This window comes from Musa acuminata, chromosome BXJ3-5, assembly GCF_036884655.1.
Source record: "Musa acuminata AAA Group cultivar baxijiao chromosome BXJ3-5, Cavendish_Baxijiao_AAA, whole genome shotgun sequence".
Lineage (NCBI taxonomy): Eukaryota > Viridiplantae > Streptophyta > Magnoliopsida > Zingiberales > Musaceae > Musa > Musa acuminata.
The window spans coordinates 16,309,735-16,453,913 of record NC_088353.1 but is presented as its reverse complement, the minus strand read 5'-3'; the positions used below and the strand labels follow the sequence as shown (position 1 = coordinate 16,453,913).

The following is a 144,179-nucleotide window of genomic DNA, read 5'->3' as shown; positions in this document are numbered from 1 at the left end:
TTGTATAAAGGTTTATTTATGCTAGATACTACTCCATATATCATGAATGTAAGTGTGTCAATGAGGTAACAATATGAGGTGAACAGTGCATACCTATGGCATTGTAGGCTAGGTCATATCCATGAGGGAAGGATTTAAAAGTTGCTAAATGATGGATATCTAGATCCATTCGACTATGAGTCATATGCCACTTGCGAGCCTTGCCTTCATGGAAAACTGACCAACTCTCCATTTAGTGGAACTGGAGAGAGAGCCACTAAACTATTGGAACTCATACATAGTGATGCATATGGACCCATGTCAACTCATGCCATTGGTGGTTACTCCTACTTCATTATCTTTACTAATGATTTCTCAAGGTATGGATATGTGTACTTAATGAAGTAAAAGTCCGAGGCCTTTGAGAAATTCAGAGAGTATAAGAATAAAGTAGAGAACCAGACTGGAAAGAGTATCAAGACTCTTTGATCAGATCGAGGAGGTGAGTACTTAAGTACAGAATTTACTCAGTTCCTCAAGGACCATAGGATATTATCCCAATGGACACCTCCTTATACACCTTAGCTCAATGGTATGTCTAAAAGGAGAAATCGTACACTATTAGATATGGTACGGTCCAAGATGAGTTTCGCTAACCTACCTATCTCATTCTGGGGATATGCCCTAGAGACCACAACTTACCTTCTGAACAGAGTTCCAACTAAGTCGGTAGTATCTACACCATATAAGATATGGAAAGGGAAGAAGCATGATCTTAAGATTGTTAAGATTTGGGGCTACCCTGCCCACATTAAAAGACATAACCCCGATAAGTTGGAATCGAGGACAGAGCCGTGCAAGTTTGTGGGATACCCCAAGGAAACTTATGGGTATTATTTCTTTAATCTTGAGGACCAAAATGTCTTTTTAGTTAAGAGAACAGTGTTCCTTGAGAAGGAACACATTCTTGGCGGAGACAGTGGGAGCATGATAGAGTTGAGCGAGGTTAGAGAACTTAGCTTAAGCACCACTCTATAGCCCGAGTCTATTCAGGTACTAACACATAAGTTCTAACTTTACGTAGGTCCGACAGAATATCCCATCCTCTTGAGAGATATGTGGGACATATTAGAGGAGAAGATGTTGAGGATATTGATCCTTAGACCTACAAGGAGGCTATTATGAGTATAGACTCCGGGAAGTGACAAGAAGCCATGAATTCTGAGATGGATTCTATGTACTCCAACAAGGTATGAAACCTATTTGATGTGCCCAAAGGTATTGTACCCATTGGTTGCAAGTGGATCTTTAAGAAAAAGATCGGAGTAGATGGAAAGGTAGAGACCTATAAAGCAAGGCTAGAGGCTAAGGGGTATCATCAAAGGCAAAGTGTTGACTATGACGAAACCTTCTTACCCGTAGCAATGCTAAAATCCATTCGAATTATATTGGCTATTGCAACAAACTATGATTATGAGATTTGGTAGATGGATGTGAAAACTGCATTCCTCAATGGGAACCTCAAGGAGGAGATGTATATGATACAACTTAAGGGATTCGTGTCCAAGAACTGCCCAGATAAGGTATGCAGGTTGCTTAGATCCATTTATGAACTAAAGCAAGCTTCCTGAAGTTGGAACATAAGATTTGATGAGACAATCAGATCTTACGATTTTGTTAAGAATGAAGATGAGCCTTATGTGTACAGAAAGGTAAGTGGGAGCGCTATCACCTTTTTGGTGTTATATGTGGATGACATCCTGATCATTGGGAATGACGTAGGAATGCTATCCACACTAAAGGCTTGGTTATCTAGACACTTCTCCATGAAGGACTTAGAGGAAGTATCCTATATATTGAGATTCAGATCTATAGAGACAGATCGAAGAGGATGCTTGGCTTGTCCCAGTCCAAGTACATAGAAACCATTGTCAAAAGGTTTGACATGGAAAATTCCAAGAGAGGTCTCATATCGATGAGACATGGGATATCGCTTTCTAGGAGCATGTCCCCAAATACTCCAGAAGAAAGGGCGAACATGGATATGATACCTTATGCCTTAACGATAGGGTCTTTCATATATGCCATGCTATGTACTTGGCTTGATATAGCACATGCTCTGAGTGTCACGAGCAGGTATCAGGCGGATCTAGGGTTAGAGCATTGGAAAGCAGTGAAGTGTATCCTTATGTACTTGAGAAGGACTAAGGATCTTTTACTAGTATATGGAGGTAGTAGCCTCAAGGTTGAAGGCTACATAGATTCGAGTTTTCAGTCTGATGTCGATGATAGCAAGTCGAATTTGGGGTATGTGTACACCTTGAATGGAGGAGCAATGTGCTGGAAGAGTTCCAAGCAAGATACTACTGCTGACTTGACCACAGAGGTGGAGTACATTACTGCATCAGATGCAGCAAAGGAGGGACTCTGGGTAAAAAAGTTCATCATAGATTTGGGAGTCGTGCCGGATAGTGAGGAGTCGATTTCCTTATATTACGACAACAACAAGGCGATTGCTTAAGCGAAGGAACCCAGGTCTCATCAGAAATCTAAGCATGTTCTGAGGAGGTTCCACCTTATCAGAGAGATCATAACCCGAGGAGATGTAGCGATGGAAAGAGTTCCAACCGAAGATAACATTACAAATCCACTAACAAAGCCGTTGTCTCATATTGTCATTGAGTTTCATAGGGGTCTGATGGAGATCAAACACATAGGTGATTGGCTTTAGGTCAAGTAGGAGATTGCTAGTCATAGGTGCCCAACAAGCCAATCACGTGAGTGATGGCATGTATGACTTGACACAGAATCTTTTTGCTTATTATATTTTTGGCATTTATCACTTTATATTGATTATTGAATATATGCGTGTATATATTGTGATATCCTTGGATCCGTGCAATGGGAATCAGATCATGATGAGATCACAATAATGAGACTGATTCACCTTTAAACACAGATCCTAAATAATCCCGATCATAGGTTACTCGAGAGGGACATCATGATAAACAGATAGACTAGTGTGTTGTATACCTATCCATATGATGGATGCAACTGGTCTCATAGCTGCTCGTGTGGGGACACTATGGATACAGTATAGGTGCTTATTGGAGAATAAGTTCCCTGATTGATCGGCTTTTGGAATGCTGGATTGTTGATGATGCTTTATTGTTAGACAGTGATTCCATAGTCCTAGTGGTGTATATAGTCCTTAGATTTGAGATACCAAGGATGTCTTGTATGAGTGCTCCACTTTTTGATACCATACTTATAGGTTTGGAAGTCCCAATCTAGTACAACTGGTCATTGGGAGTGGTAGTCGACCTTACGAGGGCTATTGAGTGTCGATAGAGGATCATCCACTCTCGGCGTCATGAGAGGAATATCTCATGTGTTCTTGCTCAGACAAATCCTTGGCCAGGGTCATTCGAGTTGAGAGAGAAAGAGTTCTTCGAGAGAATCCGATTAGAGCGAGACTCAAGTAGAAACCGTATGGGTCTGACAGCACCATGCTCGATATACGGTCTCTAGGATATTAGATGGATGAGAGACTATAGGTACACGGTAACTGAGGATAGACAGGTCTAATGGACTGGTTTCCCCTATATCTTCTAGGGACTACGGCGTAGTGGCCTAGTACATCCGTAGTCGATGAGTCGAGCAAATTATTATAGAGATAATAATTCACTAAGTTAGAAGGAGTTCTGACAGGTATAACGCATGGCCAGCTCGATATTGGGCCTAGAGGGTCACACACATATGGTAGGCATTGTGATGAGTAGAGGTTCAGATATGAGATATCCGCTAGAGCCCCTATCTTATTGGATATCCAATAAGCCCCTGAATTATTAGATCCCATGAATAAGATCCAATAAGAGCCCATGAGAGATTATTGGATAGAGATCCACTAATCTAAAAGGCTTGGGTAATTGGATACAAATCCAATACCCACTAGGGGAGGATCCATTAGGTTTTGATATGGGGACCTATATAAATAGGAGGGATTCAGAGCCTCATAGGCTAGAGCCTTTGCTTGCCTCTCCTATTCTCCTCCCCCGCTCCACCTTAGAGCAGGCCTGGAGTTTTGACGAGCGTCGTCGCAGTCCTGTTGTGTGAATCACCGCAAGAGAGGAGAACGCTTGAAATCCTTCACCCTCTCCTAAAGATCTGCAAGGAAACAGGGATATACGATCTCCCTAGGTAACATAATCTACTCTATATGCAATTTTAAGTTTCGTGGATTTTGCGCACCAATCTTTGCACGACGACGAACATCTCTTTGGGAATAGGGGATTTTATTTTCTTGTTCTTCCATTGCGCATGTGATGTCGCCCCCAGATTTCCCAATACATGGGATATTATCCTAATGGACACCTGCTTATACACCTCAACTTAATGGTGTATCTGAAAGGAGAAATCGTACACTACTAGACATGGTACGGTCCATGATGAGTTTCGCTAACCTACCCATCTCATTCTGGGGATATGCCCTAGAGACCGCAGCTTACCTTCCAAACAGAGTTCTAACTAAGTCAGTAATGTCTACACCAGATGAGATATAGAAAGGGAAGAAGCCCGATCTTAAGATTGTTAAGATTTGGAGCTATCCTGCCCACGTTAAAAGACACAACCCCTATAAGTTGGAATCGAGGATAGAGCGGTGCAAGTTTATGGGATACCCCAAGGAAACTTGTGGGTATTGTTTCTATCATCTCGAGGACCAAAAGGTCTTTATAGCTAAGAGGGAAATGTTCCTTGAGAAGGAACACATTCTTGGTAGAGACAATGGGAGCATGAAAGAGTTGAGCTAGGTTGGAGAACCTAACTCAAGCACCACTCTATAGCCCGAGTCTGTTCAGGTACCTAACACACAAGTTCCAATTTTACGTAGGTCCGACAGAATATCCCATCCTCTTGAGAGATATGTGGGACATATTAGAGGAGAAGATAATGAGGATATTGATCCTCAGACCTACGAGGAGGCTATTATGAGTATAGACTCCGGGAAGTGGCAACAAGCCATGAATTCTGAGATGGATTCTATGTACTCCAACAAGGTTTGGAACCTAGTTGATGCGCCCGAAGGTATTGTACCCATCGGTTGCAAGTGGATCTTTAAGAAAAAGATCGAAGTAGATGGAAAGGTAGAGACCTATAAAGCAAGGCTAGTGGCTAAGGGGTATCATCAAAGGCAAGGTGTTGACTATGACGAAACATTCTCACCCGTAGCAATGCTAAAATCCATCTGAATTCTATTGGCTATTGTAGCACACTATGATTATGAGATCTAGTAGATGGATGTGAAAACTGTATTTCTCAATGGGAACCTCAAGGAGGAGGATATGATACAACTTGAGAGATTCGTGTCTAAGAACTTCCCAGATAAGGTGTGCAGGTTGCTTAGATCTATTTATGGACTAAAGCAAGCTTCCCGAAGTTGGAACATGATGAGGCAATCAGATCTTATGACTTTATTAAGAATGAAGATGAGCCTTGTGTGTACAGGATGGTAAGTGGGAGTGATATCACATTTTTGGTGTTATATGTGGATGACATCCTGATCATTGGGAATGACGTAGGAATGTTATCCACAGTAAAGGCTTGGTTATCTAAATATTTATCCATAAAGGACTTAGGGGAAGCATCCTATATCTTGGGGATTCGAATATATAAAGATAGATCCAAGAGGATGCTTGACTTGTCTCATTCCAGGTACATAGAAACCATTATCAAAAGGTTTGGCATGGAAAATTCCAAGAGAGGTCTCAAACCGATGAGATATGGGATATCGCTTTCTAGGAGTTTGTCCCCAAAGACTCCAGAAGAAAGGGTGAACATGGATATGATACCTTATGCCTCAACGATAGGGTCTATCATGTATGCCATGCTCTGTACTAGGCTTGATATAGCACATGCTATGAGTGTCACGAGCAGGTATCAGGCGGATCCAGGCTTGGAGCACTAGAAAGCAGTGAAGTTTATCCTTAAGTACTTGAGAAGGACTAAGGATCTTTTACTAGTATATGGAGGTAGTAGCCTCAAAGTTGAAGGCTACACAGACTCGAGTTTTCAATCTGATGTCGATGATAGCAAGTCAAATTCAAGGTATATGTACACCTTGAATGGAGGAGCAGTGTTCTGGAATAGTTCCAAGCAAGATACTACTGCTGACTTGACCATAGAGGCGGAGTACATTACTACATCAGATGCAGCAAAGAAGGGAGTCTGGGTGAAGAAGTTCATCATAGATTTGGGAGTTGTGCCGGATAGTGAGGAGCCAGTTTCCTTATATTGTAACAATAACGGGGCGATTGCTCAAGCGAAGGAACCCAAGTCTTATCAGAAATCTAAACATATTCTAAGGAGGTTCCACCTTATTAGAGAGATCGTAACCCAAGGAGATGTAGCAGTGGAAAGAGTTTCATCCGAAGATAACATTACAAATCCACTGACAAAGTCGTTGTGTTAGATTGTCTTTGAGCGTCATAGGGGTCTGATGGGAATCAGACACATAAGTGATTGGCTTTAGGTCAAGTGGGAGATTGCTAGTCATAGGTGCCTAGCAAGCCAATCATATGAGTGATGGCACGTGTGACTAGACATGGAATCTTTTTGTTTATTATATTTTGGTATTTATCACTTTATATTGATTATTACATATATGTATGTATATATTGTGATGTCCTTGGATTCGTGCAATGGGAATCGTATCGTGATGAGATCTCAATAATGATACTGATTCATCTTTAAACACAGATCCTAAATAATCTCGGTCATAGGTTACTCAAAAGGGACATCGTGATAACCGGACAGACTGGTGTGCTGTATACCCGTCCATATGATGGATGCAGCTAGTCTCATAGCTGGTCATGTTGGGACACTAGGGATACAGTATAGGTGCTCATTGGAGAATGAGTTTACTGATTGATCCGCTTTTGGAATGCTAGATGGTTGATGATGTCTTATTGTCAGACAATGATTCCGTAGTCCTAGTGGTGTATTTCATCCTTAGACTTGAGACACTAGGGATGTCCTGTATGAGTGCTCCACTCTTTTGATACCATACTTATAGGTTTGGATGTCCTAGATCTAGTACAACTGGTCACTAGGAGTGACAGTCGACCTTACGAGGGCTATTGAGTGTCGATAGAGGATCATCCACTCTTGGCATCATAAGAGGAATATCCCATGTATTCTTGCTTAGATAAATCATTGGCCAGGGTCATTCGGGTTGAGAGATAAAGAGTTCTCCAGGAGAATCTGATTAGAGCGAGACTCGAGTAGAAACCGTATGGGTCTGACAGCATCATGCTCGATATACGGTCTCTAGGATATTAGATGGATGAGAGACTATAGGTACACGGTAACTGAGGATAGACAGGTCCAATGGATCGGTTTCCCTTATATCGTCTAGGGACTATAGCGTAGTGGCCTAGTACATCCGTGGTCGATGAGTCGAGTGAATTATTATAGAGATAATAATTCACTAAGTTAGAAGGAGTTCTGATAGGTATAACTCACGGTCAACTCGATATTGGGCCTAGAGGGTCACACACATATGGTAGGCATTGCGATGAGTAGAGGTTCGGATATAAGATATCCGCCAGAGCTCTTATCTTATTGGATATCCAATAAGCCCCTAAATTATTAGATCCCATGGACGAGATCCAATAAGAGCCCATAAGAGATTATTGGATAGAGATCCACTAATCGAAAAGGCTTAGGTAATTGGATGCAGATCGAATACCCACTAGGGGAGGATCTATTAGGTTTTGACAGGGGGCCTCTATAAATTGGAGGGATAGGGAGCCTCATAGGCTAGAGCCTTTACTTGCCTCTCCTATTCTCCTCCCCCTCTCCACCTTAGAGCAGGCCTAGAGTTTTGAGGAGCGTCTGTCAGGATCGGAGCGGCACTAAGAGGGGGGGTGAATTAGTGCAGCGGATTAAAACTTCGGTTTTAGAAAATCTTTCGTACGATAAAAATAATGTTTCGTATGAAATCGTCTTAATTGCGTTGAAAGCGTACGTAATAAGATGAGGGCAGTGAACTTAGCAAAGTAAAGGTTTGCAAAAAGATAAATGCAGTAATGAAATGCAAACCAGAGATCACGCCGATTTTAGAGTGGTTCGGTCAAATGACCTACTCCACTTGCGAGGCCCCTCTTCGATGAGGCTCCCACCTTCCACTAGCAACTCTCTTGAAATGGAAGGGCAAATACCCCTCTTACAACCTTTTACAAGCAGTTCAACCTCTTATAAATTTTCAATAAGAAAGAAGGAGGAGAACTCTCTAGCAAATTGAAAACAAGACTTGCTAAGACTTTCTAAGACTTTTCTCTCAATCAAAATGCTTCTCAAAAGTTGTAATCTCAGCTGAGATTTGAGGGGTATTTATAGGCCTCAAGAGGATTCAAATTTGGGCTCCAAAATTTGGGCTCCAAATTTGAATTCTCTTTGGTTTCCCGATGCTGGCGGTGCCACCGCCTGTCAGTGGCGGTGCCACCGCCTGCTACTGTCAAACGTTGACAGTGCTGGACGGTGCCACCGCCCAGCCCAAGCGGTGCTACCGCCCAGCTCTCGGGCACTATGCGGTGCCACCGCCCAGCTCTCGGGCACTGGGCGGTGCCACCGCCCAGCCTAGGCGGTGCTACCGCCTACAGTGTTTTCAGCCCAACTACAGTGTTTTCAGCCCACTTAGTTGGGCTTCAATCTTGCCCTAAACTAGTCCGAACTTGAGCCCAATTTGCCCCTACTTGGGTTATAGGATTAATACCTAATCCTAACCCTAATTAACATGCTAACTACAAATTTAAAGACATTTTATAAGCTATTACAAAATCCAAAAGTCAAGACTTCTTCCGGCGAGCTTCCGACGAACTTTCGGCGGTCTTCCGATAAACTCTCGGAAACCATTCTACGGACTCCCGGCAAGCTCTTAAACTTCACGATTTGATCTTGGCGAGTTCCAACGAGCTTCTTCGGCAAGCTCCGATCTCTCTCGGTGAGTTCCGGCAGCGTTCCCGACGAACCTTCGGACTTCCGTCAAACTCTTGAACTCCCAACGAATCCTTCGTGCTTGACTCTGCACTTTGTTTCACTTTATGTCTTCATCATTATCGTAGTTAATCCTGCACACATAATCAAAAACTCTACTCCGATCTAGACAATTAATACAACATGAATTTCTGTTGCCCGGCACGTCATTGGTTGGCGCTTCGTCCGATTCTTCGGTGCATCTTCCTCTCTTAGGGCTTGTTGCCCAATCGGCGGTTGACGTCCGCAACCCCGATATCCTTGGCGCAATTTCGCTCTCCTTGGCCCGATGCCCGACGTTCGAAGCATTCAGCCATCCAATATCCTGACGTGATCTCCTCCGGCGCAACGTCAATTCCTCTTGCGTTAACTGTCTAATCCTGATCGAGTAGACCTGCATCACTCAAAATGCAGTTAAACATCTAAACACAATCAATTAGTTTCATCATCAAAATCCGAGATTCAACAATCTCCCCCTTTTTGATGATGACAACTAATTGATGACTAACGGAGTTAACCTTAATTCCCCGGAGTTTAACCAAACTCCCCCTATCAATATGCCATTGATAGAACACTTGGATTATCCCAAATCCAAGTAACATTCATCATATGTTATGAAAAACATATTTAAACCATCATGCAAATATATAAAATATTCAATTCAATGCATGAAGTCATCAATATACTTCTCCCCCTATGTCATCAACAAAAAGGAGAAGTTGCTCTAGCTATTTTAAAAGATATGCAAGTTTTTGTAATATGAAGCTAGATTTTCATCACAACATATAAGCACAAAAGCATAACAAGATTCTTAAGTTTAATCATGACAATTCAACACTTGCTTCTTGTGCAAGATTGCACTTTGCTTTTCTTTACATGTTCTAACTGGCAAAACTTTCTCCCCTTTATTTTTGTCGAAAAGAAGGGAAGAGTACAAGCTAGCCAACATTTGCCTTGAGCTAGCAATCTTTCTCCCCCTATGTCATTGCCGAAAAGAAGGAGAGGAACCAATGATTTAGACTTTTGCATAAATTATGAATTTACATCAATCAATATTTCAATCATCACATGTTACATACAAGACAAAAATGCAAAGAATTCATGTCATGAAAGACATCAACATGATATGATAATAGTCTCAAAATTTTCAATTTGCGATACATGTGATACATTGCAATACTAAAAAAACTTTAATGCGATGCTTTTAAGGATATCAACCTATTTTTGATACAAAGTATAGCAAGAGCAATTATATTGCAAGTTTTCTAAATTTTGCATTTTTTGCTTCTTTCGAGATAGGCAAGATAGTAATATTCAAGAAGACAACTTTTTCTTCTTGAAATAGTCAAGTTAGCAATCTTTGCTTCTTAAGATAGACAAGCTAGCAATCAAGTTTTGCATCTCCTTGACTTGTGCAAGCTAGCTATCTCCCCCTTTGTCATTGTCAAAAAGAAGGGAAAAACAATACAATCATGTAATTCATTTCCCTTTACTATATAATCTTCAAATCATGACAAGGGTAAATAACAAAGATAAAATTGATTGTCAAAAGACATATATCATTTTTGACAAATTTCTTCAATTGTAAATAGAAAACATGATATGAAACAATCTTGATTCAAAAGGAAAACTCAAGTTATAAATTATCAAGATATCAAGTAGCGTATCATGGTTTACAAGAACAAGTTTCTTGTTAGTTAATAGCGAAAAGAATCATAGGAGAACAAAATCTCAATTCATGCATATAAAATCTTATGATTCACATCATATGCAATACATCACATACATCATCAAAATAAAAAGCTTAAGTATTGCATATATCATTCCAAATCATAAATATTTCAACTCATGATGGTATTAATTTGTCAAATTACATCCTACCATGCATGATCATAACTTTTCATTTGTATGCATCAAAATAATATCAAGAGCATTTCATGCATAGTTTCATATCACCACATAAGGAATATCAAGAAGAAAATAATTGGGTGATTAGATAAACATTTCATGAATACAAGGAATTGTATAAAAATCATATCATGAAAAGATAATACCAAAAGACATGTTTTCTTTTGAAAAATCTCCTCTTAAATAATCAAAGGAAAATCTTAAGAGATCATGATATAGATAAAATTCATTCAATATTGTAGGAGAACAAGATATTATCTCAAGCATATAAAATTTCTCAATTCATTATGAATCATAAAAAGAATTATGGTTCCGAAAAATCATGATTCATTTAGGAAAATTTTCTCTTTAGTACACGACAAGAAGAAATATAGCAATGATATAAATCATAATTCATTTGGATAGTAGATGAAAAAAAAAGAAATATTGAGGATAAAATATCTCGATTTTTATAGAGTAAATCTCAAGTTATAAATCTCAAAAAATCAAGATAAAGCTCATTCAAATTCAATTCATCAAATCAAGAATTTTCAAGAAAAATACTTTTATCTATTTAGTTGTTTCATATAAGCATGCCTTTGTCCTTTTTGTGCCAAAATATATATATATATATATATATATATCATCAATCATTTAGGATCGAAAAATAAGTTTCTTCATAAAAACCATTAAGATCATTATGTATAACTTTTAAAATCTCATGCATAAAATGGTATCAAAACATTTAATATTTTCATTCCATCATTTGAATTGGTTTTATTGAACATAATTTTGAATGATTCTTATAGATAACTAAAACTTCTTTAGTTTTAATTTATACGATTGACTTTATCTTAGCATGCACAAATTTTGTTCATATGTCAAAATCATACATCATGTTTGAAAACCAAAGATAATGTTAAAAAAAAACATCAAGCCTTTCATTCAAAGGCCATGCATCGTCATTGAAAATCAATATGAAAATCATCAAAATATACATTCTTATTTCTCAAGCACATACATAAGATTAATCTTACTAGGTGTATAAGCATTAGATTTATATCTAACATTTTCTTGCATTAACATAACACATGCAATTTTCAAGAAAATTAATCCTAAACTAAATTAAAAATGACTCATGAAAGTATTATGTAATTTCGAAATAAATTAGGGGGATTTTGATTACCTCGTTGTTGAGAGTAGTTGAGGCATAGTTTGCCACCTCACCTTTCTTGATTTTCTCCACGGGTGCCTTCCTTTTCTTTGGCCTCTTCCTCCGTTCAAGTTCATTGTTTATTTTAGATTTTTGTTTAATGAACTTATTAAGAGTTAGTGTTCGAAGTTCAAGTTCATCATTGTCCTCATCACTTGAGTCATCGCTCAAGTGGTATTCATTTGTCCGAAGTTCCAAATCCTTCCTGTTCTTTGGAAGGTGGTTCAAGTGTTCATCGTGTTCATCATGTGCATTGCGCACCATTTCATATGTCATCAATGAGCCGATAAGTTCTTCAAGTGGAAAAATATTTAAATCTTTTGTTTCTTGTATTGCCGTAACCTTTGATTCCCAAACTTTAGAAAGTGATCGTAAAACTTTACTAACAAGTTCAAAATTCGAGAAACATTTGCCAAGAGTTTGTAAACCATTGACGACATCCGTAAAACGGGTGTACATGTTACCAATGGTTTCGCTCGGCTTCATTTGAAAAAGCTCGAAATCATGCATTAAAATGTTAACTTTCGAGTCTTTAACTCTACTAGTTCCCTCGTGTGTGATTTCAAGTGTTCGTCAAATATCAAAAGCCGTTTCGCACGTAGAAATCCGATTGAACTCATTTTTGTCTAAAGCGCAAAATAAGGCATTCATAGCCTTTGCGTTTAAAGAAAACATCTTCTTCTCCAAATCATTCCAATGGTTCATTGGGAGAGAAGACATTTCATATCCATTTTCGACCATGTGCCATAAATTTAAATCCAAAGAAAGTAAGAAAACTCTCATTCGAGTTTTCCAACAAGTGTAGTCCGATCTGTTAAACAACGGTGGACAAACAACCGATAAGCCCTCTTGAAAGCCATAAAGAGCCATTTCTATTTGGGTGTTAAACCAAAGTAGAAAAATGTGGCTCTGATACAAATTGTTAGGATCGGAGCGGCACTAAGAGGGGGGGGTGAATTAGTGCAGCGGATTAAAACTTCGGTTTTAGAAAATCTTTCGTACGATAAAAATAATGTTTCGTATGAAATCGTCTTAATTGTGTTGAAAGCGTACGTAATAAGATGAGGGCAGTGAACTTAGCAAAGTAAAGGTTTGCAGAAAGATAAATGCAGTAATGAAATGCAAACCAGAGATCACGCCGATTTTAGAGTGGTTCGGTCAAATGACCTACTCCACTTGCGAGGCCCCTCTTCGATGAGGCTCCCACCTTCCACTAGCAACTCTCTTGAAATGGAAGGGCAAATACCCCTCTTACAACCTTTTACAAGCAGTTCAACCTCTTACAAATTTTCAATAAGAAAGAAGGAGGAGAACTCTCAAGCAAATTGAAAATAAGACTTGCTAAGACTTTCTAAGACTTTTCTCTCAATCAAAATGCTTCTCAAAAGTTGTAATCTCAGCTGAGATTTGAGGGGTATTTATAGGCCTCAAGAGGATTCAAATTTGGGCTCCAAAATTTGGGCTCCAAATTTGAATTATCTTTGGTTTCCCGATGCTGGCGGTGCCACCGCCTGTCAGTGGCGGTGCCACCGCCTTGTAACGGACAAACTTCTAAACAAGATGTTGGATGTAATGCTTATGTCTGTCCGTTGTCTTTTGGCATGTTCATGCCTTGTATAGCAGGTAGAGGGGCGGCCGAAGGCTTATAAGTCCCATTTTAGTTGGGTTGGTGGCCTCTTTAGGCTTGTAAATAAAGGTTGTGTCATGTGGACACGTTCGAGAGCTTTTCGGTCTGTAATGGACCATTTTACCCTTTGTTGTGCAACTATTCAGAGCTTGTAAAGTCTGTTTGTAATTTGTATTGTCTATGAAGTGTTTTTCGGACATGTTTGCTTGTGGATCCCGATTGAGGCGTTCTTTTTAACCCGTTTTCTCTTTTGTTGGTCCTAAGGGACAATGGGAGGCTTCGGGGAGGCTGACCTTTGCGGACGGACGCGCGAGGGTGCCGCACGCCTTAGGCAAAACCAGCTAAGGTCGTGACAATATGGTATCAGAGCGGGACAAGCACTCATAGAAACACTTGACATGCAAACGTGGGGGACCTAGCGGGGCTGCATGGAGGGCAATCAGCACACGCGCGACCGTTTGAGGGAAAACGGGCATGGAGATGTAGGGAAAAGAGTCGCTCAGAGGAGCGGGCATCTGACATTGGCATTCAGAGGAATGGCCAACCCTTCGCGCAAGAGGCACCACGAGAACAGGCAAGCTTGGAAGAATGCGGAGCGCACAAAGGTTGGGATGGCTGAGTTTGAGCTATGGCTCAACGTTGACAACTATACTTGATGGTGCTCTAGGCAAGCGAGGCGCTTGGCAAGAATGAGACCATCCAAGGTGGAATGAGTTGCTCAACGACCAAAAGAGTTATGCAAAGCTCACAGAGGTGAGGGGAATTGCTAACTCGAAGAATTTGGTACTCATGCATGGGCTTGTATGCGGACGATGGAATGTTCGTGGCCATCCTAAGGCGGCCGAGACTCGGCGCCAATGGAGCATTAAAACTTTCTCTTCGGCATGCAAAGGATACGTCCGTAGAAGGCTGAAGTGTGCAACGAGTTCAGCATGTTGCTAGGCCTTGAGGGGTGCAGTGGTGGCTGTATTGACGTGGAGGCGCAATCTAGCAAGTGCGTTTGCAAGAGGCAGAACAATGCACAGTTTGTTCAGCAGATCGGAGTAGTCCAAGGGGATGGTGGTCTCCGAAACGAAGAGAGATGTTGCTCCAACAGGACAGTTATCTAGGAGGGATAAGTCTCGGCACTCCAGAGGGAGAATCATGTGAGACGGACTTCACATGTTGAGGAGGAGTACCTCACAAACAACAACTTCACGAAGCTCGATGGACTGAGCAAGCGGTGAGGAGTTGTCGCATGATCTCGCTCGAGAGAATGCATTGGTGGATGCATTGCGAGATCAAGTGGGGGAGCGACCTAAAGCAACTTATGAAGGTACACTTGGAGTCGATGTGGAGATCGGACTCAAGGGAGGGCTGACCCGTGAAATGGTGGGCGCGAGGGCCACCATCGACTCAATGCAAAAACGAGGATCGGAGCAACTTGGGTGTAACTTGGCGAAGTACCCAAGTCGCCCGAAGGGAGCCAGCAGAGAAGTTGGAACATGGAGCAGAAGCACAGTGCTTTCCTTAGACAGAGGTCAAAGACATGAACTCTTGCAGAGGCAAGGGTAGGATCATGTTGTTCCATGGGTCCTTCATCCTGACGGAGCGGACTCATCTTGCATGGTGCCAAAGACGAAGGGAGCTTCGCGGCACATGCACCTTAACTCGGAAGAGCATTTGATGGAGGAACTAAGGCGACTCAACTTGCGGAGGCGAAGTTGGGTTCAGAAGGCCTTAGCACGGGGCAAGAGGACGCAGAGGCGGGTACTCTTGAAGAATATGCCACAGTGTTACCATTCAAGTTGCCATGAAGGAAGCAGTGCGCAGCGGAGATTGTGCTGGTAGGGGCAGAGGCCCAGGATCCAGACAATGGTGCACAAACTACAGTGAAGTCGGTGGACTTCGGGAGCTACTAGGCGACGGACTGTCCTAGAGCGGTGCTTCATCTAGGTGTGACCCAAGAGTGGGTGGATGAAGGTCGATTGCCAAAGGAGCGAACAAATTCGAAAGTGGAGGAGACCCTGCGATGTATTGGCAAAGGCCACACATGGAGGGTTCACAATTCGAGTTTATTCCACAAGGATCAGAATGCAATGGAGATGTCACCAGGAGGCGACATGGTGCAGCGGATCGTGGTGGAACAGTTTGTGGCAATGCGACACACACGACATTGTCCCGTGAGGGATGAGATCATATGGAGGTATGATCGGGAGTTACTGGAAGCTCCACTTCGATGAACAACACGACGGCAAGAAGGGCTATGGATTCAAGGAGTGAAGGCCATGGTACCGCAGAGGCGGGTCTTCCGGGCGTGCATCGAATTTTGCATCGGATGAAAGCCTTGGTCATCAGCATATGGGGGCTGTGTTCCACCAAGGAAAAAGTTCGAATGCAAGTACCAGTGAGTTCCATGGGAGGGACTTGATCATACAGAGGTATGATCGAAGCAGCTGGAGAGTTGGACTGCTCCAGAGCTGCTATTCGCTTAAGGGAGCCCGACAAGTCAGAGGACAAGGTCGAGTAAGCGAACGTTGCTACCAAGGAAGCTAAGGAGAACAGAATCGGTGCAAACTCTACAACGTGATGGCAGAGGCCATGCATGGGAGTTGCAGTCTGTCTTTCCATCGACCAAACAGACTGCTTGGAGAACACAGTGGTGTTGAAGCAGGGGGTCGAAAGGGGCGAGGAAGCGACGACGAGTCCAGAGGGACTTAGCTACCCAAAATCAAGCATCAGTTAGAATGGAGGTGGACTCAGAGGAGTGCCACAGAGACATCTCTACTGATTGTGAAGAAAAGGGATACAGAGGCGAGGCGACGGATAGTAGGGCCATGGGCATGGCAGCGCCATGGTACCGCAGAGGCGGGACTTCCGTGCAAGTCATTGATCCCTTGCTCTCATGGAGGGAGAGCGCTTGGTCGTGAAAGGGGCCGAGGAGGTGGAGCATGCAGAGGCAATCTCCAAGTATCGAGACAAGGCTGAAGGGCTGAGGCCAAGAAACTTCGTAAGACCGGTGTCAACAAGTTTCTCATCAAGATAGCCGTAAGTGAAGGACTTCGGGTCACGCAAGAGTGCACGACCAAGGAACGAAGCAGGCAGTACACGGTGTTGTACCTTTGCTACTCAGTGGAGTAGGCGGCAGGGTTGATGGAGAAGACGGTACAATCCCAGAGGCGACCTCATCTATCAGAGAATTACTCCAAGTTGGGGTGAAAACTTCCCGCATTCCAGAAGTTCGATGGCATTGAGAAGGTGAATCACAGTAGCCAACTCAACGCAAGGAGTGCAAACACTTCAAGTGCTTCAGAAGTGTGAGCAAAGAGCAGGCGAAGACTAGTAACCAGCTCGATGCAAGAAGTACAACCTCGAGGAGGCGGGCGAAGTCAAAGTAACCTTTGCCTTCTCAACTCTTAAGAGAATGGGCGAAACCGAGTACCCCAGTTCTCTTATCTATCCAGCAGAGGAGCTCTGCACAAGTTCAAAGACCCTTCGAAGATAATGGAAGACAATAGTTGTCAAATCCTCACCAACGGTGATCAGTGCTACTGAGAGTAGATCGTCCGCTTCATTTCCCAACGAAATGCCAATCGAAAGCGGAAGTGATGCGAACCTACTTGGATGTGACAACTAACTGAAAGAAGAGTCAATGAGCAGATTTTGTGGAGGAAGGACCCAAAACTTCAGAAGTTTGCGAGGCGATGCTCGTTAAAGCTCCAACAAGCATCCACCCAGTTCAAGCAGCATGTGGAAATTTTTTCGAGACTGGCGCAGAAAAGATGGTCTTTTCCTTCATTTGGTGGATCCGCAAGAATCGACAAGGATCAACACAACTCAACCAACCCCACACCAGAGTCAGAGTCATTGGCGAGTTGAAGCAGCATGGCGGATCAAATGTTCGACTACTCAGAAATAGCAGCGGAGAGCAGCGGGGAGCCAGGAGGCGCATTGCAGCTGGAGCAGAAGATTGAAGACTCAGCAAAGGCGAAGAGTTGCAGTGTTCACAAAGGCTTCGACGAGGACGTCGAAGGGATAAGTGGGGGAGAATGTAACGGACAAACTTCTAAACAAGATGTTGGATGTAATGCTTATGTCTGTCCGTTGTCTTTTGGCATGTTCATGCCTTGTATAGCAGGTAGAGGGGCGGCCGAAGGCTTATAAGTCCCATTTTAGTTGGGTTGGTGGCCTCTTTAGGCTTGTAAATAAAGGTTGTGTCATGTGGACATGTTCGAGAGCTTTTCGGTCTGTAATGGACCATTTTACCCTTTGTTGTGCAACTATTCAGAGCTTGTAAAGTCTGTTTGTAATTTGTATTGTCTATGAAGTGTTTTTCGGACATGTTTGCTTGTGGATCCCGATTGAGGCGTTCTTTTTAACCCGTTTTCTCTTTTGTTGGTCCTAAGGGACAATGGGAGGCTTCGGGGAGGCTGACCTTTGCGGACGGACGCGCGAGGGTGCCGCACGCCTTAGGCAAAACCAGCTAAGGTCGTGACAGCCTGCTACTGTCAAACGTTGACAGTGCTGGACGGTGCCACCGCCCAGCCCAAGCGGTGCTACCGCCCAGCTCTCGGGCACTAGGCGGTGCCACCGCCCAGCCCAGGCGGTGCTACCGCCCAGCTCTCGAGCACTGGGCGGTGCCACCGCCCAGCCCAGGCGGTGCTACCGCCTACAGTGTTTTCAACCCAACTACAGTGTTTTCAGCCCACTTAGTTGGGCTTCAATCTTGCCCTAAACTAGTCCGAACTTGGGCCCAATTTGCCCCTACTTGGGTTATAGGATTAACACCTAATCCTAACCCTAATTAACATGCTAACTACGAATTTAAAGACATTTTATAAGCTATTACAAAATCCAAAAGTCAAGACTTCTTCCGGCGAGCTTCCGACGAACTTTCGGCGGTCTTCCGATAAACTCTCGGAAACCATTCTACGGACTCCCGGCAAGCTCTTAAACTTCACGATTTGATCTTGGCGAGTTCCAACGAGCTTCTTCGGCAAGCTCCGATCTCTCTCGGCGAGTTCCGGCAGCGTTCCCGACGAACCTTCGGACTTCCGTCAAACTCTTGAACTCCTAACGAATCCTTCGTGCTTGACTCCGCACTTTGTTTCACTTTATGTCTTCATCATTATCGTAGTTAATCCTGCACACATAATCAAAAACTCTACTCCGATCTAGACAATTAATACAACATGAATTTCTGTTGCCCGGCACGTCATTGGTTGGTGCTTCGTCTGATTCTTCGGTGCATCTTCCTCTCTTAGGGCTTGTTGCCCAATCGGCGGTTGACCTCCGCAACCCCGATATCCTTGGCGCAATTTCGCTCTCCTTGGCCCGATGCCCGACGTCCGAAGCATTCAGCCATCCAATATCCTGACGTGATCTCCTCCAGCGCAACGTCAATTCCTCTTGCGTTAACTGTCTAATCCTGATCGAGTAGACCTGCATCACTCAAAATGCAATTAAACATCTAAACACAATCAATTAGTTTCATCATCAAAATCCGAGATTCAACAGCGTCATCATAGCCCTGTTGTGTGGATTATTGCAAGAGAGGAGGATGCTTGACCTCCTTCACCCTCTCATAAAAATCTAGAAGGAAACAGAGATATACGATCTTCCTAGGTAACACAATCTACTCTATATATTGTTTTAAGTTTCGTGGATTTTGCGCACCAATCTTTGCACGATGACGAATATCTCTTTGGGAATAGGGATTTTGTTTTCTTATTCTTCCGCTCTGCATATGATGTCGCCCCCAGATTTCCCAACAATTAAAGACCCAATAAGTTCTTCGTGAGGGAGTTCTTTGATTCTTATATTCCCATTAATTTCAAATCTTAATTTTTAGAAAGTGATCGTAAAACTTTACTAACAAGTTCAAAATTCGAAAAACTTTTACCAAGAACTTTTAGACTATTGACGACATCTGTAAAACGGGTGTATATGTCTCTAATAGTCTCACTTGGTTCCATCCAAAATAATTCAAAATCATGTATCAAAACGTTAATTTTCGAATATTTAACTTTACTAGTGCCTTCATGTGTGATTTCAAGTGTATGCCAAATATCAAAAGCCATTTCACAAATAGAAACATGATTAAACTCATTTTTGCTCAAAGCATAAAATATAGCGTTCATAGCTCTAGCATTTAAAGAAAAAAATTTCTTCTCCAAATTATTCCATTCATTCATTGGAGTATAAGACTTTTGAAATCCGTTTTCAATGATATTCTATAAGTTTAAATCTATAGAAAGCAAACAAACTCTCATTCGAGTTTTCTAATAAGTGTAGTCCATCCCATTGAACATAGGAGGACAAACGATAGAAAAACCCTCTTGAAATCCAAAAAGAGCCATTTCTCTTGGGTGTTAAACCAAATAAGAAATAACGTGGCTCTGATACCAACTATTAGGAACGATTCAGCACTAAGGGGGGGGATGAATTAGTACAATGGATAAAAGTCATCGGTTCAAAAATCTTCTTATAATAAAACCCATTCGTAAAGATGCTTAAATTGAAAGCATACGGAAGAGTACAATAAGTAAGGCAGTTTGCAGTAAAGGTAAATTGTAAGAAGTAAATGCAAACCGAGTTTTATAGTGGTTTGGTCGTCGTGACCTACATCCACTTTACCAATTCCTCTTCCATCGAGGCCACCGGCATCCATTAATGATCTTCCTTCAATGGGCAAAGATTAACCACCCTTACAACTCGATTCTCCTTTTGATAGGTTCAGGAGAGAACCTTTATAACCCCACTTACTTCTCCCTAAACAAAATTCTAAACACTTAGGCAATAGGAGGAGAACTCTCAAGATTACAATAGTGTTTTTCCTAATTTGCATGCTCACTTGTGTGTGTGTTAACCAGGGATGAGAGGGGCATTTATATGCCTCATGTTGATTCAAACTTAGAGCCTAAAAAGGTCTTATCTCGGGTTTCCCAGGTCTTGGTGATACCATCGCCTGTGCTGGGCAGTACCATCACCTGCAGCACTAACCCTGTTAGGATCGAGAGCACTAAGAGGGGGGGGGTGAATTAGTGCAGCGGAAATCTTTCAGTGATTAAAAACGAAAGCTGCGTTCGTTCGATAAAAACTATTTTGATGCAAAAGCCGATTCTAAGATTACTTATGATTAAGTGTAGTTTACGTTTAAACACGGTTAGCGACTAAATGCAGTTTGCGTCTAAATACAGATTGCGTCTAAACTCAGATTGCATCTAAGCGCAGGTTGCGTCTAAGCGCAGATTGCGTCTAAACATAGTTTGTGTCTAAGCGCAGTTTAAGCAGAAGTATAAAGACAATGTGTTGCTATTGTACAGCTCAAAAAGTAATCTGCAAAAAGCAGATTTACGTCTAAACGCAGATTTACATCTGAACTTTGAAACTCGTTTGTATACTCGCAAAAGGCAGTATGCAGTTGAAATCAAGATGTAAACGTAAACTGAAATCTGATGATTGTGCGAGGAAAGCCGATTTACGTCTAAATGCAGTTTTACGTCTAAATGTTGAAACTCGTTCGTAAAATTGCAGAAGACAGTTTGCAGTTATAAATAGAATCAAAATGTAAATGTAAACTGCAAGGAAACTCGTTCGTAAAAGTGCAGAAGACAGTTCGCAGTTATAAACAGATTCAAGACGTAAATGTAAGCTGCAATGTAAAGATCGTACGAAAACACCTATTGACGTCTGAATCCAGATTCGGAAAGATTATAACTTAGAAACTTGTTCGTAAAAGCGCAGAGAGCAGTAGCTATGTAGGAGGTTTGCAGTAATGATAAAGTGCTCAAAATAAACGCAAACCAGAGATTTAGAGTGGTTCGGTCAGTCTTGACCTACTCCACTTTTGGCTTCCTCCACCGGCGAGGTCACCGACGTCAACTAGGGGCCTTCCTTCAATAGGCGAAGGCCAACTGCCCTTTTACAGTTTCTCTCCTTTTGACGGGCTCAGGAGACAACCCTTACAGATCCTTTCTCTCCTCTCTTTACAACTCAAGACTTGAAGAACAGAAAAGAGGAGAACTTTTGGACTTTACACAAATTTGAGCTCTTAGAATCACTGAAAAGATCAAGAATTCGGTGTGGATTTGTATCCCTTCAGTGCTGAATGGGTGGGGTATTTATAGGCCCCAACCCAATTCAAATTTGGAGCTCAAAACGATCAAATCCCGGAATTTCGGGATCAGGCGGTTGCACCTCTTGACTGGAGAGGTTGCACCGCCTGGCAGAGCTCGGAGACTGAGCCCAAGCGGTTGCACCTCTCTGTCAGGGAGGTTGCACCGCCTAAGTCTGGCTCGGTGACTGAGCCCCAGGCGGTGCCACCTCTTGACTGAGGCGGTTGCACCTCTCTGCCAGAGCTTGAAGACCGAGCTCAGGCGGTGCTACCTCTCTGTCAGGGAGGTTGCACCGCCCAGTCTAGCTCGAAGACTGAGCTCTGGGCGGTTGCACCTCTTGGCTGGGCGGTTGCACCGCCCAGTCTCACTGGGAGACTTAGCCTGGGCGGTGCTACCTCCCTGCTTGGGCGGTTGCACCTCTTTCACTATTTCAGCTCACTTGGTTTGGCTCCAAACTTGGTCCAAACCAGTCCGAACTTGGGCCTAATTGGCCCCTACTTTGGTTATAAGATTAACACCTAATCCTAACCCTAATTAACATGCTAACTATGAATTTAAAGACATTTTCTAAGCTATTACAAAGTCCGCAAGTCAAGACTCCTTCTGGCGAGCTTCCGGCAAACTTCCGGCGGTCTTCCGATGAACTCTCGGAAACCATTCTGCGGACTCCCGGCAAGCCTCTAGACTTCACGATTTGATCTTAACGAGTTCCAACGAGCTTCTTCGGCAAGCTCCGATTTTTCTCGGCGAGCTCCGCGAACTTCCAATGAGCCTTCTAGTGAGCTTCCGAAAAACCCTTCGGCAAGCTCCCAACTCATTCTCGGCTAGTTCCGGTAGCATTCCCGACGAACCTTCGGACTTCCGTCGAACTCTCGAACTCGCAACAAATCCTTCGCGCTTGACTCCGACACTTTGTTTCGCTTTATGTCTTCATCGTTATCATAGTTAATCCTGCACAACAAAACAAAACTTCGATTGAGACAATTAATCCTTAGCAATTAACCAAGTTGTCCGACATGTCATTGGTCCCTCGACGCTTCGTCCGATTCTTCGGCGCATCGTTCTCTCCTGCAGCCTATTGCCCAATCGGCCAGTTGACTCCGCAACTCCGATATCCTTGGCACAATACCCGCTCTTCTTGGCCCGATGCCCGAGTCCACGGCCCGAAGCCTTCTGTCGATACGTCGACCGATCCACCGGCCCGACGTCCAATCTTCTGACATGTTCCTTCGGCACAACATGATTTTCCTGCTTTAATTGTCTCATCTTGATCGAAGCATCCTGCGTCACTCAAAACGTAGATTAAATCATAAACATATATCAAGTAGTTTCATCATCAAAATACGAGATTCAACAATCTCCCCCTTTTTTATGATGACAACCACTTGATGATAGAGTTAAACTTAACTCCCAGAGTTTAAATAAACTCCCCCTATCAATATGCCATATTGATAGAACCTTGAATTCAAACTGAATTCAAGTCATTGCAATATTCATCATGAATACTTGCAACACGTCAACATGAACATATGCATAAACTTATGCATCACATGTCATGTCATCAACATACTTTCATCAACATACTTCTCCCCCTTTGTCATCAACAAAAAGGAGAAGTATCACAATCAATCGTTTGTGATATTGATTCAACTCATTGCATGAAAAACATAGTATCAAGTTTTATCATCATGCAATCTAGGAGCTAGAAGATTTAGCAAGTGTTACTTCATGCTTAGAACATTCATGCTATCAAGTTTTAGATATGCAAGTTTTATAGCATATAAGATAGCACTTTTGGTAATGTTCAAGATAGCAAGTTCCATATCATGCAAGCTAGCAAATTAGAGATGTTCAAGAAGGCAACTCTTGCTTCTTGAAAATTTTGTTTACTTTGCTAAATGCGCAAGTTAGCATTTTTGCCTCTTGAGATAGGCAAGATAGCACATTAGCTTCTTTTGAGATAGCAACTTTTTGCTTCTCTTTAGACCAACAAGCTAGCAATTTTTACTATATACAAGTTTCACAATATATAAGCTAGCAAAAATTTCGAAAGCAAATGCAAGATAGCTTTCTTGTGTAAGCTCATGATTCTTGCTTCCTATTGCAATGTGCAAATTGCAAGTTTTGCTTCTTGAGATATTCAAGATAGTGATGTTCAAGAAGACAATTTTTCTTCTTGAAATAAGCAAGTTAGCAATCTTTGCTACTTAAAATAGGCAAGCTAGCAATCAAGTTTTTGCATCTTCTTGACTTGTACAAGCTAGCTATCTCCCCCTTTGTCATTGTAAAAAAGAAAGAGAGAATACAGTTTTGTAGTTCTCTTTTCCTTTTACAACGATTTCAAAATCATGACAAATGATGAATAATCAAGTTTTGAATGTCAAGACAATTTTTCATCATGAATATTTTATCATTGCATGCATCATTATTGAAGTATTACATGCATGATATCATATCACCATTCATAATTACATTAATGTTTCAATATAACAATTTCTTCTCAAAATGTGTAACTTGGCACTCATAGCATTTTAAATCATGATTTACATTATATGCAATACATCACATCATAATTAGAAAGCACAAGTATTGCATGCATAATTGCACATCATAAATGTTTCATATCATGATGGTATCAATTTTGTCAAATTATATCCTACCATGCATGATCAAAACTTCTCCCCATTTTATCATTGAAAACAAGAAGAAAGTAGGGGGAAGAGCATAAAAGTGTTAAATATTTCAATCATTTCAAGGCATTTACATCATAGATCAAGTCATGATTCGTGATTCATCATAAAGCAAGTTAGTTTTCAATCATCACATAAGGCTTTTAAGGAATTTTTGAAACATAGGAGAATGATTAATTTAAGCATACAATGTTTCAATCCATGAATACCACAAGATATTATTTGTGACTTCAATTTTGCAAGATCAAGATTATGATTTAGATAAAACTTATTCAAATCAAATCATTAACTTGAAATTCATAATCAAGTCATTAAAATTAATTTCGAGATTCACAAAATATCATGAAATCATTAATCTCGATCAGATGGGAAAAGCATTTTTTAAGAGATTCTTTTTCATCTAAGCATGCCTTAGTCTTTATATGCCAAATTAAGATAAGCATGAAAGTTCAAGACATAAGGCAAATAAATCTTGTATTATGAAATATATGATATCAAGGCTCATGATTCATTCGAAAAGATATAGTACAAAGAGCAACTTGAAACATTCTTATCAAGATCACATTTTAAAATATTCCAAGTTTCAAGATATCAATATGACACTTCATTGAATTGCATTTCATTTGAAGAACTCCTTTTTGATAAATGTAGGGAGCATAATGAACGATCTTGATTTATAAAGAGCTTCATGTTATAATTACCAAGATCATGATTTTAATAATTATTCTCTTTAGCAAAGAATCACAAAAGCACTTTATTTTTGCATAAGAAATCTCATTGTATTATGATTTATAAATTCTTTTTCTTCACATGAATCATAGGAGATATGAATGTGAAACAAATCTTTGCAAGCAAAAACACTATCATTCATATTTCCAGATGGAATTTATAAGTTGGAATCATTTCATCAAATCCATTTTAGAAAAATATTTTTCATAAGTGTATGAGAAAAACCGATTGTTAGGATACCAATTGTTAAGTGAATCCGAAAATGAAATTAACACTTTCATATATTCAGACATGATTTTTGTTATAGATCTTGAAATTAAATCAAGAAGATCAAACAAGCTCATGATCATGGATAACTTAAAGTCTCATGCATAAAATTGTTAATAACCATTTAATATTACATCTTTATGCATTACTTGAAATTAAACGTGATTTCATTCAACAATGTTAATCAAACATGATACACATTATTACTTCTTAACCATGATCAAAATTATTTTGTTTGTTTATCATGCAATATTATCATTTTTGAAATTATCAGCATGATCATAATTTTTGTATTTTTTTTTTTAAACATGTAATTTTTAAGAAAATTAATTCTAAACTAAAAAAGAAAATATATCATGAAAGCATCAAGTAATTTTAAAATAAACCAAAGGCATTTTAATTACCTCAATGTCGTAGGCTGGTAAGGCGTAGTTTGCCGCCTCGCTTTTGTTGACTTTCTCGTCTTCAGAGGAGCTCGATTCATCCCAATTTTTATTCTTCTTCTTGCGTTTAAAGCAAGTAGTTCCATTCTTTTTGCTTTTTAATTTTCGTTTCATTTGTAGTTTAAGTTCACCATCACTTGAGCTTACGCTCGAGTGGTCTTCAAATGTTCTATGTCCCAAATCATTCCTGTTCTTTGGAAGGTTGGTTTGTTCATCATTGTCCTCATCACTTGAGTCATCGCTCAAGTGGCATTCATTTGTCCAGAGTTCCAAATCCTTCTTGTTCTTTGGAAGGTGATTGTGTTCAACATGTTCAACATGTGCATTGTGCACCATTTCATATGTCATCAATGAACCAATTAGTTCTTCAAGTGGTAAGTTGTTTAGGTTTTTCGATTCTTGAATAGCAGTTACTTTTGAATCCCAAGTTTTAGAAAGTGAGCGCAAAACTTTGTTAACGAGTTCAAAATCCGAAAAGATTTTACCAAGTGATTTTAAACCATTGACGACATCCGTAAAACGGGTGTACATGTCAACAACAGTTTCGCTTGGTTTCATATGAAAAAGCTCGAAATCATGCAGTAAAATATTAACTTTCGAGTCTTTGACTCTACTAGTTCCCTCGTGCGTGATTTCAAGAGTGCGCCAAATATCGAAAGCCGTTTCGCACAAAGAAACCCGATTGAACTCATTTTTGTCCAAAGCGCAAAATAAGGCATTCATAGCCTTTGCGTTTAAAGAAAAATACTTCTTCTCCAAGTCCGACCATTCGTTCATCGGTTTAGAGGGAAGTTGAAAACCGTTTTCAACGATATTCCATAAATCCAGATTTAGAGAAATCAAGAAAACTCTCATTCGAGTTTTCCAATAAGTGTAGTCCAATCCGTTAAAGAACGGTGGACGAAAGACCGAAAAGCCCTCTTGAAGAGCCATTTCTCTCGGGTGTAAATCCGAAATGAGAAATACCCCGCTCTGATACCAATTGTTAGGATCGAGAGCACTAAGGGGGGGGGGGGGGGGGGGGGGGGTGAATTAGTGCAGCGGAAATCTTTCAGCGATTAAAAACGAAAGCTGCGTTCGTTCGATAAAAACTATTTTGATGCCAAAGCCGATTCTAAGATTACTTATGATTAAGTGCAGTTTACGTTTAAACACAGTTAGCATCTAAACGCAGTTTGCGTCTAAATGCAGATTGCGTCTAAACTCAGATTGCGTCTAAGCGCAGTTTGTGTCTAAGCGCAGGTTGCGTCTAAGCGCAGATTGCGTCTAAGCGCAGTTTGCGTCTAAACACAGTTTGTGTCTAAGCGTAGTTTAAGTAGAAGTATAAAGACAATGTGCTGCTATTGTACAGCTCAAAAAGTAATCTGCAAAAAGCAAATTTATGTCTAAACGTAGATTTACGTCTAAACGCAGATTTACGTCTAAACGCAGATTTACGTCTTAAACGCAGATATACGTCTGAACTTTGAAACTCGTTTGTATACTCGCAGAAGGCAGTATGCAGTTGAAATCAAGACGTAAACGTAAACTGAAATCTGATGATTGGGCGAGGAAAGCCGATTTACGTCTAAATGCAGTTTTACGTCTAAATGTTGAAACTCATTCGTAAAATTGCAGAAGACAATTTGCAGTTATAAATAGAATCAAAATGTAAAAATAAACTGCAAGGAAACTCGTTCGTAAAAGCGCAGAAGACAGTTCGCAGTTATAAACAGATTCAAGACGTAAATGTAAGCAGCAATGTAAAGATCGTACGAAAACACCTATTGACGTCTGAATCCAGATTCGGAAAGATTATAACTTAGAAACTTGTTCGTAAAAGCGCAGAGAGCAGTAGCTATGTAGGAGGTTTGCAGTAATGATAAAGTGCTCAAAATAAACGCAAACCATAGATTTAGAGTGGTTCGGTCAGTCTTGACCTACTCCACTTTTGGCTTCCTCCACCGGCGAGGTCACCGACGTCAACTAGGGGCCTTCCTTCAATAGGCGAAGGCCAACTGCCCTTTTACAGTTTCTCTCCTTTTGACGGGCTCAGGAGACAACCCTTACAGATCCTTTCTCTCCTCTCTTTACAACTCAAGACTTGAAGAACAGAAAAGAGGAGAACTTTTGGACTTTACACAAATTTGAGCTCTTAGAATCACTGAAAAGATCAAGAATTCAGTGTGGATCTGTATCCCTTCAGTGCTGAATGGGTGGGGTATTTATAGGCCCCAACCCAATTCAAATTTGGAGCTCAAAACGATCAAATCCCGGAATTTCGGGATCAAGCGGTTGCACCTCTTGACTGGAGAGGTTGCACCGCCTGGCAGAGCTCGGAGACTGAGCCCAAGCGGTTGCACCTCTCTGTCAGGGAGGTTGCACCGCCTGAGTTTGGCTCGGTGACTGAGCCCCAGGCGGTGCCACCTCTTGACTGAGGCGGTTGCACCTCTCTGCCAGAGCTCGAAGACCGAGCTCAGGCGGTGCTACCTCTCTGTCAGGGAGGTTGCACCGCCCAATCTAGCTCGAAGACTGAGCTCTGGGTTGTTGCACCTCTTGGCTGGGGCGGTTGCACCGCCCAGTCTCGCTGGGAGACTTAGCCTGGGCGGTGCTACCTCCCTGCCTGGGCGGTTGCACCTCTTTCACTATTTCAGCTCACTTGGTTTGGCTCCAAACTTGGTCCAAACCAATCCGAACTTAGGCCTAATTGGCCCCTACTTGGGTTATAGGATTAACACCTAATCCTTGTTAGGATCGAGAGCACTAAGAGGGGGGGGGGTGAATTAGTGCAGCGGAAATCTTACAGCGATTAAAAACCAAAAGCTGCGTTCGTTCAAAAACTATTATGATGCAAAAGCAAATTCTCAGTTTGTATCTAAGTGCAGTTTGCGTCTAAGCGCAGATTGCGTCTAAGCGCAGTTTTGCGTCTAAGCGCAGTTTACGTCTAAACTCAGATTTACGTCTAAACGCAGTTTTACGTCTAAACGCAGATTTACGTCTAAACGCAGATTTACGTCTAAACGCAATTTTACGTTTAAACGCAGATTTACGTCTAAACTCAGATTTACGTCTAAACTCAGATTTATGTCTTAAACTCAGATTTACGTCTAAACGCAGATTTACGTCTAAACGCAGTTTTACGTCTAGACGCAGATTTACGTCTAAACTTTGAAACTCGTTTGTATACTCGCAGAAGGCAGTATGCAGTTGAAATCAAGACGTAAACGTGAACTGAGATCTGATGATTGAGCGAGGAAAGCCGATTTACGTCTGAATGCAGTTTTACGTCTAAATGTTAAAACTCGTTCGTAAAATTGTAGAGGACAGTTTGCAGTTATCAATAGGATCAAAATGTAAGTGTAAACTGCAAAGAAGCTCGTTCGTAAAAGCACGGAAGACAGTTCTGCAGAATCAAACGTAAACGTAAACTGTAATGTACGAAAATACGAATTTACGTCTGAATGCAGATTCGGAAGAACAACACTTAGAACTTGTTCGTGAAAGCGCAGAGAGCAGTAGTAATGAAGGAGGTTTGCAGTAATGATAAAGTGCTCGAAAATAAACGCAAACCAGAGATTTAGAGTGGTTCGGTCAGCCTTGACCTACTCCACTTTTGGCTTCCTCCACCGACGAGGTTGCCGACGTCAACTAGGGGCCTTCCTTCAATAGGCGAAGGCCAAACTGCCCTTTTACAATTTCTCTCCTTTTGACAGGCTCAGGAGACAACCTTTACAGACCTTTCTCTCCTCACTTTACAACTGAAAACTTGAAGAACAGAAGGAGGAGACTTAAAGGCTTTTCAACACTTTTGAGCTCTTAGAATCACAGAAAAGATCAAGATTTCGGTGTAGGTCTGTATCTTTTCAATGCTGAATGGGTGGGGTATTTATAGGCCCCAACCCAGTTCAAAATTCGAGCTCAAAACCATCAAATCCCGGAATTCCGGGATCAGGCGGTTGCACCTCTTGACTGGAGAGGTTGCACCGCCTGGCAGAGCTCGAAGACTGAGCTCAGGCAGGTGCACCTCTCTGTCAGGGGTGGTTGCACCTTCCTGCCAGAGCTCGAAGACCGAGCTCAGGCGATGCATCACCTGTCCAAGGAGGTTGCATCACCCTGCCAGAGCTCGAAGACCGAGCTTGGTGGTTGCACCTCTCGGCAGAGCTCGGAACTTGAGCTCTGGCGGTGCTACCTCTTGACAGAGGAGGTTGCACCGCCCAGTCTCACTTGGAGACTAAGCCGTGGGCGGTTGCACCTCCTGGCTGGAGCGGTTGCACCGCCCAGTCTCGCTGGGAGACTTAGCCTGGGCGGTTGCACCTCCCTGCCTGGGCGGTTGCACCTCCCACAGCTACTTGGGTTCGAATGGGTTGAACCATTCGACCCAACTTGAGTTCTTCAGGGGCCCAATTGCCCCAGGATTAAGCTAATGGGATCACCTCCCATTTCTAACTTAATCACCGTGCTAACTACGATTAAATCTAAGACAAATTCTGCAGCTCTGCTTCGGTACGTCAATCGCTTCTTCCGGCGAGTTTCTGGCGAACTTCCGTCGATCATCCGATGAACCCTCGGTGATGCTTCTGCGGACTTCCGGCAAACTCCTGGACTTTACGACGATCCACTTGGCGAGTTCCGACGAGCTTCGCTTGGCAAGCTTCTGGACTTCTCGGATCTGTTCTCGCTGAACCTCCGACGACCGTCCGAACTTCCGTCGAACTCTAGAACTCCCAACGTGATCATGATATTGACTCCGGCGCAACACCTGCTGCTTGTCTAACTTTCATCGTAGTTAATCCTGCACAACAAAACAAAAACTTCGATCGAGACAATTAGTTCTAAGCAATTAACCAAGTTGTCCGGCAAGTCATTGGTCTCTCGACGCTTCGTCCGATTCTTCGGCGCATCGTCCTCTTCTGCAGCCTATTACCCAATCGGCCAGTCGACTCCGCAACTCCGATATCCTTGGCACAATACCCGCTCTTCTTGGCCCGATGCCCGAGTCCACGGCCCGAAGCCTTCTGTCGATACGTCGACCGATCCACCGGCCCGACGTCCAATCTTCTGACATGTTCCTCCGGCACAACATGATGTTCCTGCTTTAATTGTCTCATACTGATCGAAGCATCCTGCGTCACTCAAAACACAGATTAAATCATAAACATATATCAAGTAGTTTCATCATCAAAATACGAGATTCAACAATCTCCCCCTTTTTGATGATGACAACCACTTGATGACGGAGTTAAACTTAACTCCCGGAGTTTAAACAAACTCCCCCTATCAATATGCCATATTGATAGAACCTTGAATTCAAACTGAATTCAAGTCATTGCAATATTCATCATGAATACTTGCAACACGTCAACATGAACATATGCATAAACTTATGCATCACATGTCATGTCATCAACATACTTTCATCAACATACTTCTCCCCCTTTGTCATCAACAAAAAGGAGAAGTATCACAATCAAGTGTTTGTGTGTGATATTGGTTCAACTCTTTGCATGAAAATTATAATATCAAGTTTTATCATCATGCAATCTTGGAGCTAGAAGTTTTAGCAAATGTTACATCATGCTTAGAACATTCATGCTATCAAGTTTTAGATATGCAAGTTTTATAGCATATAAGATAGCACTTTTGGTAATGTTCAAGATAGCAAGTTCTATATTATGCAAGCTAGCAAAAATTTCGAAAGCAAATGCAAGATAAATTTCTTGTGTAAGCTCATGATTCTTGCTTCCTATTACAATGTGCAAATTGCAAGTTTTGCTTCTTGAGATATTCAAGATAGTGATGTTCAAGAAGACAATTTTTCTTCTTGAAATAAGCAAGTTAGCAATCTTTGCTTCTTAAAATAGGCAAGCTCGCAATCAAGTTTTTGCATCTTCTTGACTTGTACAAGCTAGCTATCTCCCCCTTTGTCATTGTAAAAAAGAAAGAGAGAATACAGTTTTGTAGTTCTCTTTTCCTTTTACAACGATTTCAAAATCATGACAAATGATGGATAATCAAGTTATGAATGTCAAGACAATTTTTCATCATGAATATTTTATCATTGCATGCATCATTATCATAAATTGAAGTATTACATGCATGATATCATATCACCATTCATAATTACATTAATATTTCAATATAACAATTTCTTCTCAAAATGTGTAACTTGGCACTCATAGCATTTTAAATCATGATATGCAATACATCACATCATAATTAGAAAGCACAAGTATTGCATGCATAATTGTACATCATAAATGTTTCATATCATGATGGTATCAATTTTGTCAAATTATATCCTACCATGCATGATCAAAACTTCTCCCCATTTTATCATTGAAAACAAGAAGAAAATAGGGGGTAGAGCATAAAAGTGTTAAATATTTCAATCATTTCAAGGCATTTATATCATAGATCAAGTCATGATTCGTAATTCATCATAAAGCAGATTAGTTTTCAATCATCACATAAGGCATTTAAGGAATCTTTGAAACATAGGAGAATGATTAAATTAAGCATACAATGTTTCAATCCAATTCAAGTCATGAATATCAATGCTTTCATATTGTGAGTATCAATTCATGAATACCATGAGATATTATTTGTGACTTCAATTTTGCAAGATCAAGATTATGATTTAGATAAAACTTATTCAAATTAAATCATTAACTTGAAGTTCATAATCAAGTCATTAAAATTAATTTCGAGATTCATAAAATATCATGAAATCATTAATCTCGATCAGATGGGAAAAGCATTTTTTAAGAGATTCTTTTTCTGCACATGAATCATAGGAGATATGAACGTGAAACAAATCTTTGTAAGCAAAAAAAAACACTATCATTCATATTTCAAGATGGAATTTATAAGCAGGAATCATTTCATCAAATCCATTTTAGAAAAATATTTTTCATAAGTGTATGAGAAAATCTGATTGTTAGGATACCAATTGTTAAGTGAATCCGAAAATGAAATTAACACTTTCATATATTCAAACATGATTTTTGCTATAGATCTTGAAATTAAGTCAAGAAGATCAAACAAGCTCATGATCATGGATAACTTAAAATCACATGCATAAGATTGTTAATAACCATTTCATATTACATCTTTATGCATTACTTTAAATCAAACGTGATTTCATTCAACAATGTTAATCAAACATGATACACATTATTACTTCTTAACCATGATCAAAATCATTTTGTTTGTTTATCATAAAATATGCAATATTATTTTCGAAATTATCAGCATGATCATAATTTTTGTATTTTTATTTTTAAACATGTAATTTTCAAGAAAATTAATTCTAAACTAAAAAAGAAAATATATCATGAAAGCATCAAGTAATTTCAAAATAAACCAAAGGCATTTTAATTACCTCAATGTCGTAGGCTAGTAAGGCGTAGTTTGCCGCCTCGCTTTTGTTGACTTTCTCGTCTTCAGATGAGCTCGAATCATCCCAATTTTTGTTCTTCTTCTTGCGTTTAAAGCAAGTAGTTCCATTCTTTTTGCTTTTTAATTTTCGTTTCATTTGTAGTTTAAGTTCACCATCACTTGAGCTTATGCTCGAGTGGTCTTCAAATGTTCTATGTCCCAAATCCTTCCTGTTCTTTGGAAGGTGGTTCTCAAGTTCTTCACGTGCATTGCACGTCATTTCATATGTGATCAATGAACCAATTAGTTCTTCAAGTGGAAAATGGTTCAAGTTTTTCGATTCTTGAATAGCAGTTACTTTTGAATCCCAAGTTTTAGAAAGTGAGCGCAAAACTTTGTTAACGAGTTCAAAATCCGAAAAGCTTTTACCAAGCGATTTTAAACCATTGACGACATCCGTAAAACGGGTGTACATGTCAACAACGGTTTCGCTTGGTTTCATATGAAAAAGCTCGAAATCAAGCAGTAAAATATTAACTTTCGAGTCTTTGACTCTACTAGTTCCCTCGTGCATGATTTCAAGAGTGCGCCAAATATCGAAAGCCGTTTCACACGTAGAAATCCGATTGAACTCATTTTTGTCCAATGCGCAAAATAAGGCATTCATAGCTTTTGCGTTTAAAGAAAAATTCTTCTTCTCCAAAACCGACCATTCGTTCATCGGTTTGGAGGGAAGTTGAAAACCGTTTTCAATGATATTCCATAAATCCAGATTTAGAGAAATTAAGAAAACTCTCATTCGAGTTTTCCAATAAGTGTAGTCCAATCCGTTAAAGAACGGTGGACGAAAGACCGAACAGCCCTCTTGAAAAGTCATTTCTCTCGGGTGTAAATCCGAAATGAGAAATACCCCGCTCTGATACCAATTGTTAGGATCGAGAGCACTAAGAGGGGGGGGGTGAATTAGTGCAGCGAAAATCTTACAGCGATTAAAAACCAAAAGCTGCGTTCGTTCAAAAACTATTATGATGCAAAAGCAAATTCTCAGTTTGTATCTAAGTGCAGTTTGCGTCTAAGCGCAGATTGCGTCTAAGCGCAGTTTTGCGTCTAAGCGCAGTTTACGTCTAAACTCAGATTTACGTCTAAACGCAGTTTTACGTCTAAACGCAGATTTACGTCTAAACGCAGATTTACGTCTAAACGCAGTTTTACGTTTAAACGCAGATTTACGTCTAAACTCAGATTTACGTCTAAACTCAGATTTACGTCTTAAACTCAGATTTACGTCTAAACGCAGATTTACGTCTAAACGCAGTTTTACGTCTAGACGCAGATTTACGTCTAAACTTTGAAACTCGTTTGTATACTCGCAGAAGGCAATATGCAGTTGAAATCAAGACGTAAACGTGAACTGAGATCTGATGATTGAGCGAGGAAAGCCGATTTACGTCTGAATGCAGTTTTACGTCTAAATGTTAAAACTCGTTCGTAAAATTGTAGAGGACAGTATGCAGTTATCAATAGGATCAAAATGTAAGTGTAAACTGCAAAGAAGCTCGTTCGTAAAAGCACGGAAGACAGTTCTGCAGAATCAAACGTAAACGTAAACTGTAATGTACGAAAATACGAATTTACGTCTGAATGCAGATTCGGAAGAACAACACTTAGAACTTGTTCGTGAAAGCGCAGAGAGCAGTAGTAATGAAGGAGGTTTGCAGTAATGATAAAGTGCTCGAAAATAAACGCAAACCAGAGATTTAGAGTGGTTCGGTCAGCCTTGACCTACTCCACTTTTGGCTTCCTCCACCGACGAGGTTGCCGACGTCAACTAGGGGCCTTCCTTCAATAGGCGAAGGCCAAACTGCCCTTTTACAATTTCTCTCCTTTTGACAGGCTCAGGAGACAACCTTTACAGACCTTTCTCTCCTCACTTTACAACTGAAAACTTGAAGAACAGAAGGAGGAGACTTAAAGGCTTTTCAACACTTTTGAGCTCTTAGAATCACAGAAAAGATCAAGATTTCGGTGTAGGTCTGTATCTTTTCAGTGCTGAATGGGTGGGGTATTTATAGGCCCCAACCCAGTTCAAAATTCGAGCTCAAAACCATCAAATCCCGGAATTCCGGGATCAGGCGGTTGCACCTCTTGACTGGAGAGGTTGCACCGCCTGGCAGAGCTCGAAGACTGAGCTCAGGCGGGTGCACCTCTCTGTCAGGGGTGGTTGCACCTTCCTGCCAGAGCTCGAAGACCGAGCTCAGGCGATGCATCACCTGTCCAAGGAGGTTGCATCACCCTGCCAGAGCTCGAAGACCGAGCTCGGTGGTTGCACCTCTCGGCAGAGCTCGGAACTTGAGCTCTGGCGATGCTACCTCTTGACAGAGGAGGTTGCACCGCCCAGTCTCACTTGGAGACTGAGCCGTGGGCGGTTGCACCTCCTGGCTGGAGCGGTTGCACCGCCCAGTCTCGCTGGGAGACTTAGCCTGGGCGGTTGCACCTCCCTGCCTGGGCGGTTGCACCTCCCACAGCTACTTGGGTTCGAATGGGTTGAACCATTCGACCCAACTTGAGTTCTTCAGGGGCCCAATTGCCCCAGGATTAAGCTAATGGGATCACCTCCCATTTCTAACTTAATCACCGTGCTAACTACGATTAAATCTAAGACAAATTCTGCAGCTCTGCTTCGGTACGTCAATCGCTTCTTCCGGCGAGTTTCCGGCGAACTTCCGTCGATCATCCGATGAACCCTCGGTGATGCTTCTGCGGACTTCCGGCAAACTCCTGGACTTTGCGACGATCCACTTGGCGAGTTCCGACGAGCTTCGCTTGGCAAGCTTCTGGACTTCTCGGATCTGTTCTCGCTGAACCTCCGACGACCGTCCGAACTTCCGTCGAACTCTAGAACTCCCAACGTGATCATGATCTTGACTCCGGCGCAACACCTGCTACTTGTCTAACTTTCATCGTAGTTAATCCTGCACAACAAAACAAAAACTTCGATCGAGACAATTAGTTCTAAGCAATTAACCAAGTTGTCCGGCATGTCATTGGTCTCTCGACGCTTCGTCCGATTCTTCGGCGCATCGTCCTCTTCTGCAGCCTATTGCCCAATCGGCTAGTCGACTCCGCAACTCCGATATCCTTGGCACAATACCCGCTCTTCTTGGCCCGATGCTCGAGTCCACGACCCGAAGCCTTCTGTCGATACGTCGACCGATCCACCGGCCCGACGTCCAATCTTCTGACATGTTCCTCCGGCACAACATGATGTTCCTGCTTTAATTGTCTCATACTGATCGAAGCATCCTGCGTCACTCAAAACGCAGATTAAATCATAAACATATATCAAGTAGTTTCATCATCAAAATACGAGATTCAACAATCCTAACCCTAATTAATGTGCTAACTATGAATTTAAAGACATTTTCTAAGCTATTACAAAGTCCGCAAGTCAAGACTCCTTCTGGCGAGCTTCCGGCAAACTTCCGGCGGTCTTCCGATGAACTCTCGGAAACCATTCTGCAGACTCCCGGCAAGCCTCTAGACTTCACGATTTGATCTTAACGAGTTCCAACGAGCTTCTTCGGCAAGCTCCGATTTTTCTCGGCGAGCTCCGCGAACTTCCCATGAGCCTTCCAGTGAGCTTCCGAAAAACCCTTCGGCAAGCTCCCAACTCATTCTCGGCTAGTTCCGGTAGCATTCCCGACGAACCTTCGGACTTCCGTCGAACTCTCGAACTCGCAACAAATCCTTCGCGCTTGACTCCGACACTTTGTTTCGCTTTATGTCTTCATCGTTATCATAGTTAATCCTGCACAACAAAACAAAACTTCGATTGAGACAATTAATCCTTAGCAATTAACCAAGTTGTCCGACGTGTCATTGGTCCCTCGACGCTTCGTCTGATTCTTCGGCGCATCGTCCTCTCCTATAGCCTATTGCCCAATCGGCCAGTTGACTCCGCAACTCCGATATCCTTGGCACAATACCCGCTCTTCTTGGCCCGATGCCCGAGTCCACGGCCCGAAGCCTTCTGTCGATACGTCGACCGATCCACCGGCCCGACGTCCAATCTTCTGACATGTTCCTTCGGCACAACATGATTTTCTTGCTTTAATTGTCTCATCCTGATCGAAGCATCCTGCGTCACTCAAAACGCAGATTAAATCATAAACATATATCAAGTAGTTTCATCATCAAAATACGAGATTCAACAAACCCTAGGTGGTACCACCACCTAGTCTAGTCGTACCATTGCTTGGGAGACTATGTCTGGGCGGTACCACCACCTAGACTGGCGGTACCACCGCTTGAAAGCCTTGGAGACTGAGTCTGGGCAATACCAACACCTTACATAGTCTTAGAGATTATGTCACGACGGTGCCACATGTTGGGTCACTGTTTAGGCCTTTCATTGGGCCCAACACAATCCATATATGGGCCCAACTAGTCCCTAATGGGTTTGGCCTAATTTCAATCCCAATTATGTGCTAACTATGAATTCTAAGGCATACACAAAGCAAATTTGTTCCGGTTAGTCTTGGTTTCTTCCGGCGAGCTTCCGGCGATCTCTTGGTAATGTTCCAATGGACTCCTGGCAAGCTCCTACACTTCATGATGATCTTCTTAGTGAGTTTCGATGAGCTTTTATGGCAAGCTCCTAGACTTCTCGGTTAATTCCTACAGAACTTCCGACGAACGTTCGGACTTCCGACGAACTCTCGAACTCCCAACGAAGTCTCGTTCTTGACTCTAGGACTTCATTTTGCTTTATGCCTTGATCACTATCATAGTTAATCCTACACAAATAAAACCTACTTTGATGTAGATAATTATTACAAAGCTTAAATCAAATATTGTCCGGCATGTTATTGGTTCATCGGTGCTTCATCCGAATCTTCGACGCATCACCCTCTCTTGCGACCTATTGCCCAATCGGCCAGTTGACATTCGTAACTCTGATTTTTTTGGTGTAATTACTACTCTTCTTGGCATGATGCCCGAACCCATGGCCCGAAGCCTTTTGCCGATATGTCGATTGATCTTTCGGCTCGACGTCCAATCTTCTGACATGTTTCTCTCTAGCCCAACACGATTCTTCCTGCTTTTTAATTCTCTCCCTGATCGAAGCTTCCTATGTCACTCAATATGTAGATTAAAGCATAAACACTATTAATTGGTTTCATCATCAAAATCCGAGATTTAACACATATGATACTCCTCTCCTATGAATTCTTTCTTATTCTACTCATGGAAGATGAATTTTATAAATTCCGATGAATATCTTGATCATTGAAAGATTAATATTAGTGTGTGATGATTACTTGCAAGAATGACGATTTGATTTCACATGATATTTTGAATCAAATCATTTCACAAATTCGATTGGATTCCCTCCTTACCTTCCTTCCTCTTCTTTACGTAAAGTTTTGATGATAAGGGAGAGAATCTATCTCTTTAATGTTGATAACTTTTGATGCTAAGAACTTTTGAATGTTACCATGCAACGATGCAATATTGATTGGATAAATTAGTGTGAAAGTTGCTTGAATTTTTACCACACTTGTATTGTTGAATTGTTCTCCTTTTTGTTGATGACAAAGGGAGAGAAATGATACCAAAATATGGTAAAATTGATGACCAATTGGCATTGGTATTATAAATATATGAAATGTATCTTATCGTAAATATGCTTGTATCTTATCATAAATGCTTGAAATATGGTTGGTATCGTTAAATACAAATACTTGAAAAATATCAAATGTTTACTTGAAATATACCATAATGTGGCATAATTACTTATGTGACATGATTACTTTTAAATGTTTCATTCCTAGTATCATACTTGATTTCGTATCAAATTGTTAAGATGAGGTATCATGAGCTTAACTTGCTATTTACAATTTATACCATGATGAATTGTCATTTGTATCATCTTTCGAAATTTGAAAATGGATACGTGGTATCATATTTTGAATCAGTGAATCATGATAAGTATAATGCTGTGCATTGAATAATAACTTATCAGTTTGATGCTTGAATTCAAAAGTCTTGAATTCAAAAATATCTTTTCTCAAAATATGGCATATAGATAGGGGGAGTTAAGGTTAACTCCTTTACCAATTGGTTGTCATCATCAAAAAGTGAGAGATTGTTGAATCTCGGATTTTGATGATAAAATCAATTGGTGAATTATTTGACCTAATCTATGTGTTGAGAGAAGTATACAGGATTAACTACGATAGCAATAAGGCATAAAGCAGATAATGGGCTAGAGTCAAAAATTCGGATGATGTACCGGAAGTGTGTCGGGAGCTCATTGAGAGTTCGTCGGAAGATCGCTGAGAGTTCATCGGGAGTTCGCCGGAAGTTCGCCGAAAGTTTCGCCGAGAAGTTCGCAGAAAGAAAAATCGACATACTGGACTAATTGCATGCCTTAATCATAATTAGAACATTAGTTGAGTTAGGATCGGGAGGTAATCCCACTAACTCGGTCAGGGGCCAAATGGGCCCTTAACAGGGCTAAATTGGGCCGGATTGAATATCCCATTTAGCACTTGAAATCACGATCGGTGCTGGCACTGCTAGTGCCGGCGGTGGCACCGCCTGGCAAACCCGGTTTCCCAGGAATTCTGAGTAGTGGTACAATCGACAATTAATGCTACCAACGGTGGTACCGCCCCTGTCAGGCGATGGTGCCACACTTGTCAAGCAGTGGTACCGCTAGAGCTCGGTCTCCGAGCTCTATCAAGCGGTCATACCGCCCAGACTAGGCGGTGGTTTCGCCACTGTTGGACTGTAGGTGGTAGTACCATCCAGTAATAGCAGTGGTACTGCCAGTACCTAAAAAATCAGGATGAGACACTTTTTGGCTCTAATTTTGAAGCCATTGGGGCCTATAAATACCCCACCATTTTCTGCATGAAAGGGCATGAAAGTATTGGCATAATCTTGAGTCTTTGAAGTGCAGCACTAATCAAGATTATGCAAATACTTTCGTGTCCTTTCATGCAGAAAAGGGTGGGGTATTTATAGGCTCTAATTGGCTTCAAAATTGGAGCCAAAAAGTGTTTCATCCCAATTTTTTGGAGTACTGGCAGTACCACTGTCATTATTGGGCAGTACCACCGCTTAACACATGACACTAGGCGATACCATCACTTGATAGATCTCGAAGACTGAGCTCTGGTGGTACCACCGCTGGCAACATTAACTGCCAGCGGTACCACCACCCAGTCTGGGCGGTACCACCGCCTAGACCACTTGGGAGACTGGGTCTCCCAAGCGGTGCCACCGCCGACCATGATTTTAGGGGCTGAATGGGCTGTTCAATCTGGCCCAATTCAGCCCTGTTAAGGGCCCAATTAGCCCCTAACTAAGTTAGTGGGATTACCTTCCAATCCTAACTAAATTTATGGACTAACTATAATAATTAAGATAATTTACAAAGTATCTTGTTTCGGTACATCAATTGCTCTTCCAACAAGCTTCCGGAGAACTTCCGACGAACTGCCGGCAATGTTCCGGCGGACTCTCGGCAAGCTCCTAAACTTTACGATGATCTTCTTGGCGAGTTCCGATGAGCTTCTTTGGCAAGCTCCTAAACTTCTCGGTTGGTTTCGGCAGAACTTCCGATGAACGTCTGGACTTCCAACGAACTCTTGAACTCCCAACGAGGTCTCGATCTTAACTCCGGCACAACACCTGCTGTGTGTCTTACTACCATCGTAGTTAATCCTGTATACTTTTCTTAACATATAGATTAGATCTAACAATTTATAATTGATTTTGTCATCAAAATCCAAGATTCAATAATTTCCCCCTTTTTTATGATGACAATCAATTGATGACGAAGTTATCATTAACTCCCCCTATCTATATGCCACACTTTGAGAAAAGATATTTTTGAATTCAAGGCCTTTGAATTCAAGTATCAAATCGATAAGTTAAGTTCATTTAAACTTATCAACATGTACATCATGATTTCTATCATGATTTAACATTCTCAAAATATGATACCACGTATTTATCAATAAAAATGATATCAAGGCATGACATCCATTTTCAAGTCTAATGATAGACAATCATCATTTTCAAGTATGATACGTATTTCAAATATAAAATATATCAAGATGACAAAGATAGCAATCCATCATTCCATGACAAGATATCAATTATAAAATAGCAAGCTAAGCTCAAGATATCTTATCATAATGAAAGACGTTTATCTACAATGCATATAAAGTACATTTTGATATGTTTTAAGCATTTGTGATGTGTTGCAATGTATACGACAATTTCAATTATATTTCAAGCATACCACAAAGCATACAAGTGTTTATGATAAGCATTTATGATAAGATACATTGCATACATCTACAATGTCAATTTGTCATCAATTTAGCACGTTTTGGTGTTATTTCTCTTCCTTTGTCATCAACAAAAAGTAGAACAATTTAACAATGCAAGTGTGGTAACAAAAAAAAATTCAAGTATTAAACTAATTTATCCAATCGATATTGTATCATTGCATAGTAACATTCACAAATTCTCAATATCAAAATTAAAGTGATAGATTCTATCAACTTCTCCCCCTTTGTCATCAAAAAGTTTGTATGAAGAAGAGGAAGGAAGGTAAGGAGGGAATCCATTAAGAACCAAATTTGTGAAATGATTTGAACTAAGTCAAAAACAATAAATAAATTTCATTAATCCATGCTTAAATTTTGACAAAAAAAAAAGGGAATTCATGAAAAGGATCAAAATATTCATGTGAAATCAAATCCTCATTCTTGCGAGTGATCATCTCATACTTAAAAATTCATAGAAATTCTTCTTTCATGAGAAGAGTAAGAAATAATTTATGTGAAAGAAGCATCTTATGAAAGAGAAATTCCATAAATAAACCTTCATAAATCAAATCCATTTCTCATTAAAAATTTGATACTTAGTATATTCATATTTCGAATTTCATGAAAGCCTTATTTATGAAATAATTTCATGAAAGTTTTAAAGAACCGAGAAAGTTCGGAAAAGATATACATCAAATTCATGCATTTGGACAACTTAACATTTCTAATCGGCCAATTGATGTTTTGTATCAATGAATTCTAAAATTACATCATGATTATTAACATGATTTCATATAAAATGATGTCTAATGTCAATATATTTATATTAAGAGTGTTGAATGAGATTTTTTGTTAAACATATTGCACTTGTGTTATCACATTTTATGGGAATGTTCTTAAGGTCAATCTTGTAATCCTCTAAAGTGTTTTTCATCCACACAACTTGTGCACAACATGCACTCACAACTATGTACTCGGCTTCGGTTGTAGATAGTGCAACCAAGTTTTGTTTCTTAAAAGATCAAGAGACAAGTGCATGACTTAAGAATTGACGTATTCTGGATGTGCTTTTTCTATCTAATCTACATATAACAAAATCCACATTAACATAAGCAATCAATTCGAAGTTTTCAGATTTTAGATACCATAATCCTAGATTAGTAGTTCCTTTAAGGTATCTAAGAATTCTTTTAACTACTTTAAGATGAGATATCTTAGGATTAGATTGAAACCTAGTACAAAGTCCTACGCTAAACAAGATGTTCAGTCTAGTTACAGTGAGATATAGTAAACTACCTATCATGCCCCTATAAGCTTTTTGATCGAAGCTTTCTCCACTTTCGTCAATGTCTAATTTAGTGGAGGTACTCATAGGAGTATTTATAGCCTTTTAACTATCCATATTAAACCATTTTAATAAGTCTAATGAATACTTTGTTTGATTAAGAAAAATATCATCATTGAGTTGTTTGATTTGTAAACTTAAGAAGAAGGTTAGTTCTCCCGTCAAACTTATTTCAAACTCTAGACTCATACTCTTTGCAAACGATTCACATAATGATTCATTCATAGAATCGAAAATAATATCATCAATATAAATTTGAACAATAAAAAAATTATTTTTAAAATTTTTAATAAATAATGTGGCATCGACCTTGCCTTTAGAGAAATTATTTTGAATAAGAAATGAGTTAAGTCTCTCGTATCAAGCCCTTGGGGCTTGTTTCAATCCATAGAGAGCTTTAGTCATTTTAAACACATTATTAGGGAAATTATCATTCTTAAATCCGAGAGTTTGTTCAACATAAACTTCTTCAGAAATAAAGCCACTAAGGAAAGCACTTTTAACATCCATTTTAAATAACTTAAAATTATTACTACTAGTATAGGCAAGGAGTATCCTTATGGCTTCAAATCATGCCACAAGAGCGAAGGTTTCTTTATAATTGATACGTTCTTCTTAGTTGAAACCCTAGGCCACTAATCTAGTCTTGTTTCTAACTATGATACCAAATTCATCTTGTTTATTTCTAAAGACCCATTTAGTACCAATAACTAAATGGTCATTTAGTCTTGGAACAAGCTTCCACACCTCATTTCTCTCAAATTGATTCAACTCTTCTTGCATTGTGATAACCCATGAATCATCTTTCAATGCCTCATCGATGCATTTAGGTTCAATTTGGGAGAGAAAAGTAGCATTGAAACAAAAATTCTTAAGAGAAGAATGAGTTTGAACCCCTTTTGATGTGTCTCATATGATTAGATTCTTAGGATGAGCATCTATATACTTCCATTCCTTAGGTAAGGATGTTTTAGAAGAAGATATATCCAAATTACTAGATGGAGAAGGGGTTTCATTTAAATTCAAAGCATTAAAATTAACATCATCATCAAAATCATTTTTCTTAACTTTGAAAACTTCATTAAAATTAACATGAATAGACTCTTCTATAACCAAAGTTTTTTTGTTAAAAATACGAAATACTTTAGAATAGAAGAATAGCTAACAAAATTTCTTCATCAGATTTTGTATCAAACTTTCCTAAAGCATCTTTTTCATTGAAGATAAAACATTTACAACAAAAAACTTTAAAATATGAAACATTGGATTTTTTGTTATTCCACAACTCATGAGTTTTGGCGAGTAATGGTCTTACCAGAACTCTATTCATGACATAGCATATCGTATTTACGGCTTCGACCCAAAAATATTTGGGAAGGTTATGTTCATTTAACATGGTTCTAACAATTTCTTGTAAGTTTCTATTTTTTCTTTCTACTACTCCATTTTGTTGAGGATTTCTTGGAATAGCGAAATTGTGGTTGTATCCATTAGATTCACAAAATTCTTGAAAATTATGGTTTTGAAATTCACCACCGTGATCACTTCGAATTGATGAAATCATAAAACCCTTTTCGTTTTGAACAAGTTTACAAAACTTAGTAAAATGCCTAAAGCAATCACTTTTGTGTGTCAAAAAGTAAGTCCAAGTGTATCTACTATAATCACCCACGATAACAAAGGCATATTTGCTGCCTTCTAGGCTTGATGTAGAAATTGGTCTGAACAAGTCCATATGTATCAATTGCAATAGTCTAGAGGTGCTTATTTGGTTCTTTGGTTTGAAACTACCTTTTATTTATTTTCCTTGACATGCATCACACACATTGTCTTTAACGAACTTAATGTGAGAAATTCCTCTTACAAGTACTTTAGATGAGATTTGAGAGATTAGTTTCATGCTAGTATGACATAATCTCCTATGCCAAAGCCAAGCATCATAATTCAAAACCAAAAAACACATTTCATTACAAAGATCATCAATGTCGATACTATATACATTATTTTATTTTAGGGCAATCATAGATGTGTTTTTGTATGGTTTTTCAATAATGCAAGCATTAGATTCAAATCTAATAATGTATCTTTTATCACACAATTGACTAATACTCAAAAGGTTATATTTTAAGACATCAACCAACAATATATCTTCAATAAAGAAGTTGGATTTATTAACTATGGTTCATTTGCCAATGATTTTACCCTTGTTATTGTCTCCGAATGTGATATATACTTCGTCTAGGCTAGTGAGCTTAGAAAATTGAGATTGATCTCTAATCATATGCCTTGAGCATCTACTATCAAGGTTTCATCTCTTGCTCCTAGCTTATAATGGTAAATATTTTTACAAAAAAGGGTGATTTTTAGGTACCCATTTGACCTTGGGTGCCTCAAAAATCGACCTACATAATTTATCATATTGTATTGAGTCATTTGAGGTTCCTTTAGGAACTCAAATCAATTTATGTAGATTATATTTCTTAAATATACATTTGTATGTAACATGTCCAAATTTGTAATAAAAGTTGTATTTGTTTTCGGGTGAAACATGCAAGGTAGGGCCTTTAATAAAGATGGTTGGATTTTTATGAGTGTTACTCACAAAGCCGATTCCATCTCTTCTTTTATGAGCACATGACCCTTATCGGCAAGGATCATGTTTAAGGACTTGCTACAAACCTCAAATTTTTCTAAGGTTTCTTTGAGTAGCAAGTTTTCCTTTCTATGCGTTTCTAATTGATCGCATTTTGTGTAAGGAGCTAAACTATTATCATGCTCAATTTTTAGTCTATCAAAATCACTAACAAGAGAAGCATGTTCCTTTTTTAATAATTTATATTTTTTTGCTAACTAATTTACATTTATCAAATAAATTATGTAAAGCGCATAGTAATTCATTAAAAGATAAACTTGCATCTAATGAACTACTTACCTCATCTCCAATACCCATTAGTGCAGAGTGAGCAACTTGCTCGATGTAGGTTTGCTCCTACACTTTAATTTCTTCTTTGCTTGGGGACATTCGCTCTTGAAATATCCCGGCTTCTTGTATTCGTAGCATATTACTTATTCTTTCTTGGGTTCAAATTTATTTTTAGTATTATATGTAAATTTATTCCTTTTTATAAAATTTTTTAAACTTTCTTGTCAAGAGTGCTAAGTCAACATCAAAGTCCTCATCACTTGAATTTTCTTTTAAGTAGTCTTCTTGAGTTCTTAGTGTCATATCATTTTTGTTCTTTGGAAGGTTGTTCTCAAGCTCTTCATGAGCATTACAAGTTATTTCATAGGTCAATAGTAACCCGATTAGTTCTTCGAGAGGAAAGTTATTTAAATCATTGACCTCTTGAATGACCGTTACTTTAGAATTCCAACTCTTTGGAAGGGATCTCAAGATTTTATTAACAAGTTCAAAATCTGAAAAACTTTTACCAAGTCCTTTTAAACCATTGACGACATCCATAAATCGGGTGTATATGTCTCCAATGGTCTCATTTGGTTTCATTCGAAATAACTCATAAGTATGGACTAAAAGATTAATTTTCGACTCATTTACTCTACTAGTGCCTTTGTGACTCACTTCGAGTGTGTGCCATATATCAAAAGTCATTTCACAAATAGACACTTGATTGAATTCGTTTATATCTAAAGCACAAAACAAGACATTTATAGCCTTGGCGTTTAAAGCGAAAGTCTTCTTCTCCAACTCATTCTAATCATTTATTAGAAGAGAAGACTTTTGAAAACCATTTCGACAATGTTCCATAGCTCAAAATCTATAGAAATCAGAAAAATCCTTATTCTAGTCTTCCAATATATGTAATCCATTCCATTAAATATGGGCGGATGTGTAATTGAGTGACCCTCTTGGTTGCCAGCAAATGCCATCTCTCTTGGGTTTTAAACCAAATGAGAGTGACTTCACACTGATACCAATTGTTATGATCATGAGCGGCACTAAGAGGGGAGGGTGAATTAGTGCAGCGGAAAACTTTCCCATTTCAAAAGTCTTCGTTTCGATTAAACCCGATTTCGTAGAAAATTATTTCGTAAATATTTTAACTTGAAGGTGTATGGGAGCATAGAGAAAGCAGTAAGAAGGTAAAGTAACTTGCAAGAAAGGTAAATTGTTCAAGACGAAATGCAAACCAGAATTTAGAGTGGTTCGGTCATTGTGACCTACATCCACTTTCGGATTCCTCCTCTGTCAAGGTCACCGGCGTCCACTAATAGCCTTCCTTCAACAGACGAAGACCAACCACCTTTTACAATGCTTTTTCCTTTTCACAGGCTTAGGAGATAACCCTTATAAGTCTCACACCTCTCTTGAATGATCTCAACACTTAGAAAGGGAGGAGGAGGATTCTAGTACTTTTTACAACACTTTAACACTCAAGAATTCAGGATTATGCCAATGCTTTTTGTGCCCTTTCATGCAGAAAAAGGTGGGGTATTTATAGACCCCAATTGGCTTCAAAATTGGAGCCAAAAAGTCTCATTCCGATTTTCCAAGGTATTGGCAATACTACCGCCAGACACCTGACACTGGATAGTACCATCACCTAGTCTAAGTGGTACTATCACTTGATAGAGCTCGGAGATCGAGCTCTAGTGGTACCACCGCTGGCAGTATTAATTGCAAGTGGTACCACCACTGGCAGTACTAACTGCAAGTGGTACCGTCGCCCAGTTTGGGCGGTACCACCGCCCAGACCACTTGGGAGACTGGGTCTCCTAGGCGGTGCCACCGCCGGCCATGATTTCAGGTGCAGAATGGGCTATTCAATCCAGCCCAATTCAGCCTTATTAAGGGCCTAGTTGGCCCCTAACTAAGTTAGTGGGATTATCTCCCAATCCTAACTCAATTTATGGACTAACTACAATAATTAAGACAATTGACAGAGCATCTTGTTCTAGTACATCGATTGCTCTTCTAGCGAGCTTCTGGCGAACTTCCGACGAACTACTGGCAATATTCCGGTGGACTCCCGACAAGCTCCTGAACTTTACGATGATATTCTTGGCAAGTTTCAATGAGCTTCTTTGACAAGCTCCTGGACTTCTCGGTTGGTTCCAACAGAACTTCCAACGAACGTTTGGACTTACGACGAACTCTTGAACTCCCCAACGAGATCTCGATATTGACTCCAGCACAACACCTGCTTTGTGTGCTATTATAGTTAATCCTTCACACTTTTCTCAACATATAGATTAGATCTAATAATTTATAAATGATTTCATCATCAAAATTTAAGATTCAATATTTTCTTTGAAAAGGAGATATTAAAAAGGTTTCACAAAGTCTTATGGTCATTTGTTTGCTCTCCAAAAGTGGAAAATGGTCCTGGCATTCAAAGTATCCATAGCTTCAACCGAGATTGCTTAATACGATATCTTTGGACTATTGCATCGCAAATGGATTTTGTATAGGTGAAGTAGATTTTTAATAAATACCTAAAGTAACAATCTATTTGAATATTACATCCTCCGACCATTGCTTGATGGAATTTATTGCTTTCTGGAATTTCTGTTAGGATCAAGAGGTCGGCACTATAAGGGGGGGTGAATTAGTGCAGCGGTAAAATAATATCTTCAAAAACTTTCATATGATTAAAATTGTTTCTGACGTAAAACCGTTTTGTAAAGGTACTACTTTGAAAGCGTACATAAGAGAGTAGTGGATGTAAAGAGCAAGTAAGGAGGTTTGCAATTAAAGTAAATTGCTCAAAGAAATGCAAACAAGATTTTAGAGTGGTTCGGTTATCATGACCTATATCCACTTTGTCGATTCCTCTTCTGTCGAGGCCACCGGCATCCACTATTGATCTTCCCTCAATAGGCGAAGACCAACCACCTTTTACACCCCTCTTCTCCTTTTCACGGGTTTAGGAGACAACCCTTACTAGCACTCACACTCCTCTTACAGAATTCTAAACTTAGAGTGGAGGAGGGAATTTCTAAACAGATTGTAGTAGCGTTTTCTTACTTTTGAATACTTTGTGCTTGTATACTTTTAACCAAGGATGAGAGGGGTATTTATAGGCTTCAAGTTGATTCAAACTTGGAGCCTAAAAATATTTTATCCCGGGTTTCCCGGGCACGGGTGGTACCACTACTTGTGTTGGGCGGTACCACCGCCAATGTCAATCTGACACTAACACTACACTGAGTGGTACCACTGCCTAGTCTGGCGGTACCATCGCTTGAGGTGCTATGCTGGGTGGTATCACTGCTTGGTACCTTACCAGGGGCGATACAACCGCCCAGACTAGCGGTACTACCGTTTGACATAGTCTCGAAGACAATGCCACAATGGTGAGACTTCTTGGGGCACTATTTAGGCCTCTTATTGGGCCCAACACAGTCCTTGCATGGGCCTAGCTAACCCTTAATTGGGTTGGCCCAAATCCAAACCCAATTACGTGCTAACTACGATTCCAAAGACATTTGCTAAGCTAAACAAGTCCCTATGTCTTGGTTTCTTCTCACGATCTTCTGGTGAACTTTCGACGAACTCTCGGCAATGTTCCAGCGAACTCCCAGCAAGCTCCTAGACTTCACAACGATCTTCTTGGCGAGTTCCGATGAGCTTCTTTGGCAAGCTCCGAGACTTCTCGGTTGGTTCCGATAGAACTTTCGATGAATGTCCGGACTTCCGACGAACTCTTGAACTCCTAACGAAATCGCATCCTTGACTCCAAGACTTCATTTTCCTTCATGCCTTGCTATCGTAGTTAATCCTGCACATATAAAAACATACTTCGATCTAGACAATTAATACTAAGCATTAATCATGTTGTATGGCATGTCATTGGTCCCTCGACGCTTCGTCCGATTCTTCAGTGCATCATCCTCTCTTGCGGCCTATTGCCCAATCGGTCAATTGACTTTGCAACTCTGATATCCTTGGCATAATATCCTTTCTTCTTGACGTGATGCCCGAATCCATGGCCCGAAGCCTTCTATCGATACGTCGACCAATCCTCCGGCCCGACGTCCAATCTTCTGACATGTTTTCCTCCAGCACAACATGATTCTCCTTGCTTTAATTGTCTCATCATGATTGAAGTATCCTGCGTCACTCAAAACGCAGATTAAATCATAAACAAGCTAGCAATTTTGAGATGTGCAAGTTGGCATATTTGCTTTTCTTTTGCAATGTGCAAGTTGCAAGTTTTTGCTTGTTTAGATAGGCAAGATAGCACTTTTGCTTGAGATTATAAGATAGCATTTCTTACTTTTGAGATTAGCAAGCTAGCTAGTTTGCCTCTTTTCGAATTGTGCAAGCTAGCAAATTTGCTTTCTAGCAAGTTTTGCTCCCCCTTTGTCATTGTCAACAAAAAAAATGGAAGACCTTTTGCATCAATTTTCAAATCATGACAAAGAAAAATAGCATAGATGAAAATTCAAGTCATGAGTCAAAATAATTATTTTATCATGAATATTTCATCATTGCATACATCATTATCATAAGTTAAAGTATTGCATACATAATACCAAATCATCATGTATATAAAATATAAAATTATCATTACATGCATGATTCCAAATCATCATTCTAGAGTATTATTTCATAAAATGATAATTATTGATTTTCACATTATTTTAAAAAATCATAGTGTTGCATGCATCATTCCAAAACATTTCAAGCCATACAAGCCATAAATACAAAGAAATCATATCACGAAGGATAAGACCAATTAAATATCAAAAGACATGATTCATATAGTAAATCTCTTCTTTAAATAAAATACCAAGAAAATATCGTAGGAGTACAAAGAAGAGATCTTGAAAAAAAAATATCTCAAGTAATTCCAAGAGATCAAGATCATAATTTGAATAAAAACTCATTCAAATTCAAATGATCAAATCAAAATCATTTTCCAGATATTCATAAAAAGATGATCAAATAGATTCATCAAAGTCAATAAGATAGAGAAAAAGAATTTTCAAGAAAAATGCTTTTCTCTTTTTAGTTATTTCAATTCATGTGATTTATTTCATAAAAGCATACCTTTTTCATTTATGTTAAATAAAAATATGCATCAACATTTAAAACTGAAAAAGCCACTTTCATTACCGTAAAAATCAATAATCCATCAATTGCAAGAATCATCATGCATAATTTTGAAATATAAATTTATTAAGCATGATCACAAATTACATTATTTCATCAAGCATGATTTCATATTTTCAATCAGAATCATTTTATTTGTTTATCATAAAATATGTATTTTTCTTTTTAGGTGAATCTAACTTTTCAAGCTTAGCTTTCGATACAAAATCCATGCATCATCGAGTACGATGTCAAACTTTTTAATATTTTCATTGAACATAATTGATTCTTAAAGATATCTAAACTTCTTTAGTTTTAATTTATACAATTGACTTTATATTAGCATGCCCAAATTTTTGTTCTTATGTCAAAACCATACATCATGTTGAAAACCAAAGATAAGGTTCATAAAAAAATTCATCAAGCCTTCCATACAAATATTTATTTTCAAAGCATTCATCATGATAAAGCATACAAGCCAAAGAAACCATTAAACATAAAATATATTCATCAATGATGGTTTCATTGGGCATAAGGCATTTTCAAACAAAATGATTTTATTATTAAACATATAATTTTTTTATTATCATTTTCGAAATCATTAGCATGATCCCAATTTTTGCATTACATTTTTAAACATGCAATTTTCAAAAAATAATTTTTTTAAACTAAATAAAAAAATACAACATGAAAAGCATCATGTAATTTTGAAATAAATTAAGAGCATTTTGATTACCTCATCGTCGAATGCCGTTAAGGCATAGTTTACCACCTCGCCTTTGTTGATTTTCTCCTCGTCTTCGAAGGAGCTCGATTCATCCTAATTTGTGTTCTTCTTCTTGTGTTCAAAGCAAGTAGTTCCGTTCTTTAATTTTTATTTCATGAACTTTTTAAATTTCATGAGGAGTTTAAGTTCACCATCACTTGAGCTTATGCTCGAGTAGTCTTCAATTGTTCTATGTCTCAAATCCTTCCTGTTCTTTAGAATGTGGTTCTCAAGTTCTTCACGTGCGTTGCACGTCATTTCATACGTGATCAATGAACCAATTAGTTCTTCAATCGAAAAATTGTTCAAGTTATTTGATTCTTGTATTGCTGTTATTTTCGAATCCCAATTTTTAGAAAGTGATCGTAAAATCTTGTTAACGAGTTTAAAGTCCGAAAAACTTCTACCAAGTGTTTTTAAACCATTGACGATATCCGTAAAACGGGTGTACATGTCTCCAATGGTTTAGTTTGGTTTTATATGAAATAGTTCAAAATCATGCATTAAAAGATTGATCTTAGAATCTTTAACTCTATTCGTACCTTCGTGTGTGATTTTGAGAATATGCCAAATATCGAAGGTCGTTTCGCACATAGAAACCTGATTAAACTCGTTTTTGTCTAAGCCGTAAAATAAGGCATTCATAACCTTTACATTTAGAGAAAAAGTCTTCTTCTCCAAATCATTTCAATGGTTCATTGGAAGAGAAGACCTTTTCAAATAGGATTCGACTATGTGTCATAAATCGAGATTCAATAAAAGCAAGAAAACTCTCATTCGAGTTTTTCAATAAGCGTAGTCCGTCCCATTGAAAAAGGGAGGACGAATTAGAGAGTGACCCTCTTGAAAGCTAAAAAGAGCCATTTCAATTTAGGTGTTAAACCAAATATGAAAAACAAGGCTATGATACCAATTGTTAGGATCAAGAGGTCGGCACTAAGAGGGGTGGTGAATTAGTACAACGGTAAAATAATATCTTCAAAAACTTTCATATGATTAAAACCGTTTTCGACGTAATACCATTTCATAAAGGTAATGTTAGGATCAAGAGCACTAAGAAGGGGGGTGAATTAGTGCAGCAGAAATCTTTCTACGATTTAAAACTGCATTCGTACGATAAAAGCGATTTCGGTGTGAAAGCCGATTCTACGATTACTTTAACTTAAGATCAAGTGAGATGACGTTAAAGTAAATCTATGAAGGCAGTTTGCAGTTATGATGGAAATCTGAATATAAGTGCAAACTGAAATACGACGTTCGTACGATAAAAGCGATTTCAGTATTAAAGCCGATTCGTAAACCACTTTAACTTGAGATGAAGCGATATGCAGTTAAAGCAAAGATATAAAGGTAGTTTGCAGTTATGATGGAAATTAGAACGTAAGCGCAAACTGAAATATGATGTTAGTACGATAAAAATGATTTGCGTCTAAACACCGATTCGGAAAGCACTGAACTTTGAAACACGTTCGTAAAAGCACAGAAGGCAGTAAGCTATTGAGGAGGTTTGCAGTAAAGATAAGATGCTCAAAGTAAATGCAAACCGAGATTTAGAGTGGTTCGGTCAATCTTGACCTACTCCACTTTTGGCTTCCTCCACCAACGAGGTCACCGACGTTAACTAGAGGCCTTCCTTCAATAGGCGAAGGCCAACCACCCTTTTACAGTTTCACTCCTTTTGACGGGCTTAGGAGACAACCCTTACAGAATTTGCTTTCCTCTCTTAACAGATTAGAACTTAGAAGAAAAGAGGAAGAAGAACTTTCAACTCATACAACACTTTTGAGCTCTAAAAATCACAAAGTAAAATCAGAATTTCAGTGGTTTCTAGGTGCCCTTTCAGTGCTGAAAGGGTCGGGTATTTATAGGCCCCAACCCAGTTTGAATTTGGAGCTCAAAACTGTCAATTCCCGGAATTCCAGGATCTGGCGGTTGCACTGCTTGACTGGGGCGATTGCACCGCCTGGCAGAGCTCGAAGACTGAGCCTCTGGGCGGTGCAGCCTCCTGTCAAGGGCGGTTACACATCCTGCCAGAGCTCGAAGATCGAGCTCAGGCGGTGCCACCTCCTAACTGAGGCGGTTGCACCGCTCAGCCAGAGCTCGGCGACCGAGCCCAAGCGGTGCCACCTCTGTTAGGGGCGGTTGCACCTCCTGCCAGAGCTCGAAGACTGAGCTCAGGCAGTGCCACCGCCTGACTAAGGCGGTTGAACCGCTTTGCAGAAATCAGGGTCCGAATGGGTTGATCCATTCGGCCCAATTTGGGTTTTTCAAGGGCCCAATTATCCCAAGATTAAGTTAATGGGATCACCTCCCATTTCCAACTTAATCATTGTGCTAACTACAATATTTCCTAAGATATTTACTGCAACTTGCTCCGTTGCGTCAATCGCTTCTTCCGGCGAGCTTCCGGCGAACTTCCGTCGATCATCCGATGAACCCTCGGTGATGCTCCTGCGGACTTCCGGCAAACTCCTGGACTTGCGACGATCCACTTGGCGAGTTCCGACGAGCTTCTTTGGCAAGCTCATAGACTTCTCGGATTTGTTCCCGCAGAACCTCCGACGACTGTCCGAACTTCCGTCGAACTCTCGAACTCTCAACGTGATCATTGTCTTGACTCCGGCGCAACTCCTGCTGCATATCTTACTTTCATCGTAGTTAATCCTGCACACTTAAAACAAAACTTCGATTGAGACAATTAATCCTAAGCAATTAACCAAGTTGTCCGGCATGTCATTGGTCCCTCGACGCTTCATCCGATTCTTCGGCGCATCATCCTTTCCTGCAGCCTATTGCCCAATCGGCCAGTTGACTCCGCAACTCCGATATCCTTGGCATAATACCCGCTCTTCTTGGCCCGATGCCCGAGTCCACGGCCCGAAGCCTTCTCTCGATACGTCGACCGATCCACCGGCCCGACATCCAATCTTCTGACATGTTCCTCCAGCACAACATGATTTTCCTGCTTTAATTGTCTCATCCTAATCGAAGCATCCTACGTCACTCAAAACACAGATTAAATCATAAACATATATCAAGTAGTTTCATCATCAAAATACGAGATTCAACAATCTCCCCCTTTTTTATGATAACAACCACTTGATGATGGAGTTAAACTTAACTCCCGCAGTTTAAACAAACTCCCCCTATCAATATGCCCATATTGATAGAATCTTGAATTCAAACTGAATTCAAGTCATTGCAATATTCATCATGAATACTTGCGACACGTCATCATGAACTTATGCATAACATCATACTTCTCCCCCTTTGTCATCAACAAAAAGGAGAAGTCCAACTATTCTTGTGTTTGGAATATTAGTTTAACTTATTGTATGAAAAACATAATATCAAGTTTTATCATCATGCATTTTTGAAGCCAGAAAATTTAGCAAATGTTACATCATACTTAGAACATTCAAGCTATCAAGTTTTAGATATGCAAGTTTTACAGCATACAAGATAGCACTTTTAGAACATGCAAGCTAGCAATTTTACAACATTTTAGAACTTGCAAGCTAGCAATTTAGAGATATTCAAGAAGGCAACTCTTGCTTCTTGAAATATGCAAGTTGCAAGCTTGCAAATTTTTGCTTCCTTTGCAATGTTTGAGCTCGCAATTTTTGCTTCCTTTGCAAATGTGTAAGTTTAGCATGTTTAATTTTCTTGAGATAGCAACTATTTGCTTCTCTTTATACTACAAGCTAGCAATTTTTACGATATACTAGTTTTACTACATACAAGCTAGCAAAAATTTCGAAAGCAAATGCAAGATAGCTTTCTTGTGTAAGCTTATGATTCTTGCTTCTTATTGCAATGTGCAAGTTGCAAGTTTTGCTTCTTGAGATAGGCAAGATAGCACTTTTGCAATTTTTGTTTGGCAAGCTTGTGATGTTCAAGATAACAAGCTCTTTCTTCTCTTTTGAGAAGTGTCATTTTTGCTTTTTTTTGCAAAGTGCAAGCTAGCAAAATGCCAAACTAGCAAGAGATAATGTTTTACACGAGGCAAGCAAACAATTTGGCAAGTGTTACATTTGTATCTTCTCTTTAGAGGAGTGTAATTTTTGCTTTCATCTTGAATTGTATAAGCTAGCTAGTTTGCCTATTTTCATGATGTCCACGCTAGAAATTCTTGCTCCCCTTTTGCCATTGTCAAAAAGAAGGGAAGACCTTTTTTTTTCAATTTTCAGATTATGGCAAAGGTAAGTATCAATTTTATTTGTGCATATTATATATTCAAATTAAAACATACACAATTTCAAAAACCTTATTTTTCATGCACGATACCGAAAAATAAATCAATCATCATTAATGGGTATAGCATACATGATACTCAAACATTAAATTTTTTAAGCATTTATCAACATGTTGATCATGATACCAAACATTCATTATTTAAAGTATTCATGATACATATCATATGCAATACATTATGTACATCACTGTCATAAGTATTGCATACATCATTTCAAATTCATGAATATTTCATCATTGCATGCATCATGCCAAATCATAAAATATACAATCATCATTAATGCATGATTCCCAATCATCATTTATTTTGTAACATGATGGTACCAAATTTGTCAAATTACATTCTACCATACATGATCGAAACTTCTTATTTGTCTACATCAAAACAAATTAATGAATATTTCATGTATTCTTATCATCACATAAGGAATATCAAGAAGAATTATTAGGTGATAAGATAAACATTTCATGAATACAAGGAATTGCATAAAAATCATATCATGAAAGATTAGAACATGTGAATATAAAAAGACATGATTTCTTTTTGAAAAACCTACTCCATAATTAATCAAAAGAAAATCTTAGGAGAACGATTAATGAAAAAATCTTGATTCATAATAAATCTTAATTTGTAAATATCATGGAACTAAGATCATGATTTTGGATAAAACTCATTCAAATTCAAATCACCAAAAATCATTTTTATGGTTCACAAAATTCGTAACATAGGTAGATTCATGATTTTATTGATAATATATTTTCCTCTTTTTTAAGTATTTCATTTTAAGTGGTTGATTTCATGTTAACATGCTTTTTCATTTATGTTAAACATGCATCAACGTTTAGGATCGAAAAATGAATTTCATCATAAAACCATCAAGATCAATAGATTCTCAAAAATGAACTATTATGATCAAGAAAATCTGAAAATGAAATTTAATACTTTCATGCATTCGGACAAGGTTTTGCTATAGATTTTCAAGTTAAATCATGAAGATAAAACATGCTCATGATCATAAAAATTTTTGTATCCAAAACACATAATTTCCAACATATTATTAAGGCATGTAATAATGTAAAATCATCATGGCAATTAAGTGATTTGAACATTGAATAAAGAAAGTCCGAAAAATAATCTTAACAAGTTCATGCATTCGAGCACATTTTTGCCATAGTTTTTCAAATACACTCATGAAAATAACACATGCTTATCATCATGTATAGCTTAAAATCTCATGCATAAAATTGTTAATCAAAATATTTAATATTACATCATTATGCATTTCTTCAAATCAAACATGATTTTTTTAATTAAAATGGAAATCAACGTAATACACATTATTACTTCTTAACCATGATTTCATATTTTCAATCAAAATCATTTTATTTGTTTATCATAAAATATGCAATATTATCATTTTCGAAATTACTTAGCATGATCATAATTTTTTTTTTTAACATGTAATTTTTAAGAAAATTAATTCTAAACTAAAAAAGAAAATACATCATGAGAGCATCAAGTAATTTCAAAATAAATTAGGGGGATTTCGATTACCTCATCATTGAAAGCGGTTAAGGCGTAGTTTGCCACCTCGCCTTTCTTGATTTTCTCCTTGTCTTCGGAGGAGCTCGATTCATCCCACTTTGTGTTCTTCTTCTTTGGCCTCTTCCTTCGTTCAAGTTTATTATTTATTTTAGATTTTTGTTTAATAAACTTATTAGGATTTAGTGTTCAAAGTTCAAGTTCATCATTGTCCTCATCACTTGAGTCATCGCTCAAGTGGTATTCATTTGTCCGGAGTTCCAAATCCTTCCTGTTCTTTGGAAGGTGATTTTGTTCATCATGTGCATTGTGCACCATTTCATGTCATCAACGAACCAATTAATTCTTCAAGTGGTAAGTTGTTTAGGTTTTTAGCTTCTTGTATTGTCGTTACTTTTGAATCCCACTTCTTAGAAAGAGAACGCAAAATCTTGTTTACGAGTTCAAAATCTGAAAAACATTTTCCAAGAGCTCTTAAACTAATGACGACATCCGTGAAACGGGTGTACATGTTGCCTATAGTCTCACTTGGTTGCATTCGAAAAAGCTCAAAATCATGCAATAAAATGTTAACTTTCGAGTCTTTGACTCTACTAGTTCCCTCGTGCGTGATTTCAAGTGTTCGCCAAATGTCAAAAGTCGTTTCGCACGTAGAAATCCGATTGAACTCATTTTTGTCCAAAGCACAAAATAAGGCATTCATAGCCTTTGCGTTTAAGAAAAATACTTCTTCTCCAAATCCGACCATTCGTTCATCGATTTGGAGGGAAGTTGAAAACCGTTCTCAACGATATTCCATAAATCCAAATTCATAGAAATCAAGAAAACTCTCATTCGAGTTTTCCAATAAGTGTAGTCCAATCCGTTAAACAACGGTGGACGAACAACCGATAAACCCTCTTGAAAGCCATGAAGAGCCATTTCTCTCAGGTGTAAATCTGAAATGAGAAATACCGGGCTCTGATACCAATTGTTAGGATCAAGAGCACTAAGAGGGGGGGTGAATTGGTGCAGCGAAAATCTTTCTATGATTTAAAACTGCGTTTGTACGATAAAAGCGATTTCGGTGTGAAAGTCGATTCTAAGATTACTTTAACTTAAGATCAAGCGAGATGACGTTAAAGTAAATCTATGAAGGCAGTTTGCAGTTATGATGGAAATCTGAATATAAGCGCAAACTGAAATACGACGTTCGTACGATAAAAGCGATTTCGGTATGAAAGCCGATTCGTAAACCACTTTAACTTGAGATGAAGAGAGATGCAGTTAAAGCAAAGATATAAAGGCAGTTTGCAGTTATGATGGAAATCAGAACGTAAGCGCAAATTGAAATATGATGTTAGTACGATAAAACTGATTTACGTCTAAACACCGATTCGGAAAGCACTGAACTTTGAAACACGTTCGTAAAAGCACAGAAGGCAGTAAGCTATTGAGGAGGTTTGCAGTAAAGATAAGATGCTCAAAGTAAATGCAAATCGAGATTTAGAGTGGTTCGGTCAATCTTGACCTACTCCACTTTTGGCCTCCTCCACCGACGAGGTCACCGACGTCAACTAGAGGCCTTCCTTCAATAGGCGAAGGCCAACCACCCTTTTATAATTTCACTCCTTTTGACGGGCTTAGGAGATAACCCTTACAGAATTTTCTTTCCTCTCTTAACAGATTAGAACTTGGAAGAAAAGAGGAAGAAGAACTTTCAACTCATACAACACTTTTGAGCTCTAAAAATCACAAAGTAAAATCAAAATTTCGGTGGTTTCTAGGTGCCCTTTTAGTGCTGAAAGGGTGAGATATTTATAGGCCCCAACCTAGTTTGAATTTGGAGCTCAAAACTGTCAATTCTCGGAATTCCGGGATTTGGCGGTTACACCGCCTGATTGGGGCGGTTGCACTGCTTGGCAGAGCTCGAAGACTGAGCCTCTAGGCGGTGCCACCTCCTGTCAGGGGAGGTTGCACCTCCTGCCAGAGCTCGAAGACCGAGCTCAGGCGGTGCCACCTCCTAACTAAGGCGGTTGCACCGCTCAACCAGAGCTCAGAGATCGAGCCCAAGCGGTGCCACCTTTGTCAGGGGCGGTTGCACCTCCTGCCAGAGCTCGAAGACTGAGCTCAGGCAGTGCCACCGCCTGACTGAGGCGATTGAACCACCTGGCAGAAATCAGGGTCCGAATGGGTTGATCCATTCGGTCCAATTTGGGTTTTTCAGGGGCCCAATTGCCCCGAGATTAAGTTAATGGGATCACCTCCCATTTCCAACTTAATCATTGTGCTAACTACGATATTTCCTAAGATATTTACTGCAACTTGCTCCGGTGCGTCAATCGCTTCTTCCGGCGAGCTTCCGACGAACTTCCGTCGATCATCCGATGAACCCTCGGTGATGCTCCTGCGGACTTCCGGCAAACTCCTGGACTTGTGACGATCCACTTGGCGAGTTCCGACGAGCTTCTTTGGCAAGCTCATAGACTTCTCGGATTTGTTCCCGCAGAACCTCCGACGACTGTCCGAACTTCCGTCGAACTCTCGAACTCCCAACGTGATCATTGTCTTGACTCCGGCGCAACTCCTGCTGCATATCTTACTTTCATCGTAGTTAATCCCGCACACTTAAAATAAAACTTTGATTGAGACAATTAATCCTAAGCAATTAACCAAGTTGTCCGACATGTCATTGGTCCCTCGACGCTTCATCCGATTCTTCGGCGCATCGTCCTTTCCTGCAGCCTATTACCCAATCGGCCAGTTGACTCCGCAACTTCGATATTTGTGACACAATACCCGCTCTTCTTGGCCCGATGCCCAAGTCCACGGCCCGAAGCCTTCTGTCGATACGTCGACCGATCCACCGGCCCGACGTCCAATCTTCTGACATGTTCCTCCGGCACAACATGATTTTCCTGCTTTAATTGTCTCATCCTGATCGAAGCATCCTGCGTCACTCAAAACGTAGATTAAATCATAAACATATATCAAGTAGTTTCATCATCAAAATACAAGATTCAACAGGTAATACTTTGAAAGTGTACGTAAGAGAGTAGTGGATGTAAAGAGCAAGTAAGGAGGTTTGCAATTAAAGTAAATTGCTCAAAGAAATGCAAATCAGATTTTAGAATGGTTCGGCCATCGTGACCTACATCCACTTTGCCAATTCCTCTTATGTCAAGACCACCGGCATCCACTATCGATCTTCCTTCAATAGTCGAAGATAAATCACCTTTTACGCCCCTCTTCTCCTTTTTATAGGTTTAGGAGATAACCCTTACAATCACTCACACTCCTCTTACAGAATTCTAAACTTAGAGTGGAGGAGGGAATTTCTAAAGAGATTGCAGCAACGTTTTCTCACTTTTGAATACTCTATGCTTGTATACTTTTAACCAGGGACGAGAGGGGTATTTATAGGCTTCAAGTTGATTTAAACTTGAAGCATAAAAATATTTCATCCTAGGTTTCTCGGGCATGGGCAGTACCATCACCTGCGTTGGGTGGTACCACCGCTAGTGACAGTCTGACATTGACACTGCACTAGGCGGTACCACTACCTAGGGTGCTGTGCTGGGTGGTACCACCGCTTGGCACCCTGCCAAGGGTGGTACAACCGCCTAAACTGGCGGTACAACTACCTAAACTGGCGGTACCACCACCTGACACAGTCTTGAAGATTATACCATGACAGTGAGACTTCTTGGGGCACTATTTGTGCCTCTTATTGGGCCCATCACAGTCCTTATATGGGCCTAGCTGACCCCTAATTAGGTTGGCCCAAATCCAAACCCAATTACATGCTAACTACAATTCCAAAAACATTTGCTAAGATAAACAAGTCTCTATGTCTTAGTTTCGTCCGACGATCTTCCGGTAAACTTCCGACGAACTCTCGGCAATGTTCCGACGGACTCCCGATAAGCTCCTAGACTTCACAACGATCTTCTTGGCGAGTTCCGATGAGCTTCTCTAGCAAGCTCTGAGACTTCTCGGCTAGTTCTAGCAGAACTTCCGACGAACTCTCGAACTCCCAACGAAATCGCATTCTTAACTCCAGGACTTAATTTTGCTTCATGCCTTGCTATCGTAGTTAATCCTACACATATAAAAATATACTTCGATCTAGATAATTAATACTAAGCATTAATCATATTGTCCGGCATGTCATTGGTCCCTCGACGCTTCGTCCGATTCTTCGATGCATTGTCCTCTCTTGCGGCCTATTGCCCAATCAGCCAATTGACTCCGCAACTCCGATATCCTTGGCGCAATATTTGTTCTTCTTGACCCGATGCCCAAATCCATGGTCTGAAGCCTCAACCGATCTTTCGGTCCGACATCCAATCTTCTGACATATTTTTCTATAGTAAAACATGATTCTTCCTACTTTAATTGTCTCATCCTGATTGAAGCATCCCACGTCACTCAAAACACAGATTAAATTATAAATAATTATTAATTAATTTTATCATTAAAATATAATATTAGTATCGTCCGTACAAGAGAGCTTGCTAATTCTTTTAATCTATATCTTATTATTGGTGATGGATCTTAAACCTTTTTATGGTTAGACCCTTGGAATCCAAGAGGAGTACCACATCATGTGCTTGGTGATAGTATTTCTTACGAGTAACGATCAAATTATTTGGCTTATGTTTTTGATACCATATATGATGGCCCTTAGTATATCTTTCACCCAATTCTCATTCCCCCATAGTGCATTTAGTTCGAAAAGATTTAAAGAATATTGAGTATCTCTCGAATTATCAAGATGACCACATAATGTGGACTCTCTCTACCTCTAGAAAATTCAGGCTCAAATCAGCCTACAACTTGATTCATCAGCAACCCTCCTCTTTAGAGTGGCACATGTTGATGTTCAATGTATACTTACTGCTAACATCAACACCCTTGAGGATAATACTGGAAATCGTGAGGCAGCTCTTTCATAGCAACTATAAGTTCCATTTAAGTTACCTACACATATATATATATATACATATATATATATACATATATATATATGTACTTAATATGATAATTTTTATTATATTTCATAATATGATAATTTTTTTTCTTACCCTATCGAAAAGCTAATCGTCCTATTAATTATGTCATACCAAAAATAATAATACAATGGTGGCTATCACTGACGACGCGATCGACGACGATGTAATCATCGTCATTGGGGTCGAAAGACCTTCCAAGTTTACAAGGCGTCCAAAACAACCTTAACTCGATTAATTACAATGTATCACACAGATTAACCGGTTGTTCTATTACAGTGTTCACTTCACCTTTCGTAAATTACCAAAACAAAAGAAATGGCGGACTAATTAATATGGCAAAATCACAAACACGTTGCCCGCACCAAAAATAATTCCTCTCGAGCCGAAACGAATGGGCTCCGTGGCAAAACCCGATACCGCCACCACGTCCACACCACCGTCCGCCGGCCGCGGCAGCCGGAAGTTTTACTTCTTCTACGGCCACCGCAAACCCTCTCAGAACCGCCCGGTCGTCCGCGGTGGCCTCTTCTCCAACCGCAAAACCCTCCCTTCCTCCGCTGCCTCCGCCGCCGTCGCTGTCCTCCCTGCCGTGGACTTCCGCGACTGGGATCCCGAACACGATATCAAGCCCGCGCCGCTCCCGCCCTCAGTTCCTGCTGCCGATCGCCGCCTCTCCCCGCTCGGCCGCTACATCCTCGACTCCCTCCGCCGCCACCGCCGCTGGTGCCCCGCCGTCCTCTCCGACCTCCGCAAGCTCCGCCGCGTCCCCCCAGACCTCGTCGCTGAGGTCCTCCGTTCCCGCCCCCTCCTCGACCCGTCCCTCTCCACCCGCTTCTTTCACTGGGCCGGAAAGCAGAAGGGCTTCTGCCACTCCTTCGCCTCCTACAACGCCTTTGCCTACGCCCTTAACGATGCTGCCCGCCCCGCCGCCGCTGACCAGCTCCCGGACCTCATGCTGGCCCAGGGGAAACCCCCCTCCGAGAAGCAGCTCGAGATCCTCGTCCGGATGCACGCCGATGCCGGACGCGGCCTCCGGCTCTTTCACATCTACCGGAAGATGCGGGGAAAATTTGGCGTCAAGCCTCGCATTTTCCTTTACAATCGAATATTGGATGCCTTGGTTCGGACTGGGCATCTCGATCTCGCCCTTTCCGTGTATGATGACCTCAGGGCCGACGGGCTCAAGGAGGAGGCCATCACCTTCACGATCCTTGCCAAGGGGCTCTGCCGTGCAGGGAGGACAGATGATCTCCTACAAGTTTTGGAACGAATGCGGCAAGAATTGTGCCGGCCAGATGTTTTTGCGTACACTGCGATCATAAAGGTTCTGGCTTCGGAGGGGAACGTGGATGGGTGCTTGAGAGTGTGGGAGGAGATGGCGAAAGATAGAGTAGAAGCCGACGTTATGGCATACTCGACGATGGTTTCATGCTTGTCTAAGGCAGGGAGGGTAGAGAAAGGTTGTCAACTGTTTCACAAAATGAAAAGAAAGGGGCTTGTGATCGACCGTGCAGTATACGGATCGTTGGTGGAGGGGTTTGTCGCTGAAGGGAGGGTTGGTGATGGTTGCCGGCTGCTGGAGGAGATGGTGGATGATGGATACCGGGGCGATCTGGGTATTTACAATTCCTTGATAGGAGGCTTGTGTGCTGCCGGTAGAGTTGATAAGGCTCATAAGCTCTTTCTTATTGTCATTCAGGAGGGACTCATCCCAAGCTTTGAGACTGTAACTCCGTTAATGTCTGCCTATGCTGATACAAGTGATATGAGTAAGTTTTTTTACTTGGTTAATCAATTAGTGGAGTTGGAATTGCCAGTTTTGGATCATATATCCAACTTCTTTACATTCTTCATCGCTAAAGGAGGTAGAGAATCAAAGGCATTGGAGGTGTTTGAAACATTGAAAACAAAAGGGTATTTCAGCATTAGCATTTACAATATTCTTATTGAACGCCTTCACAGTATTGAGGATGGGAAGCATGCACATGCCCTGTTTGAGGAAATAAAATGCTCCAAAGATATTCAACCAGATTCTTTTACATATAGTTTAATAATCCCTTGTTTTGTAGAAAAAGGTGATATTAGATATGCATGCTCCTGTTACAACTTGATGATGGAGAATTCTTGGACACCCAGTACTGAGGCTTACTGCTCTCTTGTGAAAGGGCTATGTAAGATTGGGGAGATCAATGCAGCTATTACACTTGTTAAGGATTGTTTGGGAAATGTAACAAGTGGGCCTATGGAGTTCAAGTATGCATTGACTGTTCTAAACACTTGCAGATTGAAGAAACCAGAAAAGGTAATAGAAGTTTTGGATGAGATGATTGATGAAGGTTATCCACTGGAAGATATCATATATTGTGCTATCATGTTTGGTTTCTGTAAATATGCAAGTTCAGGAGAAGCAAGAAAAGTATTCGCAGTTATGAAAGATCGCAATCTTCTTACAGAGGCCAATTTTATAGTTTATGAGGAATTACTTAATGAGCATCTGAAGAAGACAACTGCAGGCTTGGTTATATCTGGTATGAAGTTTTTTGGTCTTGAGTCTAAATTAAGATGGACAAGCAACTTGGATTGACCATGTCGATCAGTTGAAGAAAATGCAAGGTATGTCCTATGTTTTCATCTTGAAGACTATTGGTTTTATTTGTTTGTATCTCTATTTGGTTTTCCACATGGCCTTAAATGTGTAAACACAATTTGTGCTGGGTATCTGTGACTAGATTTATACTGTTTCTTGAGATGTGTTTAGATGTATTTTGGTTCAATTATTCAGGCTTGCATCTTGTAAAACCAATGCTTGTGCATAATATTAGGATAAGAATTGCATGATATATAGGCTTTCTTTTTCATTTTAGTTTAGTTAGGCTGAAATTTTTGTTGCTGTCTTTTATGTTGGATGAATTCAAATCTCATCTTAAAATTGTGTTGTGTTCTCAAGTAAAATGATCGGATTGAAATATAACAATGTGATGCTTATTCTAAAAGCTCCAATAGGCAATGTAGCTGAATTTGTGGTAGCTTTCAAATTTACAATCTTTGAAGGCTAGTACCAGCATAAATTGCATCAGCATCTACTATCATTTTTTTTTCTCTAATATGTGGTGTAAACTGTATTCTCTACTTGATGCTTATATCATTTATTTAAAAAGAGAAAATTTCTTATTAGATAAACCAAGGATTACCATACCGTGCTGACTAGTGGTATCAATCCATGGGTGGACCGGTATATACCAGTCTGTCACGGACTTAGCTGGTTTTGCATAAGTCGTGCGGAACCCTTGCGTGTCCGTCCGCAAAGGTCAACCTCCCCGAAACTTCCCATGGTCCCTTAGGACCTACAAAAGAGAAAACGGGTTAAAGAAAGTGCCTCACTTGGGATCCACAAGCAAACATTCCAAGAAACACTTTATAGACAATGCAAATTACAAACAGACTTTACAAGCTCTGAACAGTTGTACAAAAAAGGGTCAAAATGGTCAACTACGGATTGAATATCTCTCACAAGTGTCTACATGACACGACCTTTATTTATAAGCCTAAGAAGACCACCAAACCCAACTAAAATGGGGTTGTTAAGCCTTCGACCGTTCCTCTACATGCTGTGGAAAGCATGAACAAACAGAAAGACACGGATATACATAAGTATTACATCAAACATCCTGTTTAGAATTTTGTCTGTGACATTCTCCTCTACTTATTCCTTCGACGTCCTTGTCGAAGCCTTTGCCGACACTGCAACTCTTCGCCTTTGCTGAGTCTTCAATCTTCTGCTCCAACTGCAATGCGCCTCTTGGCTCCCAACTGCTCTCCACTACTATTTTTGAGTAGTCGAACCTTTGATCCGCCATGCTGCTTCAACTCGCCAATGACTCTGAATCTAGTGTGGGGTTGGTTGAGTTTTGTTGATCCCTATTGGTTCCTGCGGATCCTCTAGATGAAGGAAATGACCATTCGTACTATGCGCCAGTCTCTCAAATGCCTTATGCTGCTTGAACTGGATGGATGCTTATTGGAGCTTTAACGAGCATCGCCTCGCAAACTTCTGAAGTTTTGGGTCCTTCCTTCACAAAATTTACCCATCGACTCTTCTTTCACTTAGTTATCACTTCCAAGTAAATTCGCATCACTTCCGCTTTCGATTGTCATTTTGTTGGGAAATGAAGCGAATAATCTACTCTCAATAGCACTGATCACCATTAGTGACGATTTGACAACTATTGTCTTCTAATATCTTCGAAGGGTCTTTAAACCTGTGCAGAGCTCCTCTACTGGATAGATAAGAGAATTGGGGTACTCGGTTTCGCCCATTCTCTTAAGGGTTGAGAAGACAATGGTTACTTAACTTCGCTCGCCTCCTCAAGGGTTGTACTCCATGCATCGAGCTGGTTACTGACCTTCGCCTGCTCTTTACTCACACTGCTGAAGCACTCGAAGTGTTTGCACTCCTTGCATTGAGTTAGCTATTGTGATTCACCTTCTCAATGCCATCGAACTTCTGGAATGCCGGAAGTTTTCACCCCAACTTGGGAGTAATTCTCTAATAGATTTGGTCGTCTCTGGGATTGTACCGTCTTCTCCATCAACCCTGTCGCCTAATCCACTGAGTAGCAAAGGTACAGCACTGCGTACTGCCTGCTTCGTTCCTTGGTCGTGCACTCTTGCATGACCCGAAGTCCTTCACTTTTGGCTATCTTGATGAGAAGCTCGTTGACACCGGTCTTACGAAGTTCCTTGGCCTCTACCCTTTAGCTTTGTCTCGGTACTTTAAGTTTGCCTCTGCATGCTCCACCTCCTCGGCCCATTTCACGACCAAGCGCTCTCCCTCCATCAGAGCAAGGGATCAATGACTTTCATGGAAGTCCCGCCTTTGCGGTACCATGGCGCTGTCATGCCCATGGTCCTACTATCCGTTGCCTCACATCTGTTACCCTTTTCTTCATGATCAGTAGATATGTCTCTGTGGCACTCCTCCGAGTCCACCTCCATTCTAACTGATGCTTGATTTTGGGTAGCTAAATCCCTTTGGACTTGTCGTCGCTTCCTCGCCCCTTTCGACCCCCTACTTCAACACTTCTGTGTTCTCCAAGTAGCTCCCTTTGGTCGATGGAAAGACAGATTGCAACTCCCATGCATGGCCTCTGCCATCACGTTGTAGGGTTTGCGCCGATTCTGTTCTCTTTAGCTTCCTTGGTAGCAACGTTCACTAACTCGACCTTGTCCTCTGACTTGTCGGGCTCCCTTAAGCGAATTTGGGCTCTGGAGTAGTCCAACTCTCCAGCTGTTTCGATCAGACCTCTACATGATCAAGTCCCACCCATGGGACTCACTGGTACTTGCATTCGAACTTTTCCCTCGGTGGAACACAGCCTCCATATGTTGATAACCAAGGTTTTCATCTAATGCAAGATTCGATGTATGCACGGAAGACCCTCCTCTGCGATGCCATGGTCTTCACTCCTTGAATCCATAGCCCTTCTTGTCGTCGTGTTGCTCACCGAAGTGGAGCTTCCAGTAGCTCCTGATCATACCTTCGTATGATATAGTCCCTCACGGAACGATGTCGTATGTATCGCATTGCCACGAACTGTTCCACTACGATCCGCTGCCCCATATCGCCTCCTGGTGACATCTCTATTGCATTCTGATCCTTGTGGGATGAACTCGAATTGTGATCCCTCTATGTATGGCCTTTGCCAATACATCGCAGGGTCTCTTCCACCTTCGATTTTGTTCGCTCTTTTGGCAATCGACCTTCATCCACCTACTCTTGGGTCACACTTAGATGAATCATCACTCTAGGATAGTCCGTCACCTAGTAGCTCCCGAAGTCCATCGACTTCGCTACAATTAGTGCACCATTGTCTGGATCCTGGGCCTCTGCCCCTACCAGCACAATCTCCGCTGCGCACCACTTCCTTCATGGCAACTTGAATGGCAACACTATGGCATATTCTTTAAGAGTACCCGCCTCCGCGTCCTCTTGTCCCGTGCCAATGCCTTCTGAATCCAACTTCGCCTCCGCAAGTTGAGTCGCCTTAGTTCCTCCATCAAATGCTTCTCCGAGATAAGGTGCATGTGCCCATAAGCTCCGAGATAAGTTGAGTTGTCTTTGGCACCATGCAAGATGAGTTCGCTCCGTCAGAATGAAGGACCCATGGAACAACATGATCCTGCTCTTGCCTCTGCAAGAGTTCATGTCATTGACCTTTGTCCAAGGAAAGCAATGTGCCTCCACTCCATGTTTCATCTTCTATGCTGGCTCCCTTCATGCGGCTTGGGTACTTCGTCAAGTTACACCCAAGTTGCTCAACTTCTCGTTTTTGCATTGAGTTGATGGTGGCCCTCGCGCCTCATTCCACGGGTCGGCCCTCCCTTGAGTCTGATTTCCATATCGACTCCAAGTGTACCTTCATTTGTGTTGCTTTGGGTCGCTCCCCCACTTGATCTCGCAATGCATTTACCAATACATTCTCTCGAGCGAGATCATGCGACGACTCCTCGTCGCTTGCTCGGTCCATTGAGCTTCATGGAGTTGTTGTTTGTTGAGGTACTCCTCCTCAACATATGCGGTTTATTGCACATGATTCTCCCTCTGGAGAAACCGGGATCTATCTCTCCTGGATAACTATCCCGTTGGAGCAACATCTCTCTTCGCTTCTTTCTCTCTGAAAGTTTCGGAGACCACCATCCCCTCCGGATTACTCCGATTTGCTGAACAAACTGTGCATTGTTCTGCCTCCTGCAAATGCACTTTGCTAGATTACGACTCCACGTCAATATAGCCCCTGCTGCACCACTCAAGGCCTAGCAACATGCTGAACTCGTTGCACACTTCAGCCTCCTACAGACGTATCCTTCACATACCGAAGAGAAAGTTTCAATGCTCCATGGCATCGAGATTCTGTCGCCTTGGGATGGCCGCGAACATTCCATCGTCCGCATACAAGCCCATGCATGAGTACCGAATTTTTCGAGTTAGCAATTGCCCTCACCTCTGTGAGGTTTGCACAACTCTTTCGGTCGCTGATCAACTCATTCCACCTTGCATGGTCTCATCCTTTACCCAACGCCTCGCTTGCGTTGAGCACCATCAAGTATAGTTGTCAACGTCGAGCCGTAGCTCGAACTCAACTATCCTAACCTTTGTGCGCTCCGCATTCTTCCAAACTTGTTTGTTCTCGTGGTGCCTCTTGCGTGAAGGGTTGGTCATTCCTCTGAATGCCAATCTCATATGCTCGCTTCTCCGAGCCACTCCTTTTCCCTGCATCTCCATGCCCGTTTTCCCCAAAACAGTCGCGCGTGTGCTGACCGCCCTCAACGCAGCCCCGCTAGGTCCTCTACATTTGTATGCCAAGTGTTTATACGAGTGCTTGTCCCACTCTGATACCATCTATCACGGACTTAGCTAGTTTTGCCTAAGTCGTACGGCACTTTTGCATGCCCGTCTGCAAAGGTCAGCCTCCCCAAAACCTCCCATGGTCCCTTAGCACCTACAAAAGAGAAAACAAGTTAGAAAAAACGTCTCACTCGGGATCCACAAGCAAACATTTCAGGAAACACTTCATAGACAATGCAAATTACAAACAGACTTTACAAGCTCTGAACAGTTGCACAACAAAGGGTCAAAATGGTCCACTACAGATCGAATATCTCTCACAAGTGTCTACATGACACGACCTTTATTTACAAGCCTAAGAAGGCCACCAAACCCAACTAAAATGGGGCTATTAAGTCTTTGATCGTTCCTCTACATGCTGTGCAAAACATGAACAAACAGAAAGACACGGACATACATAAGTATTACATCAAACATCCTGTTTAGAATTTTATTCGTGACAAGTCGTACCAGTATATTGTATGTCAGTACGTCCATACATATTGGTTTTGGATAAAAGACTTAAAAATGATCGAAAATTCATAAACAGATTTTTTAAAGTTTTTCCTCTCAATTTTATTATATACTTGTTATTGCATTTAATTAAGAATGAAGTGTATATGAGGTATAAATAAATGCATAAGATTGTGATTAACCTTAAATCCCCCAATTTGGACCTAAATATAAGGCTAATGTAAGAGAACAACCTTAATCATGTTTAATCTTTGTAAATATGCATTATACGCCTCTAATTATATGAAATGATAAATAACACGGAAAGAAACTAAATACCTTCAAATTGGAGAGCAATTTCATTAGATCCTGAGTTTTAATCTCTTTTAAACAAATCAATAGCTTAATTACCCCTAATCGTCCATAAGGAACTTTAATCACAAGTGAGTGTGAGAATGAGAAAGTGAATGAATGAGTGAAAGAGGAGGTTTAAACGACCAAAAGAGGCTCCGATGGTTAATTTGACTATTGGGTCAAACTTTCCTCAATTTGGGTCGGTATTGGTAAAATTCCGATCGGAACCAACCGGTAGCAACCCATACCATATGAGTTTCGACTGTATCAGCCAATACCTAGCCCTTTTCCTATGTACTGCCCAAAATAAGCTAGATCGAGTGCTGATCAGTTGGTGGACCGGACTGGTATGTACCACCTGTTTCATATGATTTCAGGCGATACATTAAACATTGAGATAAACAATATTGTAACAAGTAATAATTAAGAGTTAAAAGATTATTTTTGAAGGGTTCAACTCTCTACTAGCATATTTTATAATGAAAACATGTGATAAAAAATAAAAATGTGCTTATAGTCTGAATTTTTTTTAAAATTATTTGTAGAACTTCATATAAGTTATTTATGTTGTGAAAAAGCAAGTATTTAGTATAAATTAGTAGCAAAGGTTAACATTATATAATAATGTAATCGCTATAAAAGTGAGTTAATTATCATAATTCATTTTCCTAAATTGTTTACAAATACATTGTATATGAAATTTTGATAGACAAATAAGAACAAAATAATTTTATAAAATTTAACTCTTTTTTAGATATATCACAATTAAAATTTGTATTAAAATTTTAAATGTGTGTATAATTTTAAAATTTTTTGAAAATTATGTGTTGACAAAATAAGCATTTGATGTAAATTAGTGAAGAAGACAAACTAGTTACAGTTTCTGCAACAGTGTTACATTTGATTTAACACTGTTAAGATTAATGTAATTATTGTGTCTCCTTTTATAGTGAGCACTAAATGCTTATATAAGCAATATTATACAACTCATACCAAGACATGATTAATTTGTTCAATAAGTTTAAGAAACTATTTTACTAACTTTTTGGCTTTTATTTTTAATAATATATGCTAAATGAGAATCAAAATATTTAATTGTTTGATAAATATGGTTATTTTTATCCAAAAAGCTTTCATTATTATTTCATCACTTTTTAAAAAACATTTTTTTCTATTTTAAATTTATTATTAATAAATTTTAAATTGTAAATAGGTTTTTAATTATTTTTGTTGGTATGTTCTCATTTATTACTTTAGATATAGAAAATATATGTTTATTTTTTATTTATAATTTTTACATCATGTTCTCATAATTATCTTTTAGCTTTATAAGTTTAGTTTTATTTTTAATGGCAGTAATTACTATAAATTTTTTGTTATATTTTTTTTTTTTGAACTTTCAAGAACAACTGCTCCAAGAAACAAAAGAAAAAAAATGAACTGGTCTAATATCCACCAGTCTAAGAGGCAAACAGGAAAAAAAAGGAAAAAAGTGGGAATCACTTTTGAGGGTTATTTGGGCAATTGGGAAAAGATGAGCGCTTTGAGGTGAAAATCGTAAAAAGGGATGCTGAATGGTAAAAGACCAAACCTAGAGGCGTTGTCAAGTAATAATCCTATCTCTTATATTGTTTCTATGTTTTACCTTTCAAATGCAAATCTTACTAATAAACTTATATATTCTATGGAATGCGGAGATCAAAGATCTTTTAGTATATTTCTTTGAAGTGTTCAATTATTTTTCTCGTATAATACTCGTTTTTATCTTTTTATTTTTATTTTCTTTAAAGTTGATCTCATTCACTAGCATCCAATCTAACCAACCCTATCCATCCCAATTGCTTATCCCAAGTTGATGCCAATAGAAAAACCATTCTTGCAAACTATGTCAATATGTCTAATCCTACTCAAGGTTATGTGACAGCTGCCAACATTGACGTATGCTTCTTAATGTTGGTTTATTTTTAGAATCTTGTTCAAGTTGTTTGGACCATGACTTTAACAAGAATAGTTCTCTCGGTAAACTTTATGGTTAGAACTCCAAATCCTGACTTGGAATACCCTTTTCAACTTCCAAATTATGCCATATCTTTGCACTCTAACATAGTTTGAATATATATGGCCCACGTTATATTTCTCTAGCACAGCATCTTGAAGGCCAGATAGTCTTATCATAGAAGTCTTACAGATCAAAGTTCCAGGTTGTCATGGCACAGCAAATACAGTCATCAGTCTTTTGACTAAGAAATATTTCTCAAAATTAAAAAACAAAAGTACAGCTTGATCTTCGTAAGCAAGGACATTGATAAATTTTTGGTGGTATGAGGGTCTTTCACTAGTCACCATGACTGTCTTGATTAGCCATGTAGTACTTTTGGTTTTCCACCTGCTGCTTTGTGCTAAATATTACCTATATTGATTTTCAAACTGCACTCTAGCATAACTCATAACTGAACCTTTTTTTTTTCTTTTATCTGTGCATCACCAGGTTTAAGACATTTCTTCCAAGCATTTATGTTTCAGCCAAAACTTCCTGTTCTAACAATGAAATGAATTGCTAACATCGAGTTCAACTGAACTGAGCTTTCCTGGTTATTTGCTTCTATTTTAAGGCCAAAACCAGTTTTTCTTCTTCAAAATGGTCTGCCAGCCCACTTCGTTATATTAGAATAGGGTTGCTGGTTGGAAGCGGAATGGTGACAGTAGAATGGCCCAAAGCAAGATTATGCACACTTGCGATCAGATTTGAAGTCACAGGAAGGGTTTCTGATAGCTCATTGGTACACTCTTCCTTTAATCCTGCCATTCAGATTGAGTTTCAATTTCTTTTGTCCAATTTTGTCTTAGCATGTCTAGTGGCAAGGGCAGAGCACACACCACCACCACATATAATTGCTGCTGTACTGATATCCTTGATCTCCTCCTGCTGAAAAGCAAATTTCTGGACATGTTATTTAGGATTTAAATTTGGTTTTTGTCCTTGCTTATCACATTTAACTTATGGTCATTTTTGCTGTAACTTCAAATCTAGTCTTGTTTTCTAGTTGTATGAAATTTGGATTTATTGCTATGTTGATGTTAGAAAAGATATTTTTATGTCTGTAAGATGTGAGTATATGATATCCTGACTATTTGGGTTTGTTTATATTGGATCTTTTTATGCCATGGAACTATATACAAGACAATATCTCTAATTAAATCAAGAGCATTTGAATCACTTTTACTATTCCTTTTAAAGGTTTTTTTTTTTCCGATCTTGCTATATCTCTTTTTCCACCACTAATACTAATTGATTTTCTTCCTCTAAATATAACATCTATAGGTTAGATGATTTTTCTTGGATCTTGCTATATCACTTTTACTATTCCTTTTAAAGTTTTTTTTTTTTCCGATCTTGCTATATCTCTTCTTCCTCCACTAATACTAATTGATTTTCTATCCTTTCTAGTAATTCTACTGATCCACCTCAACATCGTTAGTGCAGATAGACTTATCTTGTATAACCACGACATCTGTGGATTTCTTTTGAACATCTCCATATCATCTTAAAGGATTCTTTCTTTTAGATCATCTATTAGGGTCATACCTAATTGTTTGTGAATGAAAATAATTCATTTTCTAGTTAATACATAGAGCATCATATGATCATATAAATTTTTGACACCTATTTTCACTTAAAAAACTTAACTTTTAGTATATGACTAATTTTTCGAATTTTTCTTTGATTAGCATATCAACATACATAGAAACTTTTACTTAAAGGATCTTATTGTTTATTCATCCACTACATCCTCTTATTAATAAGATTAAAACTCTATCTCATCGTATACCCAGTTGTAATCATACTTAATGTAAAACTTTTAGTTCTTAAGGATTACCTCCATAATTTAATTTAACTATCGTAAATCATAACAATAGCATCAACAAATAACATCCATCGTACGGTTTGACTTAAATATGATTAATAAGTTCATCTGTTATCATTGTGAAAGAATAGAAAACTCAAAATTGACCTTTAATGTAAATTTATAGTTATGCACTCTTTACAATTTTAACACTAGTAATTATATCATGATACATATCTTTTATAAAGCAATTAATTAGTAGATCACATTTCTTTTCTAAAATCTACCAAAATAAATATTAATTGTATGCTTTCCCTATTATTGAGGGAAGGTTGGTACAATGGTAAGGTTGTTCTTTTGCGACCTAAAAGATCAGGATTTGAGTTACGTAAATAGTTTCTTTAAATATTTAATTAAAGAGAAGGCTTCGTATATTGGCCCTCCCCATACCCCGTATTGGCGGGAGCCTCATGAACTGGGTTAGCCCTTTTTTATGCTTTCCCTATCATTATTTTAATTCACTTATAACTAGGCGGCTTTGGATGTCTCTCTTATTTTTATAAATTGGTATCAAGAAGCTCCTTATTCATAAGTATCCTTTTAATTTTCAAATTTTGTTAGACAAACTAGCAAGCCAAACGTCTTATTGATAACCTCAACTGTTCCAAGCCTCAGTAAAAATACCATCAAATCCAACACTTTTACCTTTATTCATACTTTTTAAAACTTCTTCTATCACAGTTTCTTTAATTTTATAAGCAACTCTATGATTTTTAAACAAGTCAACCAAAGTTCATATTGATCTCCTAAACTGTTCCAAGCCTCCTAGGACACCTTTCACAATTTGAGGCAACTGCATGGTGAAGATGCTTCATGCCACTTCTAGGCAACGATTTAGTCTAATAACAAAAATAGTTGGCTCATGAATTGTGACTCAACGTTATGCTTAAATAGCCTAACATCACGTTCCATTTGTTTCATCCAGACTTGGGAATGACATTGGCAGTATTATTCTATATTTGATCTACTTTGTCACTTCTCATATCATCTTCGTCGAACAATATTATTTATTATCTTGGATATGGTTTGATGCTGAAATTTTAGATGTATTAATTTGACAATTTTATTATTGACTTGGAAGACATACTGTTTTTCATTTTATTTTGTTATTTTAATAAGTTTTTTGTAAAAGCAATAATGATTGTAGCTCACATAACATCAAGATGGATTCTTAGCATTTGGTATGAAGTAATTAGCAGTGGTATCATACTGGCATAAAGCTTGATTTTTCTCATTTTGGTGCTTGCTTTAATGACCAAAACTAGAGGTATAATGTTGTTATTCTAAGGATAGGGAGTAAAAAGTCTTTCTTCATTTCTGGGTTCTTAGCCCATCTGGCCGAACTATCTTTGAATATGCATGATAACAACATTAAGGAAATTAAAAGATTGGCATCTATCGAAAATCTTTAAATATTTGTCACACTAGATTTAGAGGGACATCTCTGTTTAGCGTGATAAAGAAGCATATCAATTTCTTTCTCATGCTTGTGTATTGGCTAGCTAGAAAAATCTTTTAGTGTAAAGTTGCACTCTAATTTTGGCAATATATGAAAACTGTGTGGCATTTTTCCAATAATTTGAATATGAGCGGGAGAAAGGGAAGAAGTAATTTCACATCATTCCAGGATGAAACAAAATCATGTTTTAGTGGAAATGCAGCACACGAAGTCACAAATGCCCTGCTCTACTATTCAAGAATTCATTTGATTGAATTGGATCTTTGATGGTCTAATTAAGCTTGCCACCTAGAGGGACTGATGAAGCATAAGCTGCTGAGAAGTTTGATGCCCTGACCATAAGAACATATGTTCCAGTGTGGGAGTCCTAAAGCAATAAATGGTTGCTGAAAAAAGACAGCAAGCTTGTGCGCTCACTGTTATCGTTGATTGAAATTGTGGCTCCAGCAATTGTGACCGAGCGAACACAGTTTGAAGTCGTCTTGTGCTGTTAAGCAGGACAGGATTTCATGGAAAAATCTTAAGAAAATGAAACAAGAAAACTGCTGCGATTGTTGATTTCTTTTTTTTTTTTTGTCCAACTGCAGATGTGAGTCTGTTGATGCCCCGTTTCTGGTTTCAAATTGCAAATCCTTGTGTCCATTATTATTTTGCCGAATACCTGACTTGTAGACCGTAGTCATCTTTCTGAGTTCAAATGTGGTGGATATGTCAAGTAACTGCTCCCTCATGTCATGGCTTATCATAGAAGTCTATTTTTTTATGTGCTTCAGAAAAATAAAAGAAGGTACAATTATTTAATGACCGATGATTCCTGTGCAAGTGAATGCGAAGTTTGTTTTTTATTTTCTTTCCTCTAACATGAACAGTGTTCTTTGTCTCTGTATTGCGGAAATTTAGTTCTATGTGTTGATGCCAACCCAAATAGTTGGGATATTACAATTTGCTGCAGGTTGAACTCTGTTTGTGATTGATTCCATGACTGGTGTATAGTTAGTTAGCTGGAACTACCAAAAGGATACCATGATTAGGACACAATTGTTTGGTGATCATGTTGTGTAGTAGGTGAAATCTCTTTATAGACTTTTCATCTGAAGGAAGCAACTTGAAACTTCAACTGACACATGCATTTTGTTTGCATCATTGTTTTAGTGCACAATTAGTCACAGTTCTGAAGAAGGCTACCCACAGTTTTGCGACTGATTCATCAAGAGAAGCAAAATCTCAAGTTACAAGGCCCAAAATATTTTGCTAGCCACAAGCCAAGAAATCTTTTTCTTTTTCCAAGAAAAACTAAATATAATATATTACGATGATACTATTCGAGTATAACCAGTGAGATACCATTCGTCCTCTTATCCCGAGTCTGACACCGAATACCCTCAGCTTATGAAACCTCCACGGTAGCATCGGTAAGAGAAGGTGCCCACCAGGAAAACCTCCTTGGAGGATCACCGAAGCCACCAAGAGTGAGTGGTTCGGGTGTGCCCACCAGGAAAAGAAAAATTGCAGAGCAATCAACACGAACCCCAACAAAACTAGAAGCATAGTCGTCTAATATTATTATTACACGGACAACGTTTAGAGTTAGATTCCAGCTGAAACATAAAACCACGTTTAGAGTTAGAGTTAGCATACTTTGCTAAAAACATAACATAATGGCTTAAAATATTAATAAAAACTAAGATTATTCAAAAAAACCTCAATACGAAGGAAGTTACATGTCAGTTTCGTATGCAATTTTTTAGTGCTTATCGGAAAGGGGACACATTTGCAGCATTTATTTTATTTTCGAATAGTAAGTATCACACTGTATCTAAAATCAACGTGACACCATTCCAAAAGAGTATGATTTGAAGTTACTTCGTTTGCCCTTAACAAGTTTTGGAGGCAAGATTATACTTCAATAAATTAAAAACACCAACACACACACACAAACTATTTTCTTTAAAATTCATATATTCAAAATCTTCTTGATTTTTCAACCATATAAACGTCAGAAGAATTGAAGTCTCTGTTCACCATGAGATTTATACAGGCAATCAACCTCCAAATGAACCGACTGCATCTGATTTTAGTTCCAAAATATATCATATATCCCAGTTAAGCAAGCTCCAAACAAACTTCTATCTGACCATACAAAGATTGTGTTATGAAGGTTTGGATCGGCTCTCTAATACATAAGCACAAGCACGCATATCGACGGTTCCTTCCATGTAACTGCCATAATGTTAAAATTCGGCAACTGTTGCCAGTCCGTTCATTTCTAAAAACTTGGCTTTGAATTTGCCAACAAAAATGAAGTAAAAATTTGCAACCAGATTTAACATATCTACAAAAAATTTGGGTTTACCGGGGCTTTCACATGGTCTCTGCAATTCATTCACATAATAATAATCATCATCAAGATAAAATACAAAACATTCATCTTTTCCTTTCTTTGATCGTTGCTGGCAGCCAACAATGTCTACCATGAGAAGATGCATCAGTTAGGATAATCTTATCCTTCATCTCCTGTTCCATAACAACAGGAATGTGTTTCTGAAAATTTTATTCTACAAATTTACTCTACAAACTCGAAATAGTGGGATAAAACCCATCCATCTCAGATCCTGAATTGGATTGTTGACCAGAAAACCGGTACTAGTCTAAGTGGCAATAGCATTAAAAGGATCAACAAAGAATAGAATATTATATTACTCATAATCCACTGCTATTGAAGCATGAATTATTGAAGCGAAAATGATAAGAGCCATCCAAGCTAGATTGCAGCACCAGTTCATAGAGAACTACTTGCAATTTCCAAAGCTTCCTCCACTGATGATGCACTTTGAAGTTTAGCTCTATCAACAACCGGCTGGGATTTTGCAAGCTTAGGAAGCAACAAAAACTCCTGAAAAGGATGAGATATTGTATCTTAACAACTTGGGCACACGCTAACGATGCAACCTATGCTTCTCGATTATTAAAAGCGTTTGCTGCCGCAGCCATAAAGTACATTCAGACAATTTTCTGAAAAGTTAGAAACCCAAACAGAAACACAGTGACTACCGATAATTTCTATGCTGGAGAGAGAACATTTTGTTGTTGATGAGAGATCTGAAGGGAATCACATTTGGTAAAAGAACAGGAATAATGTTAAGATCATATTTTTTTTCACATATTTCTACCAAATATTTTATATATTCCTCTTCACATTAAAATAAATTGCTCTTCATGCAGCTGGTTTCGATGGCTAAAAAAAGTAAAGCATCTATCACAGCCACGATTAATTCAAAAACAGGCTTCAGAAGTTGTTTCCATGCGCTCCTCTCTTCGGCTTGTGGCCTAAGATAGCATACTGATTATTCTTAGGAGAAAATTCTGCTTCAAGCGAAAAGCATCTCTATTAGGTTTTGGTAAGACATTTATCAGTAAGCTACTAAACAATTTGGAGTCACATGAGCAACCCTGTGATAGACTCCATCTGAAAGAAATCAGCTGTTGTTATCAGTTATTGCTTCGAGGGTTAATCATCAATTAGAAGTAAACATTGATTTAGGAGAGGATGTAAGCGTATCATATTAAACTTTAGTTTAAGATGAGAAGTTAACTTGAAGAGTCATAACTGAATGAGCTAGTTTAAGAGTCATAATCGAATTGAAGTCCTAGTGGAATTAGGTCAGGGCTACCATAAATGGGATTGAAACCAATACAATTTAAAAACTTATGATCGTTAAGGTGTTGACCAAAATCAACACATATCACACGACTTTCAACTTTTAGTAATGTGAATCCACTCTTTAACTCACCTCTATTTTCATCTCTTGTACATGAATATTTTTTCACATCTTCCCTTCTCGTGACCCTTACTTTTGAGGGCTCAAATTCATTCCCATATACAGATACTGAGATAGGTCACTCATTCGTGTCTACCTTGTATGGTATGATCATCTTCATTGAGTCGGTTCAGTCATCCATATCCCATATCTTTCATTGTAATGTGACTCATCTTCGTTTGGTCAAACCTAGTTTTGAGTCGCAATAGCCCATCTGGCTCACTTGGATATCCTAACTTGCTCGGGTCTAGCTCAATCATTTTTCTTCAATTTGCTCATTCAAATACCATGTTCGAAAAATAACTTTTTATCTCAAGGTGCTCGAAACAAAGTGCTATCAAGTACATAAGATTGCACAGTCACATGATTTTAATAATTTTTTTGCAGGTAACAATCAGTCAAATTTATACCATCCATGGTTGTCTGATTAAAATAGCTTTATAACTAAATGTGGCGTCAACTTGGAGAATTAACACCTTACTTGAGGAAAATTCCAATGCGAGTTTTATTATTACAAGCTACATCATCCAATAGTTGTTAGCATAAGTTATTTATGTTCTTGAGACACAAAAAAGCTGCCCTCCCTAGGTTGTTGGATCGAGAAAGGGAGGAGACTTTATCAGATCCATTTGACATTGATGCTTCTCAAGATGATTCAATTCCTGATAAACTGGATAGGAATCGTAATAACTCAGGGCACTCAACTTACTCGATGAAAATCATCAGAGAGAAAAAATTCAATAGGATGAGACTTTTTCTCCATCTAATTTTGATTCACAAGATCCACAACGACAACAGTGAGGTCGATAATAGAGCATTTACTGATAATGGTGGCTCAAGCCAAAAGGACTTGCATATCCGATATACAAACACAAAGAAGTGACTATGGAATAATGAGTAGCAGTGATTTAAAAAGCGCTAGACGCCAAGGTCCAAAAACGCCCGAGGCGCTCACCTGAGCGAAACAAGGCACTAAAATATAAAAATATATAATATAATTAATACATATAATTTTTTAAATAAAAATATGATATTAAATTTAAAAAAATCTTACAAAATCACAATATCACATTAACAAAAAAATCTCAAATTTCAAAACAATAACAATAATTTTAAATAAATAAAAATTAGCAGTATTAAAATTAAAATAATATATTAATAATCTAATAAATAAAAAAGTATTGTTACTAGTATACAGTTAATATACTGTTAACAGTATACTATTGAGTCGATGTGAGAAGAGGTAGTAACGAGCAGTGGGAGTGGGAGAGGCGAGCGACGATAGTGGCAGCGAGAGCGGTAGCAACGAGAAGCGACAGCGGTAGCAACGAGAAGCGGCAGCGAGGTCGGGAGCAGCGAGCAACGACAGCGGCAGCGGCAGCGGTAGCAGCGAGCAGCGGGAGCGGGAGCAACGAGCGGTGATAGTGGCAATGGCAGCGATAGCGGCGAGCAGCGACAACGACAACAAGAGTGGGAGCGGCGAGCGACGATAGTGGCAACGGTAGCAGCGAGCAACTGCAGCAGTAGCAGTAGCAACAAGCAGCGGCAGCGGCGAGCTGTCACGATCGATCGTCGCGCACTCGCAACTTCGTTCAACGAACTGTTCGTCGCTTTTGCATGCTTGAACAAAGACATGATAGCTTGTTTTGCCTTGGTTTTGTGTGTTTTTGCTTGTAAAAATATATATTCGAATAGGTTGCAACGCACAGTGTGACCGCTCACTGCGCCGAGCCAAAAAGCCCCAAAATGGCTCCGTTTTCATGTGCCGCAAGCTGTTTTCTACAGCCCGCTGCAGCGCGCGAAATGTCAGCCATCTCAGCACCTTGGAACCCCCCAGGTGGCACAAGGCTGGATGGGGCTTCGGTATATAGTCGGGGGTTGAAAAATCTTCACAAGTTCACATGTTGACTTGAAGGAAACTTGCCTTCGCGCCCGGCACCCGGTGAGTAGTTGTTTATGGACTTGCAACTATTCGTTCTACCTTCTAAAGTCCTTGTTTTCCTCCTTTCTCTCTTTTCTACTATGCATACAAGGTGCTTGCTGAATTGCTTATAAAGCTTCCCTCTTTGCAAGACGTCGGGACTTGTCTGTCGCTCATTTTCAATCTAATCAACTTTCTATTTAACAAGTCCTTTGGGACCTGTACGAGGTTGCAACTAGGCTGAACCTTTGCGGACGTATATGTCGCAAGAGCGCCTCAAGACTTAGGCAATCCCAACTAAGTCCGAGAAGTTAGCGTAAGGGTGCGTCGGGACTTAAGCAACTCAAGCTAAGTTCGCGTCTTTGCCACAAGGGTGCCTCATGCCCTAGGCAATTCTAGCTAAGGTCGTGCCATTGTGGTATCAGAGCGGGCAAGCAATTCAAGCAAGCAGCAAAGGAACTTCGCAATTTCGCCATGGCAAAGCATCATGGAGAATCAAGCAAGGCGGGGCAAGCCGGACCTTTGCCCTAAGCAGCCGCAGGTGGGCTGCAATTGTAAACTCGCTCTCATGTCGTTGGAGCCACTTTGGAGGATCGTGGCACGAACATGATGAGCGAGAAATTGGCTACTCTCCGCGAGCGGAGGAGGTGCAATCTAGAGCGCCAACCGAGAAGAAGAGCCATGAGAGACTCAAAGCGGCGGAAACCCACTTGGATATCCTTGAAGCGAGCTTGGAGGAACTCTACCAAGGCCAACGAAGGCTTCTTGGGGTAGAGAGCTCGCAAGAAGAAGCTGAATCCCGAATCGACAAGGTCGAGGCCCTAGTCGATCGATTGTCGGACGACACCAAAGACTCCGTGCAACATCTGCAGGAAGTGGCAGAACTCACTTCCAGGGTGACCATGCTCACAAGGGCACTGAATGCGGGAGGAAGCAACACCCGCGTTGCGCCGTCACAAAACTTGAGGGCACCCGAGCCGCATTGTTATGGAGGTGCCAGAGATGCTAAAGAGCTCGAGAATTTCCTGTTCGACATGGAACAATACTTTCGAGCTACGAAGCCTGATTCTGAAGAAACCAAAGTTTCCATAGCAACAATGTATTTGAATAGGGATGCAAAACTTTGGTGGCGAACCCATTGGGAGGAGATCCAACAAGGTCGGTGTCGGGTGGACACATGGGAGGACTTAAAGCGAGAGTTGAAAACTCAATTTCGACCCGAGAACACAGAGTTCATTGCAAGGAGGAAGTTGAGACAACTCCGCCAAAGTACTTACATCCGAGACTACGTGAAGCAATTTTCTGTGCTAATGCTGGACATACAGGACATGTCCGAGAAAGATAAGCTATTCAACTTTCTCGATGGTTTGAAGTCATGGGCTCAACAAGAACTACATTGAAGGAATGTCACCGATGTGATCGAGGCAATTACTATCGCAAAAAGGCTCACCGACTTTGTTTCCTCTAAGGACCCAAGAAAAAGAAAACTATCTTCAGGAAATCGCCCTCCAAAATATTCCCGACGGAAGGAGCCCGGAGGTGAACAAAGGAAGAAGAGTTCCCACAAAGGGCCAAGCTCAAAAGGCAAGGCCCCGAAACCTGGCGGATGCTTCTTGTGCGGAGGGCCGCACATGGTGAGGGAGTGCCCACAAAAACAGGCACTCAACGCTTTAACAGCTTCCATCCATCCCCCCAAATTAAACAAGGACAAAGCCATCGCCCTTAGTTCAAGTAGTTCAAAATCTAGCAGCGACGACGAGGAGTCGCTGGTGTTGGGAAATCTTGGGGGTGACATCACATGCACAGCGGAAGAACAAAAAACAAAATCCCATATTCCCAAAGAGATATTCGTCGTCGTGCGAAGATTGGTGCGCAAAAATCCGCGAAACTTAAAACTGCGTATAGAGTAGATTGTGTTACCTAGAGAGATCATACATCCCTGAATCCTTGCAGATCTCTAGGAGAGGGTGAAGGAGGTCAAGCGTCCTCTCTAGCGGTGATCCACACAGCAGGACTGCGACGACGCTCCTCAAAACTCCAGGCCTGCTCCGAGGTGAAGAGGGGGAGGAGAATAGAAGAGACAAGCAAAGGCTCTAGTCTATGAACCACTGAATCCCTCCTATTTATAGAGGTCCACTATCAAACCCTAATGAATCCTCCCTTATTGGGTATTAGATCTGTATCCAATTACCTAAGCCTCTTAGATTAATGGATCTCTATCAAATAATCTCTCATGGGCTTTTATTGGATCTCGTCCATGGGATCTAATAATTCAAAAGCTTATTGGATATCCAATAAGATAGGGGCTCCGACGGATATCTCATATCTGAACCTCTACTCATCGCAATGCCTACCATATGTGTGTGACCCTCTAGGCCCAATATCGAACCGATCGTAAGTCATACCTATCAGTACTCCTTCTGGCTCAGTGAATTATTATTTCCATAATAATTCACTCGACTCATCGACTACGGATGTACTAGGCCACTACGCCGCAATCCCTAGACGATACAAGGGAATCCAATTTGGACTTGTCTATCCTCAGTTACTGTGTATCTATAGTCTCTCATCCATCTAATATCCCAGAGACCGTATACCGGGTATGGTGCTGTCAGACTCATACGGTGCTGTCAGACTCATGGAATATTCCTCTCATAACGCCAAGAGTGGATGGTCCTCTATCGACACTCAATAGCCCTCGTAAGGTCGACTATCACTCCCAATGACCGACTGTACTAGATCTGAGACATCCAAACATATAAGTCTGGTATCAAAGAATGGAGCACTCATACAGGACATCCTTGGTGTCTCAAGTCTAAGAACCAAATACACCATTGGAACTACAAAATCACTATCTGACAATAAGGCATCATCAACCATCCAGCATTCCGTAAGCGGATCAATCAGTGAACTCATTCTCCAATGAGCACTTGTACTGTATCCCTAGTGTCCCCACACGAGCAGCTATGAGACCAACTGCATCCATCATATAGACGGGTATACTGCACACCAGTCTGTCCGATTATCTCGAGTAACCTATGACTGGGATTATTTAGGATATGTGTTTAAAGGTGAATCGGTCCCATTATCGTGATCTCATCACGATCCGATTCTCATTATACAGATCCAAGGACATCACAATATATACATGCATATATGCAATAGTCAATATAAAATGATAAATGCCAAAATATAATAAGCAAAAAGATTCTTTGTCAAGTCACACATGCCATCACTCACGTGATTGGCTTGCTGGGCACCTATGACTAGCAGCAGGGTTCCCGAATGGGAGCAATGCATTTGTTAAATACATTGCGGGGTCAAGTGGGAGAGAACATGAAGGCAAAGACATTGAAAGTAAGGAGTAGCGAGCTGATGTACGTGGACATTAAGCTCAATGGCCAAACAACCCGTGCAATGGTGGACACGGGAGCTACCCACAACTTTATTGTCGATCGAGAAGCAAAGCAACTTGGGCTGATCTTAGAGAAGAACCCAAGTCGAATGAAGGCGGTGAACTCGGAGGCTAAAAGAATCTCCGGGTTGGCAAAAGGAGTTCCCATCAAGGTCGGAACATGGAGCGGGAGCACAAACATAATGGCGGTGCCACTGGACGACTTCCAAGTGATTCTTGGAATGAAATTCATGCACGTAGCGAAGTTGGTGCCAATGTCGTTCCTAAACTCCCTATGTATGATGGGGGGTGACGACCCCTGTGTGGTTCCTTTCTCTCGGAGGGGAACCAAGGAACCCCAACAAATATTGGCATTACAACTAAAGAAAGGAGTACGAAAAGGCGAATTAACATTCATGGCTGCTATGAAGCTAGAGCCACTCGACGAAAAGGTCATTCATGAACCTATTGTGGTGGCTAACATGCTGAAGGAGTTCACAGATGTTATGTCACCCGAGTTGCCAAAGACTACCGCCACGCAGAGGCGTGGATCATCATATCGAGCTAGAGCCAGGAGTGAAGCCTCCAGCGAGACCACCATACCGTATGCACCCTCCTGAGTTGGCAGAACTCAAAAAGCAGTTAGATGAACTACTAAGTGGTGATCTCATCCGCAGTTCTAAAGCACCATTCGAAGCTTCAGTTCTCTTCCAAAAGAAACAAGATGGGAGCCTCCGACTATGCGTCGATTATCGAGCCCTCAACAAAGTGACGATGAAGAACAAGTACCCAATCCCACTCATCACAAACTTGTTCGACCAATTGGACAAGGCCAAGTATTTCTCCAAACTCGACCTCCGGTCGGGGTACTGGCAGGTGCGCATTGCTTAAGACGGCGAAGCGAAGACTACCTGCGTGTCCAGGTATAGAGCATTTGAGTTCTTGGTGATGCCTTTTGGCTTAACCAACGCTCCGGCTACGTTCTGCACTCTTTTGAACTAATTATTCAAAGAGTATTTGGATAAGTTTGTGGTCGTCTACTTGGATGATATCGTCATCTACAGCCAAACGCTCGAGGAGCATATCGAGTACCTTCAAACAATTTTCAAGGTTCTCAAGGAGAACACTTTGTTCGTGAAGAGGGAGAAGTGCTACTTTGCTCCAACGGAGATCTTGTTTTTGGGGCATCGAATCGATAATGGCTCCATTAGGATGGACCAATTAAAGGTGCAAGCTGTTGCGAAATGACGAACTCCAATGAAGGTGTCAGATTTAAGATCCTTCCTTGGTTTCATCAACTACTATTGACGCTTCATAGCGGGGTATTTGAAGCATGCAACTCCACTGACGAAATTACTAAAGGAGCAACCTTGGAGGTGGTCTGACAAATGTGAAGCTGCATTCCTAGATCTAAAGGCTGTTGTATTGGAAGAACCGGTGCTCAAATTGCCAGACTATGGGAAGCCCTTCGAAGTCCATACAGATGCTTCAGACTTCGCTATTGGGGGAGTACTCATGCAGAAGGGTCATACGGTGGCCTACAAGAGCCATAAGCTCAACGAGACCGAGCGACGGTATCCGGTGCATGAGAAGGAGATGACAGCAGTGGTCCACTGTCTACGAGTTTGGCGGCACTACCTTCTTAGATCGCGATTTGCGTTGAGGACAGACAACATCGCTTTGAGCTATTTCCAAACTCAAAAGAAACTCTCCCCAAAGCAAGCACGATGGTAAGACTTTCTGGCTGAGTTTGATATGGCAATGGAGTACAAGTTCGGAAAAGTAAATGTCGTGGCCGATGCATTGAGCCGGAAGGTGGAGCGAGTGAACACCATACAGTTGGAGGGCAGAGGCCAAGCAAGTCAGTTGCACTCCAATTCCTTTCTAGGATTAGGGATGGACTATATAGTGATCCCCAAGCAGTAACCCTAATACAGCTCATTAAAGAAGGCAAGACACGATGATTTTGGGTCTAGGAGAGACTCGTTTACACAAAAGGGAATAGGGTTTATGTTCCTCGAGTGGTAATTTGAGGCATGAACTCTTAATAGAGTGTCACAATTCCCTTTGGGCTGGACATCCGGGCATTCATAGAACCTTGGCTCTCGTGGAGAGGGCCTTCTACTGGCCGAAGATGAGGATTGATGTGGAGGAATATGTTCGAACGTGCCTCACTTGCCAACAAGACAAGGTGGAGCAGCGGAAGCCGATGGGGCTTTTGGAGACGTTGCCCGTACCAGAAAGGTCGTGGGAGAGCATTTCTTTAGACTTCATATCAAGCTTGCCGACAGTAGGGGGACTGAGATCGATACTCGTAGTGGTCGATCGATTTTCAAAGTTTGCAACTTTCATTGCTTCGCCCCTACACTGTTCAGCAGAGGAGGTGGCCAAGCTAATGATGAAGAATGTGGTGAAGTATTGGAGAGTCCCGCACAATATCATCAGTGATCGAGACGCTTGGTTCCTAGGACGATTCTGGACCCCGAGCTATTCAAATTGTTGAGGTCTAAGTTATACTTCTCCACAAACCTCCACCCCCAGACGGACGGCCAAATCGAAAGGATAAACTCGCTCTTGGAGCAATATCTTCGGCACTACGTGAGTGCCAACCAACGAGATTGGGTGAAGCTATTGAACATAGCTCAATTCTCCTACAATTTGCAACGGAGCTCTGCGTCCAACAAGAGCTCCGTCAAGATCATCACAGGATAACAACTATCAACCCCTCACACCTTGGCTAATGGATATACTAGGAGTAGTCCGTCAGCATATCACTTTGCAAAAGAATGGCATCGAAATGCAGATATTGCGCGGGCTTACTTGGAGAAGGCGGCCAAAGAGATGCAGAAGTGGGCAGACTCGGGAAGGCGACCACAGGAGTTCAAAGTCGACGATTTGGCATTGGTAAAGCTCCAACCAGCATCACTCCAATTCTTTAGGAACAAAATACACAAAGGATTAGTGCGCAAGTATGAAAGGCCCTTCCCAATTATCAGTAGGGTGAGCAACATCTCCTACAGGTTGCAACTACCGGCGTGGCTCAAAATTCATAATGTTTTTCATGCCAGCAACTTGAAAACCTACCAATCAGATCCGTAAGATGCTTCCCGAAGTGTTCCAACTCGGCTACCCCTACTAAATCCTCCTACGAGAAGCGAGTTGAAACCATTATGGCGGATCGCAAGATAAAGCTACCCAATGGAGCTAAGCAGACTGAGTACTTGGAGAAGTGGCGAAAGCTTCCCCGAACTGAAGCCAGTTGGGAGCCCGAAGACGCACTACGACATGAAGAAGCAATCATCAACAACTACCAACAAGCGTCGATGAGGGCGTCGACAGTTTACGTAGGGGAGAATGTCACGAACGATCGTCGCGCACTCGTAATAACTTCGTTCAACGAACTGTTCGTCGCTTTTGCATGCTTGAACAGAGACATGGCAGCCTGTTTTGCCTTGGTTTTGTGTGTTTTTGCTTGTAAAAATACATGTTCGAACAGGTTACAATGCACAGTGCAACCGCTCACCGCGCCAGGCCAAAAAGCCCCAAAATGGCTCCGTTTTCGTGTGCCGCAGGTTGATTTCTACAGCCCACTGCAGTGTACGAAATGTCAGCCATCTCAGCACCTTAGAACCCCCTGAGTGGCACAAGGCTGGATGGGGCTTCGATATATAGTCGGGCGTTGAAAAATCTTCACAAGTTCGCACGTTGACTTGACGGGAACTTGCCTTCGCGCCCGGCACCCGGTGAGCAGTTGTTTGTGGACTTGCAACTGTTCGTTCTACCTTCTAAAGTCCTTGTTTTCCTCCTTCATATCTTTTCTACTGTGCACACAAGGTGCTTGCTGAATTGCTCGTAAAGTTTCCCTCTTCGCGAGATGCCAGGACTTGTCCGTCGCTCGTTTTCAATCTAATCAACTTTCTGTTTAACAGGTCCTTTGGGACCTGTACGAGGTTACAACTAGGCTGAACCTTTGCAGACGCATATGTCGCAAGAGCACCTCAAGACTTAGGCAATCCTAGCTAAGTCCGAGAAGTTGGCGTAAGGGTGCATCGCGACTTAGGCAACTCAAGCTAAGTTCGCGTCTTTGCCGCAAGGGTGCCTCACGCCTTAGGCAATTCTAGCTAAGGCCATGACAGAGCGGTGGCGAGCGGTGGCAGCGATAGCGACGAGCAAGGTTAGGGTTAGGAAGTTGCGAGAGGAAGGCTGATATCGGTGCTTTAGTCGGTTCAATTAAACCAACTAAAGCACCGGAGACCGAACCAGACCTAAAACGCTGGTTCGGTCGCCCAGTTTAACCCGGGCGCTCGCCCGAAGCGCCTAGCGCCTGGGCTTGGGCGAGCGCCCAAGAGGCGCCTCTTTGGAGCGCACCGCCTGGAAATGAAGCGAGGCGCTCGGGCCTCACCTCGCCTCGCCTAAGCACCTAGGCGAGCGCCCGAGCACCTACTGAAATCATTGATGAGTAGTATTTTATATGGAAGCAGAATAGAAAAAGGATCTCAGAATGTCTTGCATTGGACAAGGAGTTTCCTCTCTCCCATATGATTTAGTTCACAAAGACCTCATCATAAGAGAGAAGGGTGAACAAACACACTTGAGATCCACAATGCAGAGTTGTATGATCATTTAAAAAGGATGAATAGCTAATAAAAAGCAAATTATTAATTTTCATTCCAATAGTTAAATATTAGGTTTATAAATTTAGCACTTGTGCAAGTCTAGGAACAAAAGCATCTAACCCTCTTATGCATACTCCGGGTGTCTAGCTCACTTTGTGGTGCTCCACTTAATATCCTAGGTTTTCCTTATTTAATATCAATTGGGAAGAAATCACAGTCAGCATTGAAATTAATATCAACGATAGTCAGAGTCAGCAACTCTCCTAGGTTTTCCTTATTTAATAACAATTGGGAAGAAAATCAAGTTGGCCTTGAAATTAGCATGAAACATAATCTAAACATAATGTAACAAAATAAAAGCAATCCACGAAACAAACCATCAGCTTCCACTAGGAATCCAAGTTGCCTCCAGCATCCAGAGGTCATGGACCAACCATAGACCCTATTTCATAAGTATTTAAGTGGAAACATTTTTGTCCACTCTCCAGTATGTCAAGAAGGGCAATCCCTCAATCCTAGAACCTGACCAAAGTTTCAGATGGAAAAATGGAGAGAACTCTCTTTCCTAGTTCTCTTGTATTCGTATCATCCAAGGTTTGCAATTACAGGTTCTGGGCCAATGTCGATCCATGCCAGACCAGTACAAGTCAGGTCCATTTGTGAAGGAAGAGGAAGAAGAAGGTGAGGAGGAAGAAGAAGAGGAGAAACTGGAGGAGAGGAGTACTGGAGTGAGCAGTGGACATGGAAGCAGAGAGGGGCAACAGGCTCACAGCCAGCAGCAAGCGATGTGCCTGCAAGCGATGGCAGGTGGACAGGCAGGTGGCAGCAGGTAGCGGAGAGAAGATGATGTGGGCAAAGGCAATTCTTCACGAGCCTTAGATGCGTCTTTTAACACTTCCTTCAACTTAAAAGAAAACAAACTGCTTTCTTCTTCAAACCGTACTGGATTGCTGGGTTTTAAGCTGTCCACATCCAGCTAGGCGGTCAGACCAATAAATAACTGTTGAAATGTATCAAACTGTGCAAAACTGTGTTCCTTTGTATTCTCTAGAACCCCAATCCTGGTTGTCCCATATTTGTACTCTTCAAAACCACAAAAATCATTCGAATGTGATCCCAAGTCAACCCCTTCCGATGGTACTATAGACACATTCAAAAGGAGCCATAGATAGTCTGGTTGGATGAGGTGAGTCGATTATGATTAACAGTGTAAGGAAAGATAGAATAGACCTAAGAAAACCTTAATCAGTAAAGAACTGATTACCTAATTCATATTAGTACCTCTCTTCCCAAGTTGTAAAAACTTAGCAGTAACACTTAAAGATTCTGGTTTTAACTTGCTAACTTACAGTTAAACAACTTAACATTTGGAAACAAAATCAGATTGTGTTCAAGAGAACAAAACATGAGGTTAATTTTAGACAGCAACTAATGTTGTTCAACAAGTAAAATTTACCTCTGGGCTCCCACTCTCAAGAAAAATTCCCTTTACTCTACTTTCTGCAGGATTTAAACACTAACATGTAAATAAAAATATTAAACTATTAAATTGAAGAAATGGAAAAAGAATTTTTGTAGAAGCAAAAAGGAAACAAGAAACTTCCAACAATTGGATCCCAATTTCAGCTTGAAAGTACCAGAATCGAGCCAGAATGTAGCAACTTTTAAGTCAAAATCTCCAACTTCAATTGTATCACCAACTGTTTAAAATAATTTAAAGAGTGAAAACAAAGAAATAACTCATTCTTTGAATGAAGTTTGCAAACCTTATGTCTAAAAATTTTACCATTATCTCCATAAAATTGCCACCAAATTTTCCTTGAACTTCCTTCATATTCAAAAATCCTCGAGTAGAAGAATGGCAGGTAGTCATATCTGAATCAAATCAAGGCATTAAAAGTTAGTGAGAAAATGAATGATTATCAAAAGGCAAATATGTCATATGCGACAGCAATTGAATTCAGCTTACGGTTGAGTATGAGCAGTAAGAAGTGTCCTGACACAATGCTGTGCTGACTTTCGAGCATGATCAACATGTTCCACTCGTGCCATTCGATCATAGATCTAACAGGAATCACTAAAATATAGTACCAGCTTTATATAAGAGGTAAAAGAAAAAACAAGAACACATACCTTTAATGGAAATGCTGCTACATCTCCTATAGCAAAAATACCAGGTATGCTTGTTCGGAAAAGGCTATCAACCTGATACAAAGGTGAGATTCTTAGTTTGATAATCTTCTACATGTGAAAGACAATTATTAACATTCAATACTGAGTGGATTATTTCTGGACTTCCCAAATTGTCTGATAATAAAATTTTGCACTTTGTCCCAAAGTTTGACATATCAAGCAGTACATACCAGTCTGCCAACTGACTGGTACACAGACCAGCCCATTTTGAGTGATACACAGAAAAGGGTCAGATATCGGCCAGTACAGGTGATGTACCAGACGATACGGTTGAAACTCATGTTACATCAGTCAAAACAAGTCGATTCTGGTAAGAATTTGACTGATACCAACTCAAATGGGTCAGTTTTGACCCCAACAGTCAAATTGACCATTGGGGCCCCTTTTGGGGCTTTAAATTCCCTCCTCCCTCCCTCTTTCACTCACTCTCATTCTCATTCTCGCTCTCTTTTTCACACTCTTGCTTGTGATTAAAGTTCCTAATTGGCAATTAGTGATAATCAAACTATTGATTTGGATAAAAGAGGGGTTGGAACTCGAGATCTAGTGGAATTTCTCTTCAATTTTAAGGTATTTAGCGTCTTTCCATATTTTATTTATCATTTCATATAATTAGACGTGTATAAATGTATGTCTACAAAGATCAAACATGTTTGAGATCATTATCTCGTGTTAGTTCCAATTAAGTCTACTGTGTCATATTTAGGCCCAAATTGGGGACATTTAAGGCTAATCACAGCCTTATGCATTTATTTATGCTTCATATGCACAATATTCTTAATTAAATACAAAAAGATTACCATTAAATTAGGACAAAAATTTTAAAAAATTTGAATTTTTTATCATTTTTGAGCTTTTTTCTGAAAACCAGTATGTACCAGCATACCGAGATATGGTATGCTGGTACTGACTAGTAAGTACTGGTATGACCATGAACTGATACCACCTGTCAGCATGGCATGGTGGTACTTGCTTTGTTCAATCTAACTATTTGTGTTGATTTTCTAATGGACTTCAAATGAATGTATCACTTGTCACACCAAGATCTGAGTCATGGATTGGCATTCCATTAGATAAGGGCATATTGATAATTTTCAGCATAACACACCCTTCTCCCACAGCACAGGCCAAATTTTGATCTGGTCAAACCAGGCCACCTCCTGCAGAGATTGGCATGGCACAGACTGGTATCATTCTATCAGCAAATGTCATCTATATGGCAATCCATGTCTAAATCATACCAATTTAACATTCTAACTAGTCAATATAGTACATTATGAATTGAACATTTTTCATACTAAATGTCTACCACTGTGTTTGAGGATACAGATAGGATTTTGATGCTTCATATTTCAAGAGGACTATCTTCGAAAGAGAAAAGAGAGAGAAGAGAGAGGAAATCTTAAGGAGGAAGAAAGAAGAAGAGAGAAAGATTGAGAAGAGAAAGGGCATACCCAGTGCATGAGGCTCCCACTAATGCGGGGTCTAGGGAGGGTCAATATACGCAGCCTTACCTTTAAATATTTAATGAGAAGAGAAGAGACAAATAAAAATTATAGAGAGAATCACTAACATTGGTCAAGTTCCAACTCCTACAAGAGCTTATAGGATGTTTAAGTATAACCTCTCTCCCTCTCTAGGAATGTGACACTAAATAGAAGCTCATATGCTCATATAATTGTAGAAGTTGATGTTCTCGTATCCCTTCAAAATCCCTTCACAACATTACACTAAGACTCTCAAATTATGAGACAACTTGAAGAGTAACTATCCTAACTTATAATAAACCCACATTAGACAATTTGAAAAAATAATTTTTCTAATTAAGGTTTATTATTCAGAAGAAACCTAACTAAGAGCAAATTAGAGGTACTTAACGGCTCATTCTAGCATGTTTAATGTTGCTAGATTAAGAAATGAAGGACTAATTTTAAGAAAGTCAGTAAGCAATTGATGGAGCATATGCAATATTTATTTTGGAAACCATGTGCAGGCACACAATATAGAGATATTGGTGATCTGTGGACAATCCAGAGGACAATGGCAAAGGCACAAAGCATTACAAAGTACATTTACAAATTACAACCACCAGTGAATGCTTTGATGCAGAAGTTCACAGTTGGTGAATGCTTTGCCACAAAAACCTTATCACCTTGAAGCCTATTCAACGATGAAAGATTGGACTAAAGGCAATGTTCACATCTGCCGACTAGAGCAACTCTATATTCTAATTTGTTGAAGGCAAAAAAAGTGGAGAAGTATATCCTTTCTGGATTCTGCGATATAGTGGTTGATATCATCAATTCTACTGTATCTATAGTTCTTCAAAATTTAATAAGAAAAAGAGACCGCAGTTAGGTTATCTAATTCATCTTATTGGGTCAACTAGGGATGAGATCAGTAGGGTCCTAAAGGATTATTTTGATTGTAGGACAGCCAGACCTCCAAAGATATTTACAACGCAGGGAAGAAAATTAACATTCACAACGCATATTATTTCAACCCGGCATACCAATAACAGCATAACTTGGCCATTAAACTCACATTGTCAGAGTATATACAAAATGTGATATACCGACTTCAACCAAAAAGTGATATGACTGGTGATGCAATAATGGGGGTATAGCATATTAACTTAATTGCTAGTTCATAATCTGGTACTAAATTAAAGTTTGGACCTATCATTTATGTCTCTTGTTATTGGACCGATTGTTTCAGGAAGCTTCCGGCCCCTGGATCCTGGTAAAATAATCCCCAATTATGTTCCACTTATATAAATTGATCGATATTTATGTCTAATACCATGCTGGTCTCTTAATGCAGCAGAGTGATGATTACAATTTGGATGACCAACACCAACATGGGTCCACCACATTATCCAGTGTCACAAACATAATGGTAGACATTCCACTTGATTCACACAAAGGTTCACAATCAGCTATTATGCATGGTCTTAGAGAAATTAGTGTGCGTGCACTATATAATGTGCCTGAGGCTATACAGCATGCTGAAATTGATAAGCAAATGGAAGAGCTACAGATAGACTTTGAGCCGACAATGGAAGAGCCATTCGACTTTCAGTTCTACAATGATGATTTTGAACCGATGATAGATTGATTCCATGCAGCAAAGAACTTAAGATCCTCTACTACATAAGATAAGAACCCCCGTCCATCATTTTTCATCACCGAGACGATACAAGAAGAAGGGGAACATGAGTCAAAAGAGGAGCAACACCCCAAGTGTCAGGATGTAGCCAGACTTCGAGCACGCAATCCCCTGGCAGTCATGGCATATCATAGCATCCTTGATGGCACCAATCATGTGAAGGAATTACATTTGTATATCTAGGCAAACAAAACAAAGTGGATGAAAATTGACATAGTAAAATTAGGCAATTTACTATGTAAATTGACATAGTAAAATGTGGTCAACAGCATTTGTTGTTACCTCTTACCAGTAATTTTAGTTGTGAAGGCTTGCCAAAATTGCCATTGTGCATCTATTTGTTGCTACCTCTTACCAGTAATTTTAAATGTGAAAACTTGCCAAAATTCCCATTATGCATCCTATGTTTACAATGACATCACACTTCTACCTAAATGTACTTCCAATTAGGGCAGCTAAACAATCCCAAAATGAATGTACAGACAATAGCAACCTTCCTAATGGTTGATGAAAATATCACTTACAAATATATATACCATGAATGCCCTTTATTCACAGGCTTACTCTATTAAAATGGATATCAAAGTACATAACGAAGAAATAACTAGGCCAACTACAATAACATATGTACCTGCATAAGATGAGATTGATGCATAACATAGAAATGAAAGAAAAAACAATCTTGGATGAACAACAACCTGTATTCCACCAACATTGTTGTTTAAGCCAACAGCCTCAAATGGGCTGACAACTGGCTTTGCTCCAATTCCAACAATGACCTGCAATTAAAATGCATATGATCATCTCAGTAATCTTAATGAAGATCGACACAATACTTCACTAGTTTGTTTGTTCTTTAAAAAAGTTCTCTTTTTTGTTGTGTAAATTTAGAAACTCATTGCATTAACCAGATTCAAATTATTGATCACTATCATTTAACATTTGTGATTGTTGGCCAAGCACTCAAATATAAGATTTCCATCAAGTTAACAGTATTTTGCTTCCCAAGTCTACATAAATATCATTTCAAATTACTTCAACATTCAGATCTGCACTAGAGCTTCAGGAAGGAAAATTAGAATATCTAAACATTTCTTAGGATGGACCCAAGAATTACAATGAAGATGTATGTACCGTATCTGCTTCTATAATAGATCCATTTCTAAGTAAAACAGTAGCCACTCTTCCGTCAGTACCACCTTCCAATTTGTCAATGAGAACTCCCTGAAAAGAGGAAATAAAGCAAGACTTATAAACAGTCAAAGCTTTAGAATATATATGTGTATATATATATGTATGTATATCTATGTATGTATATATATATGTATGTATATGTATATATATACATATACATATATACATGTATATGTATATCTATATATGTATATATATATATACATATGCATAAAATATATCTATATATATGTATATACGACACACACACACATATATCACCAAGACCAATAAGCAAAGTTACCTTGATGAACTTGATACCATTTTTCTGATAAAGCTCTTCGTATCTCCGAGCAAGAGATGGTGTAAATAATCTTGGCATTATACGATCCTCAGGAAATATGATCTATTAAAACAAGTTAGAGATATATATATATATATATATATATGCACAGTGAGAATAAAGAGAAAACCAAAATATGAGTACACGATTAACCATTATCATTGAAATCATAGTCTGGAGGTGTCACAAAAGCAAAAGTTGATACAAGACAAACATAACCTAGTATCAATTGGATAGTGTCTTGACTCTTGATAATCAAGAATAAATATTATCAGGAAATAAACTCCAATAGATAAAATACGGCATTCATATAATGATCATATATTTTTGAGGCAAGTCATGCGGATGTGTCTGCAAGTGTCAAACTTGCTTCCTGCTTTATAAATATGGGGAAGCTAAATCATTCTTAATAGTTAATACTATGCCAAATTTTACAAAAAAATTCAGACAAGATTTCAACAATTTAAACTGTGAAGTTGCGGTCAATTATTAGTGAAGGTTCCCAAAGCTTGGTGGATAGTCAATATTCCACGATGGACAATGCATGATGCTACATGTTATTTGGCATGTTAAGGTAAGAGGCCCACTAATATGCATCAGTTATGAACCCATGAAGAAAACTAAATGCACAACTTACAGTAGTATCAAGGTTCCAACCAGCAGCTGCGGCAGCTACTTCCATGCCAATATAACCACCACCGATAACAACCACCTTCTTTGCTTTTTCCTGAATGTAAAAGATCATTTATAGGTACAAATTCAAAATTTTCTAAAAATAAAAAAAAGGTTGATGGAAACAGAAAACATGAATGGAACCAAAACCTTCATCGTAGAATAAGAAGAGAAGAAGAATAGGCCATAGTAAGATGAAAGTGATGATTTCTAAGATGCACAAAGTTAGCTACACACATCTGAGATGGAAAAGTGAATATCAATCTAGCAAGCAGTTCAGTACATTACAATCAAAGACATTTGTTTTGTGAAAAAACAAAGACTTGTTATTTGAGTTTAACTGGTTTTGACTGTTAAGCCACTGTGACTTCTCACAAAAATATTTTTAGGACAAAAATACAAAGCCAATGTCGCCTTGGTAAAGAAACCATTCTCATGGAAGATTGAATATGTTTCTGCAAATAATTTTCTCATCTAGTTCAAAATAAAGTTATCAGCTTCCTTGTACATATTTAATCAAAAATAAAAGATACATTTCCAAGAATTATATAGATACTGCTGCACCAAAAAAATGCAGATTCAGAACAATTATAAGGCACAGAATTATGCCTCCAATCTGTTCAATTAATTTGTTATTAAGTCATTACCGAAATTCTTGTTTGAAATCCTATCTCAGCTGGAGTCCTGGACAAGTACCTAAGTGAGCGCCAAGGTGCCGCAATGAACGTTAGGTGTGGTGCCTTAAATTGGGTGTCACCTAGGTGAGTGCCACAATGCAGATGATGTTAGGTATCCCAGGCACTCGCCTGGACTGATCCTTGTCATCCAATGATCCAAACCCCACAACCTGGTCCAAATCCAATTCATTTTCCCTCCCTCTGAACCAATTGAAGTCCAATTTTCCCTTCACTGTTTCCTCCAGACCCAATGTTGACCTGGCCCAAATTATACAAGCCTCCCAAAAAAGCCAACCTAGTTTAAACCTAATCCCTGAGCAGCCAAGTTAGCTCCTAATGCTCCCAATTGCCCAACACTTGCACTTTGCCCCATCATTTTTTTATCTCCAAACTTCCACCACTAACTTTCGACGCCAGCTGCATCTCCTCTCTTCATCCAATACACCTCTTCCCTCTTATCTCCCTCATCTTTCTGTCCTCTCTCCATGGATGCTCTACTGCTATCGCCCTCTCTTCCCTCTTTCCTCTTCCATCCCACTTTTTCTCTCATCTTCTCTACCTGACCGGCACTCATTGTCGCTGCCCTCTCTTCTTCTCTCCCCTTCCTCTTGTTTGCTACCCCTCTCGTCTTCTCACCTCTCTTTGTAGCTAACAACCATTGGCTGCCTTCTTCTCACTTCTCTCTCGTGCCTTCTCCCTCTTTCTCCTCTCTCCGATGCTCTCCACTATTGTCAAACTTGCTCGTACCTAGGACATACTGAGGATCACAAACTAGGATTGTAGTATCTGATAGTAGATTCCAAAGATCTTAAAATTCATATAAAATTAAATTTAAAATATATACAAGTACTCTTAAATTTTTTGTAAATAATATTGTTTATTAAGATTTAGTAACTCTCATATATTCTTAAATCTTAAGTTAATATTGTGTTTTTATTAAAATGAGTGCACAGCTTAATCATAATATCTCTTACTTGAATGAAGAATATTTTTTTTTTTTGAGGTTTACAACAGTTAAGACATCTCAACTCAAGAATGATACTCATTTACTAAAGTGTAATTGTATTAGTGATGATATGTTTATTGTAATAATTAAGAACTTTGTATATCACTAATAGTAATTGACATAAAAATTCTGAGTTATCAATGTAATATTTTGGTTTTCTTTGAACTTGCAAACTGTAACATTTGTTATATTAGTTATCATAATTGAAGTAAAAACATTTGCCATTTCTTCTGTTTTCACATTAATGCATTTGTGCACGAAGATGCCTTATGGAGATTTTCACTTGAAATGCTACATTAGTTGCCGTGGCATGCTTGTAACAGCCACCATTGGTAAATAATCAAACATTATTACAATAATGATTCATATGTTCTTAAGATAATAATTGAAGGTGAATACATAATTTAATAATAACATCTCTTATCTGAATGATTAATAATTTATTGTTTTGTGTTTTATTTGTTTTTCAGGTTTACAACAGTTTGATTGGTCTCTCTTTAATACTAGAGCATCTCAATTCCTCGATATATTCATCTAAACTAAAGCAACATACAGAGTGATTGTATTTGTGATGATATTTTTATTGTAGTATTTATAGAACTTTGTATATTTAGCAATAATAATTGAAGTAGAAACTTTAAATTTGATATGTCATATTTTGGTTTCTTTGAACACCTGAAACATAACATTAGCATCTTTTCTTGAACATGGAATTTAAAGCTCAAAAACATGTTGTCCTGAATTAATCCTAGCATACAACAACAACAAGTCTTAATGTCCTGGCTATTCGGGGTAGATTACATGGATCTTTGCCTAAATCCTAACATCACAAATAATATTTTTAACCAACCATACATATAAGCTCGCACTAATGACAAATTATGTTAAGCATGCCAATGAGGCCAATGAGTATAAAAAACATCACATACTAATTTCATATTGTCTGATAACATTACATGAATCTCCCTTTAAAATTATGTTCAAAAGAAAAACAAATAAGTTTAAAATGCAATATGCACACCAAGCTGCTAATTTGCTAAGAAAAAATTTCTTTGAATTGGCTGTGAATATACTTCTCATTAGGCAAATAGGCACACCAATTTGTCTCATTAGTCACTATCATCTCATGTTAAAGGAGCCACATGCATGAAAATGAGACACCATGTTCTGCATCTCATATGCAACCCTAACCAAACATGGTTATCAACATGATCTATCTTAAAAAAACTTGCCATATACTGGAATAACAAAGTGTTACATCTAAAACAGCATATTTGCTATTGCAGCAAGCATTTCTTAAATTTCCCAAGGAACAATTTATATCCTACTTTGCAGATCATGTAAACAAAAAAGAATTCCTCCACCGTTTAAGATGAAAGCACAATGAGCGGGATTCAAGTAGTCTAAAGATATTAAAAGGAAAAACATCTGCCAATATTATGTAATATGAGACACAATTTAAGAGATTAACTATGCTTCTCTAATACACTGATGAACCACTACCCTGGAACATGGGAATGATCACACTAAATAAGACAAAGTATTTGCAGAAACAACAAGAGTACCAATGAGGACACTAAAGAATCAGCATCAGCAACATCACGAATGTAATGAACACCTGGTAGGTTTCCTCCAATGTTTTCTGGAAATCTGGAAAGTAAAAGAATCCAGTTAAAACACAGTACAAGTTAACCATCAATATACACATAAACACAAAGAACAATGTTGGAATGGAGATCATCCCGAAAACCATTATTGTTATGCTATGCACAGGACGAAATCTCCTGAATGTGAATGTTGCTTATTTCATACATATAAGTTGGTGAGGTGATGATGATGATGTTGAGTCTGCAGCAAACTTTGTGTATCATAAAATCTCTGAACTTCATATAATTACTTTTCTCAGTATAGCAGATCTGCATTTCATTATTTTCTTTGTAAAAGCACCAAAGATGCAATTAATCAATAAAGTCTTACATATTTTTCCATAAATGCAATGACTTCTGTATGATAGGAACTCAACTAAAATATGGAATCTAATATGTAATACCCACTCATGAAGGTCAGTTTTTATAAGAAATGGCATTTTATCACTTTCCTGGGAATATCTTAGTCCAAGTGGGGCAGGCTTTGATGTCCTACAAAGTGTTGAACATCATGTATGCATGCACACACATACATGGTGTGTGTGTGTGTGAGAGAGAGAGCGAGTGAGAGAGAGAGGATGGGAAGTAAAAAATCCACTCGTAATTAGATGTGATAATCCTTCTTCTAGTTCCAAAGCATGTAAGTATTGGTGCAAGTAAGGGGAGTTGAGATGATGAATATCTATTCTCCTCCCTACTTGGAGAGCTCTGTTTGGTTCGGAAGGGAAAATTGGACATAGCTATATTTTAAGTTTAAAAATTTTAGGAAATCTACTCTTGAATGCTTTTCTTCATATAGATTGAGACAGACTGGCTGGAAGCAAATTCATCCGATTGGAATGCAGGTAATGCAGGTTCAAGTTGACCATTGAATCTATAGTAATTTCTGTATTAAAGCAGTTATATGTAAAAAAGTTAATTGATGGAAATTTGACTTCCAAGGAAAAATTTGAGCAAACCCAACAGATTGTTAATCAATGAGCCTCAATTGGGAAAAAGATAATTGTTGTAGCATGAAGTTCGAGAAGATTGATGCAAATTTAATTTGATTTAAGCACATTTTAGCTACAACCAGTCGATGATGAGAAAAATAGTGGAAACATCATATCAAGATCTAGAACTTTAGAAAGAAAGAGCAGGCACCATGCTTTTTCTTTTTAATTCAACCTCATGGATCAGGGAAAAGCAAAAAAAATAGACGAGAACATTTTTATTATTTTGATAAGAATACATAATTTGGTGTGCAATGTTCTTCAACCCATAAATTGCCATTTCATGTACCAGACCGATACTGGTTTTTCAGTGGACAAATACATATTAGTCAGTACAGTATTGGACCAACCAAATGCCAACTAATATGAGTCAGTCATGCTATCAAGGTGTGATCGCACACCCTTGGTACAACCATGGGACTCATACCTGGTAATAGAGCAGAAAAAGACATTATGATTGATATGCCTACGTACATAAATCCATGCATGTTCAAACAATTACTTTCATAAGGACTAATACACTTACCCTAATTTTCTTTGCATTTTCCTCTTCTATTGAAGTTCTTATATATTAGCTCTAAAACTGTGCCCTATATGAAACTTTTATAATTATAAAAATTTTAAAATTTATTAATTAATCAAATAGATTGCAAGTATAGACTATAGAATATATGTATAGATCTAGCTTGTTTTTATCTGTTATATAAATTATTTAGAGATTTCTACTATTTGTTAGACATCACTGGAACTCCAAAGGTCCATAACAGAATACTCATCAAAACTAAAGTTTTCCAACATATTTAAACAAAATAAAGTTCTGAATCTAAATAACTTACTAGGCGTAGTTTATAATATCTATCCCATATAACCAATCAGACTAGTACATAATGGTCAACATGGTATTGGTAGTAATCACCATGCCCCTGTACCATCATATAATGGCATATGGTCCCTGATTGAACCAGTAGGAAGTAAGCAGTCACTTGGCATACCATGATATTCAATAATCTTGTTGGTAAGAATGTGAACATTGTTACTGAACACGAATGCAGGTCCTCCCACATTTCATACAACTTCCATGACCTGTGCCCCCAAACTAGTTCCTGAGAGCGCTTACCAGTAGGAAGCAAGCAGTCACTTGACATACCATGATATTCAATAATCTTGTTGGTAAGAATGTGAACATTGTTACCGAGCATGTTTGCAAGTCCAACATTTTGTACGACTCCCATGACCTGTGCCCCCAAACTAGTCCTAAGAGCCCCTACCAACAGAACTACTTGCCCCGATCAAGAAAAAAAATGACTGTTCCTCATGAATGGGAACCCTCTTGGTTGATTGCATGAGTTCCAAGGGATTCAGTGACTCAGGAAGGTAACAAGTTAGTTTGGGTGCTGGTTGAAATGGAATGCAGCTAACTATTAAGGGTATTTCAGTCAAATCATATAGGGTTTAGCTATTAAAAATAACAAAATAACCTGTTAGCTTTAGAAAAATGTCAAGACTGATCTTTATGTTTATATATTTTCCAGTAATTTTCACAAAATATTAATTAAATTTACCTTTAAATTAGTCAATTGAAGACCTTTCTCTTCCTCAAATTAAAAAAAAAAACTTAGGATGGATTATAATAGCAGTTTAGTATCCAAGTAAGGTCTGCTCAACATTCTTGCTCAACATTACTTAGGATGGATTATAATAGCTCTTACTGTTGTGAAATATGTGAGAGAAGACTCTCCAAGATCCTTTTTGGGGTTTCAAACAATTCAAAGCTTAAAAGTGTCTCACATTCAAAATTGTCTAGCGTGCTGCTAAAGTTTAAACACTTGAAAACCAAACAAATTTAATCATATCGCCCAATGGGATATTGAATTCTAAAGATAGCAGTGTGAGGGTTCCATGTCAATATCTGAGGGGCGCACACCAGTTAAAGCATGGTAAAGCACTATCATCAACAGAACTAGAGTGGCGGAGACAAGGAAATATTAAGTGCACCTTAGATAGCACATCACTGCAAGGTACAACGACATTAGTGCTTGAGCAAGCAATAGCCAGCCATGCAATCTGATGCCCTCACAGACTAGTCCATTAAAACCCAACTGTGATGGTCGTGCCCATAGGTGGAACTACTGATGAAAGTCATCATGTACCACTATACCAGCAATAGCCACATCCTGCATCGGTCTTTGTAATTACAAGTACAATGCTATCAACCGCATAGCAAGGAAAGACAAAGACAACACTACCAAAACCCTAGTATGTACACAACTCTAGACCATGCAAATTAGGTAGCATCATCAAGGGAGGCCAAAAACCCAGTGAATCCTGCATGTTGCTTGTTTCGGCAATACCAATGCCTCTAGATGTTGATTATGCAGTCCCACCACCTCCATTGCCTCCAAACACCAAATTAACAAAGCAAAATTAGGCCCCTATGAAGAAAAAGCGCAGCAACATAATCCTTCCATTATCTTGGGGGAAGCACCACATAATAAGAGAAGTGCTGCACCACTTTCTACGCTGATCTACACCAAAATCTACAAATTTTTCCTCACACAGAGCTTGCATCACAAAATATAGAGCATCTACAAGAGCATTTTTAGCATAGAAAAATAAGGTTCTCCTAAATTTAGCAAAGGCAATCCCATTATTGCACTGACTATAAATTCTTCCTTAAATTGTTTGCACTTGGACACCACTATCTACACCTACCTTACAAATAAAGTATGACAACGAGGAGTTATTATGGAGAATGTTTGTATGTCCTCACATACCCACAATGCCAAATACCCGGCCACATTTTTCAAGCATTTCAAACCAGGACACCTCCAATTTAAGCCAAGGACTCGTCCAAGGTTTTGATAATCCAATTTCCCATGAGTAAGAGAGGGGGGGGGGTGTGGGGGTGTTGCGGGGCGCGGAAATAAGGGGTTTTGGAGCCTATTCGTAATCACACAAACCCCTAAAGACTCGTTAAGGGCAAATACCTGCAACAAGTTAATTTAGTTGGGAATTTAAGCCAGATGGACAACAGTTTATTATCAAGGGTATTTAGTCGTAGCCAAATATCATAAAGTGTGGCTATAGTAATGTCAAGTAAAAGCCTAGAAGCCCTAGAAACAGGCCAAAACTGCTCTTTACATAATTCTTTCAGTAATTTACAGCATAATAGTATTTCAGTCTCATCATAGATTAATAACTTGGAAGCCTTTATCTTGTTGAATAAGAAAAACTGGAGGTAATTGTCCTACAAACATATCAAACCATATACAAGTCTTCTTACTGATGACATAAGAATTTAAACTAGTTAAAATTTCAATGCTCAATGACTGACAAAAAATATCGCAAAACCATGAAATAGAAAAGATAAGTGGCAACCAATATCTCAGGCTCTCTAACTTAAAGTCATAGATTACCTTACAGCCGCGCAACCAGTGGAAATTATAAGAGAGCCATACTTAAGATGGTTGCCTGATGATGTCGTTAATATCTGATTCTGGATATCAATGGCAGCCACTGGATCTTCGTATAGGACCTTTTACAACAGAAGATTGTATTAAAGAACATAACATGTCGATAATCCAAAGAGAACCAAGAAGAAAGAACATAATAGAAGAAATAATTGTAATTCAACTAACTCAAATGCAATGTGTTTTCCACTTGAAAATGAGAAATACAAATCCAACAATTTAATGTTCTTAAAAAATTTTCGAGGGAAGAACATAGTGTTTAATTAGAATAATCCTTGGGTGATCCAGGGAATCCTAAATTACTTTTTGCTCATAAGAAATGAATGACTTCTTAAATTGAAAGAAAGGCTTTTATGGCAGGTACAGGCCTAACTTAGATTAGCAGTCAGCACATCAACCAGCAAATCAAACAAATATGGTCCAGATGTGTCAGATTCTTGAAAACCATTTATTTCTTGCACATTCTAGGGATTTATGCATTGTCAAATAGAGATCTTCAAGATATAAAAATTATATTTTATGACTCGGTATTATCTTTCCTACCCCCGTACTCTGATTTTACCCCTCTCTTCCTCTTCTCATTACTTTTTCTACTACTCTCTTGCTTTTTAACTATATCAGACCAGAAGCAGATTCCATAGTGGAATTGAACTGAATCAGTTTCAAAAGTTTGGATAAGCCTATTGCAACAAGTCCCAATTTATTTGATAATTATTTCAAGAAATCAGCATTTCTCATATTGGAAGCGATAACTAGAGGAAAGTTGCTCTTGTGATCAGCCTATTATGGAAAGCTGCTTTAAATTCTGCTTAACAGTCTCATTCAACAATAGCAAAAGCAAAATAAGTGGAAGATTATAGGACATTGAATAGATTCTTTCAGCCTTAGAAGAGTTTAGGTCGAGTATCATTTGAATTGCGTCCAGTATATTTTCCATTTTAAACTGTATTGGAATTGTATCTAGATCACATTGTTGCTTACTTGACATGCTTTAGACATAAACTATGTTGTAAAAATCATTGTCACCATTGTAATTTTTCAATAACAAGCTATTATGATAACTAGAGAGCCACGATACCCGCCTTTTGTGGCTTTCCTAGGACCACAACAATCCACTTGGCAATTATCATTTGCTTAAATGTTTGGGCAGTTGGCAGCACCTAGGTGGACTATTAATCTCACCATCTGGTCAGAAAAATCCTTAGCATAGCATATTCCTTGAGTGATGAGAACGAAGCCACATCAAATGTGTGATGAGAATGAAGCCACATCAAAAGAGTGACCTTTATATATCAAGCTTCACCATTTCATCTTCTTTCCTAAATTGTTCCCTAATCCTCCCCTCTTATTTAAAAAATTCACCTTATTGTTGACTAATATGAAGGAAGTATTGTGCAACTAAAAGGCTAGTTGGGTTAAATTGGATGACATGATGTCATGAACTTTGATTGTTTATTCAAAAATAAAAGGAAAAGTTGCATTTTACTATATTAGACATACGCTCTAAGTCCTACAACAAAAATAGCACAAGTTTCTTTAAAATCAAATCAAAGAGAACTTAGCTTGAAGGATGTGTTTCTCTACAGACCAAATATTGATGATAGCCACTTAATGCTCATGTTAAGACTTTTTATTCATGACAACAATAAACAATTGCTGAAGTCAATTTGAATAAAAATGAACAACCATAAAGCAAAAATTACTTTACACATACCTCAATTCCATGCTCCTTGTACCATTCCGAGGTTTGCCTCTCACCACCAGCTCCAACACAAGTATGAAATCCCTAATACAAAAAGAATTCTGCATGTTTCAAATCTTGTGTAAAATATAGGTCAATGCATCTCTGCAAAATAATGCTTGAGCAAAAAATTTCTTGTGATATTTACTTCTCCGAGTTAACCTTTCAAAACTCACAAGTATCTGTTACAGACTAGCAGCTTCAATTCACTTTGTATAAAGAATTGATTATTATATAGTTCTTTAGAAGTGCTAGCATGAAAACTACAATGCAGATAGTATATTCTAACTCCACTCTGAAGCCATCCATATCACGTTATCATTCTCCATTAACTTTGAATTATTCATAAGCAAAAAGGACACTAATGTAAAATATTGACAAGGTTGGAAAGTTCTTACAGGTAGGCGTGCCGGCTTCTTATCTAGCGGAAACAAATAACCTTTAGTCAAAGCTGGTCGCTCGTATGGTGCAACAGCCTGAATGATTAAGAAAATTTATCACGCAAGTTGACAATCTTAGGTATGAAAAGAGATACCTAAATTTGGACCGGCAAAATACATGAGTTGCCTAATAAAAGGAAATCGTAAGTAGCATGTGCTTGTTGTTAGATGTGCAGCAGGACATTAAATTTACAACTGAATATTCAAGATGAGAATTCTTCCATCAAGAACAAAAATGAAATACAAGAAAAAAATATATCCTCCTCCATTGGCTTGGAAGTAATGACTCGGAAGCAAAACTACCAAAATACAAATCGATGGCCCATTCATATGCACAGATAATAGCACAAATGACTTTATATTAGGTACAAATAACTTACAGTTGTCGCTTTGGCAATACATGGCACACAATTTACATCCTCTGACTTAGAATTGTGGCCATAAATGTCCTTTTTTACCAAATCCATGCTACAAGCTGTCCCACTTCTAGCAGGTGCTCATGTATCTGTTACCAACCATTATCACCGGATAACAGTCCAAGAGTCCAAGCCAATGCAACTTCAGTTTCAGAAAATTATTACTATTTTCAGAAAATTATTGCTATTATTATTGCTATTTTCATCATCATCATCATCTATTTATGGCAGACAAATATATGAGAAGAGAAAAATGATTTCATGAATGCTGGAAATACAGAAGGCAAACTTTACCGATCAGAGATGCAAGAAAATCATGTATGAAGAACGATTTGAAAATGCACTAGAGCAAAAATGATGGACATGATGGAATTTGCAGGCTTCTGTTCACTTAACACAATTTCTTCCAACATCATCAGATTTTAAAGATCATAATTAAAAGTACTTCCTTATCTCTTAGTAAAAGCTTCTACATATTCCTCACCTCAAATGCAGAATCAAAGCAGTTAAAACTGAGACAAGCTTAAAAAGGATGCGATCACAAGAAAGCAAGCAGTCTTTGCACGATTTATTAACAATGACCGGTACAAGAAGCTCGATTCCTTCACAAAAACTAAAAAACGTCAACTTGATCATCAGCTACCTCTTTGGAAACGATACAGAGCCGGCCGTCTGCCATCCCATGCTCGACAAAAGTCCGAGCAGCATATCCCGCAGCATTGCCCCCGCCGACTATAACATATCTGGTAAAAAGAAGCAAAAATTCCAGAGCCACCGTATAAGCTCGCTGAACATGCGAAGGCAGAGGAATATAGCGGAAAAAGTAGCGCACTCGCGGTTCTCATTGGCGAAATTGGAGGCAGCAGCGGCGACAACGAGCGATCTGCGTGAGGTAGGAGTGGATGGAGGGCGACGGGAGGGCCACCACGAAGAGGTCCTCTGCTGGAAAGCACAGGAGGAGAAGGGAGAAGTCGACATTCGTCGGAGAGCTGCTCTTTGTTACGTGCCAAAGAGAAGTAAAATAAGGGGAAGGAGGAAGCAATTACAGATGGTAAACAAAGGGTATAGAAGAAAGACCTGAAGACATAGGAGGGGAAGGAGAGAGAGAGCGCTGTGATTTATGTTCTTTCGCCCTTGGTTTCCTCTCTTGTTTAGTGCTTGGATTTGCTTTCAGGGTTTCGGGGGGCCGCTGGCTCCTGCGGAGGGCCAAAGGTCGGGAGAGGAGAGAAAGGTGGGAGCCCCGATGGATTGCCAGCGGAACAGAAATATGTTGGTGAGTCGATCTGATCTGACCGCAGGAATTTGTCGTGGAACGCAACGATGAAAAGACTGCGTTGGGCAAATCGTCGGTAAAACCCAACAAATATTTATTAGCAGGGCAGCTGAATCAATTTTAAATATTTATTAGATTTTCTGAGCCCTCCCCACATTTTCAAAATGTATTGCATAGTGCCCTTTACAGGATAGGATCCAAATGGGGTCCCAATTGAAATCTAAGACTGGTTTATCAGCCGGATAATTTCAATATTGACCTGACCCCAAACAAAAAAAGTTACAATGTCTTAGTTCATTATCCAGAAACAGTGAGCGTAATAAAAAAAAAACATTGTAATTAGCAATTGTCTCATATTTAATTGTTATCATTCTTCTGTAAACATAAAGCTTTCTAAGGAAAATAAAAGAGTCGTATGTTTCAGCGTACCATCATATCATATCTAGAATAGAGGAGTTTGTTAGTTACTTGTATTTATTGTTTGGTCAGCGATTCAGCCACGGGCAGATGCAAGATTGACATACAACACAATGTATACATAAACAACTAGTAAAGAAACAAACTGTTTTTGATGAATATACATACATATTTATCGACGCTCAGACTTGTTGATGCTTTCCAGAATGCTCCTCGTAAAAAGCAAACTACCTATCCTCCTGAGCTATCATGGATATATCTATAATGGAAACACGTTTATGATGTTTGGCTTTTGGCTGACTTTGGGAGATTGTAGGATATGTTGTAAGAGCCAGAAAGAGTCACATTAGCTATTGTTGGCATTTCTACTAATTATTTTAGGAAATGATCCTCCAAGTGACTTTCGTAGTTGCCTATAGGTGCTTAATGTCTCATACGAAGAAGATACCTTGTACATGCAAAAATGAAGTTTTGTAGGCTTTCATTTGTCTTTCTTGTATTTCAGGGAGTCTTTTGCAGTCATGTAAACATTTCAATCTATTCCAATTTGTTCTCTTTTCTTCACCGTCTCTTTGGTCCTATTTATTCATCTCTCACCCTCGAGAATTTAATGCTCGAAAGGTCCTAAAGTAGTCTTTATCGGTTATTAGTTTAAATGGTGCCATTGTCCTCTGCATGGCTCAGTTGCAGCGAGAGACCTTATTATTGCTAATCCCAAATAGTAGAGACTTTTTGGCTTGTCGTTGTATATTAATTCGTGATCTTTTGCTGGTGCATTGAATATAATTTGCGCATCTAATTGCTGCTAAAGTTCCAGTTATACTTGAAACTGTGTCCGGTGATATGCAGCAGATGATTCGATGGTAAACGTCATGGACATTTTAGCTGCCAAAGGGCAGTGCTCATGTGCTTCCAGTTATTCTTTACCTTCCTGGAAGCTGCTCATCATCCTTTAAGCACAGAGTAGTGAGCAGTCATGTTCTTCTTCAGTTGGCAAATCTGGTTAAATTCCTAGAGGTACCCTTTCAGGTACAGGTCACTTCTGAGGTCTCTAATTCTCAGTTATCTAACCATATGCAATGCTTGAATTTTTTTTTTTAATATAATAATACTTGTTTGTTTGTGTTTTTCAAAACACAGTTTTCCTATTGCTAAAAACTATATATATATATATATATATATATATATATTCATCCGGGAACAAGTTTGTTGTTTTTAATAATTTCTACCAGAAGTAACCAAAAACAAAGATACAGAGAGCGATTTAGAGTTTATTAGTCGGAATTGTGTTGTCCATTTATTGTGTAAGCATATATCAGATGTAATATATAATGTTTGCAGTCTAATGCTATAAATGTACATAGCATTCACAGATAGCATATAATATGACGATTTAATGATAAAGAGCATTTTGATAATATATTATTCTATGGTAACATATACGTTGTAGCTTATCATATAATATGTGAAGTAAAAGGCATGAAAATATATTACATATCATTTCATATAATAGATTATATTGTGCTATATAGCATTATGTTATAATAAATGTTCCTCACATACTGTTCTCCGATTTGACAATAATTATCTGAAATATAAGCTTAAAGCTTTGATTCTTGTAAAATAAGAAAGAAAGTATTCTCAAAAAATATATTTGATAGTGGTCCTCGACGACCCTTTGCGGTGAACATGTTCGGAGTGGTTTTCCAAGGTTCTTGTTGAGAAGAAATGATTAACTGAGTTTTTATTAATAGTAATTATGAATATATATATATATATATATATATATATATATATATAAATAGATATTATAAAACATAGTAGTTACGTAATTTTCTTAATAATAATAAATATAAAATATTTATTAAATTATTTCATAATTTAGGAGATCACATTGAGATCATGATCTTCATTGTCGATAGAATTATGATAATATGTTATCATAATTTCTATGATTTAGAATCATTATAACGTAGTATCAAAATAATATATTATCATAATTTATGGTTCTCAATAATATCTTTTTTAATATGCCCCTGTAAAATGATGCTCACACCAATCTTAAATCAAAGTAGAAGGAATTACTAGTGAGGTAGAAACTTGGTAAGAGCATATACAAGATGTTAGGATCATAAAGGCAAGGGGACGAATTTGTTCTTTTCGAATAAAATTTTGATTTAAAAAATTTCGATCGAAAAATACATATGTTTACCTTAGAATGTGAGTAAGAGTACCGAGTGACTAAATCAGTTAGTAATAATCAGGAAAAGTATAAAGTTAAATGCAAACTAGATTTATAGTGGTTTAGTAGTCCCGACCTACGTCCACTCCTGATTTCTCTTCCCTCGAGGTCATTAGATTTTGTTGAATCTCGGATTTTGATAATGAAATCAATTGATGAAGTTATAATTTAATATGCATTTAAGTGATGCAGAACTATCTTCGATTAGAAAAGGTAAATCGATTAAAGTAGGAAGACTCGGATGTTAGGCCGGAGTGAACATGCCAAAAGATTGGATGTCGAGCCGGAGGATCAATCGACGTGCCAACAGAAGGACTTCGTGCCATGAGTTCGAGCATCGAGCCGAAGAATCGAATATTGTGCCAAGGAGATCGAATGTTGCGGAAGGTCAACAAGTCGATTGAGCAATACGCCGAAGGAGATGATGATGCGTCAAAGGATCAAACGAAGCGCCAAATGAACTAATAATATGCCGGACAACATATTATTCATATTTGTAATCATTAGTCTAGATGAAAATAGTTTAGGGGACTAATTGAGTTAGCTTTTGGTATAATCATACTAACTCAATTATTGGTCAATTGGCCCTAAATTGGGATTATTTTGGACCAAAAGGAAGGCTCATTCAATAACCCAAAAGTTGGGTCAAGCGGTGGAACTGCCAAACTGGCAGTGGAACCACCTATGAGTTGGAAAAGTCAAAAGCTCAGTCTCCGAAGCTATCAGGCGGTGGTATCGCCAGATTGGGCAATGGTACCGCTAAGTGTCCGTGTGTTAGGTGGTAGAACCGCTAGACTGGGCGGTGGTACTATTAGGATCGAGTCGGCACTAAAAGGGGAGTGAATTAGTTCTTATGATAAAAATTACATCAAATCAAAATTTTCATTTCAATTTAAACCTGTATCGCAAATGCGTTAATCGTAAAGAAGGTATGAAGGGGAGTAAGCAGCTAAGTCAATAAGAAATATGAAGAAAAAGCAGAATAGGAATGACAAAGTAGAGATCACACCAGATTTATAGTGGTTCGGTCGTCGTGACCTACATCCACTCCTGATTTCTCATCCGTTGAGACCACCGACGTCCACTAATGGTCTTCCTTTAATGGGCGAAGACCAACCATCCTCTTATAACATTTTTTTCTTTTCACAGGTTTAGGAGACAACCCTTGCAAGCCTCACACCTCTCTTGAATGATCATAAAACTAGAAGGCAAGGAGGAGGACACTTAGCAATTTTACAATCCAAGATTTCAAGAGTTTTGTTCACACTTTCGTTGCTATTTTATGCAGGAAAGAGTAAGGTATTTACAGACCCCAATGGTTTTAGAAATGGACTAAAAAGTATCTTATCTTGGGTTTCCCGGGTACTGTCAGTACTATCGCCTGCAGACTGACACTAAGTGGTACCACTGCTTAGTTTGGGCAGTACTACCACTTGACATAGCCTCAAAGACTGGGCTCTGGCAGTACTACCGCTTAACAAGTGGTACCACCGCCTAGCCAAACAGCAATAAATGCCACCGCCCAAACCACTTGGGAGGCAGAGCCTTAAGCGGTTCCATTGCCTAGTTTGGATGGTGCCAATGCCTGACGTGGTTCTAAGTGGCTGAATGGGCCATCTAGCTGGTCCAATTCAATCCAGTTATAGGCCTAATTGGTCCCTAATTGAGTTAGTAGGATTTCTCTCAAAACTAACTCAAGTCAAAGTCATAATTACGATAGTTAAGCCTAAAACAATTATTCTACTTACAATTTAAGTTGTCATGCATGTCAATGGTTTAACCAAACTCTTGGTGAACTTCCGGCGAACTCCCAACAATCTTCCGGCGAACTCCCGATGAACCTCCAATGAGCTTTCGGCGAACTCCCAATGAACCTCTGGTGAGCTTTCGGTGAACTCCCAACGAACCTCTAGCGAGCTTTCACTACATCGTCTGATTCTTTGATGTATCCCCCGATTCATTCGACCCGATGCCCGATCATTAACTCCGACCCAACTCCGATTCTTTTTTAATCATTTTACCTTTCTCACGATCATAGTTATCATACATCACTTATCTCAACACATGGATTAGATCATTAATTCACCAATTGATATCATCATCAAAATTCAAGATTCAACAATCTCCCCCTTTTTGATGATAACGACGAAATTAACCCTAACTCCCCCTATCTATATGTCATATTGAGATAAACCAAACTTGAATAAAAAAAAAATCATAATCTTTGAATTCAAGTAAAACAATTTCGATTGATCAAAATCAAACTTTCATACATTGTGCATCATCAAGTTTCTAGTCATCAAAGCATAGCATGCACAATTTTATCCCTTCATGATAATAAATCAACATCACTTTAGGCATGACCTATATGATACTGAAGCATTCAACACTTTGATAGCAAAATTAATATTATTTTGACATGATATTCATGCTACTAAAATTTTTATATTTTCAATCATTTTGGGCATAACATATATGATACTAAAGCACCATTTATCACTTCATGCATAATACTAAATTTAACATAACATACATAATACTAAAGTATTTTTTAACCATTTATCACTTCATGCATGATACCACATTCAATATCATTTTGGCATGATTCCAAAAACATTCATCATTTCTTCTCCTTTGTCATCAACAAAAAGAAGAATCATTCAACAATTTATGTAAGTATTTTAAACTATTTAAGTAAGTTTTATACTAATTTATCCAAGTTAGCAAATTTATGAAATGAGAAGTTAAGAAAAAACTTTGCACGATAACTATTGCTTCTTGAAATTGGCAAGTTGGCATTTTTGCTTTAGATATGTAATCACTTTTTGGTACTTCTTGAGTTATACAAGTTTCTTTCTTCTTTTTATCTTAAAAATAAGAAGAAGAGGAAGAAGAATAAGGCAGGAATTCATTTATCACAAGAAAAATAAAAAACCAAATCCATGAAAGGATTTGAACCAAATCAAATCCAGCTTATACTTTTGCAAAGAGAAAAGATTCATCATAAAAGATCAAAATGTGTATACAAAAAATTTATGAATCAAATCCCCTTTCTTGTAAATTGAAGGAAGAAGGATTCATGGGAAATGATTATCGCATAAAAGATCAAGTATAGCAAAAAACCATAAAACTTCATGAAGGTGATAGGAAATGATTTTGATAAAGAGAAAACTCCATTTTCAAAAGTCGAGAAATTCGTAAAACAAATATAAAGGAATTCATGCATTCGAAAGATTTAATATACCTAATTCTTTTCTAATAAAATCAAATTATTCCTCGTTCAAATGGTTTTATAAAAAAATATGTTTAACTTAAAAACGTTCATAAGAATGTAATGAGCAAGTAAAATAATTTGCAATAAAGGTAAATAACAAAATAAAAATACAAACCAACTTTTATAATGGTTTGGTCGTCGCGACCTACGTCCACTCCTGATTCCTCTTCCATCGAGACCACCAGCGTTCACTAATAATATTCTTTCTAACGACCGAAGATCAACTTGTTGGGAAATCTTGGGGGCGACATCACATGCGCAACGGAAGAACAAGAAAACAAAATCCCCGATTCCCAAAGAGATGTTCGTCGTCATGCGAAGATTGGTGCGCAAAATCCGCAAAACTTAAAATTACGTATAGAGTAGATTGTGTTACCTAGGGAGATCGTATATCCCTGTTTCCTTGCAGATCCTTAGGAGAGGGTGAAGGAGGTCAAGCGTCCTCCTCTCTAGCGGTGATCCACATAGTACGGTTGCGACGACGCTTCTCAAAACTCTAGGCCTGCTCTGAAGTGGAGAGGGAGAGAAGAATAGGAAAGACAAGCAAAGGCTCTAGCCTATGAGGCTCTGAATCCCTCCTATTTATAGAGGTCCCCTATCAAACCCTAATGGGTCCTCCCCTAGTGGGTATTGGATCTACATCCAATAAGACAAGGGCTCCATCGGATATCTCATATTCGAACATCTACTCATCGCAATGCCTACCATATGTGTGTGACCCTCTAGGCCCAATATCGAGTTGGCCGTGAGTCATACATGTCAGAACTCCTTCTAACTCAGTGAATTATTATCTCTATAATAATTCACTTGACTCATCGACTACGGACGTACTAGGCCACTACGCCGTAGTCCCCAAACGATACAGGGGAATCCAATCCATTGGACCTGTCTGTCCTCAGTTACCGTGTACCTATAGTCCCTCATCCTTCTAATATCTCAGAGACCGTACATCGAGCATGGTGCTGTCATACCCATATGGTTTCTACTCGAGTCTCGCTCTAATTGGATTCTCTCGGAGAACTCTTTCTCTCTCAACCTGAATGACCCTGGCGAGGGATTTGTCTGAGCAAGAACACATGGGATATTCCTCTCATGACGTCGAGAGTGGATGATCCTCTATCGACACTCAATAGCCCTTGTAAGGTCGACTACCACTCCCAATGACCAAATGTACTAGATCTAGGACAGTCAAACCTATAAGTCTGGTATCAAAGAGTGGAGCACGCATACAGGACATCCTTGGTGTCTCAAGTCTAAGGACCAAATACACCACTAGGACTACGGAATCGCTGTCTAACAATAACGCATCATCATTCATCCAGCATTCCGTAAGCGGATCAATAAGTAAACTCATTCTCCAATGAGCACCTATACTATATCCCTAGTGTCCCTATACGAGCAGCTATGAGACCAGCTGCATCCATCATATGGATGGGTATACAGCACACCAGTCTGTCCGGTTATCACAATGTCCCTCTCGAGTAACCTATGACCGGGATTATTTAGGATATGTGTTTAAAGGTGAATCGATCTCATTATCGTGATCTCATCACGATCTGATTCCCATTACACAAATCCAAGGACATCACTATATATATATATATGCAATAGTTATAAAGTGATATACGTCAAAATATAATAAGCAAAAAGATTCTGTATCAAGTCACACGTGCCATCACTCACATGATTGACTTACTAGGCACCTATGACTAGCAATCTCCCACTTGACCTAAAGCCAATCACCTATGTGTCTGATCCCCATCAGACCCCTGTGATGCTCAAAGACAATCTGAGACAACGGCTTTGTCAGTGGATCTGTAATGTTATCTTCGGATGGAACTCTTTCTACTACTACATCTCCTCGGGTTACAATCTCTTTGATAAGCTGGAACCTCCTTAGAACACTTCTGATGAGACCCGGGTTCTCTTATTTGAGTAATAGCCCCATAGTTGTCGCAATATAAGGAAGTTGGCTTCTCACTACTCGGCACGACTCCTAAATCTATGATGAACTTCTTCACCCAAACTCTCTTCTTTGCTGCATCTGATGCAGCAATGTACTCCGCCTCTGTGGTCGAGTCAGCAGTGGTATCTTGCTTGGAACTCTTCCAGCACACTACTCCTCCATTCAAGGTGTACACATACCCTGAATTTGACTTGCTATCATCGACATCAGACTGAAAACTTGAGTTAGTGTAGCCTTCCTTAAGGCTATTACCTCCATATACTAGTAAAAGATCCTTAGTCCTTCTCAAGTACTTAAGGATACACTTTACTGCTTTCCAATGCTCCAAGCCTGGATCCGCCTGATACCTGCTCGTGACACTCAGAGCATGCGCTATATCAGGCCTAGTAAATAGCATGGCATACATGATAGACCCTATTGCTGAGGCATAAGGTATCATATTCATGTTCGCCCTTTCTTCTAGAGTCTTTGGGGACATACTCGTAGAAAGCGATATCCCACGTCTCATCGGTATGAGACCTCTCTTGAAATTTTCAATGTCAAACCTTTTGACAATGGTTTCTATGTACATGGACTGGGACAAGCCAAGCATCCTCTTGGATCTATCTCTATAGATTCTAATTCCCAAGATATAGGATGCTTCCCCTAAGTCCTTCATGGAGAAGTGTCTAGATAATCAAGTCTTTACTGTGGATAGCATTCCTACGTCGTTCCTAATGATGAGGATGTCATCCACATATAACACCAAAAAGGTGATAACGCTCCCACTTACCTTCCTATACACACAAGGCTCATCTTCGTCCTTAACGAAGTCATAAGATCTGATTGCCTCATCAAATCTTATGTTCCAACTTCGGGAAGCTTGCTTTAGTCCATAAATGGATCTAAGCAACCTACACACCTTATCTGGGTAGTTCTTGGACACGAATCCCTTAGGTTGCATCATATACACCTCCTCCTCGATGTTCCCATTGAGGAATGTGGTTTTCACATCCATCTGCCAGATCTCATAATCATAGTGTGCTGCAATAGCCAATAGAATTCTGATGGATTTTAGCATTGCTACGGGTGAGAAGGTTTCGTCGTAGTCAACACATTGCCTTTGACGATACCCCTTAGCCATTAGCCTTGCTTTATAGGTCTCTACCTTTCCATCTACTCCGATCTTTTTCTTAAAAATCCACTTGCAACCGATGGGTACAATACCTTCGGGCGCATCAACTAGGTTCCAAACCTTATTAGAGTACATAGAATCCATCTCAGAATTTATGACTTATTGCCCCGGAGTCTATACTCATAATAGCCTCCTCGTAGGTATAAGGATCAATATCCTCAACATCCTCTCCTCTAATATGTCCCACATATCTCTTAGGGGGATGAGATACTCTATTAGACCTAAGTAAAGTTGAAACTTATGTATTAGGTACCTGAACAGACTCGGGCTGTAGAGTGGTGCTTGAGTTTGGTTCTCCAACCTCGCTCAACTCTATCATGCTCCCACTATCTTCGCCAAGAATGTGTTCCTTCTCAAGGAACACTGCTCTCTTAGCTACACAGACCTTTTGGTCCTCGAGATGATAGAAATAATACCCACAAGTTTCCTTGGGGTATCCCACAAATTTGTATTGCTCTGTCCTCGATTCTAACTTATCGGGGTTGTATCTTTTAACGTGGGTAGGGCAGTCCCAAATCTTAAGAACCTTAAGATCAGGCTTCTTCCCTTTCCATATCTCATATGGTGTAGACACTACCGACTTAGTTGAAACTCTGTTCAGAAGGTAAGTTGCAGTCTCTAGGGCATATCCCTAGAATAAGATGGGTAGGTCAGCGAAACTCATCATGGACCGTACTATATCTAATAGCGTACGATTCCTCCTTCCAAAGACACCATTGAGCTGAGGTGTATAAGGAGGTGTCCATTAGGATAATATCCCATGGTCCTTGAGGAACTAAGTAAACTCTGTACTTAAGTACTCACCTCCTCGATCTGATCGAAGAGTTTTGATACTCTTTCCAGTCTGGTTCTCCACCTCATTCTTATACTCTTTGAATTTCTCAAAATCCTCGGACTTGTACTTCATTAAGTTCACATATCCATACCTTGAGAAATCATTAGCAAAGGCAATGAAGTAGGAGTAACCACCAATGGCACGAGTTGACATGGGTCCACATACATTACTATGTATGAGTTCCAACAGCTCAGTGGCTCTCTCTCTAGTTCCACTAAATGGAGAGTTGGTGAGTTTTTTCATGAAGGCAAGGCTCGTAAGTTGCATATGACATATAATCGAATGGATCTAGATATCCATCATTTAGCAACTTTTGAATCCTTCTTTCATGGATGTGACCTAGCCTACAATGCCATAGGTATGCACTGTTCACCTCATCTCGTTTCCTCTTAGACACTTACATTCATGATATGTGGAGTAGTGTCTTGTATAAACAAACCTTTATGCAATATTCCTCTCGTCAATCTCCCCTCGGCTTTGCTAGAATTTACAATAAATTGTAGATGTGATAAGCAATATTGGTATCCAATACCAATGCACTATCATAAAAATATGACAATTGGAGATTGATCATGAATGTACTTGAAGCTTCTCCAAGTTTTTATTTCGCCCTTTCTACAAGGTACTCTTTGTAGTTCCTCTTCCAGTGCCCATCTTTACCATAGTGGAAGCATTGGCCTTTATCCTTTGCTGGGTCTTTCTTAGCAACCTTTGCTTTACCTGGTTTGCCCTTGCCCTTTCCCTTCTTAAAGGACCTTTCTGCTTTCCTTTTGTTTCTGGTCTCACTAGTGTAGAGAACTGGCTTCTCTTTCTTTTTGCCTCCCTCAACATATTGAGGAGCTTTGGGAGAGTCACCTCAAGCTTGTTCATATTAAAATTCATTATGAACTATGAAAAGGAATCTGGTAGGGACTGAAGCACAATGTCCACACACAAGTTATCCTCTAGGACCATTCCTAGACCTGTGAGTTTCTCTATCTACTCAATCATCTTTAGGACATGGTTCTGAACCGGTGTCCCCTCAGTCATCCTAGCGTGGAAGAGGCTCTTGGATATCTCATATCATTGAGTCCTTCCTTGTTCCTCAAACAATTTGCGGACATGTAGGAGAATGGATCTGGCATCCATCTTTTCATGTTGTCTCTGTAACTCAGGAGTCATAGAGCCCAACATATAACATTGAGCAAGAGTGGAGTCATCAATGTACTTCACGTAGCGAGCAATCTCATCCTCGCTTGCCCCTTCTTCAGGCGTAGGCATCATTGTATCAAGGACGTACACGATTTTCTCCGCTGTGAGAATAATTCTCAAGTTATGGAGCCAATCTGTATAATTTGGACCAATGAAACGGTTGACAATCAAGTATGACATGTAAGGGATTTGAAAGCAACATTTTCTGAAAAATAACGATGCAGCAGAAATGAATAACATATAGATTTTGCAAGAAATAAACTATCAAGATATGGACTTCTATCTTAATATGCTCCCACTATTTTACTAACGAGTCACGCGACACCTTCAGCACGTGAAACAAAAGTCTCCGACAGACTTCTAGTGGGGATCAGGATCCAATCAGCGTCTTAGTGTAACCTCGAGGGACTCGACCAATCACACTAAACCTAAAAGGTAGGCAACTCTTGCCGATCACAACTCCTTGTGATTCCCGTCCTGTTCGGCCTCCGAATCACCATGGCCTCGAGGGATTCGACCAACCATGATGCTCAGTTAAGTCAACACCTTCGTTACAAGATGAGTCTGATTTGATGATATACCCTCGAGGGACTCGACCAAGCATACCATGCCCTCAAGTCACTGATGACATCTGTTGGGAAATCATAGGGGGGCGACATCATATGCGCAGCGGAAGAACAAGAAAACAAAAATCCCCGATTCCCAAAAAGATGTTCATCGTCGTGCGAAGATTGGTGCGCAAAATCCGCAAAAACACAAAACTGCGTATAGAGATTGTGTTACCTAGGGAGATCGTATATCCCTGTTTCCTTGCAGATCCTTAGGAGAGGGTGAAGGAGGTCAAGCGTCCTCCTCTCTAGCGGTGATCCACACAGCAGGGTTGCGACGACGCTCCTCAAAGCTCCAGGCCTACTCTGAGGTGGAGAGGGAGAGGAGAATAGGAAGGGCAAGCAAAGACTCTAGCCTATGAGGCTGTGAATCCCTCCTATTTATAGAGATCCCGTGTCAAAACCCTAATGGGTCCTTCCCTAGTGGGTATTGGATCTGCATCCAATATGACAAGGGCTCCGTCGGATATCTCATATCCGAACCTCTACTCATCGCAATGCCTACCATATGTGTGTGACCCTCTAGGCCCAATATCGAGCTGGCCGTGAGTCATACCTGTCAGAACTCCTTCTGACTGAGTGAATTATTATCTCTGTAATAATTCACTCGACTCATCGACTACGGAAGTACTAGGCCACTACGCCGTAGTCCCCAGACGATACAGGGGAATCCAATCCATTGGACCTGTCTGTCCTCAGTTACCATGTACCTATAGTCCCTCATCCATCTAATATCCCAGAGACCGTATATCGAGCATGGTGCTGTCAGACCCATACGGTTTCTACTCGAGTCTCGCTCTAATCGGATTCTCCCGGAGAACTCTTTCTCTCTCAACCCGAATGACCCTGGCTAGGGATTTGTCTGAGCAAGAACACATGGGATATTCCTCTCATGACGTCGAGAGTGGATGATTCTCTGTCGACACTCAATAGCCCTCGTAAGGTCGACTACCACTCCCAATGACGAGCTGTACTAGATCTGGGACAGCCAAACCTATAAATCTGGTATCAAAGAGTGGAGCACTCATACAGGACATCCTTGGTGTCTCAAGTCTAAGAACCAGATACACCATTAGGACTACGGAATCGTTGTCTGACAATAAGGCATCATCAACCATCCAGCATTCCGTAAGCGGATCAATCAGTGAACTCATTCTCCAATGAGCACCTGTACTGTATCCCTAGTGTCCCTACACGAGCAGCTATGAGACCAGCTGCATCCATCATATGGACGGGTATACAGCACACCAGTCTATCCGGTTATCACGATGTCCCTCTCGAGTAACCTATGACCGGGATTATTTAGGATATGTGTTTAAAGGTGAATCGATCTCATTATCGTGATCTCATCACGATCCGATTCCCATTGCACAAATCCAAGGACATCACAATATATATGCATTTATGCAATAGTTATAAAGTGATATACGCCAAAATATAATAAGCAAAAAGATTCTGTATCAAGTCACACGTGCCATCACTCACGTGATTGGCTTGCTGGGCACTTATGACTAGCAATCTCCCACTTGACCTAAAGCCAATCACCTATGTGTCTGATCCCCATCAGACTCCTGTGACGCTCATAGACAATCTGAGACAACGGCTTTGTCAGTGGATCTGCAATGTTATCTTCGGATGGAACTCTTTCCACTACTACATCTCCTCGGGTTACAATCTCTCTTATAAGCTGGAACCTCCTCAGAACACTTCTGATGAGACCCGGGTTCCCTTATTTGAGTAATCACCCCATAGTTGTCGCAATATAAGGAAGTCGACTTGTCGCTATCTGTATCGACTCCCAAATCTGTGATGAACTTCTTCACCCAGACTCCCTCCTTTGCTGCATCTAATGCGGCAATGTACTCCGCCTCTGTGATTGAGTCAGCAGTGGTATCTTGCTTGGAACTCTTCCAGCACACTGCTCCTCCATTCAAGGTGTACACATACCCTGAATTCGACTTGCTATCATCGACATCAGACTGAAAACTTGAGTCAGTGTAGCCTTCAACCTTAAGGCTATTACCTCCATATACTAGTAAAAGATCCTTAGTCCTTCTCAAGTACTTAAGGATACACTTTACTGCTTTCCAGTGCTCCAAGCCTGGATCCGCCTGATACCTGCTCGTGACACTCAGAGCATGCGCTATATCAGGCCTAGTACATAGCATGGCATACATGATAGACCCTATTGCTGAGGCATAAGGTATCATATTCATGTTTGCCCTTTGGAATTTTCCATGCCAAACCTTTTGACAATAGTTTCTATGTACCTGGACTGGGACAAGCCAAGCATCCTTTTGGATCTATCTCTATAGATTCTAATCCCCAAGATATAAGATGCTTCTCCTAAGTCCTTCATGGAGAAGTGTCTAGATAACCAAGCCTTTATTGTGGATAGCATTCCTATGTCATTCCCAATGATGAGGATGTCATCCACATATAACACCAAAAAGCTAATAGCGCTCCCACTTACCTTTCTGTATACACAAGGCTCATCTTCGTTCTTAACGAAGTCATAAGATCTGATTGCCTCATCAAATCTTATGTTCCAACTTCGGGAAGCTTGCTTTAATCCATAAATGGATCTAAGCAACCTACACACCTTATCTGGGCAGTTCTTGGACACGAATCCCTCAGGTTGCATCATATACACCTCCTCCTCCAGGTTCCCATTGAGGAATGCGGTTTTCACATCCATCTGCCAGATCTCATAATCATAGTGTGCTGCAATAGCCAATAGAATTCTGATGGATTTTAGCATTGCTACGGGTGAGAAAGTTTCGTCGTAGTCAACACCTTGCCTTTGACGATACCCCTTAGCCACTAGTCTTGCTTTATAGGTCTCTACCTTTCCATCTACTCCGATCTTTTTCTTAAAGATCCACTTGCAACCGATGGGTACAATACCTTCGGGTGCATCAACTAGGTTCCAAACCTTATTGGAGTACATAGAATCCATCTCAGAATTCATGGCTTCTTGCCACTTTCCGGAGTCTATACTCATAATAGCCTCCTCGTAGGTCTGAGGATCAATATCCTCTACATCCTCTGCTCTAATATGTCCCACATATCTCTCAGGAGGATGGGATACTCTATCAGACCTGCGTAAAGTTGAAACTTGTGTATTAGATACCTGAACAGACTCGGGCTGTAGAGTGGTGCTTGAGCTTGGTTCTCCAACCTCGCTCAATTCTATCATTCTCCCACTGTCTCCGTCAAGAATGTGTTCCTTCTCAAGGAACACTGCTCTCTTAGCTACAAAGACCTTTTGGTCCTCGAGATGATAGAAGTAATACCCACAAGTTTCCTTGGGGTATCCCACAAATTTACATCGCCCTGTCCTTGATTCTAACTTATCGGGGTTGTGTCTTTTAACAAGGGCAGAGCAGCCCCAAATCTTAACAACCTTAAGATCAGGCTTCTTCCCTTTCCATATCTCATATGGTGTAGACACCACCGACTTAGTTGGAACTCTGTTCAGAAGGTAAGCTGCGGTCTCTAGAGCATATGCCTAGAATAAGATGGGTAGGTCAGCGAAACTAATCATGGACCGTACCATATCTAATAGCGTACGATTCCTCCTTTCAGAGACACCATTGAGCTGAGGTGTATAAGGAGGTGTCCATTGGGATAATATCTCATGGTCCTTGAGGAACTGAGTAAACTCTGTACTTAAGTATTCACCTCCTCGATCTGATCGAAGAGTTTTGATACTCTTTCCAGTCTGGTTCTCCACCTCATTCTTATACTCTCTGAATTTCTCAAAAGCCTCGGACTTGTACTTCATTAAGTACACATATCTATACCTTGAGAAATCATCAGTAAATGTAATGAAGTAGGAGTAACCTCCAATGGCATGAGTTGACATGGGTCCACATACATCACTATGTATGAGTTCCAACAACTCAGTGGCTCTCTCTCCAGTTCCACTAAATGGAGAGTTGGTCAGTTTTCCACGAATGCAAGGCTCACAAGTTGCATATGACACATAGTCGAATGGATCTAGATATCCATCATTTAGCAACTTTTGAATCCTTCTTTCATGGATGTGACCTAGCCTACAATGCCACAGGTATGCACTGTTCAACTCATCTCGTTTCCTTTTGGACACATTTATATTCATGATATGTGGAGTGGTGTCTAACATAAATAAACCATTATGCAATGTTCCTTTCGTGATGATCTTATCATCTAATAATATCGAACAACCATTGTTCTCAAAAACAAATTTATATCCACTAACTGTTAAACATGAAATGGAGATAATGTTTTTGATAATAGAAGGAACAAAATAACATGCATCTAATGCAATAAAAGCTCCACTAGGCAGATGTAGGGCGACCTCGCCAACAGCTAATACAGCAACTTTTGCTCCATTACCCATCTTGAGGTTCATCTCGCCTCTCTCTAGTCTCCTAGGCCTTGCCAGAACCTGCAACAAATTGCATATATGATAAGCACTACCGGTATCTAATACCCATGTGTTATCATAAGAGTCTGACAAATGGAGACTGATCATGAATGTACCTGAAGCTTCATCAAGCTTTTGTTTCGCCCTTTCTGCAAGGTACTCTTTGCAGTTTCTCTTCCAGTGCCCATCTTTACCACAGTGGAAGCACTGGCCTTTGTCCTTTGTTGGGTCTTTCTTAGCAACCTTTGCTTTACCTTGTTTGCCCTTGCCCTTTCCCTTCTTAAGGGACCTTTCTGCTTTCCTTTTCTTTCTGGTCTCACCAGTGTAGAGAACTGGCTTCTCTTTCTTAATAGTACTCTCTGCCTCCCTCAACATATTGAGGAGCTCTGGGAGAGTCACCTCAAGCTTGTTCATATTAAAATTCATTATGAACTGTGAAAAGGAATCTGGTAGGGACTGAAGCACAATGTCCACACACAAGTTATCCTCTAGGACCATTCCTAGACCTGTGAGTTTCTCTATCCACTCAATCATCTTTAGGACATTGTTCTGAACCGGTGTCCCCTCAGTCATCCTAGCGCGGAAAAGGCTCTTGGATATCTCATATCGTTGAGTCCTTCCCTGTTCCTCAAACAATTTACGGACATGTAGGAGAATGGATCTGGCATCCATCTTTTCATGTTGTCTCTGTAACTCTGGAGTCATAGAGCCCAACATATAGCACTGAGCAAGAGTGGAGTCATCAATGTACTTCACGTAGCGAGCGATCTCATCATCGCTTGCCCCTTCTTCGGGCGTAGGCATCACTGTATCAAGGACGTACACGATTTTCTCCGCTGTGAGAACAATTCTCAAGTTACGGAGCCAATCCGTATAATTTGGACCAGTGAGGCGGTTGACATCAAGTATGCCACGTAAGGGATTTGAAAGCGACATTTTCTGAAAATAAAGATGTAGCAAAAATGAATAACATGCAGATTTTGCAAGAAATAAACTATCAAGATATGGACTTCTATCTTAATATGCTCCCACTATTTTACTAACGAGTCACGCGACACCCTCAGCATGTGAAACGGAAGTCTCCGGCAGACTTCTAGTGGGGATCAGGATCCAATCAGCGTCTTAGTGTAACCTCGAGGGACTCGACCAATCACACTAAGCCTAAAAGGTAGACAACTCTTGCCGATCACAACTCCTTGTGATTCCCGTCCTGTTCGGCCTCCGAATCACCATGGCCTCGAGGGACTCGACCAACCATGATGCTCGGTTAAGTCAACACCTTCGTTACAAGATGAGTCTGATTTGATGATATACCCTCGAGGGACTCGACCAAGCATATCATGCCCTCAGGTCACCGGTGACATCTCTATGTCGTAAGCAAGATAGCGAATCGCGATATAGGTGAGTCTCGAGGGACTCGACCAACTCAACCTACACCGGGATTCGGTTCCTACTCATAACGATGGAAGGCCACGTGAGTCAATCTAATTGCCTCACGTTTACCGACTTAATATTATCGAGAGATGTTTCTATGATTAGGTCTCCTAATATGACATGTCACACATATGCATATTTAATATATATCTACATCGCATGCAAATATATATACATATCTAGTATGTGTATAAGCAATCACACCAGATGATCATGGACCACAACCTAATATGATTAGGCCCGAGCCAGTAGGCCTAATCACTCACATCAAGATCTATGTGTGCAACGGTGCATCTCCATGCCTTGTGATCGTCCATCTCGTCCTCGTCGGTTCCGTCGACATCTTGATGCATCTCCATGCATCACGATCGTCCGTCTCGTGGGTCCCGCTATGGCATCCACGCTCCCGCTGCGCCTCCTCATGTGATTACAACTTAATCATAGGCACGCAGGCCCGACAATAAACGAGAAATATAATGGAGGTTCGCAGACCTCAATAATAATAATCACAAGTACACACATCACACGGTCCATGATCATCCGTCCACACATCATACATCACATGTATAAATAATCATCATCATGTAGGACTACTAGATAATAATAAAAATAATAATCAACTAAACCTTTTAATTAATTAATATTTTCTGAAATCAGGGATATATAGGGAATTTCTCAATTCCTAAGGGTATTTTCGTAATTTGGACAAAAGACAGAAACTGGAATTTCTCAAATTCCGAGGGGCAAAACTGTCTTTTTCCCAGAAAACCCTAATGCCCTTTCCCCTTTTCGCTGCTGCCGCCGCCGCCACCCTGCCGGCGGCGGCCTGTGCGGCGAGGGGCGGGGCGCTGCCCTCGCCTGCGGGCGGCACGCCCGCTGGCAGCGCTGCCGCTGCAGGTGGGCGCCCCCGCGGGCGTCGCCGCCTCCGCGGGCAGTTCTGCCGGCGAGGCAGCGCCCGCAGGCGGTGCTGCCTCGCTGGCGGCCGCCCCTGCGGGGTTTTTGCCCGTGGGAGCAGCGGCCACAGGCGCCTCTGCCCTGCGGTGCCTCAGCCCGCGCTGCTGCCCCGCGGCGCCTCTGCCCGCGGCGCTGCCCTGCGGTGCCTCAGCCCGCGCTGCCAGCCCCGCCGGCCGCAAGCCTGCTGCAAGCAGGCCGCCGGCCGGCTCCTGCAGGCACAGCGCTTGCGCATGCGCCGGCGCTGTGCTGCCTGGCTGCGGCTGCAGCTGCGGCTGCCGCTGCAGGTGGCTGCAGGTATGCAGATCGAGGGCAGCAACTGTTGCTGCCCTTCCTCGCTTTTGCGTCAACGATTTTGACGTCAATATTCTTCCTAAACACAACACACGCAGTTCAAAACCAATCATTCGCACGAACAACCTGGCTCTGATACCACTGTTGGGAAATCATAGGGGGGCGACATCATATGCGCAGCGGAAGAACAAGAAAACAAAAATCCCCGATTCCCAAAAAGATGTTCATCGTCGTGCGAAGATTGGTGCGCAAAATCCGCAAAAACACAAAACTGCGTATAGAGATTGTGTTACCTAGGGAGATCGTATATCCCTGTTTCCTTGCAGATCCTTAGGAGAGGGTGAAGGAGGTCAAGCGTCCTCCTCTCTAGCGGTGATCCACACAGCAGGGTTGCGACGACGCTCCTCAAAGCTCCAGGCCTACTCTGAGGTGGAGAGGGAGAGGAGAATAGGAAGGGCAAGCAAAGACTCTAGCCTATGAGGCTGTGAATCCCTCCTATTTATAGAGATCCCGTGTCAAAACCCTAATGGGTCCTTCCCTAGTGGGTATTGGATCTGCATCCAATATGACAAGGGCTCCGTCGGATATCTCATATCCGAACCTCTACTCATCGCAATGCCTACCATATGTGTGTGACCCTCTAGGCCCAATATCGAGCTGGCCGTGAGTCATACCTGTCAGAACTCCTTCTGACTGAGTGAATTATTATCTCTGTAATAATTCACTCGACTCATCGACTACGGAAGTACTAGGCCACTACGCCGTAGTCCCCAGACGATACAGGGGAATCCAATCCATTGGACCTGTCTGTCCTCAGTTACCATGTACCTATAGTCCCTCATCCATCTAATATCCCAGAGACCGTATATCGAGCATGGTGCTGTCAGACCCATACGGTTTCTACTCGAGTCTCGCTCTAATCGGATTCTCCCGGAGAACTCTTTCTCTCTCAACCCGAATGACCCTGGCCAGGGATTTGTCTGAGCAAGAACACATGGGATATTCCTCTCATGATACCGAGAGTGGATGATCCTCTATCGACACTCAATAGCCCTCGTAAGGTCGACTACCACTCCCAATGACCAGCTGTACTAGATCTGGGAACAGCCAAACCTATAAGTCTGGTATCAAAGAGTGGAGCACTCATACAGGACATCCTTGGTGTCTCAAGTCTAAGAACCAGATACACCATTAGGACTACGGAATCGTTGTCTGACAATAAGGCATCATCAACCATCCAGCATTCCGTAAGCGGATCAATCAGTGAACTCATTCTCCAATGAGCACCTGTACTGTATCCCTAGTGTCCCTACACGAGCAGCTATGAGACCAGCTGCATCCATCATATGGACGGGTATACAGCACACCAGTCTATCCGGTTATCACGATGTCCCTCTCGAGTAACCTATGACCGGGATTATTTAGGATATGTGTTTAAAGGTGAATCGATCTCATTATCGTGATCTCATCACGATCCGATTCCCATTGCACAAATCCAAGGACATCACAATATATATGCATTTATGCAATAGTTATAAAGTGATATACGCCAAAATATAATAAGCAAAAAGATTCTGTATCAAGTCACACGTGCCATCACTCACGTGATTGGCTTGCTGGGCACTTATGACTAGCAACATCTCTATGTCGTAAGCAAGATAGCGAATCACGATATAGGTGAGTCTCGAGGGACTCGATCAACTCAACCTACACCGGGAATCGGTTCCTACTTATAATGATGGAAGGCCACGTGGGTCAATCTAATTGTCTCATGTTTACTGACTTAATATTATCAAGAGATGTTTCTATGATTTGGTCTCCTAATATGACATGTCACACATATACATTTTAATATATATCTACATCGCATGCAAATATATATACATATCTAGTATGTGTAAAAGCAATCACACCAGATGATCATGGACCACAACCTAATGTGATTAGGCCCGAGCCAGTAGACCTAATCACTCACATCAAGATCTATGTGTGCAACGGTGCATCTTCATGCCTTGTGATCGTCCATCTCGTCCTCGTCGGTTCCGTCGACATCTTGATGCACCTTCATGCATCACGATCGTCCGTCTCATGGGTCCCGCTATCGCATCCACGCTCCCGCTACGCCTCCTCATGTTATTACAACTTAATCATAGGCACGCAGGCCCGACAATAAACGAGAAATATAATGGAGGCTCGCATACCTCAATAATAATAATCACAAGTACATACATCACACGATCCATGATCATCCGTCCACACATCATACATCACATGTATAAATAATAATCATCATGTAGGACTACTAGATAATAATAAAAATAATAATCAACTAAACCTTTTAATTAATTAATATTTTCTAAAATCAGGGACATGTAGGGAATTTCTCAATTCTTAAGGGTATTTTCGTAATTTGGATAAAAGACAGAAACTGGAATTTCTCAACTTCACAGGGGCAAAACTATCTTTTTGCCCGAAACCCTAATTCCCTCTTACTGTTGCGCCGCCGCCACCCTGCTGGCGGTGGCCTGTGCGGCGGGGCGAGGGCGATGCCCTCGCCTACAGGCGGCACGCCCGCTAGCGGCGCTGCCGCTGCGGGTGGGTGCCCCCGCGGGCGATTCTGCCGGCGGGGCAACGCCCGCAGGCGGTGCTGCCTCTGCAGGTTGGCGCCCCTACGGGCGCCGCCGCCTTCGCGGGTGGTCCTGCCCGCGGGGCAACGTCCGCAGGCGGTGCTGTCCGGCGGGCGGCCGCCCCTAGGGGGGTTTCGCCCACGGGAGCAGCGGCGGCAGGCGCCGCTGCCCTGCGGCGCCTCACCCCGCGGGAGAAGCGGCCGCAGGCGCCTCTACCCGCGGGCTGCCAGCCCCGCCGGACGCAAGCCTGTTGCAAGCTGGCTGCCGGGCAGCTACTGCAGACGCAGCCCCTGTGCTGCCCGCCTACGGCTGCGCTGCATGCACGCAGATCGAGGGCAGCAACTGTTGCTGCCCTTCCTTGTTTTTGCGTCGACGATTTTGACGTCAAAATTCTTCCTAAACACAACACACACAGTTCAAAACCAATCATTCGCACGAACAACCTAGCTCTGATACCACTGTTGGGAAATCTTGGGGGCGACATCATATGCGCAGCGGAAGAACAAGAAAACAAAATCCCTGATTCTCAAAGAGATGTTCGTCGTCATGCGAAGATTGGTGCGCAAAATCCGCGAAACTTAAAACTGCTTATAGAGTAGATTGTGTTACCTAGGGAGATCGTATATCCCTATTTCCTTGCAGATCCTTAGGAGAGGGTGAAGGAGGTCAAGCGTCCTCTTGTCAAACCCTAATGGGTCCTCCCCCAGTGGGTATTAGATCTGCATCCAATAAGACAAGGGCTCCATCGGATATCTCATATCCGAACCTCTACTCATCGCAATGCCTACCATATGTGTGTGACCCTCTAGGCCCAATATCGAGCTGGTCGTGAGTCATACCATGTCAGAACTCCTTCTAACTTAGTGAATTATTATCTTGTAATAATTCACTTGACTCATCGACTACGGATGTACTAGGCCACTACGCCGTAGTCCCCAGACGATACAGGGAAATCCAATCCATTGGACCTGTCTGTCCTCAGTTACCGTGTACATATAGTCCCTCATCTCTCTAATATCCCAGAGACCGTACATCGAGCATGGTGCTGTCAGACCCATACGGTTTCTACTCGAGTCTCGCTCTAATCGGATTCTCCCGGAGAACTCTTTCTCTCTCAACCAGAATGACCCTGGCCAGGATTTGTCTGAGCAAGAACACATGGGATATTCCTCTCATGACGCCGAGAGTGGATGATCCTCTATCGACACTCAATAGCCCTCATAAGGTCGACTACCACTCCCAATGACCAGCTGTACTAGATCTGGGACAGCCAAACCTATAAGTCTGGTATCAAAGAGTGGAGCACTCATACAAGACATCCTTGGTGTCTCAAGTCTAAGGACCAAATACACCACTAGGACTACGGAATCGCTGTCTGACAATAAAGCATCATCAACCATCCAACATTCCGTAAGCGGATCAATCAGTGAACTCATTCTCTAATGAGCACCTGTACTGTATCCCTAGTGTCCCTACACGAGCAGCTATGAGACCAGCTGGATCCATCATATGGATGGGTATACAGCACACCAGTCTGTTCGGTTATCACGATGTCTCTCTCGAGTAACCTATGATCGGGATTATTTAGGATATGTGTTTAAAGGTGAATCGATCTCATTATCGTGATCTCATCACGATCTGATTCCCATTGCACAAATCCAAGGATATCACAAATATATATATGCATATATGCAATAGTTATAATCAGAATTGAGCTGTTGACTATGGTCCTTGCTTTCTGGGGTCTTTTCCCCTCCGCTATTAGCCTCCCGCTACTGACTTTGGTTCTGTAGTAAGAGTTAGAGCCCTGCCCTATTCCCTGCAGTAGCTCATCAAACCTATGCCTTTAGCCTTGCATTCATTAGAGTACTGCTAGCTTTGAGACTGAGTTCCACCAAGCAACTATACCCTACCGCCCTAATTCCCGAACACAGGACTTGTTTCTAACTAGAACAGAATAATGCCTAATTGAACTAACATCTTGCTTAGCGGTCTTCTAACCAATCAGACTTACTTGCAGGAGTTATAAAGTGATATACGCCAAAATATAATAAGCAAAAAGATTATATATCAAGTCACACGTGCCATCGCTCACGTGATTGGCTTGCTGGGCACCTATGTCTAGCATAACTATCCTTACAACTCTTTCTCATTTTCACAGGCTCAAGAGATAACCTTTACACCTCTCTCTTTTAAACCTCACTCATCCCTCAGAAACCTTTTAACTCTATGAGGAAGAGACTCACTAACTTTAGAGAGAATATAATACTTTTTTCTCAAGTATATTTTTCTTCTTTTCTACTTAATTTCATGCTCTCCTGAGAAAAAATAATTAGAATATTTATAGACCCTAAATAACTTCAAAATTGAAGCAAAAAAAGATCCCATCTCAAGTTTCCTAGGTCCTTGCTTTCTGGGGTCTTTTCCCCTCCGCTATTAGCCTCCCGCTACTGACTTTGGTTCTGTAGTAAGAGTTAGAGCCCTGCCCTATTCCCTGCAGTAGCTCATCAAACCTATGCCTTTAGCCTTGCATTCATTAGAGTACTACTAGCTTTGAGACTGAGTTCCACCAAGCAACTATACCCTACCGCCCTAATTCCCGAACACAGGACTTGTTTCTAACTAGAACAGAATAATGCCTAATTGAACTAACATCTTGCTTAGCGGTCTTCTAACCAATCAGACTTACTTGCAGGAGTTATAAAGTGATATACGCCAAAATATAATAAGCAAAAAGATTATATATCAAGTCACACGTGCCATCGCTCACGTGATTGGCTTGCTGGGCACCTATGTCTAGCATAACTATCCTTACAACTCTTTCTCATTTTCACAGGCTCAAGAGATAACCTTTACACCTCTCTCTTTTAAACCTCACTCATCCCTCAGAAACCTTTTAACTCTATGAGGAAGAGACTCACTAACTTTAGAGAGAATATAATACTTTTTTCTCAAGTATATTTTTCTTCTTTTCTACTTAATTTCATGCTCTCCTGAGAAAAAATAATTAGAATATTTATAGACCCTAAATAACTTCAAAATTGAAGCAAAAAAAGATCCCATCTCAAGTTTCCTAGGTCCTAGTAGTACCACCGCTTGTGTTGAGTGGTACCACCGCTTACAACACTGACGTTGGATGGTTACACCCGAAACCAACTCAATTATGACCTAACTACAACCAATTAAGACAACCGATTACAAGACTAGAATTCTATATTGTTCGGTATGTCTTTGGTTTATCTCATGCTTCGTCTGATCCTTTAGTGAATCATCATCTCCTTCGGTATATTGCCCAATTGATATGTTGATCTCTCGCAACTTATGATTTCCTTAGCGCAATGTCCGATCCTTCGACTCGATGCCCGAACTCATGACACGACGTTCTTCTACTAACACGTCGATCGATCCTCTGACCTGACATCCAATATTTTGACATGTTCACTCCGCCCAATATCTAATTTTTTCAGTTTTAATCGATTTATCTTTTCTGATTGAAGTTAGTCCTACGTCACTTATCTCAAAGTACATATTAGATTATAACTTTATCAATTGATTTTATAATCAAAATCCGAGATTCAATATTGTTCTCATCTATCATAATATCATCTGAACCATTATAACCTGAATCAAGAAATAAATTATTCAAGTCAGACGTGATATGATGAGAAACTCTAGAATCAACAAGCTAGTTTAACGAAGGTTATGAAAATTGAGTAGCAAAGTGAGTATGTGGTGATGGTAATAAAAACTGAGTAGGTGGTGTAGTAAGATATGTAGAATAATGTAGATACGAAGGTCGAAACATCCATGGAATAGCAACTTGTAAGTGATATTATTTCTTAACAACATGGCCTTACAAGTCATATATTTGACATTGTTGAATCATTGATTGGATTTATTAACAGTTTTGTTGTGATGTTGTATGTCAGTCTCTGGAATGATTATTTCGATAGTAGTTTTGTTGGTTGTGGATCTTATGTTTGTTATTAGAATTAGCTTTATTAGCAAAATGATAGTGATGATAGCAGTATTAGAAGATATAAGTTTCATAGTTAAAAAGGGATATGACTATTGCGAGCATGAATCACAATCAAAATCTCTTTATAATCTGAATCAAGATCATTTATTATATAAATAATGATCTTTTCATCACGAAGAGATGCATCAGTTATAGCAAGTGCATCTGCTTAAGATTTGATAGCTTGCAGGTAGTCAAAAATAGATTTTATTTTATCTATAAAAAATGTCAAATATAGTGCATCCGAAAGCCGTCACAAGGTGGCTCGATGTTTTGCTGGCTGATCTTTCTGATGCAAATGTGAAAGATATCAAGCTTTGTGTGGCGTTGACTTCTGCCCCCGAAATGGAAACTGCTAAACTTGTGTCTCAACAACGTGTAAGTTGATTTTATGAATATGCAAAGGGGATGGAGGGAATCCGCAGAGTATTCATTTTGCGTGGAATTGGCAGCAACAAAGTTATATCTCGTGGTAAACAACCAGCTCTGTTAGGCAATACTGCCTTGGACATGAGTATTGCTGTCGGTCGACAGCATTTTTTTCTTTAAGCCGCTTTTACATTGTTTTCCCTATTCAACCATCTCTTATGGGTGTCTTAAGTCTGATTGCAAGAAAAGTAAAAGCAGGCATTTTAGCTTCATCGTCCTCAACTATATTTTTGGGTACTGCTTACTACCAACTATATTTAAAGCTGAATGTTTGTTCTCCTTTATAGGGGGGGGGGGGGCTCATAGATTTAGTAATATAGATACTGAAATTTCAGCATGTAATCCTCTTAGTGATTCGTCTGTCAATGTTCGGCTCTGCAGATATGCCCATGATCAGGGGGGACAGACGGAGAAGCATGTGAGAGACTGCCAAATTTATGAGTCTTATAATCAACATTAAAAAGAAAATTCGTTCCTTTTCGTTGTTGGAATAAATGAGTCTTACGAGTTAAGACTGAGATCGACTTAACATTGTCCAGATTGCCTGATCAACAAATTCTTATTTGATTGATGCTAAGTAATTGTGATCATTTTTCTAAGCTTTTGAATAATGTTTATTGAATCTGTTTAGTCAAATTATTTATTAAATCGATTTGATTCAGTTAAAATCAAATAGAGATTTATTTAATATTTATTTATTATTATAGTTCAAATCCTGATGGACTCTGGGTGAAACTCTATAAATAAAAATATAACTGTTTCTTTTCAGTAGTCTATGAAAAATACTATTCTGTCTTTTGATTCCCTCGAAGCGATCAAGGAGATCGATCCTTGAAGTGATCATTATCGTTCCCTTTTCTCCCGTTTGTTCCGGTCTTATGATCTTTTATCATTTGGTATCAGAGGAAAAGCAGCAGCAACCGCAGCCGCACCCGCAGCCACGCACCCCTGCTTCCTGCTCGGCGACCACCGTCGCCGCTGCTCCCCGGCCAGCGCCCACCGCTGCCGCTGTGCCACGGCCAGCAACCTTCTCACCTCGCCTCCTCGCTGCCTGCATCTCTCTCGAGCGAGAAGGGCCGCGGTCGCCGTTTCCCAGCCATCGGACCACCCATCGCCGCTTCTACCGTCAACGACGCTGCCCTAGCCACACCGCCATCGCTGCCTTCCCTTGGTTGCAGCTTCGGCCGTGCGATCTGTTGGCGTCGCTGTTTCTATGGTGCGATAGAAACAGAGCAGCCGCCGATCCCTCTGCTGTCGCAGGCGCCGGTTGCCTCTACCGCCGGCGCTGTTTCTCAGCCACTTCAACGCAACTCCTCTCCTTCGTTTCCGAGCCACCACCACTGCCAGGCATCGTGCGATGACCACCGCACGCCTCCCAGCAGCCGATCCCCCTTGCTCTCCATCTTTTGTAACCGAAACAGGGCAATCACGGCAACTCACATATGCTGCCCTTGTTTCCAGCCGCCGCCGTCGCCTCGAGCGCCGTCGCCGTCGCCTTCCAGCTGCTGCTCCCCCGTGCGACGACCGCCGCTCGCCTCCCAGCCGTTGCTCCCGCTCGCTTCCCAGCCGCTGCTTCCCCTTGCTCTGCATCGGTGGTGACCGAAACAGGGCAGTTACCACCGTCGCAGTCGCGGGTCCCCTTGCTGCCGCAGTCGCGGATCCCCTTGCTGCTGCGAACGCCGGTTGCCACCACCGTCGCCACTGCTGCCCAACCAGCGACGACGCCGCTCGCCGCCCAGCCTGCCATGACCCTCGCTGCCTCCTTCTCCACCGCCACCGCTGCGCTCCGGCCAGCAACGACTGCTGCTGCCAGCCACCGCAGCCTTCACCTCAACCCCCTCGATCTGCACCGTTGCTGCAGCCCCCTTGCTCTGCATCGTTACCGCAGCCACCGGTTGCCACCACTGCAGCCTCAACCCCGGCCGCTTCAACGCCACCTCCCTCTTGTTCTGCCTCTGCTGCTGTAGTTGTCGGTTGCCATCACGCCTCAACACGGTTGCTCGGCGATTGCTTCCTTGGGTCACAACAGTCGCAACCGTCGCCTTTCAACCTTGGTACTCTCATCTCATGCAGTGACACAAACACAGGGTAGCTACTCTTCCTCTAATGCAGCGACCGTAGCACTGCTCTTGGCGTCCACCTCCTCGGCAACTTCGCATCGATAGTGTTGATGCCCTTGACCGATGCTAAAAACAAGAGTTGAGATTACAGATTTGCAGTCTTACGCAATGGCCACTAATAACTCGGTGAAAGCACAAATGGAAGCATTGGAAATCAGAATTGAGAACCGACTGCAAGAAACACTTAATGATTTCAAAAAGAGCATATTGGAGAGCCTTAGCAAATTTCAACAAAATGGGGGCTCAAGTTCTACGTTGCACAGATATGAAAATACAAGAAAAGGGCTCCAAGATTGTGACACAAATTACTCACACATGAAGATGGAATTTCCGAGATGGAAAGATAGAGATCCGACCAATTGGATCTCTAAGATAGAAATTTTTTTTCGTTTTCACAGAACCCCCGAAGAATCCAAGGTAGAAGTGGCCTCAATCTAGTTCAAGGGAGATGCACTCCAGTTGTACGATTGGTATGAAACTTTCCACGGAGTTCCTTCGTGGGAGCAGTTCAAAAGAGGGCTTCTTGTTCGCTTTGGCCTATCCGAATATGAGAATGTTGATTGCCAGCTCGTCAAAATTCATCAAACTTCTACAGTGTTAGAATATCAGAGTAGGTTTGAAAGATTATCAAATCAAGCTAGAGATTGGTCGGACCGACAACTTCTGGATACATTTATTGAAGGGCTTATTCCAGAGATCCGGTGTGAAGTTAAGGCTCGTCAACCCCGTACTATGATAGCTGCGATCTCATTTGCAAATCTACATGAGAAAAAAATTAACAAGGAAAGATCAGCAAGGGGTTTGTATTATTATGAAAAATGGAGTATAGAACACCGATGTAAACAAGGGCAACTTCTGATGATTGAACCAATTGGAGAGGAACCGAAAGCTAAGAATGTGGACTCCGATCATGAAGATATAAATTCTAATGAAGATGTTGGACCCACCATACATACAATGCATGCATTAGCCAACTACTCTAACTCGTAAACTATGGAAGTTAGCAAAACTTTGGAACATCAACCTGTTATAGTTTTGATTGATACCGATAGCCCTAACAATTTTATGAACAGTGAGACTGTTGACCGATTGGCCCACCATATTGAAGACTATGACAGATTCGAAGTAAAGATCGTTGATGGACGAATTTTCACTTGTGATAGCAAAGATTCAAAGATAAAATTGATTATACAAGGCCAGAAGTTTCATGCAACGATTACTACACTGAAAGACCGACCTATTGCTAACACTATAAAAAAGTGGAAACCATACTTACTTGATCAACGGGTTATGATGCGTTGTAGATAGTCTATGGCTAAAGTGCTGAAAGAGAAGCTCCCTGAGATTGATGCTGCTCAGCCTTGAGGACAAAGCTGATTTGAAGAGGGAGGAACTGTTAGGACCCTTTTTCTGAGCTTTTGAATAATGTTTATTGAGTCTGTTTAGTCCAATTGTTTATTGAGTCGGTTTGGTTCAATTAGAGTCAAGTAGAGGTTTATTTAATATTTATTTATTATTAGAGTTCAAGTCCTGATGGACTCTGGGTGGAACTCTATAAATAGAGATGTAACTGCTTTTTTTCAATAATCTATGAAAAATACTATTCTATCTTTTGATCCCCTCGAAGCGATCAAGGAGGTCGATCCCTCGAAGTGATCATTATCATTCACTTTTCTTCTATTTCTTCCACGATAAAACCTTAAGGTCTTATTAATTGGTATCAGAGCGACGATAAGACTTGAGGGTCTTATCAGTAACCTACCTACAAAAGACTAACGATGGGCCAATTTTGATGTTGGAATTCAGGCTGATGTCATTCACAACTATTATGCTCTAAAAGATCATACATTATGTAGTAAACCAATTAATCTAAAAAATATTAGAAAATATTCACATGTCCAAGGTGAAAATTAATAAAAATATTAGAATACTAATTAACATGAATAAAAATTAAGAGTATTAGATTATTTATGTATATATATATATATAAGTTTCTGGATTGAATTGACGTTTAAATTGATACTTATTAATCATGACTTGTTTTACTTAAACTCATCAATCTTTGAATTCTAACATTAGATAAGATTGGATATCCTATATCATGTAAGGATGTGACTGATCCATTCACTTCATACAAATCAAATCCAATGTTGATGCATTGGCGTTCCTCACTTGCTATAGGCAGGTTATCCGAACTAGTCAAATATAGTCGATTCCGGTTAGGTCTGACCTGTGGTTAAGTGGGAATAAATAGAACTGCTGCTTTGTGAGGTAGAGGTTGGACCAGTAGTTGTCGCACCATAGAAAGCCGAAGTGGGTTGGTCTAACAGTCAAACACCTACTCTTCCCTCCATATCCGATGTCATAACCTAATGTGGATCTCTAAATTTTGCTTATGATGTTATCGATCGATTGTTTTGAGGAAGGAAGGAAGAGCAGTTGGCGACCTGCAGTTGAGACCGAAAGGTTAGCAGCAGGTCAGCTCCATGGCTTTCTTTATAAAAGCCTTGTGTGCTGTTGCATACCGCATTCACTATCTCCTTTCTCTCTCTCTCTCTCTGAATATATTACTGTTCCAAGTCTGTTTTCTTACATGGGTCCTGGTGGGCCTGGAGGACCTGGTGGGCCCGGGGGACCTGGTGGCCCTGGAGGACCATTCGGCCCTGGCCCAGGCTGGGGACCACTTCCTGGGGGCCCCGCCGGGTGGGGCCCTGGGCCTGGAGGGCCATTCTGGGGACCTGGCTTTGGTGGTTTCTTCCCCTCGTGGTCAGTTCCTCCTCGTCCGAGTCGTAAAATGTTTAATACTCCATGTTGCGTTACTGATAAGCATCATGCTGTGCTTGCAGTTTATACTTCCTCTGCTGCTGCTGCCTGCTTCAGGAGTGCTGCGGGCCCTTTTTCGGTGGCCCCCGGGGCCCTCCTGGTCCACCGGGACCTCCCTTTTGAGGATGCTCATCGACTCCTCGGAATCGGATGAATGATGAACTCTCTCTCTCTCTCTCTCTCTCTATTTATATACGTATGTGTGAATGAAAGGGTTTAATCTTAATGTGCCACATGTTGAGATCAAATTACCTGACGCTTGGTGTGTAGAAGAATGAATGAAATTTCATGCGTGGTTGTTGCATTATTGCTTCGTAATAATCAGCTGAGATAGAAAAAATCATTGTCTTGGATCAATGCAGTACTTGAGACACAGCATCAAGTTCATATATTAGCTACCTATCGAATCCATCATAGATAATTGTAGCACAGTAGTAACATATTAGGAAACCTCAGAAATTTTGACAGAAGATAAGCTTTTTTTGCCTTGAGAGGAAAAGTTGAAAGAGCTTCATGGACAATTCTACATATCATCATGCTAGATACTAGATACTAGATAAAAAGACCAAGAGTTCCACAAGTATATGAACATTGAATCATTATATTATTGCATGCCAAATTGCATAAATAAAAAAATTATCACATAACTAGTACTGTATCTGATGAGAATACTACACACCATTTTATGTACATCATGCTTTCGACTTGTACGTGACACATAGCAAAAGTTGTATCAACTCGACCGACATGGAAAATTATGAGCACAATGACGATTTATTGGTATCCTTCATTCATACAGAGATACATGGAAGCTTTCATCAAGTCGGGAGACTGCATTATATACCAACAGGTAATCAAGTTAGGCCATAGGCAGCAGCACAAACTAGTATAACAATAAATCAATCAGACATCAATTGTCAACAAAAAAAAAAAAAAAAAAAACACAGATCCTCATATCATTTTCCAAAGAGAGAGAAGCAAGTGGTTATATGACAAATAATCTCACTGTGATTATAGAGCCCAGAGGACTTCAATAATCAGTATATATATATATATATATATATATATATATATATATATATATATATATATATATATATATATATATATATCTTACAGCGACGACAATTGGAGCTAGTGGTCCAAGATGCATTAGGAGAAGATCACCGATGAGGAGCAACTGCGCGTGCCGTGCCACGATGGCCGTAGGCATCGTGCAAATCCCACACCGTGGTAGTGGTAGTGTGTTGGAAAAATATAACAAAGAAGATGATGAAAATACTATGGAAACAAATAACAAATGCAAGATTATGGAAACAAATAACAAATACAAGATTAAGAATACTATAGGAAATATATTTAGGCTTGAAACGTGTATAAATACTTTATTAAAAATAATATTTGTACCATCTTCTTAATAAGATTGCTATAGGTTTGATGTAAATAGTTTTAGTGGATATGACAAGCTTTTAGAAGATTTGTATTGAGCAAACAATAAAGAATCTTCAAAGAGGAATTAGAAAATATCTAATTCAATCACTTGGAGAGTTATCAAGAAAATGAAAGAGATGTGTTCATAATTTACTCTCAAATACGTATTTATAGATATTTTCAAAAAAGATACCACCTTTGAAAAATAACTACCAAAATAACTACAAAAGAAATCATCTTTTCAAATAAATATTTAAAAAAAAATTATTATTTTTTAATTTAAATAATTTATAACAATCCCCACTTATTTAAATTTAAAATTTTCTTCAAGTGATTAAATAGTATTTATAAATAAAATAATATATCTTTCGATTTGAATATTACCTTAGTGTAAGTCGAAATCCCAAATAATATAAAAGCTTTGAATTTGTTATTTCAAATGACAACACCAGTGATGTTGAATCTCGGATTTTGATGATGAAGTCAATTGTCATTTGTTGTCTAATCTATATGTTGAGATAAGTGTGCAGGATTAACTACGATGAAAGTTAGACAAGTAGCAGGAGTTGCGCCGGAGTCAAGTTCATGATCACGTTGGGAGTTCGAGAGTTCAACGGAAGTTCGGACGATCGTCGGAGGTTCTGCGAGAACAGATCCGAGAAGTCCAGAAGCTTGCCAAGCGAAACTCGTCGGAACTCGCCAAGTGGATCGTTGCAAAGTCCAGGAGTTTGCCGGAAGTCCGCAGAAGAATCACCGAGGGTACATCGGATGATCAACGGAAGTTCGCCGGAAACTCGCCGGAAGAAGCGATTGACGCATCGGAGCAAAGCTGCAGAAATTGTCTTAGATTTAATCGTAGTTAGCATGTTGATTAAGTTGGAAAATGGGAGGTGATCCCATTAGCTTAATCTTGGGGCAATTGGGCCCCTGAAAAGATAGAAAGTGGGCCGAATGGAGCTAACCATTCGGACCCTGATTGCACCAGGAGGTGCAACCGCCTAGGCCAAGAGGTGGCACCGCCTGGGCTAAGCCTCCCAGCGAGACTGGGCGGTGCAACCTCCCCAGCCAAGAGGTGGCACCGCCTGGGCTCAGTCTTCGAGCAAGATTGGGCGGTGCAACCTCCCTGACAGAGAGGTGGCACCGCCTGGGCTCAGTCTTCGAGCAAGACTGGGCGGTGCAACCTCCCTGACAGAGAGGTGGCACCGCTTGGGCTCAGTCTTCGAGCAAGACTGGGCGGTGCAACCTCCCTGACAGAGAGGTGGCACCGCCTGAGCTCGGTCTTCGAGCTCTACCAGGCGGTGCAACCTCTCCAATCAAGAGGTGCAACCGCCTGATCCCGAAATTCCGGGATTTGATCGTTTTGAGCTCCAAATTTGAATTGGGTTGGGGCCTATAAATACCCCACCCATTCAGCACTGAAGGGACACTGGTCCACACTAAATTCTTGATCTTTTCAGTGATTCTAAGAGCTCAAATTTGTGTAAAGTCCAAAAGTTCTCCTCTTTTCTGTTCTTAAGTCTTGAGTTGTAAAGAGAGGAGAGAAAGGATCTGTAAGGGTTATCTCCTAAGCCCATCAAAAGGAGAGAAACTGTAAAAGGGCAGTTGGCCTTCGCCCATTGAAGGAAGGCATCTAGTTGACGTCGGTGACCTCGTCGGAGGAGGAAGCCAAAAGTGGAGTAGGTCAAGACTGACCGAACCACTCTAAATCTCTGGTTTGCTTTTATTTCGAGTACCTTATCATTACTACAAACCTCCTATATAACTACTGCTCTCTGCGCCTTTACGAACAAGTTCTAAGTGCTGATCTTTCCGAATCTGGATCCAGACGTCAATAGGTGTTTTCGTACGATCTTTACATTGCAGCTTACATTTACGTCTTGAATCTGTTTATAACTGCGAACTGTCTTCTGCGCTTTTACGAACGAGATTCCTTGCAGTTTACATTTACATTTTGATTCTATTTATAACTGCAAACTATCTTCTGCAATTTTACGAACGAGTTTCAACATTTAGACGTAAAACTGCATTTAGACGTAAATCGGCTTTCCTCGCACAATCATCAGATTTCAGTTTACGTTTACGTCTTGATTTCAACTGCATACTGCCTTCTGCGAGTATACAAACGAGTTTCAAAGTTCAAACGTAAATCTGCGTTTAGACGTAAATCTGCGTTTAGACGTAAATCTGCGTTTAGACATAAATCTGCCTTCTGCAGATTACTTTTTGAGCTGTACAATAGCAGCACATTGTCTTTATACTTCTGCTTAAACTGCACTTCGACGCAAACTGTGTTTAGACGCAATCTGCGCTTAAACGCAAACTGCGCAATCTGCGCTTGGACGCAAACTGCGCTTAGACACAATCTGAGTTTAGACGCAATCTGCATTTAGACGCAAACTGCATTTAGACGCTAACTGTGTTTACACGTAAACTGCACTTAATCATAAGTAATCTTAGAATCGGCTTTTGCATCAAAATAGTTTCTATCGAACGAACGCAGCTTTCGATTTTAATCGCTGAAAGATTTTCGCTACACTAATTCACCCCCCCCCCCTCTTAGTGCTCTCGATCCTAACAATTGGTATCAGAGCAAGGTTAACTCTCTAACGGACTAAAACCCAAAGAGAAATGACATACGCCGGAAACCAAGAGGGGCATTCTATTACGCGTCCACCCATGTTCAGTGGGACGGACTACACCTACTGGAAGACCCGAATGAGGATCTTTCTTATTTCTATGGATTTTGAACTGTGGAATCTTGTCGAAAACGGATTTTCGATGTCTTCTCTTCCAA

General features: G+C 40.2%; 2 protein-coding genes and 1 long non-coding RNA gene across 12 annotated transcripts; 2 read left to right on the top strand and 1 right to left on the bottom strand.

Moving 5' to 3' along the window:
- Nucleotides 1–62,970: 62,970 nt before the first annotated feature.
- LOC103985263 (pentatricopeptide repeat-containing protein At4g20740) lies at nucleotides 62,971–76,982 on the top strand. 8 transcript variants are annotated; one of them, XR_001978126.2, is made up of 3 exons: nucleotides 62,971–65,239; nucleotides 73,306–73,597; nucleotides 76,474–76,982. XR_001978126.2 is itself a non-coding variant. In XM_018826460.2 (2 exons), exon 1 carries the CDS (start codon nucleotides 63,018–63,020, stop codon nucleotides 65,208–65,210), a length of 2,193 nt encoding a protein of 730 aa, XP_018682005.2. In that variant the 5' UTR covers nucleotides 62,971–63,017; the 3' UTR covers nucleotides 65,211–65,239; nucleotides 76,384–76,982. The 8 variants fall into 8 exon arrangements, 4 of the variants coding, with proteins under 4 accessions (XP_018682005.2, XP_009401187.2, XP_018682004.2 ...); XR_671707.3 differs by having other exon boundaries at nucleotides 76,462–76,982; XR_001978125.2 differs by having other exon boundaries at nucleotides 76,384–76,982.
- A 1,608-nt stretch (nucleotides 76,983–78,590) lies between these two features.
- On the bottom strand, nucleotides 78,591–109,213 carry LOC103985262 (monodehydroascorbate reductase 5, chlorplastic). 3 transcript variants are annotated; one of them, XM_009402911.3, is made up of 17 exons: nucleotides 108,945–109,213; nucleotides 108,700–108,856; nucleotides 108,511–108,610; nucleotides 107,410–107,487; nucleotides 106,985–107,056; nucleotides 105,217–105,335; nucleotides 100,728–100,812; nucleotides 97,445–97,534; nucleotides 96,769–96,870; nucleotides 96,426–96,515; nucleotides 95,990–96,070; nucleotides 92,064–92,135; nucleotides 91,900–91,994; nucleotides 91,717–91,805; nucleotides 91,568–91,630; nucleotides 91,387–91,430; nucleotides 78,591–79,074 (listed from the first exon to the last, which is right to left on the bottom strand). In XM_009402911.3, exons 1-17 carry the CDS (start codon nucleotides 108,952–108,954, stop codon nucleotides 78,961–78,963), a joined length of 1,461 nt encoding a protein of 486 aa, XP_009401186.2. In that variant the 5' UTR covers nucleotides 108,955–109,213; the 3' UTR covers nucleotides 78,591–78,960. The 3 variants fall into 3 exon arrangements, with proteins under 3 accessions (XP_009401186.2, XP_065008791.1, XP_065008792.1); XM_065152719.1 differs by having other exon boundaries at nucleotides 108,700–108,861; nucleotides 108,945–109,085; XM_065152720.1 differs by lacking the exons at nucleotides 108,700–108,856; nucleotides 108,945–109,213 and adding an exon at nucleotides 107,832–107,956.
- A 30,357-nt stretch (nucleotides 109,214–139,570) lies between these two features.
- LOC135637536 (uncharacterized) lies at nucleotides 139,571–140,258 on the top strand. The gene is made up of 2 exons (XR_010496316.1): nucleotides 139,571–139,897; nucleotides 139,978–140,258. It is a non-coding gene; the product is annotated as an uncharacterized LOC135637536 (long non-coding RNA).
- Nucleotides 140,259–144,179: the final 3,921 nt, after the last annotated feature.

Bases quoted from the DNA above. Each gene is read 5' to 3' on its own strand.
- LOC103985262 (XM_009402911.3), bottom strand. The intron at 105,336-106,984 runs GTATGTGTAAAG...CTGTTGTAAAAG, and splicing joins ACAAGGAGCATGGAATTGAG to GTCCTATACGAAGATCCAGT. The intron at 91,806-91,899 runs GTAAGCTGAATT...GATTTGATTCAG, and splicing joins CTTACTGCTCATACTCAACC to ATATGACTACCTGCCATTCT.
- LOC103985263 (XM_018826460.2), top strand. From the start codon at position 63,018: ATGGGCTCCGTGGCAAAACCCGATACCGCCACCACGTCCACACCACCG.